The 142,830-nt window shown below is 44.1% G+C and overlaps 2 protein-coding genes, 1 long non-coding RNA gene, 2 other non-coding genes and 1 pseudogene across 10 annotated transcripts; 1 reads left to right on the top strand and 5 right to left on the bottom strand.

Annotated features, from left to right (window-relative positions):
• Positions 1-4,620: 4,620 nt before the first annotated feature.
• On the bottom strand, positions 4,621-8,302 carry LOC101136800 (protein bicaudal D homolog 2-like; annotated as a pseudogene).
• Positions 8,303-22,214: 13,912 nt separating this feature from the next.
• On the bottom strand, positions 22,215-22,322 carry LOC115933926 (U6 spliceosomal RNA). Its single transcript, XR_004069752.2, has one exon. It is a non-coding gene; the product is annotated as a U6 spliceosomal RNA (small nuclear RNA).
• Positions 22,323-28,483: 6,161 nt separating this feature from the next.
• On the bottom strand, positions 28,484-40,744 carry BZW1 (basic leucine zipper and W2 domains 1). 6 transcript variants are annotated; one of them, XM_055379360.2, is made up of 12 exons: positions 39,821-40,317; positions 39,025-39,098; positions 36,799-36,975; positions 36,555-36,649; positions 35,927-35,992; positions 35,076-35,211; positions 34,235-34,344; positions 33,925-34,095; positions 33,418-33,564; positions 32,201-32,339; positions 31,010-31,132; positions 28,484-30,165 (listed from the first exon to the last, which is right to left on the bottom strand). In XM_055379360.2, the coding sequence occupies exons 1-12, from the start codon at positions 40,000-40,002 to the stop codon at positions 30,134-30,136; spliced, it is 1,452 nt and encodes a 483-aa protein (XP_055235335.1). In that variant the 5' UTR covers positions 40,003-40,317; the 3' UTR covers positions 28,484-30,133. The 6 variants fall into 6 exon arrangements, with proteins under 6 accessions (XP_055235335.1, XP_004033061.2, XP_063551152.1 ...); XM_004033013.5 differs by having other exon boundaries at positions 39,807-39,952; XM_063695082.1 differs by lacking the exon at positions 39,821-40,317 and adding an exon at positions 40,611-40,744 and having other exon boundaries at positions 28,484-31,132.
• Positions 40,745-54,163: 13,419 nt separating this feature from the next.
• LOC109025892 (uncharacterized) lies at positions 54,164-67,257 on the top strand. The gene is made up of 4 exons (XR_008677426.2): positions 54,164-54,826; positions 57,814-58,009; positions 60,498-60,616; positions 67,045-67,257. It is a non-coding gene; the product is annotated as an uncharacterized lncRNA (long non-coding RNA).
• Positions 57,090-139,466, bottom strand: LOC101136449 (aldehyde oxidase 2). Its single transcript, XM_055380217.2, has 36 exons — positions 139,413-139,466; positions 136,436-136,520; positions 134,907-135,003; positions 133,512-133,620; positions 131,983-132,109; positions 126,881-126,942; positions 124,532-124,621; positions 122,160-122,240; positions 119,875-120,019; positions 117,834-117,926; positions 113,227-113,378; positions 111,190-111,283; positions 109,611-109,720; positions 107,619-107,803; positions 106,119-106,302; positions 103,985-104,077; positions 102,787-102,956; positions 101,449-101,563; positions 100,386-100,508; positions 97,132-97,228; positions 96,230-96,354; positions 95,373-95,506; positions 92,983-93,070; positions 90,053-90,139; positions 89,683-89,874; positions 87,238-87,465; positions 83,542-83,637; positions 81,361-81,489; positions 78,979-79,053; positions 78,122-78,174; positions 76,077-76,191; positions 74,232-74,297; positions 73,931-74,119; positions 71,228-71,395; positions 60,365-60,440; positions 57,090-57,884 (listed from the first exon to the last, which is right to left on the bottom strand). The coding sequence occupies exons 1-35, from the start codon at positions 139,464-139,466 to the stop codon at positions 60,387-60,389; spliced, it is 4,065 nt and encodes a 1,354-aa protein (XP_055236192.2). The 3' UTR covers positions 57,090-57,884; positions 60,365-60,386.
• On the bottom strand, positions 76,304-76,470 carry LOC115933873 (U1 spliceosomal RNA). The gene has a single exon (XR_004069718.1). It is a non-coding gene; the product is annotated as a U1 spliceosomal RNA (small nuclear RNA).
• Positions 139,467-142,830: the final 3,364 nt, after the last annotated feature.

The following is a 142,830-nucleotide window of genomic DNA, read 5'->3' as shown; positions in this document are numbered from 1 at the left end:
ATAGCTTGAACCCGGGAGGTGGAGTTTGCAGTGAGTCCAGATGGCACCACTGTACTCCAGCCTGAGTAATAGAATGAGACTGTCTCAAAAAAAAAAAAAAAAAATGCAATTAGGCCTCAGAGATTGTAAGCAGACAGAGTCTCGCTCTATTGCTCAGGCTGGAGTGCAGTGTCGTGATCTCAGCTCACTGCAACATCTGCCTCCCAGGTTCAAGCAATTCTTGAACCTCAGCCTCCTGAGTAGCCAGGATTACAGATGTCAGCCACCATGCCTGGCTGATTTTTGTGTTTTTTAGTAGAGACCGGGTTTCACCATGTTGGCCAGGCCAGTCTTGAACTCCTGGCCTCAAGTGATCCACCCGCTTCGTCCTCCCAGATGCTGGGATTACAAGCCTCAGCCATGGCATCTGGCCTGAATCCTAAATTTTGTGTTAATGTAAATTGCCATTGTAAGTGGTGGTGTGGGTAATCATTTGTACCAATGAGAATCAAAAGTACATTAGTTACGTGTTTGACTAAAATGTGTTAGATTGGATTGACAAACCAGACCTTAAGGGCCTATATTTTCTTAGGTTTAAAAGGTAGGCAGTTACTTCCAGGCTTTGAGGCTTGTTCCTCAGGAATGGTGTCCAGAGCAAATTTGCTAACATCCCATTTGTTAGAGAAGTCACACAGCTCCATCCAGAATCATGGTACTGCAGGGTTGTAGGGCAAAAGAGGTGGAGAATTTGGGCCATCAAGGCAGTCAGTTCACCCACCCTACCTATCCCCAATCTATTAACATAGTAGCCAGAGTAAGCCTGTTAAAACTATTGTATCACTCATGTCAAAATCTCCATTTCATCCAGCAATCTGACTACTGGGTATCTACCCAGAGGAAGTCATTATATGAAAAAGATTGTACAGCAGCATGATTTGCAATTGCAAAAATAACGGAACCAGCCTAAATGCCCATCAACCAATGACTGGATAAAGAAAATGTGGTATATCAGGCACATGTTCTCAGGACCTCCTGAGGGCTGTGTCACAAAAAAAAGTATGTATACACCAGGGAATGCTACTCAGCCATAAAAAGGAACAAAATATGGTATTCACAGCAACCTGGATGGAGCTGGAGACCATTATTCTAAGTAAAGTAACTCAGGAATGGAGAACCAAATACTGTATGTTTTCATTTGTAAGTGGGAGCTAAGCTATGAGGACGGAAAGGCATAAGAATAATATAATGGACTTTTGGGACTTGGGGAAGGGTGGGAGGGAGGTGAAGGATAAAAGACCACATTGGGTACAGTATACACTGCTTGGATGACGGGGTGCCCCAAAATCTTAAATTACCACTAAATAACTTACCTATGTAATCAAAAACCACCTGTTACCCCAAAACTATTGAAAAAGAAACAAGGGGGAAAATCTTCAATGGCTTCAGATCCTGCTTTTGGGGAGAAAATGGAAAAAAAATCCTCCAATGACTTCCATGTCAGTTTTACCAAAGTATTTACAGTCACCTTTAAAAAGGTCTACAATATCTCCTGTGCCACTCCACTTTCCTGACCACGTGGCTACTTTTCCCCCACATGCAGCACTATAGCCTCACCAAGTATAGTCCATCCTCTTAGATATCCACATTCTCCTCCTGTCATTCAAGAGTTTGTTTCAGTGAAGTATCCTCTGACTGCATTACTTAAAATTGCAATACCCTCCCTTGTCGACTCTCTACATCCTCTTCTTTGCTTCCCCCCACCCCTACTCCTAAGAGTTTTTACTGGGGTGGGGCGCAGTGGCTCTTTCCTGTAATCCCAGCACTTTGGGAGGCTGAGGTAGACTGATTGCTTAAGTCCAGGAGTTCAAGACCAGCCTGGGCAACATGGCGAAACCCCATCTCTACAAAAGATAGAAAATTAGCTGGAGTTCGAGACCAGCCTGACCAACATGGAGAAACCCTGTCTCTACTAAAACTATAAAAAATACTAGCCAGGTGTGGTGGCACATACCTGTAATCCCAGCTACTCGGGAGACTGAGGCAGGAGAATTGCTTGAATCTGGGAGGTGGAGGTTGCAGTGAGCTGAGATCATGCCATTGCACTCCAGCCTGAAAAATGAGCAAAACTGTTTCAAAAAAAAAAAAAAGGAAAAAAGAAAAATTAGCTGGGTATGGTGGCATGCACCTGTAGTCTCAGCTATTTGGTGGGGCTGAGGTGGGAGGATTGCTTGAGCCTGGGAGGCGGAGGTTGCAGTGAGCTGGGACCATGCTACCGCATTCCAGCCTGGGTGACACAGTGAGACCCCATCTCCAAAAAAAACGTTCACTGCCCAGATGCAGTGGCTCATGCCTATAATCCCAACACTTTGGGAACCCAAAACATTGCTTGAGCCCAGGAGTTCGAAACCAGCTTGGGCAATATAGGGAGATGCTGTCTGCAAAAAGTTAAAAAATAGTTAAGTGTGGTGGCATGCTTCTGTAGTCCCAGCTACTTGGGACTTGAATTCATGGGCTCAAGCAATTCACCTGGGGGTAGTGGCTCACACCTGTAATCTCAATACTTTGGGATGCCAAGGCAGGCAGATTGCTTGAGTTTAGGAATTCAAGACCTGACTGGGCAACATGGTGAAATCTGGAGATGGCCTGGAAGCCCACGCACCTCCCTGGTACCTTGCCCTAGGCAGCTCTTCCACCTGGCTGTTCTTGAGTTGTATCCTTTATAATAAACTGGTAATCCAGAAGTAAACTGCTTTCCTGAGTCCTGTGAGCTTTTCTACCAAATTACTGAACCCAAAGAGGAAGTCATGGGAACTACAAACCTCCAATTTATAGCCAGTCAGCTCTCAGCTGCCACTTGTAAATTCTCCCAATACTTTGAAGAGTTGATCCCTTTGGACCGCCCTTTTCCTTTCTCAGGGATCTTAGCCCCTCAAGTCATCACTGCCTTGGTAACTGCTTGGGGTTTTTTAACTTAAGTATTTTACATTTTGTCCAGGTTTTCTAGTTATTTTTAGTGAGAGGGTTTGTTGGAATAAGTGATCCTACCATAGCTAGAAGCAGAATTCCCAGGCATACAATACTGAAGGAAGAAAAGTGAGCATAAAAAGGGTCCCTTGGGCTTTTTGTTAACAAAGACCAACCAAATCAAAACCAGTCTATAGCCCTACCACCCTGAATGCACCTGAACTCAGAAGCTAAGCAAGCTCAGGCCTGGTTAGTCCTTGGGTGGGATTCCTACGGGGTGCAGTAAGCTTTTGACCCCCGACTCACTCTTGCCAGGTACAGTGACTTGCACCTATAGTCCTAGCTACTCAGGAGGATCGCTTGAGCCCAAGAATTGGAGTCCGGCTTAGGTAACATAGTGGGAACCCATCTCTAAAAACAAAAACTTGATGTTTTATCCTAAATAGCAAGACTCTGGTTTTTCATTTTGTATGTCAATTGGCAACTAAGACGTTTGTAAATCTACATCCATAAGCTTTGTTTCCTTGAATCTTGTGAAATTCACTCTACTTGCTAGGTTTATAAATTTGGCAAATGCCAACCATGGAATAACTCCCACTACATCGCCTTCATAGAGCATTTTTTTTTTCAAGCTCACCCACCCCCGACCATAAAGCACTTTGGATTGTAGGTTCTAGAAGATTTCTCCTTGTGTGTCTCACATCTCTCTGAAAACCCCTGTGTTTCTTTGTTGTTTTTTTTTTTTGTTTTTTTTTTTGTCCTCCCTAACCCACCACCTTCCTGGGTCAAACCCCTGTGTTTCTAATCCCTGGACCTTAATTAATGGCATTGTGTAGATTCATACTTACATATATGTTGCCTTAAATTTTTCTTTTCTTGGGAATTTGAAGGCATCCATAGCTTATATTATTTCTTGAGAACTGATGTTTTCAACATTGATATTTTGATAATTTTAAAATCAGCCTTCTTTAGGTGTAATTTACATACAATAAGTTTACCCATCTTAAGCGCATGGTACAATATTTTGACAGATGAACACGTAGCCACCACAACTAATATTCAGTTACAACATTTTCTTAGCATATGGCTGATTAAAAAGAAGAAAAGAAAGAACATCTCCACAATGCCCATATGTTTCCTCATACTCCTTTTCCTTTCTTTTCTGTTTTCTTTTCTCCTTCCTTCATTCATTCTTTCTTTCTTTCTCTTTCTTTCCTTCTCTCTTTCTTTCTTTCATCTCTTTTTCCCTTCCTTCCTTCCTTCCTTCCTTCTCTCCCTCCCTCCCTCTCTCCCTCTTTCTTTCTTCCCTGGCTCGCACACAGGAGGTAGAGGTTGCAGTGAGCTGAGATCGCACCATTGCACTCCAGCCTGGGCAACAAGAGCGAAACTCGGTCTCAAAAAAGAAAAAAGAAAATCCCATTACTTTCTGGTTCTCTCTGTATGCATTTGCACCTGCCCATATGTACACATTGTAAAACTCTGCGAATGAGATTGCTGTAATTATTGTTCTGCCCCCCCTTTTCACACTTAACAAATACAAGTATTCGTGTAAAAAGTCTGACAGATTGTATTTTCCAGAAATGTCTGCAACAATATCTCCCACTTCACATGCTCTTTGGAACTAGTAACTGCTTCAAATAATGGACTATGGGAGACATCATTCTAGGTCATAAAAGGTCATGCAACTTCCATCTGGTCTTCATAGAACACCTGCTCTCTGGCAGCTCCCTGTTGGAGGGCTACCTTTTGGAATCCAGTCACCATGCTATGAGAAGCCTATCACATAGAAAGACTACATGTAAGCAACCTTTGGAAAGCCCTGATCTTCAAGTCATCTCAAGTCAGATGCTAGTGACTCCAAGCCTCTGTCATTTGAGTTACTTCCCTTATTGAACCACAGAATCTGTGAGCATAATAACATGGTTATTGTTTTATGCCACTGAACTTTAGCATATAGCAACATATAACTGAAATAAGTTATTGGGATTGGAACAGCTGAATCAAAAAATATGTTCATTTTGGCCAGGCATGGTGGCTCACACCTATAATCCTAGCACTTTGGGAGACTGAGGTGGGTGGAATGCCTGAGCTCAGGAGTTCAAGACCAGCCTGGGAAACATGGTGAAACCCTATTAGCCGGGCGTGGTGGCGGGTACCTATAGTCCCAGCTACTTGGGAGGCTGAGGCATGAGAATAGCTTGAACCCAGGAGGCGGAGGCTGCAGTGAGCCAAGATCGTCCCACTATACTCCAGCCTGGGCAACAGAGTGAGACTCTGTCTCCAAAAAAAAAAAAAAATTTTTTTTTTTCATTTATAATTCTGACCCAATGCCAATTGCTTCTCATCAATCATTGATTCAAAAATAAATAAGAAATCCGGCTGGGCATGGTGGCTCACATCTGTAATCCCACCTTTGGGAGGCTGAGGTGGGCTGATCACATGAGGTCAGGAATTTGAGACCAGCCTGGCCAACATGGCGAAACCCCGTCCCTACTAAAAATACAACAAATTAGTCAGGCGTGGTGGCACACACCTGTAATCCCAGCTACTCGGGAGGCTGAGACACAAGAATTGCTTGAACCCGGGAGGTGTGGGTTGCGGTGAGCCGAGATTGCACTACTGTACTCCATCCAGCCTGGGTGACAGAGTGAGACTTCATCTCACCAAAAAAAAAAAAAAAAAAAAAAGGCTGGGTGCAGTGGCTCACGCCTGTAGTCCCAGCACTTTGGGAGGCCGAGGCAGTCGGATCACCTGAGGTCAAGAGTTCAAGACCAGCCAGTCTCTACTAAAAATACAAAAATTAGAGTGGTGTCATTGTGCATGTCTGTAATCCCAGCTACTTGGGAGGCTGAGGCAGGAGAATTACTTGAACCTGGGAGGTGGAGGTTGCAGTGAGCCAAGACTGCGCCATTGCACTCCATCCTGGGCAACAGAGTGAGACGCCACCTCAAAATAATAATAATAAGTAAAATAAAAAATAAAAATAAAAAATAAATAGAAAATCTGAATAGACCTATAACAAGAAATTGAATTTGTAATACAAAAATTTTGCACAAAGAAAAACTCAGGCCTGGATGCCTTCTCTGGTGAATTCTCTGGTCAAAGCCCTAATCTCCACAGTCTAGAGCTACATGCTAAGAGCACACAGCTCTGCCTAGTGCTGACACCAGACCAACACAGAGGGAGCTGGGCAGGCAGCGACAGGCCCATGAGCATAGACCACAGCATCTGAGACTGTCAGTGCATGAGGAATTAAGGAAGCAAATACAGTATCAAAATATCAAAAGTGCACAGGTTGATCAGATAAAAAAAGAACATTGTAACAAAGAGCCCCATGTAACAGAGAGCCCCGCGTTTCTAGAGGGCTCTTGGCAAGCCTGGCAGCCAGGGAAGGATCTTCAGCCTGTACAGAGGCCTTTCCACGCAGCAGCTTTCGACATGCTCAACATTAAAGCTTTTTTTTCACTCTATTGCCCAGGCTGAGTGCAGTGGCGTGTTGATGACTCACTGCAATCTTGATTTGCAGGGCTCAAGTGATCCTCCCACCTCAGCCTCCCAAGAAGCTGGGACCATGGGTGCATGCCACCATGTCCTGCTACTTTTTTGTAGAGATACGGTCTCAGTCTCACTATGTTGCCCAGGCTGGTCTCCAACTCCTGAGCTCAAGCCATCCTCCTGCCTCGGCCTTACAAAGTGTTGGGATTACAGGCATGAGCCATCACTCTGGCCAACATTAAAGCTTTTTTTCCCTCCCATTAAAAACTCGGGGAATGGGCCAGGCACGGTGGCTTACACCTATAATGTGGAACACCTGGTTGGTCAGCCCAGTGCCCTTGGCCCTGTCACTGGCGCAGGCGCAGGCATAACATAAGCTTGGGGTGGCCAGCTTGGCCTTGCGGGCAGCTTTGGTGGGGTCACACCAGGTCTGTGTGGTCCAGCTTGAGCAGCTCCAGCCACTGGGTCAGTGCCAGCTTCCGCAGGATGACCATGAACAGCAGTGAGTTCAGTGCCTTCTCATCCTCTGCAGCTGACAGCTGCTGCTGCGTCTCCTCCAGCTGTGATGTACTCATTTCACCTGGTGGCAAACTGGTGCACATTGAGGAGAAGGTGGCCACGTCCTCCTCAGAGGCGAGCACCTGGAGCTCATTGCAGAGCTTCATCCTGGTCTTGGTAACCATGGTCTTCTTCTTCTCCTACTTGCCCTTCAGCTTGGAGAGGGCCACCTTGGCTGCCTGCTGGCTGGCCTGCAGCACAGTGCGCAGCCTGGTGAGCTGCTCCCACTTGGTGCTGAGCAGCGACTTCAACTTGAGGATCTTTTCCACGAGAGCCTCCTTGAACTTGTCCGTGGTTGGGCCCAGCTCTTGCGAGGCGATGCGCCGCCACAACAGCTCCATTCTGTGGCTCACAGCTGCCTGCAGGTGCTTGATCTGGTGGCGGATGATACGAATCAGGTGGTAGATATTGATGATACGAATCAGGTGGTAGATATTCATGGGCTCCCAGCATGGGTCACCCAGGGGTGATGGCAGCAAGGGGCTACGTGAAGGGCTGATGTCCCTGGTCCTGCTGTGTGCTTGGCCTGCCTCTGTAGCCAGCAGCCCCTTGGGTAGGAGGATGGAGGAGTTGCCCGTGGGGCTGGTGCAGCTGGCCCCGCCCTGGTCCTCAGGTAGTAGTCCCCCATGACAGAGCTGGGCCTCCAGTTGTTTCACATGCACACGTGATGGTAGAGGTTGGCCAGCTCCTCACTGAAGATCACCAGCTCATCCTGGGCCACACTCAGGCTGGCCCTGCGTCTCACCGGCAATGTTGCTCACTTTCAGCAACTTCTCCAGCTGGGCCAGCGCTGGCAGCTGGCCTTCTCCAGCAGGGAGACCTCCGCGGTGAGCGCCTGGACTTTGGCCTTGTATAGGCCCTCTCCTCAGCGTGCTGGGTCTCGCGGGCCTCATGCCTGCTGCGCAGTGCCCTGAGCTGCTCTTGGAGCTTGCCAGCCTCGGCAATGCCACAGCCACATGGTACCTGCAGGCCAGGATCTTGCCTATTGATGTCCACCTCGTAGTAGTCACCATCCATGATGTTGCAGTCCCTCTCGTTGTCCTGGGCTGTCTGCCACACCTTGCAGGTTCAAAATGGGTTATAAAGCAGTGGAGACAACTTGTAACGTCGACAACACATTTGGCCCAGGAACTGCTAACGAACATACAGTGCAGTAGTGGTTCAAGAAGTTTTGCAAAGGAGATGAGAGCCCTGAAGATGAGGAGCATAGTGGCCAGCCATGGGGAGTTAACAACGACCAATTGAGAGCAATCACTGAAGCTGATCCTCTTACAACTACACGAGAAGTTGCTGAAGAACTCGACATCGACCATTCTTTGGTCATTCGGTATTTGAAGCCAATTGGAAAGGTGAAAAAACTCAGTAAGTGGGTGCCTCATGAGCTGACCAAAAATCTAAAAAAATCACCGTTTTGAAGTGTTGTCTTTTCTTATTCTACTCAACAACAATGAATCATTTCTCAATTGGATTGTGATGTGTGATTAAAAGTGGATTTTATATGACAACTGGCAACAACCAGCTCAGTGGTTGGACTGACAAGAAGCTCCAAAGCACTTCCTAAAGCCAAACTTGCACCAAAAAAAAAAGTCATGGTCACTGTTTGGTGGTCTGCTGCTGCTCTGATCCACTACAGCTTTTTGAATCCCAGCAAAACCATTACATCTGAGAAGAATGCTCAGCAAATCAATGAGTTGCTCTGAGAATGCAATGCCTGCAGTTGGCATTGGTCAACAGAAAGGACCCAATTCTCCACGACAATGCCTCACCGCACGTCTCACCACCAACACTTCAAAAGTTGAATGAACTGGGCTACGAAGTTTTGCCTCATTTGCCATATTCACCTGGCCTCTCGCCAACTGTCACTTCTGCAAGCATCTCAACAACTTTTTGCAGGAAAAATACTTCCACAACCAGCAGGACACAGAAAATGCTTTCCAAGAGTTTGTCAAATACCAAAACATGGATTTTTACACTACAGGAATAAACAAACTTATTTCTCATTGGCAAAATGTGTTGATTGTAATGGTTCCTATTTTGATTAATAAAGATGTGTTTGAGCCTAGTTATAATGATTTAAAATTCAGGGTCTAAAACTGCAATTACTTTTGCACCAACTTAATAGAATGAGTTCGGAAATATTCCCTCTGCCTTTATTGGAATAGTTTGAGTAGGATTGGTATTAGTTCTTCTGTAAATATTTGGTAAAATTCATAAATAAAGCCTTTGGGTCCTGGGCTTTTCTTTGTTAGGAGACTCTTTTATTATGGCTTTGATCTCATTACTTGTTATTGGTCTGTTCAGATTTTGTATTTCTTCAAGGTTCAGTCTTGGTAGGTTGGATGTGTCTAGAAATTTATCCATTTCTTCTAGGTTTTCCAGTTTACTGGCATGTAGTTGCTCACGGTAGCCCCTAATCATCCTTTGAATTTCTGCACTATTAATTCTAATTTCTCCTTTTTCATCTCTGATTTTATTTATTTGGATTTTCCTTCTTTTTTCTTAGTCTGGCTAAAGGTTTGTCAATTTTTTTTAACTTTCCCAAACAACTTTTTGTTTCATTGATCTTTGGTATTGTTTTCTTCATTTCAATTTCATTTCTTTCTGCTCTGATCTTTATTTTTTTTTCTTCTACTAATTTTGGGTTTGGTTTGGTCTTGCTTTTCTAATCTTTGTTTGTTTGTTTGTTTGTTTGAGACAGTCTATCACCCAGGCTGGAGTGCAGTAGCACCATCTTGGCTCACTGCAACCTCCCCTTCCTGGGCTCAAGTGATCCTCTCACCTCAGCCTCCCAAGGAGCTGGGACAAAAGGCATGTGCCACCACGCCGGGCTCATATTTGTAGTTTTTGTAGAGATGGGGTTTCACCATGTTGGCCAGGCTGGTCTCAAACTACTGGCCTCAAGTGATCTGCCCGTGTCGGCCTCGCAAAGTGCTGGGATTACAGGCATGAACCACTGCACCTAATTCTTTTTTTCTTTTTTTTCTCTGAGACAGAGTCTCGCTGTGTTGCCCAGGCTGGAGTGCAGTGGCGCAATCTCGGCTCACTGCAAGCTCTGCCTCCTGTGTTCACGCCATTCTCCTGCCTCAGCCTCCTGAGTAGATGGGACTATAGGTGCCCGCCACCACGCCCAGCTAATTTTTTGTATTTTTAGTGGAGACGGGGTTTCACCGCGTTAGCCGGGATGGTCTCGATATCCTGACCTCGTGATCCGCCCGCCTCGGTCTCCCAAAGTGCTGGGATTACAGGCGTGAGCCACCACGCCCGGCCCACTGCACCTAATTCTTTAAGATGTATCATAATTTGAAGTTTCTCTTCTTCTTCTTCTTGGTTTTTTTTTTTTTTGAGCTGGAGTCTCAATCACTCTGTTGCCTAGGCTGGAGTGCAATGCCACGATCTCAGCTCACTGCAACCTCTACCTCCTGGGTTCAAGTGATTCTCCTGCCTTCCTGCCTCAGCCTCTGGAGTAGTTGGGATTACAGGTGCACTCCATTATGCCAAGCTAATTTTTGTATTTTATAAGTTGAGATGGGGTTTCACCATGTTGGCCAGGCTGGTCTCAAACTCCTGACCTCAAGTAATCCGCCCACCTTGGCTTCCTAAAGTGCTGGGATTACAGGCATGAGCCGCTGCGCCTGACCTTTTTCTTTCTTTTTTTGAGACAGAGTCTCGCTCTGTTGTCCAGGCTGGAGTGCAGTGGCGCAATCTTGGCTCACTGTGACCTCCGCCTCTTGGGTTCAAGCAGTCTGCCTTGGCCTCCCAAGTAGCTGGGATTATGGACGCCCACCACCATGCACAGCTAATTTTTGTATTTTTAGTAGAAACGGGGTTTCACCATCTTGGCCAGGCTGGTCTCAAACTCCTGATCTCAAGTGCTGTGCCCGCCTCAGCCTCCCAAAGTGCTGGGATTACAGATGAGAGCCACCACACCCAGCCAATTTCTCTTGTTTTGATTTCTAGTTTTATTCCATTGTGATCACAGAAAATACATGATATCATTTCAATTTTTTGCATGTTTTTTTTTCTCGCTTTTTTTTACTTTTTTGTTTTCTTTTTTACCTTTTTCTTTTTTTTTTTTTTTTTGAGATGGAGTCTCGCTCTGTCCTGCAGGCTGGAGTGCAATGGTGCGATATTGGCTCACTGCAACCTCCGCCTCCCAGGTTCTAGCGATTCTTCTGCCTCAACCTCTGAAGTAGCTGGGATTATAGGTGCCCACCACCACGTCCAGCTAATTTGTTTTTTTTTTTTTTTTTTTTTTTTTTGAGGCGGGGTCTCGCTCTGTCACCAGGCTGGAGTACAGTGGCACGATCTTGGCTCACTGCAACCTCCGACTCCCTGGTTCAAATGATTCTCCTGCCTCAGCCTCCTGAGCAACTGGGATTACAGGCATGTGCCAGCACACCCAGCTAATTTTTGTATTTTTAGTAGAGATGGGGTTTCACCATGTTGGCCAGGATGGTCTTGATCTCCTGACCTTGTGATCTGCCCACCTCGGCCTCCCAAAGTGCTGGGATTACAGGCGTGAGCCACCGCGCCCAGCCTAATTTTTGTGTTTTTAGTAGAGATGGGGGTTTCACCATGTTGGTCAGGCTGGTCTCAAACACCTGACCTCAGTTGATCTACCCGCCTCAGCCTCCCAAAGTGCTGGGATTACAGCCATGAGCCACTGTGCCTGGCTTTTTAAACCATTTTTTAAGATCCTGCTTGTGCTCTATTCTGTATCTATTAACTTTTTTCCACTCATGTATATACCGATTTTTGAATGTTTTAAGACTTGTTTTTTTTTTTTTTTTTTGAGACTTTTTAAGACTTTTGTTTTTTTGAGGAGTCTCGCTCTGTCACCCAGGCTGGAGTGCAGTGGTGCAATCTCGGCTCACTGCAAGCTCCGCCTCCTGGGTTCACGCCATTCTCCTGCCTCAGCCTCCCAAGTAGCTGGGACTATAGGCACCCGTCACCACGCCCGGCTAATTTTTTTGTATTTTTAGTAGAGACAGGGTTTCACCGTGTTAGCCAGGATGGTCTCGATCTCCTGACCTCGTGATCCGCCCATCTCGGCCTTCCAAAGTGCTGGGATTACAGGTGTGAGCCACAGCGCCAGGCCCAACAATTTTTCTTAGTACAGATCAAAATGGAGTTTCTTGTGTCTTCCTTTTCTATATAGACAGAGTAACAGTCCGATCTCTTTCTTTTCCCTACACAAAGGCCCATGGGGAGCACTGCCAGTGTACCACCAATGTTTACTTAAGGCCCAAGGGCTCTTCAGTCAGCTCTTGGTGAATGTTACCAGGCTTGGGACCCACTCTTCAGGGTAGTGGGCTCCCCTCTGTCTCAGGGTAGGTCTAGAAATGCTGTCCAAGAGCTAAGGCCTGGAATTGGGAACCCCAATAACTCACTTGCTACTCTTCCCCACTATGCCCAAGCTGGTACCTAATTTGCAACACAAAGTTCCCTTTATTTTTCCCTCTGTATTGCTCAAGCAAGAGTCTCTCCTCATAGCCACCACAGCTGTGAATATGCTGGGTCACACCTGAAGTCATCAGTCGCAGCATCTCACCCAAGGCTGGCAGGTATTACCTGATTACCACTGCTGATTATTTAGGGCCTAAGGGCTCATTAGTCAGCGGGTGATAATTCCTGCGAGAACTGGATTCTTCCTTTCAAGGCAATAGGTTCCCTTCAGGCTCAGGGTGTGTCTAGCAATGTCATCCAGGAGCTAGGGCCTGGTATGGGGACTTCATGGCTCTGCCTGGTGCCTTATCTTACTGTGGCTGAGCTGGTATCCAAGCTGCAAAACGAAGTCCTCTTTACTCTTCCCTTTCCCCTCCTCAAGTGGAAGGAAGGAGTCTCTTCTGGAGCTGTGAGTTGCACTACCTGGTGTTAGGGGATGGATGAGGCAAGCAATATTTTGGCTGCCCTGGCTGGTATCCCACTGGGTTGCATGGCCCCCAAGTCCACTGGCCCTGAACCGAGCACAGCACTAGAACTTGCCTAGGAATTGCAGTCCTTGTGGCCAAGATAGGCTTTCAAGTTTATTTCGGACCCCAGAGTACTGTAGCCCATGGTGGTGAGGTTGGCTGAAACTCAAGTTCTGACTGTTGGGATGGGCAATTCCCCTCTGGCTAGGGCTGTTCTTATTTTTTTTTTTTTTGAGGCGGAGTCTCACTCTGTCACCCAGGCTGGAGTGCAATGGCGTGATGGCTCACTGCAACCTCCACCTCCTGGGTTCAAGCGATTCTCCTGCCTCAGCGTCCCGAGTAGCTGGGAATACAGGCGCCCACCACCACACCCAGCTAATTTTTGTATTTTTAGTAGAGACAGGGTTTCACCATGTTGGCCAGGCTGGTCTCGATCTCTTGACCTCATGATTCACCCGCCTCGGCCTCCCAAAGTGCTGGGTGAGCCAAGATCGCGCCACTGCACTCCAGCCTGGGGGACAGAGCAAGAATCCGTCTCAAAAAAAAAAAAAAAAAAAAAGGAAAAGAAAAGAAAAGAAAAAGAAAAATTGTTTTGCCTTGAGATGCTGTTAGTCTGTAACTTTAGCCCCAACCCTGTGCTCACAGAAACATGTGCTGTATGGAATCAAGGTTTAAGGGAGCTAGGGCTGTGCAGGATGTGCCTTGTTAATAATATGTTTACAGGGAGTATGCTTGGTAAAAGTCATCGCCATTCTCCATTCTCGATAAACCAGGGGCACAATGCACTGCGGAAAGCTGCAGGGAACTCTGCCCAAGAAAGCCTGGGTATTGTCCAAGTTTTCCCCCCCACTGAGACAGCCTGAGATATGGCCTCGTCTTCCCCTGGTCTCGAACTCCTGACCTCAGGCAACCCACCTGCCTCGGCCTCCCAAAATGCTGGGAATGCAGGCATGAGCCACCATGCCTGGCTGGCTAGAGCTGTTCTAAATGCTTTCTCTATGGGCATTGGCTGAGTTTTGCTCAGTGTTGGCATCACTGAGTTCCAATATAAAGTCCCACAAACTCTGCGCCCTCTCTCCCCCAAGTTCACAGATTATCTCTCCACACCCTGGGCCAGTGGCATGTGGCCACTACTGGGGGATGGGGGTGGGGTGGTGTCAGCAATTCAAGACCGTCTTTCCTACTCTCTTCAGTGCCTCTTCCAGCAATAATTTGAAGTTAAAACCAGATACTATGATCACTCACCTGATTTTTGGTTCTTAGGAAGGTGCTTTTTTGTGTAGATAGTTGTCAAATTTGGTGTTCCTGCAGGGAGGATGATCAGTGGCGCCTTCTATTTGGCCATCTTGCTCTGTCTCCTTCCTCTGTTTAATACATTTTTGCTATTTGTTTTTTATACATCTTTTGTGTTTCATTATGTCTTCTTTTATGTTAGATATTTTTTAGGGTGCCATTTTAGTTCTGTACTTTTTTGAATGATTTTCTTAGCAGTTGTCATAGTATTACCTTTAGCATCTTAATTTATAACAATCTAGTATATATGAAATAATGCTAGCCTAATCTCAATATGCAAAAACTTCTTATATAGCCCTGCTCCCTCCCTGCTACTTTGTGCTATTATTGTCACACAAATTACAACTTTACACATTATAAGCCCATCAAAACTGTTTAATAATTTAATTGGCTTATGTGTTATCTTTTTAATCACATAAAAGAAAAATTATGAACAAAAAATAATTCCTCATGTAAATTTGAGTTACTGTCTACTGGATTTGAGTTGTATCCTTTTGTTTCAGCCTGAAAGACTCTTTTGTATTTGCTATAGTCTGAATGTGTTCCCCACAAGTTCATATGTTGTAATCTTGACTACTGGAGTGATGGTATGAAGAATTGGGACCTAGGCCAGGCGTTGTGGCTCATGCCTGTAATCCCAGCACTTTGGGAGGCCGAGGTGGGTGGATCACGAGGTTAAGCATTCGAGACCAGCCTGTCCAACATAGTGAAACCCCATCTCTACTAAAAATACAAAAAATTAGCCAGGCGTGGTTGCAGGCACCTGTAATCCCAGCTACTTGGGAGGCTGAGGCACAAGAATCACTTGAACCTGGGAGGCAGAGATTGCAGTGAGCCGAGATCATGCCACTGCACTCCAGCCCAGATGGTAGTGTGAGACTCCGTCTCAAAAAAAAAAAAAAAAAAAAGGAAAAAAAAAAGATTTGAGACCTTTTGTGAATTGACTAAGTCATGAAGGTTCCACCCTCCTATATAGGATTAGTGTCTTATAAAAGAGGCTGAAAGAAGTGTGTTCGCTTATTCTGCCATTTGAGGACACATAGAAGGTGACTTCCATGAGGAATAGTCCCTCACTAGACATCAAATCTGCTGGTGCCTTGATCTCAGACTTTCCAACCTCTAGAACTGTGAGCAATACATTTCTGTTGTTTATACATTTCTTGGTCTAAGATATTTTGTTATAGCATCATGAATGCACAAAGACAAAAATTGGTACCAGAAGTGTGGTGTTTCTATAACAAATATCTAAAAATGTGGGCCAGGTATGGTGGCTCATGCCTGTAATCCCAGCACTTTGGGAGGCTGAGGCAGGTGGATCGCTTGAGGTCAGGAGTTCAAGACCAGCCTGACCAACAGGGTCATACCCCATCTCTACTAAAAATACAAAAATTAGCTGGGCTTGGTGGAGGGTTCCTGTAGTCCCAGGTACTGGGGAGGCTGAGGCAGGAGACTTGCTTGAACCCGGGAGATGGAGGTTGCAGTGAGCTGAGATCACCCCACTGCACTCCAGCCTGGGCAACAAAGTGAGATTTCATTTCAAAACAAAACAAAACAAAACAAATAAAAATTTGGAAGTGGCTTTAGGACTGAGCAATGAGCACATCTTGAGTTGGAAGAGTTTTAAAGTACATGCTAGAAAAAGGCTACCTTGCTGTGAATGGAGTGCTAAGAACAATTCTAGTGAGGGCTCAGAAGAAAAGGAGTGCCATGAGGAAATCCTCAATCTTCCTAGAGATTACCTAAGTGGTACAAACATGGACAATAAAGGCTATTCTGATGAGGTTCATATAGAAATGAGGAACATGCTTTTGGAAACTGGAGGAAAGGCCATCCTTTTTATAAAGTGGTAAAGGGCTTGGCTGAATTGTGTTTATGTCCTAGTGTTTTGTGGAAAATAGAACTTTTTTTTTTTATTTTATTTTTTTGAGACAGAGTCTCACTCTGTCATCCAGGCTGGAGTGCATGGCACGCTCAGCTAATTTTTGTATTGTTTGTAGAGACAAGGTTTCACCATGTTGCCCAGGCTGGTCTCAAACTCCTGGGCTGAAGAGATCCACCTGTCTCAGCCTCTCAAACTGCTGGGATTACATGTGTGTGCCATTGCACCTGGCCCAGAAGACAGAATGTGTAAGTAATTAAATAGAATACTTGGCAGGCAAAATATGTAAGCCAAGGTTGAGGGTGCAGTATGGCTCTCTTGACTGATTATAGTAAAATGTGAGAAGAGAGAAACAAAGATAGATTTTTAAAGTTATATTATTTCCCTCTTTTTTTTTTTTTTGAGACGGAGTCTCACTCTGTCGCCCAGGCTGGAGTGCAGTGGCGTGATCTTGGCTCACTGCAAGCTCCGCCTCCCAGGTTCACGCTATTCCCCTTCTCAGCCTCCTGAGTAGCTGGGACTACAGGTGCCTGCCACCACCCCCGGCTAATTTTTCGTATTTTTTAGTAGAGACGGGGTTTCACCGTGTTAGCCAGGATGGTCTTGATCTCTTGACCTCGTGATCCACCTGCCTCGGCCTCCCAAAGTGCGGGGATTACAGGCATGAGCCACTGCGCCCGGCCCTTTTTTTTTTTCTTTTGAGACAGAGTCTTGCTGTTACCCAGGCTGGAGTACAGTGGTGCAATCGTAAGTGACTGCAGCCTCAAACTCCTGAGATCAAGCAATCTCACAGCCTTGTCCTCCTGAGTAGCTGGGACTACAGGTGCATACCACCATACCTGGCTATTTTTTTAAGAAATGGGGTCTTGCTATGTTGTCCAGGCTGGTCTTGAACTCCTGAGCTCAAGCAATTTTCCTGCCCTAGATTCCCAAGTACCCGGGATTACAAGAGTGCACCATTTGTCCTAAAGATGGAATTTGTAATAAAAAAGGAAGCAGAAGTTAAAGATTTGGGAAATTCTCAGCTGGCCAAGTTATAAAAATGAAAAAGTATGTTTAGGAGACAACATCAAGGATATGGCCAAAGCAACCATGTGATAAGAAAATTAGTATGGCTTAGAGGAAGCCAGGTGCCATTCATCAAAACAGTGGAAGATTGATCCTAGACATTTCAGTGGTCTTCAGGGGCTACCCCGCCTATCACAGGCCCAGAATGCCAGGGCCTTGAGGGCAGAACAATTTCAAATGATGGTTTCCCCAAAGTCATATGTTGAAATCTTAACTGCCCATCACTAAATTGTGGGGCCTTTTGGGAAGTGATTAAGTCATGAGGATTTCACCCTCATGAATGGGATTAATGCCCTTAGAAGAGTCATAAGTGACCATTTTTGCCACTTCCACTAAGTGAGAACATATAGGAAGTACTGTCCATGACAATGGTCTCTCAGCAGAGACTGGATCTGCTGGCTGGCATCTTGATCATGGAATTCCTAGCCTCCAGAACTGCGAGCAACAAATTTCTGTTGTGTATTAAGTTACTAAGTCTAAGGCATTTTGTTATAGCAGCAGGAATGGACTAAGACAGTATCTGTTAGTGACAAATTTATAGTTTTTGTTTGTTTGAGTAGGAATGTCTTTATTATTTTCATGTTTGAAATACAGGTTTGCAGGATATAGAATTTTTTTTTTGTTTTTTTTTTTTTTTTGAGATGGAGTCTTGCTCTGTCACCCAGGCCAGAGTGCAGTGGCGCGATCTCGGCTCACTGCAAGCTCTGCCTCCCGGGTTCATGCCATTCTCCTGCCTCAGCCTCCCAAGTAGCTGGGACTACAGGCACCCGCCACTACACCTGGCTAATTTTTGTATTTTTTTTCAGTAGAGACGGGGTTTCACCGTGTTAGCCAGGATGGTCTCAATCTCCTGACCTCGTGATCAGCCCGCCTCGGCCTCCCAAAGTGCTGGGATTACAGGCATGAGCCACTGCGCCCGGCCTTGCAGGATATAGAATTCTTGTTTGGCATTCTGTTTCTTTCAGCATTTTGAATATATCATCCCATTCATTGCTTTCTGGCCTCCATCATTTCTGATGATAAACCAGCTTTAAATATTATTGAGGATCCCTTGTACATGATGAGTCACTTCTCTATTGCTGCTTTCATGAGTTTCCTTCCCTTTGTGTTTGGTTTTTGACTTTTTGATTATAATGGAATATAGGTGTGGACCTCTTTGAATTTATCCTGCTTGAGTTGGTTTATCTTCTTAGGTGTGCACGTTAATGTTTTTCATCAAATTTAGGAAGTTTTAACTATTATTTCTTCTAGTATTCTTTCTGCCCATTACTCTCTCTCCTTCTGAGACTTCAAATGTGAATGTTTGTATCCTTAATGGTGTTCCACAGGGCTCTGAGACTCTCGTCTTTCTTCATTCTTTTATCTTTCTATTCATCAGACTGGATAATCTCAATTGATATAGCTTCTCATTAACCAATTCTCTCTTCTGCCAGCTTAAAATCTGATGTTGAGCCCCTCCAGTGAATTATTTTAGTTACTGCAATTTTCAACCTGGAAATTTCTTTTCTTTTTTTTTTTTTGAAATAGAGTCTCGCTCTTGTCACCCAAGCTGGAGTGCACTGGCGCGATCTTGGCTCATTGCAACCTCCGCCTCCCAGGTTTGATTCTCTTGCCTCAGCCTCCTGAGTAACTGGGATTATAGGCACCTGCCACCATACCTGGCTAATTTTTGTATTTTTAGTAGAGATGGGGTTTTGCCATGTTGGCCAGGCTGGTCTCGAACTCCTGACCTCAGATGATCTGCCCGCCTCGGCCTTCCAAAGTGCTGGAATTACAGGTGTGAGCCACCACACCCGGCCTCAACCTGGCAATTTCTATTTGGTTCTTTTTGCAATTTCTCTCTCTTTAATGCTTATTCTATGTTTGGTGAAACATCATTATCTTACTTTCAGTTCTTTAGACTGTTTCTTTTAGTTCTTGGAACATATTTGGAATAGCTGATTTAAAATTTTGTCTGGCTGGGCATGGTTAAATTTTCTATCTATTAGTTGGTCCTGAGGCTACACAAAATAAGATTCTTTTAGGGCAATCAGAGAAGCTCTCTGGTCTTATGAGCACGTCTTGAGTTGAAAGTTTAGAGACCTGAGCTTGTTATCTTCTTTCCATAGGTGCTCTTGTGTACTTGGATGCAACCATTCCAAGTCCTTGTAGTCATCATTACTGCAGTAATGGCCAAATGCAGCAGCCACTTGATCCCCCAAAGCACTTACTTCATTAAGTGTGTCATTGATAATTTGATTAATTATACGGTATTCCACACCATGAATTCCTAGCATGCCACTTCCCACTGGCAAAAAACTCAGCAGTGCATTTAAATTCAAACCAAACCACAAATACCCTCTTTGAGAGTCTTTTTTATAGGACCAGTCCTGGTACCAATTCTTCCTAGTCAGGAGACAGGAGAAACCTACTTATAACAAGGAGATCTAATAGAAAGTATTTAAAAACACGTACTGGAGAACTGGAAGGGCAAAGAGGGGATACTGACATATTACACAGATAGTAACTGGAAGATGCAGTGACCATCTCTATGGCAGGTGGTGAAAAAGGGAAACCATTAGGATTATTCAAATTTTAAGCTTGGAGAGAGTCCAAAGATGTGGAATTTAACTTAGGGAGGAGCCCTTTCTTGGCTGATACTGGAGCCTTGAACTCAGAATGAACCTCACAGAGCTGGGAATAGACTTTTTGTTTTTTTTGAGACAGAATCTCGCTCTGTCACCAGGCTGGAGTGCAGTGGTGCGATCTCTGCTCGCTGCAACCTCCGCCTCCCAGGTTCAAGCAATTCTCCTGCCTCAGCCTCTCGAGTAGCTGGGATTACGGGCGCCCGCCAACATGCCTGGCTAATTTTTGTAGTTTTGGTAGAGACGGGGTTTTGCCATGTTGGCCAGGCTGGTCTCGATCTCTTGACCTCATGATTCGCCTGCCTCGGTCTCCCAAAGTGCTGGGATTACAGGCGTGAGCCACCGTGCCCGGCCAGGAATAGATTTTTCAGAGGGAAATTCTGGCTGGCTGGTGCTGGTATTTGAGTGACAATGAGATTGACTGTGGTAGTGTGGACAAACTGCAAACTGGAACCAAGTGCCACTACCAGGGTGAAGAACCATTGCTGTAGTGACACTGACAGGAAAAAGAAGCAAAAAGGAGCAAGCCCTTCTTCCTCTTTCATCATTCTAGTCTTCCTCTAGAATCGCCTGTAGGAAGTCTAATTGGGAACCAGATGGCATAAGAAATCCAGTCTGCAGAGTTCCAGCCCCAGCATCGCAGAAGACAAAATGGTGTGTTTGAAGCTGAGAGATAATAGCTTAATAATCGATGGCTTAATAATACTTGCTTTTATTACCTCTATGACGATGTATTCAGGTTTTCTCCTTCTTAAGTCTATTTTGACTGTTTGTTTTGCTATTTTTCTCCATATTTCTAAATGACCATTCAGGATTGAACCCAGCAATCAGTAAAAATAAACAGGTTTTTCTGTTACCTGAAAAAAATCTAGGGATGTAGGTTGTCCAGGGATGGAATGCTGAACTTTAATGTCAGGAACTCAGGCTCTATTTTGTTGCACTGCAATTCTCAGCAAATGATTCTTCATCATGTCTACTTCCCAGCTAGCAGGAAGAGGGAAGGGAAAAGACATGACCTCTCCTTTTTTTTTTTTTTTTTTTTTTTGAGACAGAGTCTTGCTCTGTCTCCAGGCTGGAGCGCAGTGGCATGACCTCAGCTCACTGCAACCTCCAACTCCCTGGTTCAAGTGATTCTCCTGTGTCAGCCTCTCAAGTAGCTGGGATTACAGGCACGTGCCACCATGCTCAGCTAATTTTTGTATTTTTAGTAGAGACAGGTTTTCACCATGTTGGCCAGGATGGTCGCTGTCTCCTGACCTCGTGATCCACCAGCCTTGGCCTCCCAAAGTGCTGAGATTACAGGTGTGAGCCACCACGCCCAGTCTACATGACCTCTCCTTTTAAGGGCACTAGACGTGGCCCATCCCAGTCTTTTTTTTTTTGAGATGGAGTCTTCCTCTGTCACCCAGGCTGGAGTGCAATGGCATGATCTTGGCTCACCGCCACCTCTGCCTCCCAGGTTCAAGCGATTCTCCTGCCTCAGCCTCCCGAGTAGCTGGGATTACAGGTGCCAGCCACCATGCCCGGCTAATTTTTGTACTTTTAGTTTCGCCATGTTGGCCAGGCTGGTCTCAAACTTCTGACCTCAGGTGATCCACCTGCCTCAGCCTCCCAAAGTGCTGGGCATGGGCCACCATGCCCAGCCTTTTTTTTAAGAGACAAGGTCTTTCTCTGTCACGGAGTTCAGTAGTGTGATCATAGCTCACTGCAGCCTTGAATTCCTGGGCTCAAGCAATCCTCCCTCCTCAGCCTCCCAAGTAGCTCACTTGATTACTTTTTTTGTAGAGATGGGGTCTCCGTTGCCCAGGCTGGTCTTGAACTCCTGGCTTCAGGCAATTCTTGCCTTGGCCTCCGAAAGTGCTGGGGTTGCACGTGTGAGACACTGTGCCTGGCTTTATTTTAATTTTTATTATTTATTTATTTTTTGAGACGGAGTTTCGCTTTTGTTGCCCAGGCTGGAGTGCAATGGCGCGATCTCGGCTCACCACAACCTCCGCCTTCCGGGTTCAAGCGATTCTCCTGCCTCAGCCTCCTGAGTAGCTGAGATTACAGGCGTGTGCCATCACGCCTGGCTAATTTTGTGTTTTTAGTAGAGACAGGGTTTCTCTGTATTAGTCAGGCTGGTCTCGAACACCCGACCTCAGGTGATCCGCCTGCCTCGGCCTCCCAAAGTGCTGGGATTACAGGTGTGAGCCACCATGCCCGGCCATTATTTTTATATAATTTTTTATTAAATTTTTTTATTATACTTTAAGTTCTAGGGTTTGCACAACGTGCAGGTTTGTTACATCATATGTATACATGTGCCATGTTGGTGTGCTGCATCCATTAACTTGCCATTTACATTGGGTATATCTCCTAATGCTTTCCCTCCCCACTCCCCCCAACCCACGACAGGCCCCGGTGTGTGATAGTCCCCTTCCTGTGTCCAAGTGTTCTCATAAAAATATGGAACGCTTCACGAATTTGCGTGTCATCCTTGCGCAGGGGCCATGATAATCTTCTCTGTATTGTTCCAATTTTTAGTATATGTGCTGCCGAAGTGAGCAGTATTTTTTTTTTGAGACATAGTCTCGCTGTCGCCCAGGCTGGAGTGCACTGGCGCGACCTCGGCTCACTGCAAGCTCCGCCTCCTGGGTTCACGCCATTCTCCTGCCTCACCCTCCCGAGTAGTTGGGACTACAGGCGCCCGCCACCACACCTGGCTAATTTTTTTTTTTTTTTGTATTTTTAGTGGAGACGGGGTTTCACCATGTTAGCCAGGATGGTCTCGATCTCCTGACCTCGTGATCTGCCTGCCTCTGCCTCCCAAAGTGTTGGGATTACAGGCGTGAGCCACTGCGCCTGGCTTCTATTTTTAATACGGCACTTTTTTACTCTTATCTGTCTGGTATCCCCCAGTCCATTATCACCCTCTCCTCCCCTTTTTCCAACTTTTGCAGATGGTGAAACTTCTGTTTTCTGCTGAATTTGTGCAGGGGCACTCACCTGCCAGCATAAGGGGAAGGGATGGCCTAAGACATTCAATAAACTTGTTTTCAGCTCCACCATACTCATACCCACTCTCAGAAGAAATTAGCATCCCTGACTCCCAAGACCTTGCGGAGTTTGGCAGTTCCAATCAACTTCCTGGGTTGTTGTTTGTTAGCAACCTGCGACACCACAAGGGCTTAGCAGAACAGAGAAAGCTAAAACCAAGCTGGTTTTTGGTCATATCTGCTTGCCTTCTTCCAACAGTTGGATATTTTTCATCTGCCATTAACTCTCCTCTCTTGTTCTTAGAAGTTGATAATATTTATACTGTTATTACAAAGGATTTTGTGAGATTCACTGAATACTTGACCAGTCACACAAAGCGTGATTATCATTCACTACTGGGCTATAAGGATTTCAGCTACTATCTTGCTTCTCCTTTTTTATAGTTGCTAAAGCAGGCATCATATGGCTGCTGGCACTTAAATTACCTTCCACCAGTTCCTATCAAACATAAATACCTGTATTTACGGCTGGGCGCGGTGGCTCACGCCTGTAATCCCAGCCCTTTGGGAGGCCGAGGCGGGTGGATCACCTGAGGTCGGGAGTTCGAGACCAGCCTGACCAACATGGAGAAACCCCATCTCTACTAAAAATACAAACAAAATTAGCCGAGTGTGGTGGCACATGCCTGTAATCCCAGCTACTTTAAGTAGAACTTCTCAACTGCCCCATGTAGTTGAGACTGTCATTTTATCACTGGGTAAAATGATACCATTTTTTTTCCCCCAGAGATGGAGTCTCACTATGTTGCCCAGGCTGGAGGGCAGTGGCTATTCTCACATATGATCATAGCTCACTATATCCTCGAACTCCTGGACTCAAGCAATTCTTTATCTCAGCCTCCCCAGCAGCTGAGATTACAGGTGTGTGCCACTGTGCCCAGCAATGATGTCATTTAATCAAAATTAGATTGCCACTCTCATTTTACAGGTTCAGGAAACAAGATTCGGAGGCTAAATTATTTGCCCAGTCACACAGCTAACAGATGGAGACAGATCTTTCTCCATTAGACTGTAGGTATGCACTGTTTTGTTCAGATATTAGGCATTTGCAAACCATATTTTATCAGCAAGTGCAATTTGTCTTTCACGGTATCCTAATAACTTACAGATTATATCCTTGAGACTGGACTCTCCAATTTGCCAGTCCCTCCCACATCCTTTTGTTTTGCATTCAGCCTACTCTTCCTTTCCTATCTCCTCCTATGGGCTTGAATCTTGGGGTCCAGTGCTGTTCATTACCGTAGTCTTAAAGCTCAGCAGGGGGCCTGACAGTGTATGTTTCACATTTGCTGACTGCCAGCTTCTCATCCTGTCTTGGTCACATCAAGCAATACTAACCACAGGGCACAAATAGCTTGCATCTAATCTTGTCTAAGAAAAGTTGCTTCCTAATACTTGGAATTCACATAACAGTTTTCATTCTACAAGCAAACATCCCTCCTAGTTGTCTTTTTAATAACAGTATTAAGCGTGACAACACCTACAGTCCCAGCCACTGAGGTGCAAAGATTGCTTGAGCCCAGGAGTTTGAGGCTGCACTCAGCTATGATCATGTCAGTCTGGGCGACAGGGCAAGACCACCTCAAAAAACAAAACACAAATGGTATTAACTGATGGGCTTTATAATCTCTTTCCTATCTTCACTATTCCCTGGATACTAATCCAGTCAGTAACCAGCTTGTTCAATTACCTGCAGGTTTGGATGTGACAAGCTCTGCCAACTACACAGCACATAGTGATGAAGAGGAAAAGGCAGATGAAGCTGAATAGTTCATGAAAGACCACCTAGGCAAAGACAAAGATTTTAAACTGGTAAACTACATCCAAAGACCACTCTTGCTGTTAAAAGATGAGATACACAAAAGTGGATGCAAAAATCACTTAGTAACTAGGTAAGATGCTGGTGGCCTGAACTGCGGTGGCATTTGAGATTATTTTGGAGTTAAAGTGGACAGGACTTGAAGCATTCTGGAGTAGATCACATTCATCTCTTTTGAATTAAACACTGGCATTTTTGGAACATGTACCAACAGTTTGAAGTACATGAGCCATACAAATGCAAAAATGAGACTGGAGAAAAAATATCTGGAAGCACAGGCCCTTACATCATATTTAAAACACTGAGCAAAATGGGAAAGGTCAAGGACTGAGGCCTTAGTGTACAACCAACTGAACAGTCATTGCTTTTCTCTACATTAACAAGGAGTCTCATGAAATTTTATTCCATTTCAAGGGTACAGACAAGAAGCAAGTTTCACAGTTAAACACAGAAATAATGCAGCAATAGAATTACTGGCTTGGATGGTTGTATTTGAGGTTTTTTAGAGTGCCAAGAGCTAAATGAGTTACCAGCTATCCAGTTTTCTCCATTCTGTGTGCCGTCCTGGCGCACTCCTAACTAGAATGGAAATGAGGTGTATTTACAGAGAAAATATTTTGTTCTTCAAATGCCAGAGACTGTACAGTATCTTTTTGAAGTCATAGAGGCTTCAGTCTATACACGAATCACTTATTTCCAACAGGTTTATCTCTAACTTTTAAGCACAGCCTTCAGGATTTCAGATTAAAAAAAAAAAAAGCTGTAAACTATTTTTGTCCTTAAGAATATTAGCATGAACTAGCTCCTAGCTTGTTTTGCCAAGGTATTTTTAAATGGTTACACTGACTGGAAACAGAACAGCTCAATTATATTTGACTAACGTTGTAGCACCCCAAATGCACTACACAACCACAAACATTCTAATCATACCACAGTTTAACAAGCTATCAGTCCTTCTGTATAAGATGACAAAGCAAGCGATTCTGCAGATTTTAACCACTGTCCCCAGTAGGGCACTATAGTAGTTGCCACAAGCAGTTAAGCCTTTAACAACTGAGGTTCTGATTCAAGGTTACTAAAATGACAGTGACTGAGTACATTTAAAAATATCTTAGCTGGGCTTGGTTGGTGGGCGCCTGTAATCCCAGCTAGGAGGCTGAGACAGGAGAATGGCGTGAACCCCCAAGGCGGAGCTTGCAGTGAGCCGAGATTGTGCCACTGCACTCCCACCTGGGCAACAGAGCGAGACTCTGTCTCAAAAAAAAAAAAAAAAAATTATATATATCTATATCTATCTTCATCCCATCAACTCATTAAGAACTGAGACTATACTCCTAGCATAAAGATGAAAGGATGATAAGTACACTGGAAAATAAAAATAATTAGATTCGAAATGGCTGTTAATTGCCTCTAGTTAAGCTGGGAGAAAAAAGTGAAGAGAAAGGAGTCAGAAAGCCTTTCTGATCCAGTTTCATATAATTATGTCTAAGATTGTTCAGATATTAATCCACTTAAAAGTTTTTGGACAAAAGCCAATTATAAACTCATTACTCCGAAGACAAAGGTACTTATCACATCATCCAGATTCCACTTAAATCAAATTAAGCCCACTGAAAACCTTTTTATTCCTGGTATTTTAACCTGTAGGCCTTAGTAGGCTGGGGAATAGAAAAACTTTGTATTGATACTAGAGGACTAATACTGAGCATGAAAAATCATAGCAAGGCAATTTACCAGAATTTGCAAATACTTATTAACCTATTTTACATGGCACCTGTAGACAGCATCTGAGGAATATTTGTACAAAGGTAATTTGGTAATTTAAGTAACACTGTACACTAAAACTTTGGCATCTACATTGCATTTAAAGCCAACCAATAGTTGTCAGTTCCTGCAAGCAGCCTACTTGAGTATGAGAGCAGAGGTTTATCAGTGTTATGCCTACAACTTTAATTCATTCATCTAGAGGATTTTCACTGATTTTTATAGAAAGAACCCAAATGATTCTACTTAGTAATACATTTATAATCAAGTAAGAATCTGTTAAGACCTTGAAAGACAGCAGGAAATGCTTTGTTTGTTGCCTGTGGTGGGGTAAGGTACAAAGCACAACTGGTGAAAGATTGACTGAAAATGAATTTCATCTACTTTCTATTGACTCTGACAGAAAAAATACTACTTCACTGTATAAACATAAAGACATGCCTGCCAATGCAAAGGTCTATCACTAGGTCTTCCCTTTTAAAAAAGATTAGCGCATGCATTCTCAATGGGGGTCAATCACTACCAAGGATTAAAAAAAAAAATTGGTTGGGCATGGTGGCTCACGCCTGTAATCCCAGCACTTTGGGAGGCCAAGGCAGGCAGACCACGAGGTCAGGAGTTTGAGACCAGCCTGATCAACATGGTGAAACCTCTACTAAAAATACAAAAATTAGCCAGGGGTGGTGGTGGCCGCCTGTAATCCCAGCTACTCAGGAGGCTGAAGCAAGAGAATCGCTTGAACCCAGGAGGCAGAGATTGCAGTGAGCTGAGATCATGCCATTGCACTCCAGCCCGGGCAACAGAGTGAGACTGTCTCCAAAACAAAAACGAAAACAAAAACATTTTACTCTTTTCATGTATAAAGCACAGATACAGTACATACACAGCATATCTATGGTAATAAAATTTATGGGGGACTCTATTAGAAAAAAAGTCTAGCTGGGCGCGGTGGCTCAAGCCCGTAATCCCAGCACTTTGGGAGGCTGAGGTGGGCGATCACAAGGTCAGGAGATCGAGACCATCCTGGCTAATCCGGTGAAACCTTGTCTCTACTAAAAATACAAAAAAATTAGTCGGGTGTGGTGGCGGGCGCCTGTAGTCCCAGCTACTCGGGAGGCTGAGGCAGGAGAATGGCGTGAACCCGGGAGGCGGAGCTTGCAGTGAGCCAAGATCGCGCCACTGCACTCCAGCCTGGTGACAGAGCGAGACTCTGTCTCAAAAAAAAAAAAAAAAAAGAAAAAAAAAGAAAAAAAGCCTAAAAAGGCTGGGGGTATGATAATGGAAAAAAGCTTTTGAAAAACTGAATTAGAAGTCCAACCTCTTGGTCACATGCATTTTCCCTAACTAAAATCATTATGCTATTTCAAAATATCCTGTAGCATTTTTGGCATATGGAGGCTTTTTTTTTTTAAATAAGAATGGAATAAACATCTATATATAGAATGAAATAACATCTATAACTCACAGAGTAAGGCTAAGAAACTTACAACCAGCTCTAAAAACTCATTTAGTTTCTAAGGAGACATCCTTAGAAACTGACAGTTAGAAAAAAATCCAATCATAATTAAAAGTACAATTTAACATCTATATTAAGAATTACATACTTGAGGCCATAGGCTGGCACTGGCACCTGAATTCTAAAATTACCACTTAAGATTCAGAATGGAATCTTTTTATATGGAATGGAATCTGCAGTCTTTTTATAAAGCATTCCCTTTCTTTACACTATTACTGTCACAAGTGATATCCACTTACTATAATGTTCTACTAAGTAAACACTACAGTGTCATTATGAAGAAACAAACTACGATCAAAGATTATAATGTAGTTCTGGAAGATGACACACTTTTTCACTATACACAGTATAAAACGGCACACTTTGTATGGAAGAAACATGCAATGAATTGGTTGTAGAAATATTAATGTAGTTTTAGCTACATCAGAATTCTGTGTAGGTGGTTTACAGTTTGGGAGTCTAATTATTACTTAATGGTATACAGATACAGTAAAGACATCTGAACACACAACATACAATACCACTAGGCATTAACGTGGAATTAAAAAAAAAAAAAAGACTGATGTATAAAGCCTAAGTGTAAGTATGGACTTTATTTTTTTAAAAAAAAGTCTTTCGAGAACTACAAATTACAAAGTAAAAGCAGATCACTACGTAGAAATCTAGTGAATACATTTTGCCTGTGCATGAAAAACTTTATCAAAGTTACTCATTTTAACAAATTCACCCCATTCACAACAATCATGTATAATGTTCTTTTTAAGGTTACTATACCTTTATTTCAAATTATATTACATGTTATTCCCTCAAAATGAACTTTTAAATGACAAACTTTTGGCTCATAAGAATGGCACCTTCAAAAGGGGCGATTTCCACTCAGTCTCTGGTGGCATTATTCCAGGCTAGTTTCACCAGTTAAAAACCTTCAAAATGTTCACTTTTAACACAAAGTCTTCCCATAAAAAATGTGGCTACACTTTCCCCCCAATGACTACATACATAGATGGGTAGCAGCAAGAAAAGATGAAAATGAAAAGGCAGCCATTAAAATAAATGGATCAATTGTATACCAAGAAGTATTTGGCTCATGGCAATTAAAAAACGGCAACTAGGGTATGTTAATAGCCAGAGGCTTGAGTCATTACTGAGTATGTTAAGAGAACGAAGCCAGTCCAGTATGACCGAATAGGAATATATAATTGTCATTGCACTTCATTTGTTATAGCAAATACTCTAAGCCAATAGGAAATCTAAGCTATATCTAGATTCCCAATTAGAACATGCTGACTTTTAACATTTTCAACAATTTTTACTGGGTTTAGTACATCAGTCATTTTCTTTACTCAAACTCCATTACGAGTTCTTTCCTATCAATCTAAGTGTATTCCGTGCATAAAATACCTTAAATGTTAAGACTTTTCTAAGGTTCATTTGAAAATGGTTGTATGAAAAGAATACCCATTTGTTTTGCCTGGAAAGATACAAACTAAATGCAGAAGTTTCTCAAGGGGAAAAAGCTCAACTTTCTTCTTCCCACCACCTCTGCCACGTTATGATTTCCTAAACTTTTCAAGTCTGTTCTCCATGGCTTCTCTAAGGATGAAAACCAGAGACCAAACAATTGAGCTTTAGGACATCTGGAGTTAAAAATGCAAAAAAAAAAAAAAAAAAAAAGTTAACATGCAAGCAATGGTCCACGTACTCAAGATTCATGTTAAATGAATTCGATTATTACATATGGGTTTTTCATTGATGAGCAGGGCTCCGGGCATGCCATATTATCTCATAAATCATTGCCTTTTGAGACTCTGGATACTTTTCCAGTTTAATGTGCAAACAGAATTTTTATAACAAATTATTTTTTAACCAAATCATATCTTGAAAACTGTTTATAGAAAACCCAGGGAATAAAGTGAACTGTTCATTGTGGAAGGCCTTAAATTACATTATTACAGTAGAAAATACAGGAGGTAGAAGATAACTGAAAAGACTAATGCAACATTAGATTCAAATCTATAGCTCCTGTAGCTACTTAAAACATGGTTTTAGAAACTAAACCCAACATTTCCAGCAACCATAGAAACAGTTAAAATAAAATTTGCCATGAAAGCCCTTATATCATGCTTGATACAGGGAGGTAGGAAGATGTAAGAACCAGGACACATGAGACATGACATTTTATCTACAACTCCTGTTTGCTTTACTGAGGGTGTAGTTTCAAAATTCAGTCACCTTCTTCAGCTTCAGATTCAGATTCTAGAAAAGGGGAAAAAAGCAGTCAAACATTATGTATCAGAAGGCAAAAGTTCCCATTTATAACTTTGAAGCTTCTTTAAGATAGAGTCTCCCTCTGTCCCACAGGCCGGAATGCAGCAGCACCCTCTCGGCTCACTGCAACCTCTGCCTCCCGGGTTCAAGTGATCCTCCCACTTCAGTTTCCCAAGTAGCTGGGACTACAGACGCCCACCACCAAAACTGGCTAATTTTTTTATTTTTAGTAGACTGGGTTTCCCATGTTGTCCAGGCTGGCCTCAAACTCCTGGCCTCAAATGACCTGATCGCCTCAGCCTACCAAAGGGCTAGGATTACAGGCGTGAGCCACCACACCCAGCCTCCATATAACTTTGAAGCTGTTAACGAATTTTATTAATAACCTATTTACATGAGGCAGATATTCAAAAGCATTCACTTGGAAATCCCAACATTTGGCTGGGTGCAGTCACATCTGCAATCCCTGTACTTTGTGAGGCTGAGGCAGGAAGGCTGTTTGAGCCCAGGAGTTCAAGACCAGCATCGGCAACATAGCGAGACTCTGTCTCTATATTTTTAATTAAAAAAAAAAGAAAAGAAATCCACAAATTTATAAACATTAAATATTCTCAAAATTTTCCATTTCACGAAGAACATTTACTATTATGGCTGAGCCATAAATATACTATAATAATTAAACTCTAGCTTTCGCCACCTGCCTTATAAGTTAACAAAAATCTCTACTCCAGGTACAAAGTGGCATCAGAAAGAAGGAAGCATGTGTGAAGATATATTATGGCCACATTAAAATTAGCTTTACCAAACAAACCACACAAAGGAAAATCCTTACCTTCTTCAGCATTTTTGAGCCATTCTACGAACTTTTTCATTTGCTCAAGGAAAACACTCTTCCCCTTTGCAACATGTGCATCTTTATACCACTTCAAAATGGGCTCTTCGCTCAGGACTTCAGCTGGAAAGAAAACTCATTGCATTAAGGGAGTTTTAATATACTCTACTCAGAGTTAGAACCACCACCTAATGTGCAAAAGCCTGCTTAGCAAACAAACTGCTGAAAAGTTAAAAACATCCATGAGAACTGGAAGACAGAATAATACATGTGCGCATACCAACTACACTCAACGGGATCAAGACTGGTCTGATTAGTGCAGAATTTCAAAGTGTTATGACCAACTGCAATGGATTCTCTCCCAACAGAGGTCTTGTCTTTACTAGCCACTTTAGGCCAGGTTTCTAAAATTGGGATCAAAAGAAAAGGGAACAATATAACTGAAATTGGGGTTGCTATAGAAGCACTCTGAACTGGTCTTGAAGGACTACGGAAAGTCAACACTGGGTGGGGGAGTAAGATGAACAGAAGCAGGATTCACAAAGGCTGAAGACTCCAGAGCTATGACTACATAGCTAAGACTACAGACTGTCTGGAAAAGGGACTTGGGGATTTTTTTTTTTTTGAAACAGGGCCTCACTTGTTGCCTAGGCTGCTGGAATGCAGTGGCACAATCATGGTTCACTGCAGCCTTGACCTCCTAGGCTCAAGTGATCCTCCTACCTCAGCCTTCTGAGTTGCTGGGACTACAGGCTTGCGCCACCATTCCCTGCCTAATTTTTTATTTTTTTTTGTAGAGATGAGGTCTCCTTATGCAGTCCAGGCTGGTCTTGAACTCTTGGGCTCACGCGATCCTCCCGCCTCCGGCTCCCAAAGTGTTGGGGTCACAAGTATGAGCCACCACACCTAGCTGAACTTTGGGAATGCATACCTGGTTAAGAGTATAGGAGGCAAGTTTGAGGACGCATAATGATGGCTTTAGATTTCATACTTCAACTTGTGAATAGGGTTTAGAGATGTTTTAAACAAGTATCAGTGCACTAAAAAGCACCCAATTTAATCAGAGGTGACTCATAACTAGAAGTAAAATATTTCAGGGAGCTGATGTCTAGATAACTCATCATTTGGATAATTTTGTGTTTACAAGGGTTTTTATTAAGTGTTATTTACAAAATTCAAAATCTAAATTACCTTTATAAAAAAGCACCACTATTTTCTGGAAGGCTTTCATGAAATGAATGTTGTCATAGCAATACTCCTGAATCTTCAGTAACAGAGTCAGCTCAGACTGACCTTGAGTAGTAAAGGCAGCAAGTAGAGGGCTGTATTGCTTTCAAAGGAACAGAGAAAAAGATTTAGTCATTCATTACACATAACCATCCATTACAAAACTCCTACAATACAGACAATATAGAACTTAACTCATCTTTTATAATCACTGCAAACTATAACTTATTTACCAGAAATCTAAAAAATAGGCTGGGCACAGTGGCTCATGTCTGTAATCCCAGCACTTTGGGAGGCCGAGGCGGGTGGATCACTTGAGGTCAGGAGTTCGAGACCAGCCTGGCCAACATGGTAAAAGCTCGTCTCTACTAAAAATACAAAAATTAGCCAGGCACTACTTGGGAGGCCGAGGAGGCAGAATTGCTTGAACCCAGGAGATGGAGGCTGCAGTGAGTTGAGATCACATCACTGCACTCCAGCCTGGGTGACAGAGTGAGACTGTCTCAAGAAAAAAAAAAAAGCAGAAAATCTAAGTAGCTAAGTAAAATAAACAATACTATACCAAGTAGTCCAAGTAAATGTCAAACAATATTAGTATTTTAGAGGGGGGAAAAATTCCTATTTTCCAATACCCCCTTCAAAAGCAAACATCTAATTACAAGCTTAAGTTCCTCTTCATCATGTTCTTTTTTTTAAGGCAGGATCTCGCCCTGTCACCCAGGCTTTGTCTGACAAAGCCATCATAAGCTCACTGCAGTCTTGATCTCCAGGGCTCAAGCGATCCTCTGCCTCAGCCTCCTGAGTAGTTGGGACTACAGGCATGCGCCACCATGACTGGCTATTTTTTGTGATTTTTAGTAGAGATGAGGTCTCACTGTGCTGCCCAGGCACGTCTTAAACTGAGCTCATGCAATCCTCCTGCCCTTGCCTCCCAAAGTGCTGGGTTTACAGGTGTGAGCCATTGTGCCTGGCCAGGCCATATTCTTGTTTTTAACCTGTGAACCACAGCCCAATTCAGAGCATTATCATCAATAGTTAATGTTACTATTTGTTTATTTACTGGTGGGCCATCCCTAGGAACCACAGGATGTGATAAATCCTCTTAGAAAAGTATAGTCACAGTTCACTTATCACCACGTGAAAGCAGAATAGTTTGTTTTGTCAAGGCATAGTTCTAATACCTTCAAGTGCTTGATGGCTTGCTCTGCTACAAGCTCCTCTTTTTTGTTCCATTCCACAGTGCTCATTACACTTGACCAGACTATTCCGATGACAACTGGTTCTGGGATGTTGTTTTTTTTCATCTCCTCCTTGACATATAAAATTATCTACAAATGAATCCAAATTTAGAACAGAAGTCAGTTTTGATTATGTACATACTTCACACATCAAGTTTAGACCTTTAACAAAAACTAACAACTCCTTTTCCATGCAACTGGCAACCACGTGTGTACCACATATAAAAAGAGACCTTTACAACTGAAAGGTGCCCTGAGCTCCAGTCTCTTATATTTCTGGGCCTCAGTCAGGCACTGAAGAAGCATATGCAAAAGAATGAGGCAAAGTTCCAGTATAACATCCTGTTACTATTAACTCAATCTCATCCTGGTGAAGTAAGTTCCTCTAATTAGTGAAAATCTCTATGCCAGAAGCTTAGCCATAAAAAGACGGTTTAAACAAAAACTTACATCCTTAAATGGATCACCACGGGACATCTGTTCTTGAAGTTCTTTCTGGAGCTCCTTACGAGCTCCGATGGTTTGCTGATTCCGAACATATTCTGAAAGCTCTTTCAAGCCTGCCTCAGTAAAATACTTTGTGAAGTGTTCAACACTTTGCTTATTGGCAGGAAAGAGTTCCTAAAAGAAGAATTTATCTGGTTAAACTTTCTTTAAATCAGATTAAGAAAAACACTTTCTTTTCACAGTCTTAAAAATGAGAAATTTCTCTCATTTACATCCTTGGCAAGAATGGGAAGAAAGAAAAAAAGTTACCAACCATCAGTCTGTTATCCATGCTGACTTTCCGAAGACTTGCAGCTACTGCATTGATATCTTTTTCATTTATCCATGATTTAAAGAGCTTCACAGCAAAAGCTGCTGAAACTCCTGTAAAAGAAAATAGTTTAATTAACAGAAGTACCTTCCCTGGTTTCAATCACTGTATCCCCCTATATCCTTCCCTTCATAGTTCAATCACATGGGATTACTGACTTTCCTCACAAACTTAACCCGGAACTTTCCTGGGCCACAGTTTATCACTTCTCCAATTTCCCTAGTCTACCACTTGCGAATTGTATATTCTTGGCCAAGTTACTTAAAGTGTTTTCCAAAGTATAAATTGAGGGCAACAGTCTCTACACTTGACAAGACTGTTGTGAGAATTACAGTAAGGTAACTTAAATACTCACTACTGCAAGCAGTTTTTTAAAAAAAAAAGCTTCAAAAAAAATTACTGTAGAGAATAATCTGACAATTGGAGCCAAACAGGGTATTGATTTTCCCTTCCAGCTTGACATTTTCCCCAAACGTCATCTTCTCCAAGTCTCCCAATTGGTATTAATCTCTTCTGGGGTTCCCACAGCATTTCTCATTTTATTTTTATTACATATAACAACATTTTGTCTAAATCTGGGTATTTGTTGTATGCCTAAAGAAAGCCATTAAACCCGGATGCCAAAGGTATTCATTAAATGTCTAGTGAATTAGACTGAACTTATTAAATTTAAGGCTGGTTAATAAACGAAGACTTTCACAGAAGTCACATCTATGACCAGTAAACCATGCTCTTATCCACCCCACTCTGAGTCAACTGAAGACCATCCTTTAAGGCTGATTACCTTCTTTAACCAAATTTTCATTATAAAGGCTATTAAGAATGGATGCATTAAGTGTTCCATTAGCCAGAAGAACACCAGTCAACATAGCTAACTTGTTCCTCTCCGACTCTGAAAAACCCTTCAAGAACAGCAGCAGCTGTAAAAAGTAAAACAGTTAAGGGTTAAAACAGCAATTGCATTACAATAAGAGAAGCAGTAAAGCATGTTATACTGGCTACCTGTTCAATACGTGGGCTCTGGGATCTAACCATCCAAGTTTACATCTAAGTTACAATACTCATTAGCTGAATGATCTTGGGCAAGTTACTCAACCTCTGCACCTCACATGTAAAATGTGGATAATAAAACTTGCCTCACAGGGTTTTTATAAACACTAAGTGAATTAGTATCATTAGAACAGTGCCTGGTGCTTGATAAACATATCAGGTTTTCTGGGCATCTATATGCAATATTGGGCCAGGCGTGTTGGCTCACACCTATAACCCCAGCACTTTGGGAGGCCGAGGGCAGATCACTTGAGGCCAGGAGTTCAAGGCCAGCCTAGCCAACATGGTGAAACCCTGTCTCTACTAAAAACAGTAAATTAGCTGGGCATGGTGGCACATGCCTGTAATCCCAGCTACTCGGGAGGCTGAGGCACGAGAATCGCTTGAACCCGGGAGGCAAAGGCTGCAGTGAGCTGAGACTGAGCCACTGCACTCCCAGCCTGGGACACAGAGTGAGGCTCTGTCTCAAAAAACAACCCAAACAAACAAGCAAAATTACTCCAAATCTGTGGCAGAATTAGGATTTAACATTCCTCTTTCTAACCCTATTTTTTTCTTTTCCACAAAGTACATTATTACTCATACCTTTTTTACTTCATCTTCAAAACCTTTCTCCAGGTATTTGTAGCGCCTGATTAACTTGTTAAAAACCTATGAAGAACATTAAATGAATTCAGTAACTTCATATATTTCTAGAATAGCAAATAGTAAACCTTTCACTCGATGTAAGTTTATGAGCTGCTTAAACCAGCTTGAGAAGAATTCCTAGTGACACATAAGAATGTCCAGGTTAGATGTACTTTAATTCTTTGCTTACAGTAATACAAACATAACTACATATGAAACTTTCCAATGAGATCTTGATTAACAAGCTAATCAGCTCACAACTCATTTAACTTTAAAAATAAATATATGCAGATAAACTAGAGAAATCACAATACGAAACTGACTTTTCCAGCTTGACGTTTTTCTTAAAAATTGAGTAATTTCAGGACAAACAGGAACAGAAGAGTTAATTTCATTTTTCTCTATTTTGTTCGCCTTAACACACCTTAAGTTTCTAATTCATCCTGTTGCACCAAGAACAGTATCCCTAAAATTTAAAATCAAATTCCTTCAACTTTCTAACCACAACTCTTAAAAGTAGAATATTCCTCAAATATACCACATGGATAGTAGCTAACTGAAAACAATTATGTAAAGTTTCATTTACCTGAGCAAATGCCTGCATGGTCTCTAGATCTTCTTGGGCTGCAAACACGCAGACATCTGTACGCATCATGTCATCTGCCAGTGTACCACCTGGGGCTAAAGTTGGATAAAACCAAAATACAACACAACCAAAAAAATCACTCCATTTTAACAAGTTTGCCAAACAGTTCATATTCTAGACTCTCCATAATCTCCATATATTATACCTTTCTAAATTATTAAGCCCACAAACCACAGACACTTACCCAGCATTCCACCAGCCACCAGAATGTCAAAGAGTGTTTCTGCATATCGACGGTAATCAAGTTTTGCTCCAGAAGCATCAAGAAACTTAGCTACTGCTTCCAAATCAGTACCGGTTTCAGTTAAGCCTTGAATAATACAGTCTTGAAACTGAGTAGGGTCAAACCTCTCTTTTTCATCTGGGGGGACAGGGGACCCAAAACATTTAGTTTTAAAAGATTTACCAAAATGCCACAAAACTATCACCTTATGAAGACGCAACTGTTAAATAAGTTAGATTAAATTCACATCCTTTGCATATTTCCCCTCTGCAAGTGTAAGACAAGATGGCCCACTCACAAGAATTGTGCAACTTTTCAAATAATTTCACAAGTGATCTAAATGTGCTAGTGTCTTGTGTTCCTACTGCCATGAGGCAATTTCTACTGGGAACGCCCTTCTACTGCCTCTTGGCTTTTCCAAAATTTAGGCCATCCTCTAACAGGTACATTTTATTCCTTTGGGTTTTGTCCAGACACTGGAGCTCTTGATCCTTTTCCTTAAATGTCCATAATATTAAACAAACAAAAAAATTGAACCAATCCTTTGGCATTTATGAAGGTGAGCTTTAGAAAGTACATTTAATGAGCACCCAATGACAGAAACTATATTAAGCATTTGCTTTAATCCTGTTAACAACCTTGTGAGGCAGATTTTTCCCCCTATTATTCAGAAGGAAAACTGAGAGTCAGAGAAATTAGGTAATCAAGAGACTATATTGTGTAGTAGTTCAGTACATGGGCTCTGGAGTTAAACTGCCTGATTCAAATCCTGACCACCATTTAACCACCTGAATTCAAGCAAACAGTCTCACTCGCCATGCCAGAATTCCCCTACTGTAAAATGGGGATAAGAATAGTACCTATCCCATAAAGTTGTTGTAAATACTAAATGACATTAATAAAATAGAAAGCTCCCAGACCACAGCCTTGTGCACATACCTGACCTTTACTGAGTTGCTTTCACACACTTCATAATAGGGTTTTGCTTTCCCAATCTAGGCTAGATGACATCTGTTCACACAGGACTAGGGTGACAAACACCTCTGAGTGCCCAGCACTTTCCTGGTTTTAGCACTGAAAGTCTTGTGTCTGGAAACTCCCTCAGTCCCAGACAGGGATTGTTGTATACCCTACCCAGTACCCTAACCATCAACAGCCAGGCCACGAATCATCTCTATCTGGAACCGGGGAAGTTACATCTCTCCCTGATGCTAATAAGAATGCTAAAGCTACTTGCTATTATTTGTATCAAGGTAACATCAGTAACCCACATATTCAAGAGATACACTTTCCCATTTTACTGCCAAACTGTTCTAGTTTACAACTCCTGCTCCTTAATAAAATTTACCAGCTAAATCTAAATGAATCTGCAAAGATTAGAATCAAATCACACTTTGGTCTCCCCACCACTACTACAAGGGGACAGACAGCTTATGATTAGTGATTTTAAAATTCTACTATATCTCAAAATGTCTGCTACTTAAGGAAGAAAAAGAAAAACACAACTTATAACCAGTAGCTGACCCAGTTCTTCATTTCCTCAAAACCACCTGTAAAACAAGGTTAATATGCTTTTGACCAAAAACAGTAAAAATATATATGAGACTACGTCTTATTTAGCTTTATATCACAAGCACAGCACTTTGCTACAGAATTCAATACTCACCTAAGTACACACTAATGCAAAAAAAAAATAGTAATATAATTCTAATACTTTTTCTACTAAGTCTGTATTTCAAAAGACATTACAATGTGAATCCTGGTCCACAATTAACTTCCATGGGTGAAGTCTGAGTTTTCTCTCACAAATCTTCACAAAATCTGGGTGACTACATTAGGAGTTCTCCTTTTATAAATTAACATTTTTGCTCATTTAAGTTTGCTTAAATGAGACTGCCTGCTAGTGAAAACAGAGCCCTTATTTTTATTTTTAAAAAGTATTTTACCTTCACACCGAAAAAAAGATTCACTAACCGGCTTAGAGATATATTGATACTAAAAATTAAGGCTTCAGCAGTAAAGCAGTAGAAATATTAAAGGTGTATGTGAAATGGCAGTCAACGAGAAATTCAAGTTTCTTTCTGGTATCTTCTCTTGAGGCTTTAGTACTATGCAAGTACCTGTCAGAGAAGGCAAGATACACAAGATATTCTGGAGGTTTGAAGAGAGACATTAAAACATATTTACCTCTTTTTCTAGTTTTAAAACGCTGGCCTGATAGCGTTGGCTTTTGCTGCTTTTGATTATTCATAAAAGACACCCTAGGAAAGGAGAAATAAAGCCTTAATATCAGTGCCATAATACTAATTTTTAAAACAAAACATCAAACCTTAGTCTAGTCACATATGAATCAAATGGAACACCCACTCTCAGCTTGGCAATTATACCCGATGCAGGCACAAAGAATTACCTTCACTTGAATCAAATGTACGTCAAAATCTGCATTTCTCTCTACAAGAAACCTTTCAAATTAGTGCTGTGAACTACACTTTTAAGCGACATTGTAGTGCTACAGTGATCACCCGTCATAAACCTAATTGTTCAGTTTTCTCCAGATTCCTCTTCACATTCACTTACATCTTCCACGACCACTAAGCATCACAGAACGCAAAGAAAGATTATCACCACAGTCAGGAGGCATCCAAAATGTGTATGCCAATTCTAAAACACTGTCAAAAGCTGAACCCCCTCTTCTGACAGGCCTGGTTACGGGCAGCACCATCCTACCCTAGGTCATGCCTGTGACCGCAACAGCGGCCGCCTTGCACCACTCAGGCCTGCAAAACTAACAGCCAGCCCAGCCTCCTTCGCCCATATCCCACAGTCCTAGCCTCCTCCCCGGTAACGTGTCTCCCAATCCACACCCTTCCCATGCCTCCCGCCCGAGCCACAGATCACCCGCTTCCCGCCCAGGACCCCATCGGCCACAGCGGGGCGCCGTAGGGTCCCGCGGCTCCTTCTCCACTGACCCTTCTCCACTGACCCTGTCGCCTGCGGTGGCGGCCGCCGCAACGAGCGGACCACAGGCACTGAGGCGCTTTGCGCCGGGGCCCCAGCCGCCCCGTACATCCGCCCGCCCTCCAGCGAAAGCAGCGGCGGAGGCGGCGGCCGCAGCGGTGGTGGCAGCCCCTCCGCCCCCCCCGCCGGAAGCCCCCACGCGTACATCACACAACAGAGGCCGCGACGGCTTTGTTAGCCAGGCCGGGCACGGCCCAGAGGGAGCCCGCCTCGGCCACTGCCTTCGCAGCCAGCGCCGCGGCGCGCACCCGGACCCCACTTCCCGACCCGGGCCGCCGCTACCCCTCGGCCTCCCTGCCGAAGCGGCGGCCTTTCAGGCCCTGGATCCGGCCCGGCCTCAAGAGGCGACCTCCGTTCGGGCCCATCCAAGCCGGGCCGCATCCAGCCCGCCGCCTCCCTCTCCCTCTGCCCAGCGTCCAAGACCCGCAGCGTCCGCCCGGGGTGAGCGGGGCGCCGCGTCTCACCGAATTTAAGGCGAAGAGGAAAGAGCCAGAAATCCCCGATGTAGCGGCAACTGCGGCGGTGTCTCCTCTGCGACCGGAACTAACGCCAGGAGGAGGAGGGAGAGGTGCCACCCCCGCCCGGACCGCTCTCCTATCGCGAGAGTTCTTCCCCTTGCCCCCCCCACCCCCCCCGCCTCGGGCCCCGCCCTGATCGTGGACTGGCGCTTCCGCCTTTTCTATTGCGCGCGGATTAGGGTGAGGGACTGGGATAGGGGAGGGGAGAGACGTTTCAAGTCTTCTTTATTCCCTTACTGGGTTCCACGTCGCCTGGACACTTGTCCTAGACTAGCTTATTTTTCTTCCCCCGCTGCGTCGTCCGCCGTCTTCACACATGGAGGGGTTGGAAGAACGGAGCCGGCCCCCGCCGGTCTCGAAGTTGGACGCGTCCTCCTGGAGTCCCTCCCCGCCGGCCCCCTCCTCCAGCACCGGAAGTCGAAGCCCGAGGGCGGGGGGCCCTCGGGTCGTGCGGGGGCGGAGGCTGGGGGCGGGCATGGGGGCGTGGCTTGGGGAAGGAAGCCACACCTCGCCTCCGCCCTGGCCGGCATGGGCGGAGTTCGCTCCAGCTGAGTCCCCTGCCTGGCGACTTTTCTCTGAGGGGCTGTCTCATTGTTCACTACTTCCTTTAAGAGCGAAGAGGACACAGGCCGAAGATTGAGAAGGGGAAATTCTGTCCTCCAACCGCGGTCCCCGCGCGCTGCAGTGGTTGTCTCCCGAGTGTGGTGGCTATGGGGACTTGGAGAGCATCAGAATCCCTTGGAGGACTTGTTATAACAGACTGCTGGGCCCCACCCGTAGTTTCTCATTCTGTAGGCCTGGTGTGGAACCCATGAATGTGCATTTCCAACAAGTTATCTGTGATGCTGCTGCTGGTCCGCACCTTGAGAACCCCTCAGTTAGAGGCTATATCATCAGGGAGCTGGGGTACGATCAGATTAGATAGTGCGTGTGAAAAGCACTGTGAACGTGACAAAACTCTGTGCAGATAAAGATGCACAGCGCCTCTAGGATGTAGCCCCATGTTTTTATTCACTGTACAGTAGTTTACTTCTCTCCAGTTGCTTCCTCACTCTCTGGTAGGAGGAGAGTGGCTTCTCTTCCCTAAACCTTTTGATAAAATAGTTTGTTGACTTCTTTTCCCTAATTAACTATCTGACCTCTAACCCCCCCAACCCCCTGCAACTTCATGGAAAAATGACTTTCTCAGCGTTCGTTCCTGAAATTATTGCCAAACCCAGTGATTCTTTTATTCTTCACCCTGTTTGCCTCCTCTGAGCATTGAATGTTACCTACCTCTCTCCTTGAATCCTGGCTCCAGCTATCCTGGTTACGTTCTGAATGTGCCTTTGCACGGTATTTTCTGACTCTTCTTTTCTGTACTGATACCTTTTCTTTCTGGATACTTTCTTCTATGGCAGTCTCATACATTCTCAAGGATTTAACATTTACTCCACTTAAAAGAGTTCCAAGATCATCTACTGAATCATTAAGCAAATATTTGTTAAATCCAGGCTCTATGCCCTTCCAAGTTGAGGCAACAGCAGTGGGAAGGAGGCAGGAAACAAACTGCATCTGTTGGAGGAACCGCAAGAAGCTAGTGTGACTGGGAGGGCTGTGGGGAGCAGAGGGAAGTGGCTGGAGTCTGATCTCTAAGTGTCTAGCCCCATCCTTTCTCCCAAGGCCCCAGTCCACACTATCTGGCATCTTCACTTCATGGCTAATTTAACACTGTCAGTGCTGTCGATTGCTCTTCCCCCAGAACTGTATTTTTCACATCTGAAGTTCTGTTAAAGGACAACGTTTCACAAATAAAAATGATAACTAATATGTCCCTATATGTATCAGGCCCTCTTCTATGCACTTTATGTAGTAACCCCATTTCATCCTGAAAACTACCCTGTAATCTAGACACTATTATTAGTCCCATTTTACAGATGGAAAAGCCGAGGCATCAAGGTCAGGTAACTTGTCTAAGATCATAGAGCTAGTAAGTGGAAGAGGTCCAGTTGAACCCAAGCAGTCTGGCTTCACCATTATAATGCACCGCCTTACCACCAAGATCTTATTTATTCATCCAACAAATATTTATTCAGCTAGAGACCAGTAGAGATAGTGACATGTTACGCCTATGGCCTCACAAAGCTTATCTTCTACTTTTGCCACGTTTTAAAATTATATCATCTTTCCCCAGTACCATCTTGATTTAGGCATCTATTACCCCTAACTAAATGGGACTTTTGCAATAACTTCCTAACTGTACTATCCCCTTTCTCAACATTTCCAGAGCAATCTTCTCAACTGCAACCTGAATCATTTCTCTTCACTGTTTAAATGTCTCTGTTTATACTCAGGGATAGCTCTGACCAATGTTTTTCACCTTTACTTCCCATCACATTTGTGGTTCTTAACCTGTTATTACCATCATTGTGGGGTATGTAGCAAACGATTTTTGACTAAAAATGATATTAAAGTAAGCAGATTATTTTCTTTAAAATGTAAAGTGGATTAAAGGTTTTCCTGAACTCCTGGCCTCAAATAATCCCCCCACCTTGGCCTCCTGAAGTGTTGGGATTACAGACCACACCTTGCCACTTATCTTTTCTCTGCTTTAGGTTGCACCCATGGGAATAGGCACGGTGCAGCTAGCAGGTGAAATGTTGTTTGTGAATTGTATTATGGTAGGAAAAGGTTCCAAACAATTGAACTCTATGCTTTGGTCAGACAGGACACATCTTGTCTTGACCTTTCTTGAGATGTCCTTCCCTCATTTTCCACTGTCAAAATCCCACTATTGTTTCAAGCCTCATCTCAACTACTGCTTTTTTCCCATAAGCCTTTCTTAGTCATGGATGTGAACACATTCCTTCTTTGTAATTGGGCTACAGGCATGAGCCACTGAGTCTGCTAATTTTTTTTTTTTTTTGGTGATGATGGGGTTTTGCTTTGTGGCCCAGGCTGGTCTCAAACTCCTGGCCTTAGGTGAGCCTCCCGCCTCAGCCTCCCAAAGTGCTGAGATTATAGGTGTGAATCATCACGCCTAGCCTTGCCCAGTTTTATGGTTGTTTTGGGAAAAAGGATATGCTGATCTCTTCACTCTGCCATTGCTGTGAATCCCCCTTAGTACTTTTGGATTTAAAAATTTTGAACTACTTAAAAAGAAAGGTGCTAAGTGCAACATGTGAATGTGCTACTGCTTTTAACTTCATTGATGGAAATGGATACCTAAGTGTTTCTTTTTCAAAAGCAAGTAACAATAGGTTTTTATTCCTAACAACTAGAAGAATGTCAAGGGCCTGTTTTGAAAAGCACATTGTTACCCTTGGAAAATGAGCTGGGGGAAGTATTTATTCCTATGCTTTGAGTCTTGTAGAAGCTTATAGAACATCCTATGAACCTGGCTTAAATATTGTAGCATATGTATGTGAAATACTTCTAGATACACACACCTATATATGTATGCATATATTTATGTATGTATGTGTGGCCAGAAGTATTTTCATAGGCTCCACAAAATTTTTACCGTGAAAAAGCTTTGAGGTACAATGAGCTTTTAAATAATTTCATTTTAGGTAAAAAACGTGTTAAATATCATTCACTTGCTACATATCTCATATATACCATTTCTTTTACTTCTTCATAGAATTATTTTAATAGTTATAATTATTAATAATATTTGACATAAGATAAAAAGCATTGCTTAGTTACATTAACATTTTAGTAATATTTGTTAAATAAATACCCTCTTTTAGCAAACACACTCTATTATTTAGATTTTAGTTTTAGTTTTTTTTTTTTAATAGACACAGGATCTGGTTATGTTGCCCAGAATGACCTCCAACTCATGGGCTTAAGCAATCCTCCCACCTCTGCCTCTCAAAATGTTGGGATTATAGGCGTGAGCCACCACACCTGGCCTCGATTTTTGAATAGGCCGAAATAATTGGGAAGCTTAGGGATTCAAGAAATTTGGCATACATGCATTTTCTGTTTCTCTCTCTCCCCTCTTAACATCAGAATAATGACAAGTTAAGGTGAAAACTCTTTGCTCCTGTAAAGTGCTTGTTCAGAATATAGTTTGAAGTGAGTTGCCAAATAAGTGATATTTGGGGTGATTTAAATATGTGCATTCTAAGTTATATAGCATTCAAGACATTCATTAAAACAAAGCAAAATAAAAACCAACAAGAGAACAGTGTGATGGCATGTGGTATGTTAGCTATAGGATTGTTTAGAAAAAACTGTTTATTGCTTATTATTAATAGTTCATATCTCCTAGAATATTACTGCAGAACTGAAGATTAAGAAATGTTACTAAGAGGCCGGACGTGGTGGCTCACGCCTGTAATCCCAGCACTTTGGGAGGCCGAGGCGGGCGGATCATGAGGTCAGGAGATCGAGACCATCCTGGCTAACATGGTGAAACCCCGTCTCTACTAAAAATACAAATTAGCCGGGCGTGGTGGCAGGCGCCTGCGGTCTCAGCTACTCAGGAGGCTGAGGCAGGAGAATGGCGTGAACCCGGGAGGCAGAGCTTGCAGTGAGCCGAGATCCCGCCACTGCACTCCAGTCTGGGCGACTCCATCTCAAAAAAAAAAAAAAAAAAAAAGAAATGTTACTAAGGACGCCAGATCCAAACATCTCTGTGTTGGAAAATTATCTCCAATGCATAACGGTTTCCTTGGCATATTTAGATGGCCATCTTTCTTTGATGTCTTTTTTAAAACCTACATTTCATTTTTTGGGAGCCTCAGTGTGATGGATTTTTTTTTTTTTTTTTTTTGAGACGGAGTCTCTCTCTGTTGCCCAGGCAGGAGTGCAGTGGTGCGATCTCCACTCACTGCAACCTCCGCCTCCCGGGTGCAAGCGATTCTCCTGCCTCAGCCTCCTGAGTAGCTGGGATTACAGGTGCGTGCCACCACCCCTGGCTAATTTTTGTATTTTTAGTAGAGACGGGGTTTCACCATGTTGGCCAGGCTGGTCTCAAACTCCTGACTTCAAGTGATCCGCCAGCCTCAGCCTCCCAAAGTGCTGGGATTACAGGTGTGAGCTGCCGCGCCTAGCTGATGGAAAGTTTTTATCTAAGATGAAAAAGCAACTAAACTAAATAGAACTTAATCACTGCCTTATTGCTATTATTAGTAGTACTACTGCTATTACTTGGTATGTACTACTATTAGTAGTAATAGAGTGGTCACAGTAGACCTTAAACTTATAGAGGATGTTACTGTTTACAAAATATTTTCACATGCATTTTATAATTCTTCACAGAAACTTTGTGAGAAAGTAAGGCTGCCTTGCTTTCAAAGCAAGCTAATTATAGATAGAATTGATGATTATTAGTCTTCCAGAACAAGGCCATGGACTACCATTAAGTAAACTTAATGTCAATTTATCTGATAAGAAAAAGTGGAACCTTTTTTCTAATGATACATTTCAGGTCCTACTCTTAAAAAGCAGTCTTGGAGGATTTCCCAGATCTTTCTGGGATAAAATTAGTTTTCTTTAAAAAAGCAGTTTCATTTTCCAGAACTTAACCAGTATAGAAGGCTTTAGCCTCAGAGAACTTTATACAATAAGGCTTGCCCAGCACAGAGATTCTTAGCACTAGGTGACTAGTTATAGTAAGTGCTGAAATGAAATTCTCTGTTAGTTCTCTATACCTGTGCTTTGAATTCAACTCACATTTTTCAATACCTAAATGGCACGAAGAACTTTCAGAACCTAAGCGTGTTAGGCCGTTCTTACGTTTCTATAAAGAAATACCTGAGGCTGGCGCGGTGGCTCAGGCCTGTAATCCCAGCACTTCGGGAGGCAAAGGCAGGCAGATCATGAGGTCAGGAGATGGAGACCATTTTGGCTAACACGGTGAAACCCTGTCTCTATTGAAAATACAAAAAATTAGCCAGGCGTGATGACACGCGCCTATATTTCCAGCTACTGGCGAGGCTGAGGCAGAAGAATCGCTTGAATCCAGGAGGTAGAGGTTGCAGTGAGCTGAGATCCCGCCACTGCACTCCAGCCTGGGCAACAGAGTGAGACTCCGTTTCAGAAAAAAAAAGAAGAAGAAGAAGAAATACCTGAGGGTGCGTAATTTATAAAGAAAAGAGGTTTAATTGGCTTATGGTTCTGCAGGCTGTGCCAGTGTGGCACGAGCATTTGCTTTCAGGTGAGGGCTTTGGGAAATTTACAATCATGGCAGAAAGTGAAGTGGGAGCAGAGACATCACATAGAGTGGGAGCAAGTGTGAGTGAGGTGGGAGGTGCCACACACTTTTAAACAACCAGATCTCACGGGAATTCAGAGTGAGAACTTACTTATTACCAAAGGGTTGGTGCTAAAGCACTCATGAGGGATCTGCCTCCACGATCCAATCACCTCCCACCAGGCCCTACCTCCAACATTGGGAAATACATTCAACATGAGATTTGGGAGGCGAGAAACATCCAAACCATATCACCAGGTAAAAAGGGCTATAAAATACCATTAAGAACACTGGGGTTTCATGACTTCAGAAATTTTAAGAATTTCTTGCCTAGGAAGAACAATGTACAAGCAACAGATTTAATTGTCTTTGAGAAACGCTTTTGGTGAGAACTCTTTAGGAAGGACTCTGCTTTTCCTTATGTGCCTGGTGTGCTGTAATGGAGGCCCAAAGATAGTCATGGTGCTTGTGACATGCACTGTCCAGTGAGGGACATGGTACGATACCACCACGAATGTATTATACAAGGTGCTATTAGAATATGGAAAAGGGAGTGACCAACTCCACAGGGTTGAGAAGGAAGGGGTTCCCAAAAGATTTTGAATAGGAAGCATTTGAGGTAGGTCTTGGCAGAAGAGAAGAGGTTGGTCAGGTGGGGAAGAGGGAGGTAGGAGCAGCATGTGGAGCAGCCTGAAATGTAGCTGTCACATTCTATAGCAGGGAGCAGCTTGCTGTGTGTGGTGTAGGGTGTATGTGTATCTGTGTATGTGTATGTTGGGACAGGGATGGCAAAGATGAATAGGGGGTTAGCTTGAGAAGGGCTAAGAGCCCATCCTAAAGAGTTTGGTCTTCACCTATGTTCTGCTTTCTATGTGGTAATTCACTTTAAAATGCTTAAGAAATTTAGTGTAAACTATATGATGTATTTAAACATAAGGTAACTTTTTTCTATACCCTAGGTAGTGTCAACTTGCACTCTAGGTGTAGTTAATTAGCATTTGATGAATCCAAATCATGAATCCACACTTCAAAATTGGTTACCTACACATTTCGAGTAATTTTCCAAGAGTCCATTTTAAGGTTTTGTTCCTTGGTATAGTGGATGTTAGAAATAAGATACGTGGTTGGTTAGAGAGTTTACACTGGCTCTATGAACCTCATCCGAGGAAGGTGGAGGAATCCAGCAAGTGATGCTGGCAGCAGCCTCCAGGTGTGGATTGCTGTTGGTTCTCAGTACTCTCCTCCCAGAAGGCTAGATGATTCTGCCTTCAGTCTGTTGTGTCCACTCAGAGTGAATCTGTCATGTGAGATGTTTGACCTACCTCTAACTTTTAGTGGGGGCTGTGGATATTTATGAAGAGGACCTGCCAATTGCTGTGTTCATCAATTGCCTAATTGCCTGAGATCACTGTGTGACAATCTGGTCAGTAGTGGAGACCACTAGAGATTATCTATATGATACCAGCAGTCTGTCAATATTATAGAAAAATTACTCTGGGGAAGGGAAGCATTGGTGAGCTGGAGGATAAGACCCTGTTGGATTCCATTTCAACTAAGTCAGTGTAACCCTCCAACAACCTGCTTTTTGTATACTTGCTTTTCTTTCTCTTCCCTCTATGGATTCTTGAGCTACCCAGATTAGGCCAGGTGCAGTGGCTCACACCTGTAATCCCAGAGCTTTGGGAGGCCAAGGCAGGAGGATCACCTGAGGTCAAGAGTTCAAGACCAGCATGGGCAACATGGTGAAACTCCGTCTCTACTAAAAATAAAAAAAAATCAGCTGGGCATGGTGGTGTGCACCTGTAATCCTAGTTACACAGGAGGCTGAGGCAGAAGGGTTACTTGAGCCCAGGAGTTTGAGGCTGCAGTGAGCTATGGTGGTGCCCGTGCACTCCAGCCTGGGTGACAAAGTAAGACCCTGTTCCAAAAAACCCCCCAAAACAAAAAAGTACCCAGATTCTGGCATTGCCCCTTTGGGTGGTATATCAGGATAGGGTAGGGGTGGGAAGCAGGATGTGGGAATTTTGAAAAAGCTCCTTAAGTGGTTCTGATAGATCTACTCTTGCTTCTTCCGGGGATAAATAATTTAGGAGTGGGAAGAAGAGCATTAGGGCCAAGGAGAAGAGGATTGGATTGTGTGTGTGTGTGTGTGTGTGTGTATTTCCTCAATTTTTGTGGATTATGAGCAACTTGTGGAGATTGAAAAATGAGCTCCCAAACTTTGATTTATTTACTTTTTGGATAAAAATATAAATTAACTATTGGTAACAATGGTGTTTGAAAGGCCTTGGGAGGAATATATTTTCATTATACTTATCTGGATAAGCTTGGAGGACATTTACATTCCAACAAATTCTTGAGCACAAGGAACAAAGAAACCAAAGAAATGGAAAAAGGTCTTAACTAAATCGGTACAGGCTCTGTTCTTGTTATATTTACTAAAAGGAAAAAAAAGGAAAAGAAAGAAGTTTATCATTTTTTTTTCAAATTTTTTTATTGTGGTAAACATACATAACCTAAACTTTACCATTTTAACCATTTTTAAATGTACAGTTCAGTGTTATTAAATATATTTATAATGTACAACTGTCACCACCATCTATCTCTGTAGCTCTTTTCATCTTGCAAAACAAATCTTATACCTGTTAAACAATAACTCTGATTCTCCTTCCCCACATGCTTGGCAACCACTATTCCATTTTCTGTCTCTCTGATTTTACTACTTTAAGGTTTTCGTATAAGTGGAATCATACAGTATTTGTCTTTTTGTGACTGGCTTATTTCATTTAGCAAGGTTCCTCAAGGTTCCTCAAGGTTCATCTATGTTGTAGCTTGTGTCAGAATTTCCTTCCTTTGGAAGGCTATTATTTGTATAATATATACCACATTTTCCTTATCCATTCCTTCATTGATGGACACTTGGGTTGCTTCCACGTTTTAGCTACTGTGAAAAATGCTGCTGTGAACATGGGTATATAAATATCTTATTGAGACCTTGCTTTCCATTCTTTTGCTATAAACATAAAAGAAATGGAATTGCCGGCCAGGCACGGTGGCTCATGCCTGTAATCCCAGCACTTTCGGGGGCTGAGGCAGGCAGATCAAGAGGTTAGGAGTTTGAGACCAGCCTGGCCAACATGATGAAATCCTGTTTTTACTAAAAATACAAAAATTGGCCAGGCGTGGTGGCATGTGCCTGTAATCCCAGCTACTTGGGAGGCTGAGGTAGGAGAATTGCTTGAACCTGGGAGGTGGAGGTAGCAGTGAGCCAAGATTGTGCCATTGCACTCCAGCCTGGGCCACAGAACAAGACTTCATCCTGGGGCAAAAAAAAAAAAAAAAGAAAAAGAAAAAAGAAATGGAGTTGCTGAATCATTGGGCAATCTAATTTTTGATTTTTGAGGAACTACCATACTGTTTTCCACTGCAGCTGTACCATTTTACATTCCCATCAGCAGTACACAAGTGTTCCAATTTCTCCATGTCCTGGCCAACACTTTTTATTTTGTGGTCTTTGTTGTTTGTATGTTTTTCAACTTTTATTTTAGGTTGAGGGGGTCCATGTGCAGGTTTGTTATATAGGCAAACTCATATCATAGGGCTTTGTTGTACAGGTTATTTTGTCATCCAGGTGCTACGCCTAGTACCTAATAGTTATTTTTTCTGATTCTCTCCCTTTTCCAATCCTCCACCCTCAAGTAGGCCCCAGTGTCTATTGTTCCCCTGTTTGTGTCCATGAGTTCTCATCATTTAGCTCCCACTTATAAGTGAGAACATGCAGTATTTGGTTTTCTCTTCCTGCATTAGTTTGCTAAGGATAATGGCCTCCATCTCCCTTCATGTTCCTGCAAAAGACATGATCTTGTTCTTTTTTTATTGCTGCATAGTATTCCATGGTGTATATATACCACAGTTTCTTATTCAGTTTCTCATTGATGGGAATTGTATTAGTCTGTTCTCATACTACTATAAAGAACTACCTGAGATTGGGTAATTTATGAAGAAAAGAGGTTTAATTGACTTACAGTGCTGTAGGCTGTATAGGAAGCATGGCTTGGAGGCCACAGGAAATTTACAATCATGGCAGAAGGCAAAGGGGAAGCAAGGCACATCTTACATGGCAGCAGGAGAGAGATAGCACAAAGGGGGAGGTGCTACACACTTTCAAACAACCAGATCTCATGAGAATTCACTATCAACAGAACAGCAAGAGGGAAATCTACCCCATGATCCAATTACCTCCCACCAGGCCCCTCTTCCAACACGTGGGGATTACAATTTGAGATGAGATGTGGGTGGGGACACAAAGCCAGACCATATCAGGTATTAGGTTGATTCCATGTCTTTGCTATTGTGAATAGTGCTGCAGTGAATATTTGTGTGCATGTATCTTTATGGTAGAATGATTTATATTCCTTTGGGAATGTAATGGGATTGCTGGGTCAAATGGTAGTTCTGTTTTTAGCTGTTTGAGGAATCGCCACTCTGCTTTCCACAATGGTTGAACTAATTTACACTCCCACCAAGAGTGTGTAAGCATTCCTTTTTTTCTGCAACCTTGCCAGCAGCTGTTATTTTTTGAGTTTTTAATAATAGCTATTCTGACTGGTGTGAGATGGTATCTCATTGTGGTTTCGATTTGCATTTCTCTAATCAGTGATATTGAGCTATTTTTCATATGCTTTTTGGCCACTTGTATGTCTTTTGAAAAGTGTCTGTTTATGTCCTTTGCCCACTTTTTAGTGGGGTTGTTTGTATGGAGGTTCATCATTAGTTACATTTAGTCAATAGATTATATGTGTTGTAGAATATGAAATTTATTCGTTTAAATTGTAAATAAACTATGTTCATCAGGTTAATCACTGTATAAATTATGTAGGCTCTTCTTACATACGGAAAAACCTTAGAGTCATGTGTTTGTTTGTTTTTCCTTTGTTGGCTGCATGTCAGCATCTAACTTTAAGCATATAAACCAAGGAGGGAGTGTGGGAGAGGGGTGAGGGATGAAAAACTACCTATTAGGTACAATGTACACTGTTTGGGTGATGGGTACACTAAAGTTTCAGACTTCACCACTATACGATTCACTCATGGAACCAAAAACCACTTGTGACCTTAAAGCTGTACAATATATAGTGACTCCTATACAATATGTAGTGAGCAGATTTCAAAGATATAGTCAATGAGGGAGCGAGTGTAATAAAGCAAGTTCAAAGGAAGATGTGAGAAACCAATATGGAAGAAAGAACATCAGAATAAGATTGCAGATTAGGGGGAAAAAAACCCCAAATAAACAAAAAAACAAAACTGGTTAATGTCCTAAGGGCAATAAAACTGAAACCTTGGGGGATTTCTTTTCAACTATACAGCAATTCTTTGTAATTTATCAATGTTTTGCAAGTTAACACCTGTATTATTTCCTATTACAGCTACAACAAATTATCCTAAACCTGGTGGCATAAAACAACACGAATTTATTATCTTACAGTTCTGAAGGTCAGAATTCCAAAATGGGTCTCACTGGGCTAAAATCAAGGTGTCAGCAGGGCTGCATTCTACTCAGAGACTCTAGGTGAGAATGTGTTTCATCACCTTCGCCAGCTTCCAGAGACTGCCTGCGTTCCTTGGCTTGTGGCCCCTGACATCTTTAAAGCCAGCTACTCTAACGCCAACTCTCCTGCCTCCCTTTTCCACATTTAAGGATTCTTTTTTATTTGAGATGGAGTCTCGCTCTGTTGCCCAGGCTGGAGTGCAGTGGCACAATCTCAGCTCACTGCAAGCTCCGCCTCCCGGGTTCACGCCATTCTCTTGCCTCAGCCTCCCAATTAGCTGGGACTACAGGCACCCGCCCCCATGCTTGGCTAATTTTTTGTATTTTTAGTAGAGATGGGGTTTCACTACATTAGCCAGGATGGTCTCAATCTCCTGACCTCGTGATCTGCCCGCCTCGGCCTCCCAAAGTGTTGGGATTACAGGCGTAAGCCACTGCCCCCAGCCACATTTAAGGATTCTTGTGATTACATAGGGCCTATTGAAATAAGCCAGAATAATCTCTTTATTCTAAGGATACCTGATTAGCAAACCTAATTCCATCTGCAACATTCATTTCCCTTTGCCATGTAACCTACATAGTCACAGTTTCTAGGGATTAGGACATGGATGTCTTTGGTGTGCTGTCATTCTACATACCACATGATCTAACGTGGTCTGGGCCCTAATAAATGGCAGATATATAAAGTTACATTTCCCTAGAGCAAACCCATCTATATAACTTTCTGGAGTGGTGGATACTGGTCTTTTCTGTGCTGTTTAATAGGGTACCCAGCAGCTGCATGTGGTTACTGAATACAGTACTTGAAATGTAGCTAAGGAAACTAGGGAACTGAATTTTTTATTTAAATTATTAAAAATTAAATGTACATAGCCACATGTGGCTGGTGGCTACCATATAGACAGGGCAGCCCTAGAGCGTCAGATAACTCTGTAATGGGTTTATTAGACAGTGCTGGAGGATAACATTGACAAGTTATCTGAGTGGGGAGGTTCGCTTGAGGCCAGGACTTTGAAATCAGCCTGGGCAATATTGGGAGATCCTGTCTGTACAAAACATTAAAAAATTAGCCAGGCCTGGTGGCACAGTCCTGTAGTCCTAGCTACTCTGGAGGCCAAGATGGGAGGATTGCTTGAGCCCAGAAGTTTGAGGCTGCAGTGAGCCATAATTGTACTAGGGCACTCCAGCCTGGATGACAGAGTGAGGCCCTGTTTCTAAAAGAAAAGAAATGGCTCACGGTATTTTTTTTTCTTTTTGCATTGTTTCCAAGTTTTGGAAAATTTTGCTTAATACATGCAAGTAAAATAAATAGTGGCTCCAGCAGATTTATATCCAAAAAAAAGTGAAGCCTGGTTTCTTTGTCAAATAACTGCAGGTTCTTTCTTTTTACCTTCCTTAGGTCTCCTGGCTCATGGGTATCTGAGTTACACAGTGTAGGTTTCATCTGTACTTTTGTTGTCATAGAGCACATTCATTGGCTCTTCCTTAATCAAACATATGCAAGTATCAGTTTGAGATGGACCCTGTGGTAAGAGATGAGTAAAACACAATCCCTGTCATCAGCCAGTGGCTCATCTAGAAAGAAAGGATGCACATGCAGACAAATCGATTGTGTGTTATGTAAGAACCAGACACAATAGGGGCATAAAGGAGAGAGTCACTTCTACCCCAAAACTATCCATTAGCCTCAGCAAGGTTTATTGGTAGAGTGGGTTGAATAGCGTCCCCCCAAATTCATGTCTACCTGGAACCTCAGAAGTGGCCTTATTTGGAAATAAAGTCTTTGCAAGTATAATTAATTAAGCTAAGATGAGGTCTTACTGGATTAAGGTGGGCCCTAAATCCAATGACTGGTGTTTTTTTGTTTTGTTTTTTGAGACAGGCCTCCCTCTTGTCGCCCAGGCTGGAGTGCAATGGCATGATCCCGGCTCACTGCAACCTCCGCCTCCCAGGTTCAAGCAATTCTCCTGCCTCAGCCTCCTGAGTACCTGGGACTACAGGTGCCCGCCACCACGCCTGGCTAATTTTTGTATTTTTAGTAGAGACAGGGTTTCACTATGTTGGCTAGGCTGGTCTCAAACTCCTGACCTCATGATCTGCCCACCTCGGCCTCCCAAATTGCTGGGATTACAGGTGTGAGCCACCACGTCTGGCCCAATGACTAGTGTTTTTATGAGAAAGGAGAGGATTTGGATACAGACACACTGGGAAGAAGGCAATGAGATGATGGAGGCAGAGGTTGGGGTGATGCAGCCATAAGGAACAGCAGGAGCTGCCCGAAGAGGCGAGAAAGGATTCTTCCTGAGAACCGTGGCCCTGCCAGCACCTTGCCTTTGGATTTCTAGCCTCCAGAACTGTGAGAGAATACATACTGAAGCCACCCAGCTTGTGATAAATTGTTGCAGCAACCCTAGGAAACTGACCACTGGAAAGGTGCTGGGTAGGTCACAGAATTGAGGGCAGAGCTGAAGAATGGGGCGCAGGAACGAGGACACTTCTGAGGAGCTCAGCAGCAGAAGCTTGTGGACTCAACGCGGCCATCCAGGCGACCTGCTACAGTGGCCCTTTAGCTTGTGTAGCTTGCGCAAGAGCCTATCTCTCAGGAGAGACTCTAACCCAGCTTATCTCATTCCTTTCCCAGCAGCTTGTTTGGAACACATGGAGTGGAGGATGGATAATTTCCCAAAGGAAGAGACAGCAGTCAAATAAAAACAACAGGTGACCACTTTACAGAAGACAGTAAAGTCCCTTTTGGAAGAAGAAGCTGTCCTGTTGAATGCAACTCTTTTACACAGTGACAGTGGGTGGTTACAGATGTTGAGAAAGATTATCTTGGCAGAATGGTTTGGAACAAGACCAATAGCTAGCCAGTAAAATCATCTAAATGTGAAGTTACAGGAGCACAGGGGAGCCTGTCCTGCTGTGGCTCGGCAAAGGAAGGAACACTACTGCTTTGTACTTGGTGGCATCTTAACACTGACTTTCAGGGTTGTGTGGCGGGACTGAGAAAATTCCATTATTTTCTGTCTCCAACTATTTCTGCCTAATTTTTTGACTTCCTTTTGACGTCTTACAAATTAGAAAGCTTATCTTTTTGCTATTTGCCTACTCAAATCTATGAGACAGATAAAGTGTTAATTTTCACTGTTCTGGGATGGAACCGGGAGCAGTCTGTTTTTCTTTACAAGAGAGAAAACCTACTCAGAGAACTCAGGCTCAGAAGGCAAGAGTACAAATGTCTCCTGTGCTCCGAGGCCCAGGGAGTAAGAAATAGGAGGTTCCATGAAGCCCATGATGAGCATTAAGGGTTATGCTTCCTCACCCTTACAGGCATCAGGCTGCTGCTGATGTTGGGAAGCTGGTAGAACGGAATTGTTTAGACAGAGAGAAGGGGCACAGCAGGTGTGAAAATAAGGGCAGGAACCAGGTACTTGTCCTGTTGCCCTAGACTTCCTCAAACATTCTGACATTTGGCCGTTGTGTCCTGTCCATTTGTAGGGCCAGCTGAGTAGCTCTGACTTTGCCAAGAGTGGCTGGGCATTCTTGGACAGGTTACATGCTGGGCTTTCTGGGAAAGCAGAAGTTATACTCTGTGCATATGTGAGAATTGGATGGATGGGGGTGGTATGTGTCTTAGTTGGTTTGGGCTGCTATAACACAAATACCATAAACTGGGTGGCTTATAAACATAAATGTTTTGCTCATAGACAGAAATGTTTTGCTCAGAACCCAGTTCTGGAGGCTGAGAAGTCCAAGATCCAGCTGCTAGCAGATTCAGTATTCGATAAGGGCCTCCTCTCTGGTTCACAGATGGTGTCTTCTTGCAGTGTTCTCGTGTAGTGGAGGAGGTTAACTCGCTCTAGGGGGTCTTTTTTTTATAAGGGCACTAATCCCATTCATGAAAGTGGAGTCCTCATGACCTAATCACTTCCCAATGGCCCCACTTCTTAATACCACCACCTTTTAGGTTTAAGTTTGAATGTATGAATTCTGGGGTGACATAAACATTCAGGCCATAGCAGTATGAGAGTAAGTCTTTGCTTTACCTTTTTTTAAAACATTCGAGCCATGTTAATGTATTACTTATTTAAACATTTTAGTCTGTTTCATATTTTAATGATGTTTATTGAGCCCAAAGAACTGGTTTCAAATATATGGCTTCAACTGTATCTTTTTAAAAAAGTATTTTATTAACATCCATGCCATCCAGATTTTAGTGCATCAACTCACAGAAATAATTTTTATTCAAGCCCCTCTATTTTTAATGCTTTGTAGTTTTGAACCATGACAAATAGAAAATAAATGCCCAGTAACTATCCTTAGCTCTAACTGACAAGATTCTAAAAAAAAGAAATACAATTTACCATCACTTAAAATGATACACATGATAAGACAAACTTCTCACATTCTTATTAGATTAAGGATTTTATTTTCAAAAGAGCTAAAAAAAAATAAATAAAAAAAATACTTTCAACTTATTTCACCCCAGCCACTCCCACTAAGGTTCTCAGCTCTTAATGTTCCTGTGTCTTGCGTAATTTTTGTCCTGCCCATGACCCTTCTGCTCCTGCCTCCTTCCTCTTTGTGCTCCTGTCCTGCTTTAATCCCTTGGGCTCCTGTGGTGTAGGGAAGCCTCCAATGTCCGCAGATGGGCCTGTGGACAGCTATGCCCCAGCCTCTCATGACAACGTGCCCATGGCTTTAAGGACCTTCAGCCTCCTCCGGGCTGTATTGTATGCCTTATTGCCTACCTTCTCTCACCCAACACCCAGCGTTCTCAGCTCTGCCTCTCCTCCTTCAGCCACTGCAGGGGTCACTGCAGACCATGCCTTGGGGAGCCTGATCGTGTGAAATCTGGCTAGTAGAAAATCAGCTTGCCCCTGACTTTCTGGTCAAATAGGGCCTAATTTGTATGCTGGTTCCTCTCTCTCAAGGCCTCTAAACTCAGATGAGTGTAATTTGGTGGATCCCATATATCTTATTTCTTTTTTTCTTTTGTTTTTCCTTCTCAAAGTTATTGGTAGAGAGGATCTTGCATATTTTAAACCACAATGTAGGGGGTAATTACAATTTATAATTCTTTTGCTTTATGTTCTCACTTCAATCTATGGGAAACTGAAATATGCAATATTTCTTAAACTCTGATACCAGATTGGATGTTTTTCAACAATAGCAACAACAACACAGAGGGGTTGGGGGCAAGATATTGAAAATGTTTTTATATTGCTTTTTCCCCTCCTCCAAATCCAAAAGAATGTTAATCAGTTGAATAGTAGATGTGCATGAGGGAAATACCACTCCTTTGCTGTCAAATGCACGTACATAGACTTACGGTCAATCCATGGCAAAACAAAACTTGCAGAACTCTGTTGTGGCTACTGAATCAAATACACCCCTGGGAAAAGTCATCATATATTTATCTACCAAGAAGTGTCTTTCATTCTATAATCATAACCTGTATTACCAGTCCATTTAGATTGGATGGACACAGAAAGGAAAAGTTTGCTTTTACAGCAACATTTACGTGATCTTTTCAGAAACAAATCAGCACTAAACTTGCTTACTGTGGATACAGCAGTGCTTTTCTGGTGGCCTCTAGGCTGGAAAGTCTAAGTGAAATGCTTTGCAAATAATGATTCATTGGGTTAACGTAATCAAAGTTGGATAACGTTTCTAAATTTTGTGTCTATTTTTTTCTACAACAGTATAAGAATATCAGTTTGGAACCCAGTTAGGATTAACAAGCCATCTTTTTACTTGTGAAAAACTGAAACACCTGGAAAAAAAAAAGACAAGACAATAATTATGAAACAAAGTGTGCAAATCTCTCAACTTTATATATAGGGAGAAGAACAATAAATGATTGACAATTGGGTTGATAAGATTTACAGCTATGAATAAGTACGTTTGGGTAGTTACCGTTCTCCTCTGGGCTCCGTGTCTTCATTTATAAAATAAGAAGCTGGATGACATCAGAAGTTTTTGAATATTTTTAGCAGAGGTTTAAAATGTCATGGGGAACATACTCACATGTGTATGTTTTTAGTGTGGTATAAATTTGATTTATAAGATCAATGTTGAACACTTCCTTATAAAGCAAATATATAAGAGCCAATTATGTTACTTTGAAGAATGTAAAAATTTGAAATTGCAGGTAAAGGATAACAATTACAGACTCAGAATGCAATTTATATCTGCATCTTGTGTTGATTCATGGCATGGATAACATTCTGACACACAGAAGTAATTATAAATGGTAAAGTGACAAGAGGCTTTTTTTTGTTTTTTAAATTTGTCTTGCAATTTGAGGATGGTCTTTTAAAAAATTCTTTACTTTTTAATTTTAATTAAAAAAAAAATAGAGACAGGGTCTTGCTATGTCGCCCAGGCTGGTCTTGAACTCCTGGGCTCAAGTGATCCTCCCATGCTGGCCTCCTGAAGTGCTGGGATTACAGGCATAAGCCACCATGCACAGCAGAGGATGGTCTTTATTTTAACTTCTGTACAGACTGGGCACAGTGACTTACACCTGTAATCCTAGCACTTTGGGAGGCCGAGGCGGTCCAATTACTTGAGGTCAGGAGTTTGAGACCAGGCTGGCCAACATGGCAATACTCTGTCTCTACAAAAAAATAAGCTGGGTGTGGTGGTGCGTGCCTGTAGTCCCAGCTACTTGGGAGGCTGAGACATGAGAATTGCTTGAACCTGGGAGGCGGAGGTTGCAGTGAGCCGAGATTGGACTACTGCACTCTAGCCTGGGTGACAGAGCGAGACAATGTCCCACCCCCCACCCAAAAAAAAAAAGTCTGTACAAAAACTTGACAATCCCATTCATTCACTGGTGGTGTCTAGTTCGTTAAAATTTGGCATTTTATCTGAATGTGTGTGTGTCTTTGTGTGTGTGTAACCATATTGAGTACTATGTGTCAGGCACAATGCCATGTATTTTATATGCCTTGTTGTACATAAGAATTAGAGTGGATTTGCCATCATGTTCACATTTAACTTTAATACTTGGAAAGAGAAAGAAGGATAGAAAGAGAGAATAATTAAAGAGCTTAGATAATTCTGCCCTACATTTGTGTGTGTGTGTTTCTGAGATAGGGTTTCACTCCGTTGCCCAGGCTGGAGTCCAGTGGCACAATTTTGGCTCACTGCAACCTCCATCTTCTGGACTCAAGCAATCCTCCTACCTCAGCCTCCAAGCCTCCAAGTAGCTGGGACTACAGGCATGTGTCACCATGCCAGGTGGTGTACAGACGGGGTTTCACCATGTTGCCCAGGCTGGTCTTGAACTCCTGAACTCAAGCCATCCACCTGCCTTGGCCTCCCAAAGTGCTGGGATTACAGGCATGAGCCACCATGCCTGGCTTGTTGGTGAATGTTTTAAAATGACTATCTTACAATAATGTAAGATGTAATTTTAAGTGTTGCTTGTTTTGATTTGTGTCGTAAAGGAGAAGCAAATTCTCATCGGTTATTTAGTCTGATTTAGTAAAAACATCAATACAAGTTGTTCTCATATGACAAAGCACAATGGAATTAAATGTATATTATATGTGTTAATACTTGTGGGTGTTTTTAAACAATTACATTGGAAAATTAGATTTTAATGAAAAAATTTTATTTTATTTTTATCTGAGTTTATGCCATAGTTCTCTCTCTTCCCCAGTGTTTTCAGTTATTGCCCAGTAAGTGTGCAGAAAGTAGAAGTTTAATTTTGTAACAAAAAAACCATGTTTTTTCTTATCAGCATATATTTCCCAAGGAGTTTCTGTGGCCACTCTCCAAAGCCTTCAGTGCTCTGTGTGTAGTGTTAAGCAGCAGCACAAAATTGTAGCAGTTGAACTCAATGAATACAAAGAGATAACTCTTCCAAATAGCGCTAGTTAATTATAAATGGAGTAATCAGTGGATTTCAGTTTGTTTTTTTGCATTCCAGTTGTGATTCTTAAAAGAATCAGAGAGTAGGCTTTTTAAATATTTTAATCCAGTGTATTTTCATATTTTATTTTAAAATTAAAAAAACTATCATGTTGGTTAAAACACCCTGGCCTTCCTTTGTCAGTTCCCAGAACCATGCATATTTAGTGTTAAAGGACTTAAATATTGGATAAGATATATTGACTTTAAAATGAAGCATGATTTAAGCACTTGTGCAATTCTTGATTTCTATAGAACGAAGTTTGAAAGCCTGGATTGGTTGATTTTTTTTCCCCCACTTTGAATAATTATCTTTTAGCTTATTGATCTTACCTTTTAGGGAATGATAGCAGTGTTATGCTATAGGGATAGACCAAGGTTTAAATGTCTCAGGGTCATCTCTTGGGATCTAAGAAAGAAAGCAAATTAAACACTTAATATACCATAACACTATTTATTTCAACAGGAGCATTACATCAAGACTTTGGGTTTAAAAAATTTTTTGGATGAGAGGAGGCTGGATGTTCCTGGCTCCTGGGGCATGGGACTGTGTCATTCCTTTCAACTGACAACTTTGAAAAGAAGGTGGGTTTGTGTTTTCCTCTCTGTTTTACCTAATGTTGCTAAATAAGAGGGCACTTCAGATTTTTTTTTTTTTTTTTTTTTTTTTTGGAGACGGAGTCTTGCTCTGTTACCCAGGCTGGAGCACAGTGGTGTGATCTCAGCTCACTGCAACCTCCTCTTCGCAGGTTCAAGTGATTCTCGTGCCTCAGTCTCCTGAGTAGCTGGGATTACAGGTGTGTGCCTCAATGCCTGGCTCATTTTTGTATTTAGTAGATACAGGGTTTCACCATGTAGGCCAGGTTGGTCTGGAACTCCTGGCCTCAAGTGATCCACCTGCCTTGGCCTCCCAAAGTGCTGGGATTACAGGCATGAGCCACTGCGCCTGGCTTAGTAAGAGGGCATTTCGGTGAGTTACCTATCTTCTTTGCTTCCCAGATATGAATCCCAAAGAGTATTACACATCCCATGAATTCATTTGGGAGTAGGGATGTGGCTAGGCTGGCAGGTGTGTACACTGGAGCCCACACACCTGGACTTCTTTACAGCGATATGATAACAGCCCTGTGTGCACCTTTAGTCAAATGGTTTGTGTGATATTGTGTTCTTGCTGGTCAAACCCAAGCCTCTTTTCGCTGTCCTGGGCTACAAGCTCCGAGAATTATTCATCCTTTTTTGTGGTCCTCAATGCCTGTCTCCTCTTTGGGGAATTCTTCCCCTTAGGTTCAAGCCCGAAGTAGAACACACATCTCTCCTCTCCCCTGCTACGTTTTTGTTTGAAGTGTTGGCTTTTAGTTACAAATGTGTTAAAAAGCAAAGCAAGCTTTTCCCCAATGATGGAAAGCTATGAAGTTTCCAAAAAGCTTTCTCTCCCCTCCTAATATGTATTTATTTCACAAAAATACAAAAAGAAGCCAAATAATTCACCCACCTTCTACCATTCAGGGCATTTTCCTAAATTCTATTCTTACTTTTTGCCCTCTGTATTGAAATGTAAACGAAGGGTTTGCCTTCCCAAAGGGCCTTCCCTATTCTTTTCTTAGCTGTCCCTGTGGGAGCTTCTTGGCTCTCTTCTTTAGAATGAGCCTGTTCTGCAAGGTCTGGGCTGGACACAGGGCAAAATTCCTCAGTTTAGCTGTGGCAGATTTGGGTCTACTATTCTGCTAAAGTTATGAAATTTTTAGTCTCTCTCTCTCTTTTTTTTTTTTTTTAAAGACAGGGTCTTGCTCTATCACCCAGGCTGGAGTGCAGTGGCACAATCAAGCTCACTGCAGCCTCAAATTCCTGGGCTCAGGCGATCCTCCAACCTTAGCCTCCTGAGTAGCTGGGACTATAGGCATGCGCTACCATGCCTGGCTAATTTTTTTGGGTTTTGGTAGAGACACAAATATACATTCAATAACAGTATCAGAGACTCTCTCTTTAGGAGTAAGAATGGCTACTCTGTGAAATGTCATCAAGCGTTGCAGGGAAATAATTCAGTTCCTGCATCCTGGGACAAACGTATTCAATGTGGAACCAGTTTCACAGCCAACAAAACCTCTTCCAAGACAGCATGAGAGGCTAGAAGAATGTGGTTAAGAATGAGTACATGCCTGTCTGAGTGTGTGCGTGCATGTGTGTCCGTGTGCATACATGCATGCATGTATGTGTGTGTGTCCCATGGGAACAGGTCAATAGGTTGAGCATTCTGAGGAAGACACCATGGGAGACTCTACTCTCAGTCTGTCCTGAGCTGTGCAGTCTGATCTATGTTCCATCTCAAGGAATCCAGGTGACTGAAGCATGTCCGTGCTGGTCTAAGGCCCTGCCAATTATCTGTCTCGCTATGTTGCCCAGGCTGATCTTGAACTTCTGATCTCAAGTGATCCTCCTGCCTCAGCCTTCCAAAGTGCTGGGGTTACAGGCAAGAGCCTGTGTGCCTGGCCACTTCTAGCGAATCTTTAAACCTAAGGGTGGTCTTAGGGATCCCTGACTCAATCATCTTCACCATCATCATCATCAATATGTATTGACCATTTACTATGTGCAACAACTGCCAACTGCTTTATGTATTATCTTATTCAATTCTCACAACAATCCTGTAAAGTAACTAGAGTTATTCTCTCCACTACCCCACCTCTCCCTCATTTTATAGATAAGAAAACTGAGTGATCAGAGAACTTACATAAAGCATCACAGGTAGAGCTGGGGCTGGGTCCTGTGCCTCGTGCCTGTAATCCCAGCACTTTGGGAGGCTGAGGTGGGCAGATCGCTTGAGCTCAGGAGTTTGACACCAGCCTGGGCAACATGGTGAAACCTTGTCTCTACAAAAAATACAACAACTAGCTGGGTATGGTGGTGTGCACCTGTAGTCCCAGCTACTCGGGAGGCTGAGGTGGGAGGATCACTTTAACCTGGGAGGCGGTGGTTGCAGTGAGCCGAGATTGTGCCACTGCACTCCAGCCTGGGTGACAGAGCAAGACTCCATCTCAAATAAAAAGTAGAGCTGGAATTGAAACCCAGATTCACTCTACTCAGGGCCTGTCTCAAGCACTAAGCTAAAATAGTTCATTGTAACTCTTCTCCTTGGCAGGATGAGATGGCTCTCTTTTCTCCTGTTTTATATTCTGCATCTCTTATTTCCTCCCTTAAACTGAGGAATGCCTCCAGCTTTTGCCTCTTCCGTTTTAGGTGTTCTCCCTATCTCTCCCTTTCCTCTGCTCCTACTAACCTAAGGAGGAAGAGATCACATAGGAGAGTTTTTAGATACAAAAATATACATTCAATAACAGTATCAGAGACTCTCCCTTCAGGAGTAAGAATGGCTACTCTGTGAAATGTCACCAAGCATTGCAGGGAAATGATTCAGTTCCTGCATCCTGGGACAAACATGTTCAATGTGGAATCAGTTTCACAGCCAATAAAACCTCTTCCAAGACAGCATGAGAGGCTAGAAGAATGTGGTTAAGAATGAGTACAGGCCTGTCTGAGTGTGCACGTGCATGTGTGTCTGTGTGCGTACATGCGTGTCTGTGTGAGTACATGCATGCATGTATGTGTATGTGTCTCATGGGAACAGGTCAATAGGTTGAGCATTCTGAGGAAGACACCATGGGAGACTCTACTCTCAGTCTGTCCTGAGCCGTGCAGTCTGCTCTGTGTTCCATCTCAAGGAATCCAGGTGACCGAAGCATGTCCGTGCTGGTCTAAGGCCCTGCCAATTATCTGTAGCTGAGATTATAGCTGAACAGGCTGGAGATTTCATGTTTTCACATGTTGTGGTATATGAGCCCCAAGAAATAGAATACAGTCTTGTAGGGCTGGTAGATGTCTCCGCCAGCTCAGAGAAATCCAGGGCTGTGTATAGAGTATGGGGTTGAGCAGGCTTCATCTTGAACGGCTAGTGTTTGGGAGTGAACTGCCTGAGAGGAGTGGGTAAACCAGGCGTCTGGCAGCATGCAAAATGTTCACGTGCCTCTCCTCCTTCAGCAGGGAGGAAGGGCTCCAGATACTGAACTAAACAGGTGGCGCTTTTAATGCTGCCAGTTCTCACTGAGTCTGGGCATCTAGAAACGCAAAAGAAGCAGGGAGGGAAAATGAGACGTGGGGATGTGAGAGACGCAGTGCTGTAAAGGAGGGGAGTCCGTGGATGGAGACTGTATTAGGGTTTGCGGTGTAGGAAGAAGGTGAAGGCCATTAGAAACCAGCCATTGGTCAATCTCATAGAATAGCAGATTCTATGAAGGACAGGCATGGCCATTTGGAATTGAGGACTGATCTAAGAATGAAGGACTTTTCCCACTAGGGTACGATAAGATCATGCGTCAGCCTAACGCAGGACATGAGCCATTTGTTATGACTGCAAGGATTTCTTATGAGTCACCATGTTCCAGGCTGCCCCTTCAGAAGTGGGGTAAGCTGAAACCTGCTTATAAACCTGTTTCCAAGCTGAGGTGTCTGATTTTAACTTCCAGGAGATGGAAACTGAAGCTGTTAATTGGCTCTACATGGCCTCCCACTATGGCAGCCCACATAGACCACATTTGGTGATTACTCAATAAATACGTTTTGTTGTTGGTGATATTAAGATAACATGATTTTAAAAAAATGTCTGCCTATTCCACATTCTCCAAGGCAGTATTTTTCTAATTTTTGAGGGTATGGAACCCTTCATGTCTCTGAATCCTAAAGATTTTTTTTTTAAATGAAATCACTGTTTCTAAGGAGAAGTCCTCATATGAAAGTGTTAAATATGTATATCTTAAAGGAAGTTTACTTTTTTCCCCTTGAGGAATTTAAGATGACTGTACAAAACACATTTTCCAGGAAATACATATTTTTCTTTCTCCCATCACCGAAAAGGAAATTACATAGAGATGATGTTTCTGGCCACGCCTAGTTGAGCCGGACTGACCTGTTGGGCTCAGAGTAGAAACCATCACCAGCAACACTGTCCTCACCAGAAATTAACCACCTGAGAAACAGCCATGCAAAAATGGCAGCCAGCATTAGGCTGTGATTAAGGTTAAACAAACCCAAACATGTTAAAAAAAAAAAAAAACCTTTTGGCATAGTAAATGCTCATTCATACAGTATGATTTTTTTTGGTAACAAACATGCTTTTTACCAATGCCTGCCTTTTTTGAAGCTAATTTACCCATGAAAATGAGGCTGCTAGTTAGAAGAGTTGGTGTTTATTCTGGCCTCAGCAGGTCAACTTGATTTAATGTGGAAACACTTTTCAAGCCTTTTGGGAGAGGCATATTTTGAAGAAGGTCATTAACAGTTTATGGGTTTTTGGTGATGACCTTAACACTAATATTTACAGAGTGACTCATATTTACACAGTATTTTTACATACATTATTTTATTTAATTCCGAGGGAAAAGTACTGAGTGTTTTACCATCATTTCTGTTTAAGAAATAGATCTAGTCGGGCTGTTATTTACCTTATGGCTATAAGGAGGTTATTAAAAGAGGAGGTCTTGAACTTTTCAATACTCATGCTCTAGTATACAGACATTCTGACTCCCCGACCTTCTTATTCATTAGAACAAATTGTGTTTTGACAAGGGCATTCAAAGGCCCAATACAAAGACTGTTAATATCTATGTTTCTTATTCTTTCTCTCTTTCTATATACACATTTGCATAGTACAGCATTGTGTACTAGTGTGAATCATTATATATTTCAATTAAAAACCATGTTGTAATTTGATCAAATGTATTAAAAATGTAAATTCTGGCTGGCACGGTGGTTCATGCCTGTAATCTCAGCACTTTGGGAAGCCGAGGCAGGTGGATCACGAAGTCAAGAGTTTGAGACATAACCAACATGGTGAAACCCTGTCTCTACTAAAAATACAAAGATTAGCCGGGCGTGGTGGTGTGCACCTGTAATCCCAGCTACTCAGGAGGCTGACGCAGGAGAATCGCTTGAATCCTGGAGGCGGAGGCTGCAGTGAGCTGAGACTGCACCACTGCACTCCAGCCTGGGCAACAGAGACTCTGTCTCAAAAAAAAAAAAAGAGTAAATTCTGATGTGGGGTCAGATTTGTTCCAAGATGCTTTAGAAATTGGTCTGTGTGAGCAGCCAGGCTCTAAGAACTTCAGGAGGCCTGCTGTGGCTTCTAAGGGGATGAATGAATTATAGTCACTAAAGACCTAAAGAAGTAGATCTGAAGTGTGATAAAGCATATGATAAAGACTAGGAAAGTTGCTGATTGGAAGAAGGACTATCCAGGTTTCACTCGCTGATGTGAAAATAAATGGTGTGGCCACAAATTCTATTTTATCTCTCAGCCATGGAGAACAACAATTGTAAGATTTTTCTACCAGAGAGGCAAATCAGACACTTTTCTACCAGAGGGGCAAATCAGACACAAAAGGGCCACTTTTGAGGGCTGCTTAGTCCCAAGCGGCTTTGATTCCTCTGAAGCTGCTGCAGGGCCTTTGCATGAGCTGTTCTTGGCCTGGACTGTATCATTGCCAGCTTTATACTTGGTCCCTTGCTTCATTCAGGCTTTGGCTCAAATGTGAACACTCTCAGAGGGAACTTCCCCAAGAAACTATAATCAAATAATCTCTCCATCACATTCTAGCTCCCTTCTCTTCAATTTTCCTTCACAGTATTCAGTACTGCTTGCAATTATATTGTGCGTTTGTTTACTTGCTTACTGTCTGGCTTCCCCCACAGAATGTAAGCTCTATGCCGGCAGAGATTGCCTTGCTCACCACTATTTTTTTAGTTCCCCAGCAGTGCCTGGCACATGGAAGGTACTCAATAAATATGTTAGATGAATGAAGAATTGCATGACGAGTAACCAAAGTGAGATCCCATCTATGACCCTTCTGACTTCAAGAAAAGAGTGAGGCTAAGTCAGAAAGGTTTTATTCTGTGGGATGTAGTAGTATACCCCAGGGTCAGCCAAGCACTTATAATTCACAGTCACTGTCTTCCTTCCCTGCTAGACTATAAATGCCTTGAGAGCAGGGACCTTATATTCCTGGGACCTCAAACTATGCAGAAAGGAAGGGATCAAATGAATTTGTTGAATTTGATTAAAGCTGAGTAGGAGTTAACAAATTGAACAGAAGAAGATGGTTCCAAGGAGAAGGAAGAGCATGGCAGAGGCCCTAAAGCAGGAGTGAGCGTCTCTGTCCTCAACATGAGGAATGACAGAAGAAGGCAAGTGTGGTTGGGTGGGGTCATGGGTGGCTGGAGAGGTGGGTGGGGTTGGCCATGCTGGACTCTGAAGATTTGTAGGCTCAGGAAGGCAAGTTAAGAAGTTTTCTGTCTCCTATGAGCAAAGGGAAGCTTTTTGCCAATGTGTGTGCTGGTGTGGCATGGTCTGCTTTGCCACACCACAAGCTTCTGGCTGCAGGGGGTGTAGAGAGATCAGCCAGGAGGCAGCTTTGATCCAGGGTGGAAAGATGGTAGGTAGCTTCAGGGTCACCAGAAACTAAACTCCACCAAGGTAGGGGGTCTCTGTTTCATTCACTACTGTAGCCCCAGAATCGTTCTGTAGAACAATGCCTGGCACACATTAGATGCTCAACATCTGTTTGTGGGATGAATGAATAATATAGTGGTTAAGGATGGAGAAAATGGACTGGGTCAAGAAATTGTTGGGGGTGAAAATGAGCAGGACATGGTGAAGGACTAGCTACTGAGTATGAGGGAGAGAAATGCCAGGATGGCTCCTGGGTTTCTTGTTTATGTTTCTGTATGGATAGATGAGTATTGCCATTTCCTGCAACAGGTAATAGTAGAAGAATCTAAATTTTGTGTGTTTCTTGGCCTCTGTTAAACTAAGACTCAGGACTTCCTCCTCTCTGCACTCCTTGGGAGGTCCCAATCAAGGCTGGCCTCTAACCAGCCCCTTCTCTCTGTTGGTGAACAGTTGAGGAGACAGGGTCTGGAGGCTCGAACAAACTAACTGAAGTCTTCTCATGTATTCGGAGAGGGCTTTCTTTTCATTGATTCAAATACATGTGAGGTCAGTGCAATGGTTAGGAATATTGTAGGTCATTATAAGTATGAAGGATAAATGATTATGGCCAGGCACGGTGGCTCACGCCTGTAATCCCAGCACTGTGGAAGGCTAAGGCGGGCGGATCATCTGAGGACAGGAGTTCCAGGCCAGCCTGGCCAACATGGTGAAACCCCATCTCTACTAAAAATAACAAAATTAGCTGGGCATGGTGGTACACCCCTGTAATCCTAGCTACTCAGGAGGCTGAGGCAGGAGAATCACTTGAACCTGGGAGGTAGAGGGTGCAGTGAGCTGAGATTGCAACACTGCACTCCAGCCTGGGCAACAGAGCAAGACCCCGTCTCCAAAAGAAAAAAAAAAGCATAAATGATCATTCTCCATATGGTCTGAGTAGCCTTAATAACAAGGGGCTTATTATTGAAAAGTTAAACATTCTGTCCTGCCCTCACCCCTCAAATTTATTCCAGTAGCTATAGACAAAGATTAAGAGTTGTAGGATAAACGAGTTTGGCCAGGTATTCTCTTTTTCTGTTTAAGCAACTATTTTTTGAGTGATACTTCACGGGATACTTTTCCCATGAAATTCCCAATCCAGATTTTTCTGTGACTGAGGCTCAGCAGAGTCATTCCCAATTATACTGTTCAAATCTTTTCAAAGACTTATGTCAGGGATATCCTGATTTTATTAAATGAGTTTACAAATAAGATATATTGTACATATAAACATATATAAATTAAAGGATGGTTAAAAGTGTACACACACACACACATGCACGCTCACACTCCAAAACATGGTTATAGTTAGTTCTGGTTGGTGGGATTATGGCTGATTTTAACTTCACCTTATTCTTTTCAGCATTTTCTAATTTTTCCGTAACGGACATATGTTACTTTTACAAAGATGAAATGCAGTATATGTTATTAAAAGCAGGTCTAAAATAGCAAACATAGGTTATAACATGAAGTGATATTTATAAACCATGTATCTACGAGTATTTTAGAAAATGCTAGGTTATTCTAACATTGAGCATTTGATTGATGGGCACAAATTAGTAGATGATTTATATCTGCAAAGATATGTTAGTCTTATCAAGGAACCATCAGACTTGAGAGAAAATATGGTTTCATCATATGGACCAGGTAGCTAAGAAGCTAAGTCCCAAATGGTAAATGAAATCAAAGTGTTTCACTTCTTACCATTGTATGTGACAGAGCTACTTTGCCAGACAACTGGACTATTCAAAACAGCCTGAAATCTTAGACATGAAGGAATTCATTTTTCTAGGAGCCAGACCATTGGAAGACTGAAAACATTAACCTCAGGCAAGAAAGGAAGATTAGAAGTATATTTTTGTTTTTTGTGTTTTTTAGTTTTCTTAATCTGCCCCATTCCAGAAGAGGGTATTTATTATTGCAAAATGTGAATAAGAACATTTTTTAAAGGTCAGAAGTGCTTATGCTTTTGGGGTATGAGATGACACCATTCCACAGTGATCACGTCACCAGCAGAGTCAGGAACGGACAGATGACTGACCTCTAGGCCAAGATCCGCACAGAGGAGTTCCTGGAGTGGGTGGAGGGTGCTGGTTTCCCGGCCCTGCCCATCTGAGGAGGGCATCTGGCCAGGGGCAGGTGATTGTAATCATTGCTGTCGACAATGGAATCAGATGAGGGTCAGATCCACAGACTGGGAGAAGACTTGGAGGGAAATTACAGGGTGACTGGTATTATTGGAGTATAAGAAATATTGTTGAGTTAGATTTGAAGATGGAAATAGGAATAGGTTATGTAGGGGAAGGGAATTAATAATTATGACACTTCCTTTTAAGCAATATTTCTATAAGATCTTTTCACTCTATGGTTGGTTATTTTGAAGACGTCAGTTAAGTATTTGGGCTTCTTTTAATATAGATTTGAAAATAGAAATTTCCTTTTAAGAAGTAGAGAATCAACTCTTTTCTCTCTGAGAGGCCATATATTATAGTGAAGCCAGGCAGCCTGGGTTTGAATCTTAGCCCCCAAATGCTAGGTGTGGGATCTTGGGAAAGTTATTGCACCTATTTCCTCAATAGTAAAATGAAGAAAATACCAGTAGTTACCTGATAGAGTTGCTGTAATGACTAATATGCGTAAAATGTTTAGTTTGGTGCTCAGTCACGTAATGCTACCTGGTATTACTTAAATTAGGATGCTTAGGAAATTGGCAAAGGCGAGGCTCAATGACCTCTGGAAAGTTGCTTATCTGTAACCTTCAGCAGGTGGGATTTGCCATGTGTGTATCCCCATGGATAACTCCCTAGGCCTCCCTCTCCCGGGCTGGGAGGCATTGGTACGAAACAGAATGAAGGAGAAAGGCAGTAGCTCGCAATGGGATCACCCTACTTCTAAACGACAGGCAGTCTGTGTATACTGTCTGTATAGGGAACACAGAAAGTGACATTATCAAATATGGCTATATGACACATGGATTTCTGTGTGTGTGTGTTTGTTTTTGTTGAAGGGCAGGATGGAGTTGGTAGGATAGAGGGAGGGAAAACTTAACCACTGTTTGGAGAAATCAGTCAGTTGCTTTCCATTTAGCTATTAGTTTTTGCAGCATTTTTAATATATATACTTTTTATTTTTATTTTTTATTTTTTTGAGACGGAGTCTCACTCTTCGCCAGGCTGGAGTGCAGTGGCGTGATCTTGGCTCACTGCAACCTCTGCCTCCTGGGTTCAAGCGATTCTCCTGCCTCAGCCTCATGAGTAGCTGGGACTACAGGCGTGTGCCACCACGCCTGGCTAATTTTTTGTATTTTTAGTAGAGACAGGGTTTCACCGAGTTAGCCAGGTGGTCTTGATCTCCTGACCTCGTGATTCGCCCACCTTGGCCTCCCAAAGTGCTGGGATTACTCGCGTGAGCCACCGCACCCAGCTGCAGCATGATATTAATAAATTATCCTACTTCAGGGTTGCTAAGATGATCAAATTAACACTTGGGAAATACTTTTTTAAAAGTTAAAATTACTACATGTATACAAGGTGTATTTGTGTGATTTGCTTTTTTCATTTCATAATTTGATTAGCTAGACACAGATTAGGTTATGCATTTACCCAAGAGGTCTAAGAAGCAGGAAATAGACAAATCATCTTTTAGGAAAATAAACTATTTCCTACCATTTCTGTGAATCGATCTGCACAGGCCATTCGAACCCATTCTGGCGTTGCTGGGCTCTGCACCGTGAAGTCCTCAGCTATGTCTCTTTCTCTTCGCACTGTGGCCACAGCGTCAGCAATGGCAAAGAACACAGATGACCCCAGGAACATCCCAGACTCCCCGAGGCCCTGTAAGAAGGCACAGTGGTTTAAGAAACTTCCATACTACATTACAAATTTCTAGAGGGTAGGGGCCAGGTCTTGTTCACCATTCTATCCCCAACCCCTGCACAGTGTTTTGTACACAAAATCTTCTCAATAAATGTTTGTTGGCTGACTTACTGACTGAATCAGAAGCTTGAGTAGTCTTAAAAATCCCAGCATAGGCCGGGCTTGGTGGCTCACACTTGTAATCCTAGCACTTTGGGAGGCCGAGGCGGATGGATCATGAGGTCAAGAGATCAAGACCATCCTGCCCAACATGGCGAAACCCCGTCTCTACTAAAAATACAAAAATTAGCTGGGCGTGGTGGTGTGCACCTGTAGTCCTAGCTATTTGGGAGGCTGAGGCAGAAGAATTGCTTGAACCCGGGAGTTGGAGGTTGCAGTGAGCCAAGATCATGCCATTGCACTCCAGTTGGGCGACAGAGCAAGATTACATCTCAAAAAAAAAAAAAAAAAGCAAAGACAAAGAAAAAAAGTCCCAGCATAATCTGAGTTTCCCAGATCTTGAATCCCATCTGGGTTAAATTTTTGTTCCCTAGGAAAGGTATGTATGTGTGTATGTGTGTGTGTATGAGTGTGTTTGTGTGGTAATGGGAAAGTACCCTATTTAGTAAAACACATTCAATGGATTGAACTAGCCAGCTTTATCAGCAGAGAGAAAAATGCCTTTTTTTAACTCCAGGGTCAGGATAGGCAGGGTACTCTAGAAGAAAGAGTACAGACTTTGATACCAGATGAAAGGTTGTAAACCCACCATCCACAAGGAACAGGCAGGTATTGTCAATGAGTGATGCAGGCAGATGAAGGACAATAAGGAGCAGTGGAAAGTAAAGTGAGGAAGAGCACCCCCATGTCCTGTCTATAAGGGCAGCTGTTCTTTGGTTGTAGTTAGTTGTTGCCTTTCCAAGAATGCAGCCAAAATTACCAGATCATCCATTTTCTCAAGAGAATTTAGATATCTGTATTTTAATGTAAAATTCCCTGACTTGTAAAAACACTGTGTAGGCCAAAGAAAAGTACATCTTCAGCCTAGATTTAGCCAGTAGACCACCAATTTGCGACCCTTAAGTTAGTGAGACTGAGTCTGAATCCTGGCCCTTACTCCCCGTGTTTCTCTGGGTAAGTGAGATAATCTCCTCTGTTCCTTTGTCAGTGAAGTGTGGGCAGTGATGCCAACTTTACTGGGTGTTGCGAGGATCAGGAAACGCAAAAGCACCTAGCACAGCTCCCGGTACCTGGTAGCTCTCTGTTGTTTTTACATAGTACCCTCCATGTGGGACCCGCAAACCCATGATTTTCCTGAGTGTCTGCTTGTGAGTGGCTGTCTGCAACTACAAGGACTCAAGGGTCCTTTCTGCCCTGTGTTACTCTTGGTGGCTTAAAAGCTGCTCTCTGTGGGCTCTTAGCTCCCTTTTGCCTTTTCCCCTTAGAGTGATTTCCAGTTCAATGAGAATCCAAAGGCCCCATTGATTGTCCTTCCTTTCAGGTTTGCCCTGACCTCATCACTATAGGTCTAGAGGAAGTTCCTGGTGTTCCTGGACTGACAGTGGGATCCAGTTTGGACATGATGAAATTTCTACAGATGGAGTTGGATACTTTTTTTTTTTTTGGAGGACGGGTACTAGCAAGAAGTCTCCCAAAAGATCTTATTTATTGATTACCCAGGCTGGTCTTGAATTCCTGGGCTCAAGCAATCCCCTGCTTCAGCCTCCTGAGTAGCTAGAGCTATAGGTGTGCACCACCATGACCAGGAAAGATTTTAAAGTCTTAAGAGGAGTCAAGAAACTTTAACAATACATCTCAACCCTAGATGAAGTTTTTACTCTGAGGGTGGTTTTCACGTAATCTGCATAGAGCAAGGCAAACAAATAATGATCTTTATTTTAATTTGCAGTTTCATTACTTTAGCAATTATTAAGGGTTGATGTCTTTGCTTTCTGATGCTATTAACATTTTGTGCCACATAATTCTTTGTAGTGGGGTGGGGGGCTGCCTTGTACAAAATCACTTCCCCCACTTCTCCCACTCCCAGTTGAGAACCACTGTTCTAGATGCATTTCTGGGTATGGTGAGGACGCTGAGCCCCTCAGAGGTGAGTGATTTGCCTAAGACCACGGGGAGGGGATAGGGCTGTGGCAGGAACCCAGGTCTTCTGTGACCTCAGTCCAGGGTTCTGTCCATGCTGCCACTGCTAGGATTTCAGTCGCATTGCGCCTCCAATCCTGTTTAATATTATAGTCTTCAGGGTCTTAAGTAAAAGTGTTATTCTATTAAGAAGTCAAAGCTTTTTGGCGAGTTTTAGAGTTTTCAGTGAAAGAGGAAATTATTAAAATCCTTGGCCCACGATTGCCATGGGTGAGTCATCTCCAAATTCTAGCAGTCTATAGTGATTTGTTCCTGATAACAGTTAACATTGATTTACTATTTTGTCCACCTGCTTTCATCTGCCGTGTGCTACCCGATCCATGACACCGTGCAGTGGTAGGTTTGGATGCTTACCTTAGATGAATAGATGGTTAGTGGGGTTTGTGACGATTGCAGCAAGGAGACATTGAACTCCTCTGGGACATCAGTGATGGCTGGAATTTTGTACTCATCTGGGCTCCGAGAGTACAGGACACCTTCTGGGGAATATTTCAGTTCTTCAGTGGTATAAAGCCCCATTCCCTGAATAAACGAACCTTCAATCTGGAGGGGGACAATTTCAAGCTTTGTGACATTGTGTCATTTTTAGAAGGCCTTTACCTACCCTGAAATGACTCCCAGGAAGGGGCATCTGCCCAGATGGGCCAGCACCTACCTGCCCAATATCAATGGCCGGATTTAGGCTGCAACATGCATCCATGATGATGTCCGTTCTGATTTTCTGCCCAAAATAAAAATTACCTCACCATAAAAATTTGAATTAAAAGTATCATTTTCAGGTATACTCAAATGATCTCCAGTTTTTCCAGAACTCCTGCTGGCTAATTAACACTGCGTTGAACCCTGTCAACATTAGAGCTGTTAAGATGCCTGCTGAACTCTTCAAATTTAGTGCCAGGACTGTCCATGACCCTGGAAGATCTTGTACATTCATGGTTTTGACTCCTCTTAAGTGACTCCAAAGTCCATGACATGCTAGTGTGTCTGAGTGAGTCACTTGGTAAATAATTGTTGTGCCTGGTTGTTCATCTGATTCTCAACCTGAATTTGTTGTTGGAATATAATTTAAGAGCTCATGTAGTCCTCATGATAATCTGTGGCAGGTGGTACTATTGCCATTTTACTGTGAAAATCCTAGAGCCATACTGGCATGTATGAGTTTGTGGATTTGCAAGATCTTGGAAGGTATTCATGGCAAATGTTGAGACCACCTTTGATTTGCTAATCTACTTCCTTCTCTGAGAAGCATCACATGAATCTGGCCCTTGTTTTGGCACTGGACATGGGCCTGCAGGTTATTAAGGAGCCACTAAAAGCCCCTAAGTGCCTGTGGCCTATCTCCGGAGTGTCTCAGGGCTTCCCTTCTGCCCCCCATTTCCCAGTGCTTGTTCTGACAAGATCATCATTCTCTGTTTGGGCTCAATACCTGGGCTCCTACTTTCTATCTAGCCTTTTGGACTTGGCAATTCTCTTTTGACTCAAACCTTGGCCTCTTGGACAACCTACTCTGGGCATTGGGACCAGCCTTCATCTATCCTCAACCTGGATAGGGAGGGAGATTGGACACACCTCAGAGTGGGCCTTCAGTTTACTTCTACCTTGAAACCTGGTGTGTTTTGCACTGTAAGTGCTGGACAGTGGAAAGAGATGGCTGTGCACTAACACTGAGTTGATGGATGATTTAGTTCACCAACCACAAATGGCCAGCTGCAACAGGCCTGTCACTGAATTTCTCTGATTTCTCTTTAGTTAAAAGAAGTTTTGCCTCTTTAAGAAATAAACTATTTTAAGGGATCAAAGTGATACTGAAATTATTGAACCTTAAACTGTAAATGTAAACTGAAAGGCACAGAAAAGACCACATTTTGACTTTTCTAGCATCATAAATTCTGGAAGATCCTCATAAGTTTCATATCTTTAGGGATTTATTCCAAGGCCCTTGGGTAAAATTGCATCCTTTATAATGAAAGTTGTTAATTTTGGGTTAAGTATGATTCCCTGTCTCCAATGGGTGGTTTCTTGGCTGTTCAATTAAATAGAAAATATAACAATTATTTTAATACCTCTCTTCCCCCAAAATCTGTTCCAGTAATACTTTTTGGATAATTGACTTTGGAGAAACAGCACATTGCTATGTGCTTTCAAAATGTTTGCTCAAGACTATTTACTAAGTTAGTTATTCCTTCAGATTAGAAAATGTGTTTTTTCTTTATAAATAGATGCTTTTTTTGGGGAGAAATCTTGGAAAGTGATTTTGTTGTCTAAATGAAACAAAAAATTTAATACATTTTAGACTGTCATCAGCAATTCATTTTTGACTATTATATTGTCTTTTTAAGTGGAAATTCAGGATAAGGCTAGATCTCTGGACCCTCCCATGGAATTGAAAGAATCTTGTTCTTGTTATAAGAGAATTACATAATGGAATTGGGCTATTTACTATACAACACACTTTTGTTGTTGTTTTGATTTGCCAAGAGGAAAGTTAGACTTGACTTACCTTGTGAGCACCTGTCAGGCAGTCAATTTCAATCTCAGAACAGGCAGCTCCGTAGACATAGTAAGGAAATGGGTCCCCCACCCTCTTCTCCCAGTCCATGAAGACCTTGTAGCCCCTGAGGGAAGAAATAAAGCCTTTTAGCTTGAGTTGGGGAGATAGAATGTTGATTTATTTTAAAAGTTACCAAGGTTTTATGGTAGTGTTTCATTTTTTTTTTTTTTTTTGCCAGGGAGGGCACAAATACAGTCTCCCACTACCATAAATTATGCAGTTGAGTTTCCTACATTTGGAGAAATCACAGGGGTCAGCATTTCTGGAGTAAAATAGGTAAGATAAGCCTCACTCTAGGAAAACCACCTTCAGAATCACGGTATCTCCCCTGCTAGGTAAGTACAGCATTTCATTTGATTTATGTTCATTTCAATTGCCTTTTAAACTCATTTAAAGAGGACATTCCTTGTGCCACAATTAGGATGTCAAAAAGAGGGAGAAGCCAATAGATTGTTTGGGACCGGACCTCACAGTGTGCCAGTATCTTGACTACAAAGGATTTGAGCTTTAGCCTGCCTGCCCACTGAGAACCTCAGTTGAATTTTATCAGTAGTCCCTCTGGGACCACTCTTCCCAAAGGGACCCCATGGATAGTGCTAACCAAACTCACAGGGAGCTGATGGTAATTCAGGGTTGGTAAAAAAGGACTGGTAATTCAATGCATTAATTTATAATAGAAGATATATTCAGATAGAGGGCTGGTTTGCTCTCTTCTTAGGTAACTGAACTTAGGAATTTAGAACTCATTAGGTACAAGGCTCTAGGCTGGGCTGTTATCTCCTTATTTCCTCATTCTTCATGAGGATTTGCTTTACTGTTCTCTGTATGTGTGTGTGTGTGTGTCTATTGTTTGGTGGTTTGTTTCATTAGACTGTAAAACTAATGTCACATGCTTTTTGAATTTGACAATGACTGGTGATTATCATCCACCCATTCTCCCTTGTCTAGTACGGAGCTTCAAAATAGACAGGTTTTATGGTAAAAGGAGGGAGATTTGTAAAATTGAGATGCAAGTCATTTCTAATGATAATATATTTTTACTATTCATGATAAAGAATAGTAAATAATGATTAGATATTGTAAGTAATGATTAAATAAATAGTAAATAATGATTATAAGGATTAGCTGTTGTAAGTCAAGCATCTAATTTTTTTTCCCCAATAAGGGTGTTTTATTGTTTAATTTTTTTTTTGGACATAACTGAAAGGCCTATGTGAAATCATAGAATTTTGGGCCTAGAAGGGACCTCAGCAATCATACAATAAAAATGTATTTTACAAATGAGGGACCTGCGGCCCAGAGTTGAGGCAGCATAGATAGTCAAGAAAGTGACCACGTTCTCTGGACGCAGCACCAGCACTGTGGTGACGGCACAATCAACACGAAAGCTTCAGCATTTCCATTGTAATTGCACTCATTCAAACAAAGCTATCTTCAGTAGGGAATTTCCCCTATAGAGAGCATGCACACTTTGATTTTACCTGTCCTCAGGTAAAATCAAATTATTTTAATAGTAAAAAACACACCTCTGGGTGGAGATTTAAGATACTAATGAGACATGTGATGTATGAACACGCATGTACAGCTGCACATGTGCACCCAGAAGACCATTCAGAACGTGCTTACTAGTAACACCTCTTCCCACCTCTTTATAAATAATCATGTAAGACCCCCATAAAGGGAGCGTCCGCAATACCAGTTTTTGCTGTCTCATCCTTACAGAGAGCCTGCCCTGAATTCTCTCTCAGGGTGTACTGTCTACTCTGCACCTCATTTTCAAAATATTCTTTTTTTTTTGCAATAAATTACTCTATGCTGCACATCTTTTGCTGTGTGTCTCTTTTTGTTGTTGTTGTTTTTTTGCTTTGCTGTGTCTCTTGTTTAAATTCTTTTAAACTAAGAAGACAAGAACCAAAGTATCACAACAGCCATCAACAGTGATTAAGTTACCTCTTATTTTCTTATCTATGTCAAGATATTATTGTGATGTTTACCTGAAGTATCCAGTGGCTGAGAGACTGATTATTTGTTCAAATGCAGCTTCTATCTGCAGAATGGGCATACTTAGTTAAAGCAAAACAAATATACCATCTGCTAGGTGAAAACAGAAATGTCCAATCTAAAATTGACATCTCATAATTGTTGCTGGTGCTTTGCTACCAATAATAGAACTCGTCATCAAATTATTTTTCCTTAACTGGCACACTAACAATTTCCTTCTGATTGAGTTTAGAAGTCTGGGTTGAACAAAAATAAAATAGAATCCTGCTGCACATCCATGAGATAGGGACTCAGTGCACAAGGTATTTGGACTTCATTTCTAAATGTTAGAACTTTACAGTAAGCGTGTGTGTAAATGTGAAATAATTGCTCTAATGAAAAAAGTCACAGGATATTGTAAAGTTGGATTAACTTAGTCATCTTCTTTGAGCCATATTCAACAGCAAATAGGCCTTTTAGTTTTCCTCCTAACCTACCCAAAACATCGTGCTTGCATGTGTGTGTGTGTATGTGTGTGTGTGTGGCTTGGGAAGGCTCATTCTTTTCCTCTTATTTCTTACTTGAGTGGAGTGTATTCTTCATACACTTCTATTTCTCCTTCTAGTGATTGCTGTTTCCTGTGTGCTTTCTCCATACACACCTGGTATACATCCTGGAGTAGCCTTCTCAACCTTTAGAGATCCTGCCTATTTGCAGAAATCCATTCAACTGGGGAAGAAACTGGGGGCATGCTCCATCACTGTGACACTTAGAGGAACTGTCTCTGTGTGTGATGGCTGTGCACTGCTGTGGTGCTGTCTCAGTACTGGTTTACATTGTTTTCTCATTTCAAAGGGAGTGGAACACTTACCCAGTCTTCCCATTTACCTTCCGGATGTTTCTTAATGATGGGCTCAAGGCGTTTCAGAAGGATCTGACAAGCATTCTTGAAGTAGTAAAGAATGGAATCCACATTAGAGAAGAGCCCAGTGGTTCTGGTGGTTACCATTTGTGTGAACAAATGTTCATTGATTAGGTCAGCAAGTGCTATGGAGTGCGTGATCCTGAAAAATCGGGAACACAACTCCTGCCCTTGATAACAGTATCAGTTACTGGAGGTTATTTTTTCCCCTTCTTGGCTCACTTCCTGTGAAAATATGGGTTCAGCTGAATTTCTACTCTCAGGTCCTCTTTCTTAGACTATTCAGGTTCTTAACTTCTCTCTCTCTCTCTCTTTTTTTTTGGTTTGTTTTTTTGAGACAGGGTCTCACTCTGTCAACCAGGCTGGAGTGCAGTGGTACCATCTTGGCTCACTGCAACTTCGATATCTGGGCTCAAGCAATCCTTCCACCTCAGTCTCTTGAGTAACTGGGACTCCAGGCACTCACCACCAAGCCTGGCTGATTTTTGTCTTCTTTGTAGAGATGGAGTTTCACCATGTTGACCAGGCTGGTCTTGAACTCCTGAGCTCGAGCCATCTGCCCACTTCAGCCTCCCAAAGTGCTAGGATCACAGGCATGAGCCACTGTGCCTGGCCCTTAGCATTTTTTTTCCTACATCTTTTGTATTTTTGTATATTTCTTTTTTTTTTTTGAGATGGAGTCTTGCTCTGTCGCCAGGCTGGAGTGTAGTGGCACGATCTCAGCTCATTGCAACCTGGGTTCAAGCGATTCCCCTGCCTCAGCCTCCCAAGTAGCTGGGACTACAGGCGCACATCACCATGCCTGGCTAATTTTTTGTATTTTAGTAGAAGCGAGGTTTCACCATGTTGGGCAGGATGGTCTCGATTTCCTGACCTCGTGATCTGCCCACCTCGACCTCCCAAAGTGCTGGGATTACAGCGTGAGCCACCGCACCCGACCATTTCTTTTGTATTTTATGGCTATTAAAATAAGTGGAATAAACATCCTATTTTCATTAAAATTTGTGCTTTCCAGTCTGTAACAATGACATGCCAGAATCCCCCTGTGTCTGATCTCTCCCTCCATCTGTTCATTCAACCACCATCAAACTACTACAACAAAGGCCTTGGCTTTGGGTATGAAATGAGGAAACAATTAAATTTACTTTATAATGACCTAGATCCACAAATTTTCTGATCTTTAACAGAAACCTAAAACTTAATACTCTAGAAGATGGATTGACACTTATTTTGGGCTGACAACTCCCATATACTCTGAGCTGTTCCTCTCTTGTGTTTGACCCTACTCCAAATTAGATCTCATGCATTTGAGGTTTCTTACACATTTGTTCTGAGTAAAAAAGAGTGTTTGCTTTTTGATTCCTTAAGAGGTATCACCACAAAATTAGGACTGATTCGAAAGGGGTTCCTGTTGGTGGTATCATTGCAGCATTCTGGGAAAATATGGCTCACCGCAATATCCCAGTGGAAAAGTGAACAGTTTGCAACAGAAACATGACAAATAGATATATTTCAAAAGTACATGCAATCAGATATTTGAATTAAGGAATATGAAGTCATGATTCTATTCTGAGACAGTGAAAATTCAGCACTTAAAAAAATTCAGTTAAAAAAATAAGTACAAAGAAAAGCTCTAAGTACTCGGTAGAATACCACTGAAGACAATGCTTCTATTGCACCCTGTCTCCTTGGCTGGGGTCTGCCTGCCTATCTGCCTGCAAGCACTTGTTTATGCTGGAGGAAACTTGCACAGCTCTGCATTACTTGGTAGCCAAATTTCTTCTTGCTGTGTCTCCTAGGAACAGAGACTGCCTGTTCACCAAAATCCATTCTCTCCTTCTTCCATAGCAGCTGGACATACGGTTTCCCACTATTCTACATTTCCCAACCTCCGTTGCAGTTAGACACAGCCCGAAACTGGTTCTGCTAATGGACTGTGTGTGGAAATGACTTGCATCACTTCCAGATCTGGCTCAGAGTCTTCCACACCGGCTCCTCCATGCTCACTGGAATGATGACACCCAGGGCAACTTGGCACACCACACGTTGAAGATGGTGGAGCCTCCATCAATTTGGGTGCTTGAATGACCAAACAATGCTCGGGACTGATATGTGTACAAGAAAGGGACTTTTACTGTGTTTGAGCCTTTGCATTTTGGGTCTGTCATCTCAATTTAGCCTACTCCAAATACACTCTCCCAACATTTTAGTTACCCCAGACTATGTTTAGTGACACAGATGACTTCTCTGAAGTCAACTATTGTACCTGTATCTAGTCATAAAAACCAGGGATGTGGGAGAGGCACACCAAGGAGAGACAGGAAGACTCACCTGCACAGCTCTGCCGTTAACATCTGCACCGATAGACGCTGCCGTAGCAATTGTATTGGGCACTGTTGCTATGCTCATTTCACAGATGTGCATATAGGACATGGGTATTTTTAGCTCATGGCTGGCCACCTATGAGAAACATAAATATTTTCAAGTCCAGCAAGGACTTCTATGAAGATTTGAATCATTATTTTTCTTAATAAAAATTATTTGTTATTACATCCATGGTACCCTTTTAAGACTAAAATAATGTACTTTATAAGCATCAAAACTACTTTTTTTGTAAGGCCTCATGCTCATTTTTACAGTGTTTTCTTGGTAATATTCCACAGTGGTTCTTTTCAAATTGAGTCCGTTTAGAATGTTAAGAATTTCCTTTTTTCTAAGTTTTAGATGTGTAGGAAGTAGGCCAAATTGAGATTTTCAGGCACTTATTTGGTTCAGTGGCAGGAAGAAAAAGAGGGATGGAGGGAGAGAGAGAGAGAGGAAGAGAGAGAGAGAGAGAAAGAGGGGAGACTGAGATGAGACTGACTCAGAATTTGGTCTGAAATCTTTTGATATCAGTATCAGATGAACTTGGAATGACCCTGAGGACATTTTTCTTGCTCTTATCCTCCCCCTCTGTTTTCTATTTGTTCTCCCTTGCTTATATTCCTCCAGTATTTGCTGTTCATTTTTTTCTGGTTCTTAAAAATAATTTTTAAAAGATTATTATTATTATTTTAGAGATGGGGTCTCACTGTGTTGCCCAGGCTGATCTTGAACTCCTGGACTCAAGTGATCCTCCTGCTTCAGCCTCCTGAGTAGCTGGGACTACAGGTGCATGCCACTGCACCTGGCTTCTTTTCTGCTCTTTTCCTTCCAGTTTCTCTAGCAAACACATGTGGAGATGAAGATATTTAATCAAGAAATGGCAAGGAAAGAGATGAAAAAGAAGAAAGGGAAAGGAAAAAACATTATTTTGGCTTCTCTTGTCTTTTTGTGTTTGCAAAAAACACCTTCTCATGATATCCCGTTCTCAAATGCTAATCTTCTGACTAATGTCATTCAATATGAAGTTTCTCCAGAAAGAAGCAAAATGAAAAAAGGGACGACTTTGTTGTTTCTTGGTGGTGAAAATCCAAAGGGAATTTGTTGGTTCATATAACTGGGCAGGATAGATGGAGCTAGTGTGAAGTACATGTGTATCTAGGGGCTTTGTGGTCTCGTCAGGGTCTCCTCTCAGCCTCTCACATTTGCTTTTCTTTCTACAATGGCCGGTTCCATCCATGGCACAGAACTGCCTGTGGCAGCCCCTGCCCTATAGTATAGTACCTAAACAGCCACAGGGGAAAGATGGCTCCTTTCTCCCAGCATCTACACGTCAGTCCCAGGAAAGGCTCTGAGTGGCCTTGCTTGAATCATGTGTCCTTTCCCAGAGTCAGTGGGATTCCGGAACCCTGACTGACCAGAGGCGGGTCTTGTGCCTATATCTGCAGCAGGCGTGGGAGTAAGGATGGGGATGGAGCTGAAAGGTACCCAAATTGAGGAGTCTTTCAGGAATATATGGCATGTGAGAGGTACAGTACTCCAAATGAGCTAAGGGGCTGGATAGTCAAAAGCTACAGATGTGCGCTATAGAAATCTAATGCGCTATAGAAATCTAATACATTTGTCACAGTGTTATTTAAAAAATTATTCTTGTTTTTCTCCTGAGATTATATTCTTACTAATTGGTGTGTATGTATGTGTGTTAAATATCTTATAAAAATTGTAGGATGATGGCAGTTGATGAAATACTTGTCCTTACTTGTCAAAATAAAACATTAGCAACCTAATATTGTTGCTAAAATGTAAACATTTGCTAAAATGTAAACATTAAAACTACAAAAGCTGAGAAACTCCTGCTCCTGGTTGCCTGCTTGGAGCTCCCACCACAGGGCTCCATGGGTTTCTTAGTGGCATTTTCACTAATGATCACCCCATCCATGAACCCTGGCCAAGCTCCAGGACTGTCTGCATACACGTGGGATTTCTGCCACCTCAGCCATTCTACATTCTATTTGATATGTAAGAAGCCTTCCAACTAAATAGTCAAGATCTCAGTGTTTGAATACAGGGAGTCAACATTTACCCTAATAGATGAATCCTAACTTTCAACAATGTATATAGAGAATAATGGTTTAATTTTATTTATTTTACCTGTAGCATTTTGGTGTGAATACCTTGTCCCAGTTCATTGCCTCCATGTGTGACCAACACAGACCCATCTGTGTAGATATGAACCAGTGCAGCTGCCTAGTAAAAGAATCCGGAAGGCATAGCTCAGTGCAAGTTAGCATTTGGTGAGGTTCAATATAAAACACAAGGTAGTGAAACACCAGTCTTAGGGACTGGAGGGGGTCAGAGAAGCAAACTTTCCTGGTGGGATGCTGAAGCTTAGTTCTGTTTTGTGCAAAAAGTCGCCTGTAAAGAACGTTCCTCCTGGTTTTCATAGAAGCCCCTTTGGATACCTCAGGAGTTGAGAGCGTTGGTTCCAATTGTTTGAAAGTCACTCTCATGCTTAAAATCACTGGCTGACCATTAAGCTAGTTATTTAAATGTTTTAGGTACTTGCACGTAGTGTGTACCAAGTGTGCTCAGCTCCAGATACATAAAGATGAACAAGACATGGCTCTTCTTCAAGCTGCTCACAATGTGGTGGAAAGGCAGGCTGGAGATCAAGTCACGGTAGTGTAGGATGATCAGTGAGATAACGAGAGTGGCATAGGGGGCCCTGGCAGACCTGGGAGGACAGGTGCAACTCCTGTGCTGCTCAGGGATGACAAGTGACAACAGAACAGAATCACAGACCGAAGAAGGCTTTGCCATGGGCAAGGTGGGCAAACCCCCCACAGCCTGTAAGGGAAAGCTCGGCTCCTTATTCCACTAGTAGGCCCTGTGGGATTTGGTCTCTTGTACAGTCCCTGTCGCCCCCTGCCTTGCCTCTGAGTCTGGCCCCACTGCAGCTCCTTTCTGACCTGTGCTCCTTGCTTCTGTCCAATCTCTTGTCCTGGCCGGCTTCTCCTCCTGTTCCTTACCTGTCTGCACAGCCTGCAGGGCCATGCCCTGCAGTCTATGTTCTGTTAAAACTTCCTCACTTGGCTGGATGCGGCGGCTCACGCCTGTACTCATCCCCATCTGGGAAGGATCAATCACCTCCTTCTTTGTACTTCTCCTTACAGGAATACTGGGTTGAAGAGTGTCCCTCCCCTGCCCCCTAAAATTCATGTCTGTCTGAAACCTCAACATGGAACTTTATGTAGTCTTTGCAGATGCAACTACTTAAGATAAAATCATACTGGATTGTGCGGGCCCTAAACTCAATGACTGGTGTCCTTGTAAGAGGGCCATGGAAGATGGAGGCAGCAGCGACTGGAATTATGTTGCCACAAGCCAGGTAATACCAGGAGCCACCAGAAGCTGGAAAAGCAAGGGAAGATCCTTCCCTGAAGCCTTCAGAGGCAGCATGGCCCTGCTGACCCCTTGAGTTTGAACTTCAGGCCTCCAGAATTGTGAGAGAATAAATTTGTTGTTTTTGAATCACCCAGTTTGTGGTACTTTGTAAGAGCAGCCACAGGTAAGGAATCCTGGAGGTAAGAGTCTCTTCTCTGAGTGTTGCCATGGAGGGACACCTGGTCTTAACTCATTTTTGTGTCCCGTAAATACCTCTGAGCAGGTCCTGGCCTTGAGTGGTAGCTCATGCCTGTAATCCCAGCACTTTGGGAGGCCAAGGCGGGTGGATCAGCTGGGGTCAGGAGTTCAAGACCAGCCTGACCAACATGGTGAAACCCCGACTCTACTAAAAATGCAAAAATTAGCCAGGCGTGGTGGCAGGCGCCTGTAATCCCAGCTACTTGGGAGCCTGAGGCAGGAGAATTGCTTGAACCTGGGAGGCAGAGGTTACAGTGAGCAGAAATTGTGCCATTGTACTCCAGCCTCCAGCCTGGGTGACAAGAGCAAAACTCTGTCTAAAAAAAAAAAAAAATCACAGAGACACTGCATCAATGTTTGATAAACTGGACAAAGGGAAAGGTGGTATTTTTTTCTTTCCAGGAGAAGGAGGAACGAAGGCTTCAGCCCATTTGTGTCTCGAGATGCCTGGAGGCCCAGGGTTGGCTCAGAGGGGCTTGGGAGCATCAAGGCTTGTAGCTGCTAATAATAGGATTTACTCACCATGGGTCTTTTGACTCCCACTGAGGACAGAGCTCTCACTGCCAATTTAGAGGGTAGGTGTTCCAGCTTTGTGAGTCATCAGCTGACCTGGAATAACACCCTTCTATTCCTAGCCAGGTGATTCTAGGGTGCCTCAATTTAGAACTCTGTGGAGCAGCTGGAGGATATTCAAATGGAGACTTAAAGTCATTGCTTGATTTGAAGGTTTTCTTTGTGATGAGATGAGATGTTGGTTCCCATGGATGATGATAGAGTGTAGGCTGTGGTTTAGATGCGGTGTGGCCATACAGGTGAAAGGAAGTGTGTTATAATAAAAAGTAAATATTTGATCTTTGCCCCTGGTTCTTGGCTCAGAGTTCGTAAAGCCTTGGAATTTACTGTTTTATTCTCCTAATGAGATGACTCATGAGGAGGGCTTAGGTAGCTTTAGGATGGGGGCTCAGAGGCGGTGTGCATTGGTCTTTCAGTCCTCCTCCCCATCTTCTTGGGATGGGGGCTAGAGATTGAGTTCAATCATTAATGGCCAATGCTGTAATCAATCATGCCTGTATAGTGGAACCTCCATAAAAACCCCAAATGATGCAGTCTGGGGGCTCCTGGGTTGGTGAACATGTGGAGGTGCTGGGAGGGTGTGTGCCTGGAGAGGTCAGGGAAGCTCTGTCCCCTTCCCATCCCTTGCCCCAGGCAGCGCTTCCATCTGGCTGTTCCTGAGTCATATCCTTCATAGTAAACTGGTGATGATCATAAGTAAAGTGCTTTCCTGAGTTCCATGAGTCATTCTAGCAAATTATCAAACCTGAATGGGGGTAGTGAAAACCTCCAAATTAGTAGTCAGCCAGGCAGGAATGTGAGTAGCTAGGGCCCTCCATTTGAAGCTGCTGTCTGAAATAGGGGCGGTCTTGTGGGACTCAGCCCTTGATCTGTGGAGTCTGCACTAACTCTCGTAGTTAGTGTGAGAACAGAATGGTTGGACACCCACTTGGTGTTGGAGTTGGTTTGGAAAAGACAATATTTGGCATCAGAGAGGAAACCACACAGGCAGCTCTCAAGTTTCTCTGATGTCACAGCCTTTGATTGCATCTAGTCTGCAGACATGACAGTTAACCTTCTTGTGCCTGTTTATAGAAGGGGCATGCTGGGCCTGAACATGTGACCCAGAGGTTCAGGGGGTCTCATCCTACCCACCAGAGGAGGAGGAGCCCTGAGAGGTGTGTCTGAGCTGTCCTGGGAGGGGCCTAGTGATGCTCTGGATGACATCCACAGAGTTCCAGGAACCCAGCCAAGTGCTGCTCTACATTCACTATCTTACTGAGTCCTCATCAATCTTAAGACAGAGTTATTGTTATTACTATTATTGTTATTATCACTGGGAAAGCTGAGGCTCAGAGATGTTGAATAACTTAATGTTGCACAGCTGGTCAATACAGAGCCAAGGATTTCTCAGGTCTTCCTGACTTCAGTTGATTAGGGATTTGTTTCCCAAGAAGGAAACAAATACTGCACTGTATTAAAAATGCTTGCAGATAGGGGTGCTGCTCTGGACATTCTGTATATTTCTCTTAGGTGTTGGCAGGGAGGAGCTCAATGCTCTAAGAAATGAGATATTTTTCAAAGTCCACAGAAGCTGATTGGGCCAGGAGTGTGTCTAGCATGAAGGTTATTTATCCTATATGCAAGTCTTACCTGATGGTAGCTTGTTGCAGCAAAGCCAACTGAAAACTTCATGGGAATAATAGCAATGCCTTTCTTCTTCCAATAATTCTTCTTATTGAACTCTTCGACCTGCATTCTTCTGCTGTGAAAGGAAGACTTGTCCAGACAGTCATTCCAACATCTTATCAGGGTCTCAGGGTTGAATGCTTGTTTGTAGATGGTTTTATCAACTGTTTTGTACACATTTTTCTCTCTAATCTGAAACAGGTGGGAAATTCAGTAGTTATGGTAAGGCAGAAACTGATGGCCAAATAGAGACTTGAAAAACCTCTCCACTAAAGCACAAGCTGTAGAGAAGGGAAGACAGGGTCTGTTTTTTCTTTGAATGGTACATGCTTTTGCAAAAATAGTAGAGGTTATTTTTACCTCTTCATCAATGCACCAGTTAGGGTCTCTCCCTACTAGAAGTGGAAGGTAGCAGGTGGAGACTATTCCATGAAAGGCAGTGGGATGTAGGGGCCTAGGGAGGTAGATTTTTCTTTCCTTTTTATTCTACAAGGTTCAGAGGATGGAGCAGAGCTGGTAGGCAGTACACTAAAGCAAGGATTCATTGTCATGACTGAAGATTTGTCCTGCCAGGGAGGAATAGCATTGCAAATAATAGCAGATCCCCTCTAAGTCTTTTAATTGCCTTTGGAATGTATGGGTAATTCTTTTAAACAGTTTCTTTGGGCCTGGTGTGGTGGCTTACACCTGTAATCATAGCACTTTGGGAGACTGAGGCAGGAGGATCACTTAAGCTCAGGATTTCAAGACCAGCCTGGGCAACGTAGTGAGACCTCATCTCTAAAAGAAAGAAAAAAAAAAAAAAAGAAAAACGGTTTATTTGAATAAGGTGTGTTTTATGTTATATGTCCTGGAAACTTGCAACACTTGACAAAGAAGGAGAGCCTTCTGAGATATGCCTAGAAGTTTTTTTAAATCATCTCCATTTTATTCTAATCACAGTAAAAGAATTATTATTATTGGCAACAATGTTGGAATAATACTATCCAGTTTATAAAACAAATATTGTAATGAATGTTAAATTATTTGATTCTTGCAGGAACTCTGTGAGGTGAGTCATTTACAGATAAGGAAACTGAACCACATAGACATTGACGCTCTTGCTCATGCTGTTCTACTTGCCTAGATCACCTTTCCAACATCTGTGCCGATTATTCTTCAAGGCCTATCTCAAGTGCCATCTTCTCCAGAAAGTCCTTCCTGGTTCCCCTCTCCCCATGCCAACGTGATGCCTTCCTTCTCTGGTACCCGTGGAACACTGTACGTGACTTCTCTTAGGATAACTACTGCCTTCCTTGTACAAAATATTAGGTGTTCTCTTGTTTGTAGGAAGTACCCCGACAATCACAAACCTGGAATTCCTGTTGAATTTAGGGACAAAGCAGTTCTAGGGACAATACATAGGAGAGTTCTTGCTGGAGTAGGGGGTCTATATTGGGGAAACAGGGGACAGAAATGGAAAAGGTAGGGTGGGCTCTGATTGGAATGTGTGGGGAGTGGAAGCAAGTTATTGACCATGATCTCAATTCCAGAAGCTGCCTCTCTCTAGTCCAGCATACTGTACATCCTGCGCACCTTCTGGTCTATTGTGAAAAACAGTATTTTCAGAGGGTGTTCTTCTGGCAGTATTTCTTAAAAGTTTTCAAGTGCACCAGTAATTCCACTTCTGTAAATTTATCCTAAAGATATACAATAAGGCAAACATATACCTGGGTACATATGTACCAAGATGTTTATTGTAACATCATTTTAATGGCCAAAAATGGTAACAGCCAGAATGTATATTAATAGTGGAGTGGTTAAATAAGTTATGGTATGTGCATATTACATAGTACTATTCAGTCATAAAAAGAATGAAGCAGACCATTCTACTGACATAGAAAGATGGCATGGCCATGGCCTGTCCTACAGGACAGTAGTCCTGTAGGAGAAGAAAGGGGCAGAGTAATATGTATGCTATGGTCCCATTCTGGTAAATAACCATACATGTGCACATATATGTTATATGTCAATGTTTAGGTATGTGTGTATGAATACTAATGGGTGGCCAAAGATAGAAAAAGGGGTAGAACAATAAACATGGAATTGTTAACAATGATTACCCTTGACCAAGAGGGAAGGGGGTGGAAAAAGGGGCATTCCTTTTTTTTGATTACTTCGGTGTGGTTTGAATTTTAAGTAGAGTAATTATTTTGGTACAAATTAAAAAAAAGAGATGTTTGCGTAAGTAAGGAAGGAGTAAGATAGGGTGAGGTGAGTTTTTTTAGGTAGCTTTTAATTCACTTTGAATTCTGAGCCAGGGCTAATTCATGTGGTTCTTCTAGTGTGTTTCCTTGGGTCAAAGAAGCTGGGTTTCCCACTGGTCTGGTTCATCAGCAACTTTGGTTATGGCCTTTGTTACAACCTTACCTTTTCTGGTGGAAGGCCACATTTGGCTGCCACAGCTGTGATGCAAGATTCTGTTACTATGGCTCCTTGTGGGAAGCCAAATCCACGAAAGGCCGTATTGGATGGTAAATTTGTCATGCATGCACGGCCCTGGAACCTGAGGTTGCGAATTTTATATGCATTTTCCAGCTTTAGTATTAGAAATTCTGTTACCTAAAAAGGGATATTCACATTTATCATCACTTTTTTTTTCTTTTCTCTGAAAGTCAAGTACAGAGTCAAACGGCTTGTAGAATTTAACTACATTAGGAAATAAACTTCATAAAGAGTCATCTAGAAATTTGGCATTCTACTCATGGTCAAGCACGTTGCTGCTTTCTGGTGTACGTACCAGCTCAGAGTCATCCAGCGTGCATCCTCCGTTAATGTAGCACTCAATGTCTAGAGCTCTGATCCGCCCGTTGTTCATGAATCCTACCTGTCACCAAATGAGAGTTATTTACTGAGATGTTCAAAATTTGCATGCCAATTGTGAGACATAGCCCAGTTCCCCCATAGGGCAGGACAGAGGCCAGACTCAGCTCCCTGTTTGCTTTATGGTGTACCATGCCTTGCTTGACTGATGGAGACCTCTTCTGAGCTGAATTTTGTTGAGCTCTTTCCTTCCAACATGTGATTTTCTGGCTTCACAGTCAGCATGGGATTCTAAAGACTTTGCTTGTCTCCTGGACTATAATTGCCACCCTCTTCGTCCTTATTCTTGGAAGATTCCCCTTCATTTTTTTACTGACTTTCTTTCTAATTTAGTCTGTGGTTTCCTCCCTGGTGAAAAAGTCTCTGGAATTCCAGAATGTGTTGGAATGAATCACAGTGTATCCTGTTATGGGAAAGCCTCTGAAGCTGAGGTCCTTGAATGGATGCATGGGGACTGCTCTCATTTCACTAGGTGGTGAAGATGTTTGTATATGCTTACCTGACCTAACAAACCTGAGCTCGTGCTGTTGTTACTGTTTGGGAAGAGCTTAAGGCAGCTTGCATTCTTTCAGTGTTGCCACTCCCCTCCACCCACCCAGACCATTTTGTCTATACAGTCCACATTAAAAAGAAAAGAAAAGAAAAATCCCCACTCCCTACTGTAGTTCTACCAAACGAGGATTGATCCAGGTCCCTTTGCCTTTCTGAAAGCAGGGATAAATACAACTGAAGGATCCACACGACTATATGTATAACTATAGGGTTAACATTAGACTTTGACTGAAGTTTACCTTTGGCTTTCATGAAGAAAGGACTGCTAAGCAAAATAGTACTATAAATAAGGTAGCAGAATCCTTAAACTATTTCATATAAACTTTTCAAAAATTTGGAAGAAACTATTTAAACATAAACACATGCTATCCTAATTTACAAATAGTTCTGAATAACCAAGCAAAACTTTGTTAGCTGTGTCTGAAGGAATATATATATATATATATATATATATATATATATATATATATATGTATATATGAAGTGAAATTGTTTATATATATTATATTGGAATTGAAATTGTTTCTTAAAAAATAAAATAAAACTTGGACATTTTTTTTTGAGACAGAGTCTTGCTCTCTCGCCCAGGCTATAGTGCAGTGGTACAATCTTGGCTCACTGCAACCTCCGCCTCCTGGGTTCAAGCCATTCTCCTGCCTCAGCCTCCCAAGTAGCTGAGACTACAGGTGCATGCCACCATGCCCAGTTATTTTTTTGTATTTTTAATAGAGATGGGGTTTCACTATGTTGGCCAGGCTGGTCTCGAACTCCTGACCTTAGGGGATCCACCCGCCTCAGCTTCCCAAAGTGCTGGGATTACAGGTGTGAGCCACCACACCCAGCCAAAATATAAAATAAAACTTGGATTTTTCAAAAAATCTATTTCCCTCTTTTATACTTTATATTACTATAATTACCAAAATATTAACAGTCTAGAATCTTCTTAACAAGTATTAGTACTAAAAGAATCTCATAACTTTGATAAGAGCACAGCCATCACCACAACAGCAACTGCTCCCATCTTAGCAGTGTGTCTCTACATTGCTCTCGGTCCTAGAAGACAATAATAGCTGTGACTATTAATATCTATGCATTTGAAAGCAAATAAAAAGTTGAATCGGCCAACTATTAGAGAGGATCTTCCTCTCTAATTATAAAAATTATTAATGCCAATGGAAGAAATAAAATTGTTCTGTGCTATAGAAAACTGTGGCTTTAGTAATACAGGGAAGATAATCTAAGACAATGACAAAATCAGATAGGAAATCTAACTATGTATATGCTACAAGCAATTCCCACGTAAAGTATGCTCGATATGACTTAGATTACATTAGAATGATCCTAACAGCTCAATGACAAACTTGAAAAGTAGTATTGTAAGCTCAAGGTCAGCAAGTATTTTTAAGATGTTTATATTATAGTTATATAAAAATGCAGTAAATGCAGTCTGAAACAATTTTAAATTCACTACTTACTGTATTATTTTTTCCTACATGCAAAGAGCTTTTGTGACAGTATCATAGCCACTTGGTAAAAACACTTCTAAAAAATGATTTTGCAGTTAAAATGGTCAATGGTCAAATTGTCTCCAAACGTTTCTACTGAAAAATATTTGTATAGTCAAGAAGGTTTGGCATAGCAATGTTTGTACCTTCTATCAGTATTTGTTTGTTTGTTTTTGAGGAACCACTAATGTAAATCCTTATTCCTTCAAGGAGTGTTTTGATCATTATTTGAAATTGTATTTTTATCATTAAACTTCTTCACAATTATTTACTAGAATTATTAAAAGTTCCTCATAAAATGTTATGAATATTCAAATACACAGCATCCTCATTTAATATTTTAGGTGCTAAGTTTGTTTTTAGAATTTAGCAAAATCAAAATTATAGAAAAGAACAAAGCCATTCAGATAAAATCAGATTATTTATTTATTTATTTATTTATTTATTTATTTATTTATTTATTTATGTCTGAGACAGGGTCTCACTCTGTCGCCCAGGCTGGAGTGCAGTGGTGCAATCTTGGCTCACTGTAGCCTCCACCTCCTGGGCTCAAGGGATCCACACACCTCAGCCTCCCAAGTAGCTGGGAGTACAGGCATGTGGCACCATACCCAGCTAATTTTTGTATTTTTTTAGAGATAGGGTCTCCCCATGTTGCCCAGGCTGGTTTTGGAACTCCTGGGCTCAAGCGATTTGCCTGCCTTGGCCTCCCAAAGTGGTAGGATTACAGGTGTGAGCCACAGTGCCTGGCCAAAATGAGATATTTTAATAATTCATCTTTAATACTCACTTTATATTTTCCAAATAATGGATGCCTTCCTCCAGTTATTAGCATATCATCTTCACGATCAAGGACGAGACGAATGGGATGACCGGTTCTAAAGAAAATAAATCTTAGGTTCTCCACCCATCCCATCCATCCATCCATCCATCTTCTCATTCACCTATCTACTCATATTTATCCATCCCCTCATTTAACTATCTGCCCACCCATCAATGTATCTGCCTATTATCCATCCATCCACTATCCATTCTCCCACTCTTTATTCAACCATCCATCCATTCATTTATCCCATATAAATGTATTAATATCATACAATATGCTAGACACTAACGTGAATTATTAATATATGACTAAATCTTCGTTATCTCTGTGGTCTATAACTCAATGGTTGGAGATCTTGTTAAAAGTATTAATGTCACATTCGGTTAAGTTGAATTCTATAGCTTCAAGTTTGACCTTCACCCAGATCCAGATATTTGCGTTATCTCTGCCACTATTTACAAAAGAGAAAGAATGTGAACAGATAAATGCAAACTTAACAACCCTACTGGGAAAACAAGGCCAAACACTCATCCTAGGATGTCTGGGTTAGCGTCTCCATTCTCATCCGTGAAGGCTATGCTGGCCAAGTTGGGCTCTCATTCAGGGAGGAGCCTCAGCTTTTCTCCATCTCCAGAGCAGAGGCTTCTAGACTTTGGAGTGCTGAAGAATCGTCTGGTGTGCTGGTGAAAATGCATATTCCTGGGCCTTTGTACTAGGATTTGGATTCAGTGGGTCAGGGAGGGGCTTTAGAATGCATTTTTCTGAGTGTTATTGATTCAGGTGTCTTCAGGCAAATGTTGAAAATCACTATTCTAGTGCAGGGTTTCCTGGTGTTCCCTAATTGTGAGGACAATCTGCAACATCAGGGAAATGCAGTTTCCAGGTCCATCCCCTGCTAATTTTGATTCAGTGGTGCTGGGATGGGGAGGCAGGACTTTCTTTTTTGAGACAGGGTCTTGCTCTGCCACTCAGGCTGGAGTGCAGTGGTATGAACATGGCTCACTGCAGCCTGATCTCCTGGGCTCAAGCAATCCTCCTGCCTTAGCCTCCTGAGTAGCTGGGACCACAGGCACGTGCTACTGTGCTCAGCTATTTTTATTTTATTCTATTTTAAATCTTTGTAGAGATGAGGATTTCACCATGTTTCCCAGGCTCGTCTTGAACTCCTGGGCTCAGGTGATTTTCCTGCCTCAGCCTCCCAAAGTGCTGAGATTATAGGCATGAGCCACCATGCCCAGCTGAGGCAGGAATTTCTATGACATCAGGCAACTTTTACTTACTATTAGGTTTGGGAACATTACTCTGGGGATCATTTAATGCATGGTCCTTGGGTACCAAGGTAGAGTTGTATCTTAAGGCACTGGTTGCCACACTTGGCTGCACAGTGGAACCACTGAGGAAGTTTTAAAATGTACAGATGCCTGGGTCAGTATGGGGCAGCCTGGGCACTGGTATTTAAATGCTGCCCAGATGATTCTAACGTGCAGTCGTGTTTGAGAAGTCTTAAAGCCACAACGCCTGGGGGGAATTCAATGAACTGATTATCTTGTGCTGAATCCCCAGTGGGTGTGAGTGGAGTGGATTTAATTATGGAAAGAACTGGAGATGGGATTCAGATCCTGCTTTTTCCCACTTCTCACTGAGGACTGAGACATATGTCTGAGTGTTTCAGGACCTAGCTCTGAACTACAAGAGTTGTCAAATGAAGCAGGGCCTGTGAACTTTGCATGCCCTTTGGGGCTCTGACGGAATACTTAGCCACAGAAAATGAACCATTAACAGAAAAAGCAGCACCAACTAAATACAAATCTGAGGCATGAACAGCAAAGGAGTGAGCCTTCTGCTGAGGTCAGCCTGGGAGCTGTCTTTGAGGATGAGTCATCTGTCCATTGAGCAGACTCTGAGGACGCAGCCCTTCCCAGGTGCAGGGAGGCAGAGGATGAAGAGCCTTTCTTTCCTTACCTTACCCTGTTCTCAGTCTGAGAGCAGGAAAGAAGAGTCAGGGAGCAGCCTCCCCTAGCACTCCACTTGGGCAGTGTGACTTGCCCCACCCCTCACTGGCTCACTTTCCCTGAAGCTCAGGAGGTATTCAGCTAATAGTACCACTGCTCCTTTCAATAGCATGTCAGCTATTCAAAGTCCTGTGTACATCTGACTTTTGCAATAACTCTAAAAGTGTGGGAGGGTAGGTATGATTATTTACATTTTTTAAAGAAACAGACAGGAGGCTGAATTGCCCAAGGACACACATATGGTTATGACGGCAGCCCAGATGACTGTCAGCCACTGATTTGCCCTCAGCTCTGTGCATTTGATGCCATTCTGTATCCCCAAGCATCCCCAACCATACTTACTTGATAGCACCCACAGCTGCAATAGCCCCGAATACAGCTGGCTTTCCTACCTTCCCTCCAAAACCTCCACCCACTCGTTTTACATGACAGGTGATCTTGTTGATGGGGATGTTTAAAGTAGAGGACACTGTTTTCTGTAAAAGTGAGATAACAAGAAGGTTTATAAGAGTGAAATGGCAAAGAAGCTTTTTGTTTCTTGAAACAGCATCTCAGCAGAATTCATTCACATCTACCATTGGTAAAAAAAATGGAGATAGTCTGAATCTGTCTGGTGGGGCTCTGTTTAGCTCGTAAACACCGATGGTCTGCACAGAGCAGCCCTTCTAGCAGAAAAATGGTATTTTCCAGAAGGAAAACTGTCAGAGCCCTGGATTCCTGTGAGAAGCTGGGTTCCTAGTCTAAAGTCCCAAGGAGGTGAAAGCCGGCAAACTCCTGACAACCTACCAAGGAGATGATGTGTTTGCAGCTAAACCTAGAGCACTTTGTGACTGGGGAAATGAAAATGTACTATAAAGTGATGTGTTGACTCCAAAGGTTATCTGTGATGATTATTTTAGAGAAAAATCAAGTACAGAAATAGTTTAGTGATGTCATCTCATCACAGAGCTCATCTAAGCATGATGCAAATGAACGTACTCTTGAAACCTAAAGTTACTGTAACTATTTTTTTATTTACTTGAAAAGACCAAAAAAAAAAAAAAAGGTTCTGAGGTCTTGGCTGCATTATTGATGTCTGATGTCTAATGCTTGGATTCCAGGTTTCTGCAGGTAAAATGGCCAGTGATTGTGAGGCTGTGGGATCGACTGCGATCATGGAATTAGGAAGGTGGGGACGTGGGTGTTATCCTGGACCTCACCTGCACGTGGGCTGGGTCCTGTGTGGACACATAAATGTCCAGTTCTTTGTCCTCTGTCTTTGGAATAACAAGCACTCTTTGTGTTTCCATGTAAAAATGTTCCTGTCCTCCAACATGGACCTCTCCTGTTAAGCATAAGCACAGAACAACTCCTAAGGTGTGTGCTGGTGGGAAGCCACCGTCTTGGAGAATTCAAAAGCCAGTAAGATGTGGACTGGCTGGCCTGGGTTTTTTTTTTTTTTTTTTTTTTGAGGTGGAGTCTCGCTCTGTCACCCATGCTGGAGTGTAGCGGCGCGATCTCGGCTCACTGCAACCTCTGCCCCCCAGGCTCAAGCGATTCTCCTGCCTCAGCCTCCCAAGTAGCTGGGATTACAGCGCCTGCCACCATGACTGGCTAATTTTTGTATTTTTAGCAGAGATGGGGTTTCACCATGTTGGCCAAGTTGGTCTCGAACTCCTGACCTCAGGTGATTCACCTGCCTCGGCCTCCCAAAGTGCTGGGATTACAGGTGTGAGCCACCATGCCCTGCCTGGCTGGCCTGGATTTATCCTGATGAAGGAACCAGGCATTTGTCCTGTGGCAATCTGTTTCCGAGACAATAGTTCTGGATCACAAATTAAAAGTGCCAAGTTTTGTTCCTTACTCTGCCCAAACCAAAATCTTAGAGATTTTCTTTTATTTATGCTATTGCTCCCTACCCACCAACCGCAAAACCGCACACACACACACACACACACACACACACACACACACACACACTTTGAAAAGAAGAGGTGTAAGAGAAATTTGGCAAAGCACCAAGACTTTAGAAGCTGGACTTTCTGAGGGGAAATCATACACTTTTGATGGTTGCTTCAGAATAGAATCAGGCAGAGTCTATTAAGTATCCCTAGGAGCTCACCTTCAACGATTTGGTCGGCTTTTTCAAAGGCCTCCTCAACGTTTCCTTGTTCAAGTTTTCTTTCACAGCACAGGAATGAATTGTGTTTTATGGCATCCTAAATTGCAGAAAAAAAAAAAGCATAAAAGCCAGTTCTTCCGACTTTTCCTTCCACTGTTAGTTTTTTCTTAAAAGCCAGTACGCTCTGGAAAATCACTGTCTCCCGGGACAGATGAGAGGTGTCAAACAAGCAAGGGAGAATTAGAGCGGTAGGCTGGCTGCAGAGATGGGAAGTCCAAGGAAAGGTCTTCTAGATTTGCAGAGAAAACCAGCAAGAAGGATTAGCGAAACCTTCAGAAGGAAGCTACGTTCATAACTGAGGGCTGGGGACACTATGATGATCCCGGACGATGAATACTAATTTCTTATTTAAATGTGACTCTCCAGGGAACATGAGATAAGTCAAATGCATGATGGGTGAGGTTTGGGAATCTGCCTTTTTTTTTCCTTTTACCTTTTCCTTGAAGAAAAATGCTTGTGTTAGACTACTTAGGTAGCTCAGGTACAAGAACCTCTCACTCAGGGATCTGAAAAATACTGAGGCTGTCTTGAGAGGGAAGACACAAGTTATTACACATCTCTGGGGCAGAAAAGCCCAGTACATATTGTATTAGGTTGGTGCAATAGCAATTGCAGTTTTTGCTATAAAAGTTTGCAATTGCTTTTGCACCAACCTAATAGGAAGTTTGTTCCTTTCTTTATTTGGCATCATCTCATAAGGGCTTTTCTAGCTCTTTGTTCTATGCTTTTTTTTTTTTTTTTTTCCACCCTGACAATAACATGAACTGACTTAACAAATAAAGACTGGTTCTGTGGACTGACCTACTGACAGCAGATCCTTGTTTAGCCTTTAGAACCAAGGTATTTTTTCATACTTCTGAATGACACCTGTCTCCTGCCTTCCTAGGCTCTGATGGCCTCAGATGCCATAGCCTTTCTTGCTGATGATGCTCCTGGGAGCAGCTAATATTGATGGAGAGCTTGCTTTGTGCTAAGCACTGTGCAATAACAGCGTATGTACTTATATCCTTACGTTCATTCTGTTATGATCTCTGTTTCCTGGATGAGGAAACTGGGCTTAGAGAGGTTAAAAGAACTTTCTCAAAGTCACACTGTAAATAAGTGATAAAGGAAGTGTTCAAGCCCAGGCTAAGTTTTTAAAAACATACTATTTAATGATGAACACTTGATTTTTTCAAAGCAGCAGACAAGGAACAATATAGCTGAATTTTTTCATTTTCTGTTATACTAAGATCTCAGAAGCCATCCTGGTACATGTGAAAGTATGTTTATTGCCATACTGTAAATGTGTCATAAGACAGCATAATCTCTTTTTTTTTTTTTGAGACGGAGTCTTGCTCTTTCACCCAGGCTGGAGTGCAGTGGCGTGATCTCGAGTCACAGCAACTCCGCCTCCTGGGCTCAAGCGGTTCTCCTGCCTCGGCCTCCCAAGAGGCTGGGATTACAGGCATGCATCACCACACCTGGCTAATTTTTGTATTTTTAATAGAGATGGGGTTTCACCATGTTGGCCAGGCTGATCTCGAACTCCTGACCTCAAGTGATCCGCCTGCTTCAGCCTCCCAAGGTGCTGGGATTACAGGCATGAGCCACTATGCCCAACCAAGACAGTATAATATTGTTATAACATAGGCTATATTGGGTGAGTGCTAACCATGTGCCAGGTACTGTTCTAAGTGCTTTACACCTGTTAACTCATTTAATTTTATGACAAACTAATGAGATACGTATTATTACTACCTCCATTTTACAGATGAGGAAACCATGGCACAGAGAAGTTAAATAACTTGCCTAAGGTCACACAGCTAGTAAGTGGTACAGCCACTATTCAAATCTGGCAGTTTGGTTCTAGGATCTGTGTTTGTAACCATGACCCTGTGTTGCCTCTGATCTATAAAGTCATATAAATAAATGAATAGATGGATGAAGCACTATTGGTATTATATATATGACAATTTTATGACTTGTGGAGGATTTTTTTTTGATGACTCTGGACAGTCTTGTTCGGAGGGAACTCTAAATCCCTACCCATTCTGAATTCTAGAATAGTTCGTGGGTGTGTCCTCTGGGTGCCATTTCCCCCTTGAGGAAAGTGGGGTTAGAAGGGAAATTTCAAAAACCCTTATTAGGAACCTAGTTCAACCCAAGGAAGAGGAATGAGCCAAGAAAAATGGCCTGGATTTCTTGCAAACTTGGCAAATGGGAATTTGGAACAAAGTTGATTTGGTTTAGGAAGATCAAGAAACTATTTTTTTTTAAAAACACTTTAAATATTGAGCAATTTGTACCATTTAGTTACATTTTAAAATGTCCCAATGGTTCATGAAAGCCTCTGGACACATTTGATGTTCTGTCACAAGCACACAAACAAGTAAGCTTTTCTCAAGTCATTGACTCTGAACCTGTCCCTCACTGAATCAGAACCTGAAAACCCCAGTCCACACCTGAATTGTCTGTCCTCACTCCGTTATCTTCCCCGAAATACCATTTGAATATCATTATCTAGACTCAGAAACGAGAGTGAAGTTTCTGTGGAATTCCACCATGAAAGTTCCATTGCATTTGGGCTCCACCTTGAAAACATTACTGTTCCCAGTATGCATCCTCACCTTCCTCCTCAAGTCATAGAGTCTCTGATCTGTAGTGGTTTTCTGGCCACCTGGAATAAAATCTACATTTCCCAGCTCCCCTTGCAGTTAGGTGTGGCATGCGACCATGTTCCAAACAAAGAGATGGAGGAAGGCATGTGCAATGTACATGCCTCCCTTTAAGGACTGGGAAGTGTCCTTAAAGGGAGGGGGCACACCCTTCTTCATCACCTTATTTTCTCGGCTGTCTGGAATGTGGATGTAACAGCTAGAGCTTCCGTGGCCATTGTGGACCAAATGTGCCCTCCAGGAAGCAATGCATGATGGAGTGACTAGATATAAGAAGGCTGGATCCTAAACACACAGAATGCCATAGAAGTCCGGGACTGCCCACTTCTAGACTTTTTGAATGTGAGAAACTTCTGTCTTTTCCACTCCTTGGAACCAAAGATAATTTCAGCTCATACAAGTAATGTTTCCCAAAGAAAGTTGATTTTTCCAGAGCAAACCAGTGGCAAGGAAAAAAAATTAGATCCTTCATTAAGATTTTTACAAAGGTACTTTTAATTCTACAACCTTAGGGAGAGACCGGCCAGCCCTGTTTACCTTGATGGTGAAGATTACAGGTTCCAGATCTTCATAGGTGAGCTTTATCTTTTCAGTTGCTCGTTTTGCCTGTACGTCTGTTTCTGCAACCACAGCACAGATGATCTGGCCCACATAGACTACCTATGGAAAGTACACACATGAAGCAGATACAAAATTCTGGGTGGGAATAGGCTTAGTTCAACCTTAGCAGTGGCTGCTGTCTTAGATGTCGCTGTTTAGCAATAGTAACCACATTGGAGTCGCATTTGACTACATCTGCTTGGCTAAAAATTAAAAAAAAATATATTTTTTGAGACAGAGTCTCATTCTGTTGCCCAGGCTGGAGTGCAGTGGTGCCATCTTGGCTCACTGCAGCCTCTGCCTCCCAGGTTCAAATGATTCTCTTGCCTCATCCTCCTGAGTAGCTGGGATTACAGGTGCGTGCCACCAGGCCCGGCTAATTTTTGTATTTTTAGTAGAGATGGGATTTCATCATGTTGGCCAGGCTGGTCTTGAACTCCTGGACTCAACTGATCCATCCACCTCAGCCTCCCAAAGTGCTGGGATTACAGGCGTGAGCCACCATGCTTGGCTAAAAAATATGTTTAATGAAAAAATAATTTAAATAATACAGACAGTTCCATTGGCCATGTAACTCAGTGAACGTAAGGCTCAGAGTGGATGTGAGGTTGGCCATAACCTGAATCTACCATGTCTTCTGTCCAGCTTGGTTGACACGTGTTGCCTTCATGACATTTTAGAGTTTAAAGATAAACAAAGTTTTTGTATAATGTGGCTCCTGTTGTGGACTGACTTGTGTTCCTAAAAATTCATATGGACTCAAGAGCACACAGTGGCAGAACTAGGACTTGTTGCTTTTCTGTAATACATTTCCTTTTACTATGTTATTTCCTGACTCCAGACTAGTAGGGCTGAATAAAGGCAGGGTAGAGAGGTGCCAGAAGGCTCGGTGCTTCCACCTCCCAAAGGCAGGAAGAGCTGGGAGCTGAACAGCTGGCAGGAGGGGTACCTTGGTGATTGTCTACACAGAATCATCTAGGAGAGCATGTCCCAGACGTACCTTATCTACAGCCAGCAATTTGTCACCTTCAGCGCCATTGGTGCCTGGAATGTCTTCAGCTGTTATCACATCAACCACTTCGGGTAGTTCAAGGGCCTTGGACACATCAATTGATCTAAACAAAGAGATATTTAAGAAGTAGAAATAATTCTGGGCAGGGTGGTGGATGCCTGTAATCTCAGTACTTTGGGTGGTCAAGAAGGGAGAGATTGCTTGATGCCAGGAATTTGAGACCAGCCTGGGCAACATAGCAAGACTCTGTCTCAACAAAAAAAATTATAAAAATTAGCCAGGTGTGGTGGAGGCGCATGTCTGTAGTCCCAGCTACTCAGGAGGCTGAGGTAGGAGGATGGCTTGAGCCCAGGAGTTCAAGGCTGCAGTGAGCTATGACGGTGCCTCTGCCCCCAGCCTGGATGACAGAGCCAGACTCTGTCTCTAAATTAAAAAAAGAGGAAGTAGAAATCAGCAAGCTTTGAGGGCCCTAAATTTGAGGGAGGGATAGAACATGGTTGAAAATCAGAATATATGACAACAAATCCAGCTTAGGTCCTGACCAATCAGAACAGACCTGCCAAGGAGTAGGGTCCAAGAGACTCCCGCTGGGCCAGGAGACAACACTTTAGCTGTTGGGGGTTGGGAGGTGGAGAAGGGATAGTGTGGCCTTGGCAAGGGGCATTCTTGAAGGTTGGGACAGGGGCCATTCATTCTTGGGCATGAAGTGGGTATTTCACCACCACCTCAATACCAGCTCTCTATCAGGGTTGTGCCTTTGAGTCATGTCTGAGGCTGTAGCAGGGAGCTGAGGTTTTGTGAGGTTAGGAGGGAAACAAAGGGCTTGTAACTGTGATTTTTCTTTCTTTTTTGAGACAGAGTCTTACTTTGCTGCCCAGGCTGGAGTGCAGTAGTTCGATCTTGGCTCACTGCAAACTCCACCTCCCAAGCTCAAGTGATTCTCCTGCCTCAGCCTCCTGAGTAGCTGGGATTGCAGGTGTGTGCCACCATGCCCAGCTAATTTTTGTGTTTTTAGTAGAGACAGGGTTTCACCATGTTGGCCAGGCTGGTCTTGAACTCCTGACCTCAGGTGATCTGCCCGCCTTGGCCTCCCAAAGTGTTGGGATTACAGATGTGAGCCACTGAGCCCAGCCAGTGATTTTTATTCTCTCTCCATGATGTTCATTTCTAGATGCTCTCCCTTCCTCCTGGAGCTGGCAACCTTTTCTTTATTCTTTCCATTTTAGGTCCTTTAAGTTCAGGACATGGCAGGAGCATGGGCGCATTCCTCTGAGGAGTCCCCAAGTGTGCTTTTAAAAGGCTCTTGAAAGCTCTTCGTTTACTTACATGATTTTTGCATGAGCCCTGCTACTGGTCACCAAAGCCATGAAAAGTTCTTTATCCACCATGGGAATGTCATCACAAAACATGGCTTCCCCAGTGGCATGTTTAAGAGCTGACAGGTGCATGATAGGGCGTCCAACTGGGTCTTGGAGAGGCTGGTGAGGATCCACACTCTACAGAGGAAGACAAGAGTTGCCTCAGAAGCCTTTAATTTTCAGAAGTGGCCTGGCCTATCACCAACACTCCTGAGCTAGGATTGAGAAATTGGACGGTCACCCTCGGGTGACAAACACTGGAGTGGGCCAGATGATGAGTGTGACACATTGATGATGCCACTAGAACAGTGAATTGTCATTTCAGTTATGTGGCAATAAATGGCGAAGTAGGTGAAGGGGCACCCCAGCTTCTCCTGCTGGCATTTTCTTTTCCCTAGTGGTGCTCTCAGGGGTCTCGCTGTCCTGCCTCCTCACCTTTCCAATGATCAGTCTGTCCACGGGTACTGTCCTCATGATGATGGGGGGTAAAGTGATACAGTTCCCAAGGTGGGATGCCAAAATCCAAGCCAGAAGCCCAAGTATGGACTTGTTTGGGGTCTCTGGCACAGGGTTTGGGGGATGGCAACAGAGTCCCCCCAGATCCAGAATAAGGTGTCCTGGCTGCCCTTGGGAGTGGCACAAAAACATCACTAGGCTGTAAGGAGGTGGAGATAGTGTTTATTCTGGAGCTCCTCTCAGGGAAGCTCTGTGTGTGTGTGTGCGTGTGTGTGTGCATGTATGTGGAGGTGGGGTGGGAGAGGCGTTGTGCTGTAGCAAGAATCCATAATTTCTAAACTGTCCTGCCAGAAGGGTGAGTTCAGTTACTTGCAGGGCATTTGTTTGCTGACTGGAGATTAAACATTTGCAATCAGAGCTGGGGGCTGAACCTTCTGGCTCGGTTGCTCTTCTGAGTAAATATCAAACAAATGCCCAAAGAATATCACTTTGAAGAGACTATAATGATTAGACCGTAGATTAGCTAGACGGTTCAGCCTTGAGCTCATCTAGCAGCAGCTTGGGCCTGACCTCAGATTCCAGCGTCTCCCTGACGCGGACTAAGCAAAGAGCCACGACTAGAACGTCAGACCTGAAACCACAGCTCTGAAAAGCTTGCTCGCTCAGCACAGCTCTAGTTTGCAGGTTTCAGTTAAATCAAACTCACTGACCTGGTACGTTTGGACTCCCTGGGGTATTGTGACTGGGAAATCTTCGAGAGCACTTAGGAATTGGTCTGAAATTTCAGAATGATGACGGCTGTCCTGAAAGATGATTCAAAACAATAAAGATAAGCTGGTTAGCTACAGTTAAACTGGGCTTTGGTTTACGTGAAACTGACTTGGCTAATGTATCCAGCATAGTGTGCATAACCACGATCCATACTACCTGCCCCGGCTTCATGTTTTATGAACGTTTCTTGTTCCCCTCCTCCCTCCACATAATGAGGACCTGGACTGACTGCTTGGAATCTGATCCTCAAGCCACCCTGAGGAGGCAGAGGCCTGCCAGAGAGTGGGGGTAGAGGCAGGAGGAGAAGCAAGGAAAATGGGCTAGATAAGCCATCCCAGAATAAGCAGGTATCCATTGCACACAAAAGGACTCAAAGCCAGATTGCTTTTCGCAGGAACTCAACTCTCCTGGGAGAGCGGTAGAGGTGGGGAGGGTGCTCTGGGTGTCACTGAAACTTGTCAAGTGTCTTGATTTAGAAATTAAATGGCAGCAAGGATTATCCTGGTGAGTGTGGTTGATGAGGGTCTTCATCTGAGTCTGTGAAAATCAGATACCTTAGAACAGCAGGCTCTTGGGGTGAGCTGTGGTTGGGGAACAGGGAATACAAGGTAGGGTGAGTTGTAATCATGGTCAGGGGAGGGGTGGAGAGATAGAGAGAAGGAGAGAGAGAAAGAAAGAGAGAGAGATAATATATTTTGCTTTGCTTAGCTTATTCCAAAAGTTTACAATCAGAAGAATCTAGAAAGCTATTTAAACATTAGCATACACATCAGTTTTTGGTGTGTGTGTGTGTTTTTTTTTTTCATACAGGCTCTTGCTCTGTCGCCCAGGCTAGAGTGCAGTGGTACAAACATGGGTCACTGCGGCCTCGACCTTCCAAGCTTAAGAGATCCTTTCTCTTCAGCCTCCAAGTAGCTGAGTCTACAGATATGTGCTACCACGGCCAGCTAATTTTTCTATTTCTTATAAAGATGGGATTTCCCCATGTTCCCCAGACTGGTCTCCAACTACTGGGCCCAAGCCTCCCTTGGCCTCCCAAAGTGCTGGGATTACAGGTGTGAGCCACCATGCCTGGGCAGTTTTGGTTGTTTTGAAAAATAAAATATTATTTTATGTTTTAGATTGATCATAAAATTACAGAAGAGGCAAAACGAATCTCTAGTGCCAGCAAAGTGATTGGTGGTTGCCTGGGCCAGGGGCAAGATGGTGACACAAGGGGGCATAGGATACTTTTTGGGATAATGGAAAATTTGAGGTGGTAGCTACACAGATATACACATTTGTCAACATGCGCTGAATTTAAATAGGTGCATTTTATGATGTGTAAATTACACTTCAGTAAAGTTGATTTTAAAAGAAAAAACTGCACACTGGCAGCAGGGACACCACAGTGTTTCAGTGTTCAGGGCACGCAGTCAACATTTGCAGACTGCAGAGAGTCTGGCGCCATGAGCCTCATGTAGCCCCTCAGGGCTGGATTCCAGGAGGAGGGCCGGCTGGGAACTGACAAGGTGACTCAGAGCAGGTGACAGGTAACAGCACAGGCTGTGCACAAGACAATTTGCCAAAGTGATGGGAAAGCTGTGAGCTTATGGGTGCAAGGAACACATAAGAGCCAGATGCTATGGGTCAAATTGTGTCTATTCTAAATATCTGTGTTGAAGTCCCAGCACTCCAGCCCCAGTTCTTCAGAATGTGGCCTTATCCAAATAAGGCAGGGCCTTTACTGCAGAGGTAATCAAGTTAAAATGAGCTACTTAAGATGGGCCTAATCCCATATGACTGATGTCCTTGTGAGAAGGGGAAATTTGGACACACATGTACCCACAGAACTTCATATGAAGACAGATCAGGGTGATGCTTCTAGAAGCCAAGGAGTGCCCAAGATTGCCAGCAAACCAGCAGGAGCTAGAGGAAAGGCAGGGGGCAGAGTCCCCTGCACAGCACTCAGAGGGAACCAGGCCTGCTGACGCCTCCAGAACTGTGAGGGAACATGTTTCTATTGTTCAGGCCAGGCAGGCTGTGCTACTTTGTTTCAGCAGCCCCAGCCAGCGAATACACCAGAGCACCCACAGGCACAGAGACTAGCTTCACCAGCTTCTTCAGTTCCTGCAGAACCTCTAGGTAGAATTTGAAGAGGAAGCTGACGACTAGGGTCCTCTTGAATTCCACCCGGCCACCCGGGGCTGAGCCTGGGAGCGAGACTTCATCCAGAAGCAGCCTGCAAGCCTCATCCAGCATCAGCTCATTCCAGCACCTGGGAGGGTCAAAGGCAGGAAGGAATTGGTGAGAGGGCAGTTTCTAGCATGGCATGATGTGGGATAGTGACCTTTTAGAGACCCCAGAGTTTCCTTGGAAACTCAGAGATCACCTAATCAAGCTGCTTAGGGAAACCAAGGCCTGGGGAGGCTGCATTAAGTGGCCCAAGGGTCATGGCAGGGTGAGAATGGGACCTGCAACTTAAACATGAACATGTTCCACAGCCAGACATGCTAGAATCAAGAATTAAATAAGCAGAGCAGGCCGGGAATGACGGCTCACGCCTGTAATCCTAGCACTTTGGGAGGCCAAGGCAGCTGGATAGTTTGAGCCCAGTAGTTTGAAACCAGAATGGGCAACATGGTGAAACCCCATCTCTACTAAAAACACAAAAATTAGCTGGGTGTGGTGGCACACACCTGTAATTCCAGCTACTTGGGAGGCTGAGCACAAAAATCACTTTGAACCCAGGAGGTGGAGGGTGCAGTGAAGCCGAGATTGCACCGCTGCACTCCATCCTGGGTGCCAGAGTGAGACTTCATCTCAAAAACAACAACAACAAAACAGACCACTAGGGCCAATTCCATTGTGAACTGAACGGGACTCAGACTTGGAGACTGACTTCACTGAGGAAGAAATAGAGTGCACTTAATGGTGGGAGCATTAGGTGCCGCTTGGACACTGCCCAGGGTGGGTTTGCTAGACTTTTTTTTTTTTTTGAAACACAGCCTTGCTCTGTCACCTAGGTTGGAGTGTAGTGGCATGATCGCTACTCACTGCAGCCTCAACCTCCAGGGCTCAAGTGATCCTCTTGTCTCAGCCTCCTGAGGAGCTGGGACTACAGGTGCATGCTACCATGCCCAGCTAATTAAAAAAAAAAAAAAAAAAATATATATATATATAGTAGAGATAGGGTCTCGTTTTGTTGCCCAGGCTGGTTTTGAATTCCTAAGCTCAAGCAATCCTCCTGCCTTGGCCTCCCACATTGCTGGGATTATAGGCATAAGCCATGGCACCAGGATGGCTAGGCTGTCGATCTGTGTAAGAGAACGAGGGCAGATGGGAAAAAATCACCTGCTGGCTGAACTCAGGCCAGGTCACTTTTGTTGTATACCTCATCCAAAGACTGGCATCCAATTAATCAAAGTCAAATAAGGTTTAATTCATTTAGCAAAATGACAGAAAGAACAGGCAGTGATTTTCATGTAAGAATTTCCATCTTCCCAGGGCTTTACTGACGCTTGCCAGAGACAGATCTCCACTTGTTTTATTTAACAGCAAGCTTCCCCCTCAGGGTGCGGGCTCTTGGCTTACCTCCCAAGGAGCTGCTGGCAGGATCTGTGTGCACTGATGGTGGCAGCCCCCACCCCTCCATAGGCGATGCTCAGGTCCTCAATGCTGTCTGTGCCTTCTTTGAGAAGGACTCGCATGCCGGCATTCATGTGGGGCAAGGCGTTTTGCTGGCATTGAGCCTGTCGGAAGGCTGACACAAATTCCCACTGTGGAGACAAAAACCATTTGGGGTTATCTGATATGTCAAAACTAAGAACAGGGGTTATCTGATATGTCAAAACTAAGAACATGGTTTATGCTTCTTGTTGCCACTAATTAATCACTTAGACACAATTTAACAAGACACCAAAGACAGTTGGCACAATTAGAGGACACCTTGGCTGACTTCTTGTTCAAAGTGAGAACAGCGTCCTCCCCAAGGCCCACTCTCAAGGCCTCGGACACCCTCAAGGAACAGGGACCACCGCGCACTCTCCCTTGGAGGCCAGGATGCCTCTGCACGGGATGCTGTGGGAACTCACGCCTGGACACCCGTCCATGTGCTGGCATTGCCAGGGGCCATTCCCTCCAGTTTTCAGACACCTTTTCCCCATGAGGTTGGAGGAGCCCTCCTAATGCAGGGGCTTTTAAAGGTGATTTGCTAAAAGTGCAAAGGAGACCCACGACATTGCTTGGCTTGTAGAAATGATTGCTTTTCCACTTGGCAAAGCACAGAAAGGAGCCGAGCAAAGCTTTCCAACAGTGGCTAGGGAATCTTGTGTCAGGAGGAAGAGTCAAAGGTGATGGCTGTCCCAGCTGACCCCTTGGCACCATGACCTTTGGTGAGCCAAGGTGGGGTCCATGAAGATGGCCTGTGCCCCTTTGTGCATTTCCATCTGTGCCGCCACCAAGGGTGCACATGTTTGAGTGGGCTTGTTTTTCCGTCTGCTGCCTTTTCATGGATTTAAATGGGAACACATTTCAAAGTTTCCATTCCAAAGGAAAAACTAATGAAGATCACACATGGCTGAAAGCATAACTTATGACTCCCTCCATAACCAGGCCGCCCCCTGGCTTTTGGTGCTATTAATTAATCACACAGACACAATCTAACAAGACACCTGGCACAGTCAGAGCTGTGCTGGTTGGAATGTAGGCATGGTTGTAGGAGGCAGGGGTGCCCCAAAGGAGCCCCCCACTGTTGATCTCTGCCTGGTCTCTCCCTGCTGCTGGGCCGGTGAGCTGATCTATTGCCTTGGCTGGAGCCAGGGCTGTGCTCCAGGTGGAGATGGCTATGGCTGAGCTGGGAAAGCAGAGACCTTCAGCCAATGGTAACGACCAATGCCCCTGTAGAAGAATATTACTGCTACTATAGCAGAAGGCCCCGGATGGGGAGTGGGCCATCCTCATCCTGGTGCCCCAGAGTCTTGGCTGCTCCTCTCTGGGACTTCGGGGGCTGAGCTAGGGTGTGTGTGTGTGTGGGTGGGTGTGTGTTGCATTGCCTCTCTCCGGGAAGACTATCCTCTTAGATTCAGGTACAGCTTTGGCAGAGGCACAGGGAGCAGGCAGTGAGGACAGAAGGTCAACTCCACAGCTGGCTGGGTGGCTACATCAGCCGCAGGGATTCTGAGTTAGCGAACAACTAGAGGCCCTCCTGCGCCCACGAACTATTGGCTAGAGTGGGGTGTGGGACAGCTGAGCCCTAGCCCCCATCTCCCTGTGGGTCAGTTAGAGACACTCCATTTGACAGCCTGAGAGCTTGAACTCGTGGCCATGAGGGGTGTGGTGGTGTGACCACAGGCCCTCAGCAGGCTCCACCCTGCAGCTAGAACAACAGCTCCACATCCACACCCGGAGCTGCCTGCTCTTGGCTGTCGGAGGGCCTTGGTGCTAGCCCAATCCGCAGTTGGACAGGAAACAGGTTTGCAGGGCAGAGTTATTTTCTTTCCATCTGTTTTTAGATTTCTAAAGATGACTGGACTCAGTTATGAAAAAGGAAAAACCACCCTTAAAAGCAACCAGTGGAATTCTGACCTTTTGAGAGTGCGGGATATGCACAGATTCCAAAATTTCCTCTGGCTTAAGGTCTGCACTTGCCAACCCAGCAAGAAAATGTTCATTTAGAGGAATCCGCCGCATACCTTCTGTGGAAGAGAATGATATTTCTGCACAGTCACAACAAGGAGAGCAAGATTATTCTGTTCTTTTAAATGTCAGCAGTGGAGAAGGAAAGGCCAGCTTCCTCTACACAGAGCAAGGCTGAGGTCTGAGTCCACGGCAAAGTCACAGGGTCCCATCATGGGGTCCCAGGTGGTGGCACCGTAATGACATTACTATTTTCTCATCAGCATATGTGCTATGTGAACTGGGGTCTCTTCTGCCTTGAAGGCTCACTGGGCCTGTGGTTAACTACATAGAACCTGTTCAGTGCTTATGATCACTTGTTAAGTCAACAACTTTAAGCCAACACACGGTTTGTTTGCACTTTTAACTATTCAATTCAGTTCAAGCCACTGACTTTGCCTTTTGTTCTTCCTGCTGTTGTCAGCTCTTGAGACAGACACTTACACCTTTAAAACGAAGTGAAAAATTCTGAAACCTCCTTCCAGCCCAGTTGCCCCCTCTTGGTGACCACAACTGTGCCCTCTGGCCCACAGGAGTGCAGTGAGGAGATCAAACTATGGCCTGGGGACTGTGACATGCGTTTGATCCCTGGCACAGTGAGCGCTGTGCTGGTTGGAATGTAGGTATGCTTGTGAGGAAGCAGGGTGCCCCAAAGGAGGCTCCCACGGTTGATCTCTGCATGGCCCCTCCCTGTTGCTGGGCCAGCGAGCTGATCTACTGCCTTTGCTGGAGCCAGGGCTGTGCTCTGGGTGGAGATGGCTCTAGCTGAGCTGGGAAAGCAGACCTTCAGCCAATGGTAATGACCAACGCCCCAGCACAGCCTGGCATGTAGTTGCATCCAGTCAAGGGGGTATCAGTATCTGGGGGGCAGTTGGGGGCAGTGTGAGTGTGCTGGGTGCTGGGGGAGATGAAAGGGAGGTTTAGGGGCAGCCACCGCAAGGGAAAGTTCCTCTTAGCTAGCAATTAAAATCAATCACTGCCTACCCCTTCCCAGGGGCCCACCACGACCTGTGTGGATGTCCACTGTGTGTCTTCACCAGCCTTGTAGCTTCTTACACAGCAACTGGGGGGTGGGGAGGCAACTTTGAGCGCACTGTGTGGGGGCCTTGGACTGTGTGTTGGCGGAGGGAGCCCATGATGAGAATGGGGGAGCAGGAGCAGTCCCTTGGCCCACAGGGAGAGTGCGCACTGCAACCTCGCCCTCAGCTTAGCCTCTGCACGTCACCTCTGGTGTTTACTGGTCAAGCAAGACACGTGGGCGAACATGTGAGCTAACTGAGTGTGTGGTCCCAGGTTGTGTGCGTGTGTGGTGTCAGAAGGAAACACCAGCTGCCTTTTGGATCAGTGCACCTTCCCTCATGAGCTGGGCTCCCCATGGTGAATTGAGAACCAGAGACTTGGGCTCTGACTTAAAGCAATTCCTTAAAAGAATAAATAGAAAAGACAAAAGATCTCTAGGTGCTGTTCAGAGTGTTTGGAAGCAGCTTACCTGCTGAAATCAGATTGAGGGTAGCATTGCCCACAGCAAGAATTGGATTCAGGTCCGAATAGCAATGCCGGCTTATCACATGCCCCCCTAAGGACTAAGGAGAGAGAGTTACAGCTCAGTCATTCTATCTCTCAGCTTCTCTACCCCGAAGGCACCTGCTGATGGTCCTCTTAGTGGCCATGAAAGGGTCAAGAGGAATCTCAGTCAGTTCAGTCTTTCTCTCTTTTGCAGAGGGTGTGGGTTCATCTTGTCAGGGAGGGCCCCTCCCACTGGCTTCTTTGGATGGGAAGAGGACTCGAGGGTGCCTAGCACTTACCTAACACCGGTGTGTTCCACGCGCTGTCTAACCCCTGACACAACAACCCAGTGAGGTGGGTGTCGTTATCCCTATTTTACAGATGAAGACACTGAGGTACAGAGAAATTATGAAACTTGACCAATGTCCCCAGCTAGGAAGGGGCAGGCCTGGGATTCAGATTCAAGCAGGGAGGCTCAGCAGGAGTGAGCCACCCCACTCAGCCCTGGCCACAGTGAAGATGGCCATGGTGTTGGCTACAGAGGTGCCATCTTGCCTTGGTGCAAAGGGTCTCAGCCTCATCTCTTGTGGGCTTGTGAAATGGCCAGACTTCACATGGGCTGTGTCAGTGTTCTGAGGCATCCACACAGTTGGACAGAGAATTGCCTTTTCACTCTTTTTTGGGAGCCCTCACTCAGATCTGATGGAGCCTGTAGCATTTCAGAACTTGGGAGGGAAATGACTGGCCATTGAACTCAAGATTCTCCTCCCAGCATAGGGAAGGAATCTACGGTGATCTCCTGGTTGCCGCGGTCTGGACTGGAACACAGGTGAGGACAGGGAATCCCCATTCCTTTATGAGCAGTTCCATTTTACATTTTTTTTTGTTTCCCTTGAGCTGAAATCTGGCTCCCTGGACCCTCATCTGTCAGTTATTCTTCTACTCTCTGCTCATATGTAATAACACATCAGACCTCAGGAGTCTAGACATAGTCCAAGGCAGCTCTCATGTTCCCTTTGCCTGTCCTCCCACCCCTAGTCCTCTTTTTGGGGTGGTTTCCAACCCCTCATTCTCCTGCCACCTTCTCCTCACCAGTGTACCTCGTCAGAGTTCTTGACTGGGGAGAGAACATTTTGAAATCACTTGAGAGCTGTTTTAAAGGAAACATGCCGTCCCTGGTTTTCCATATCCCAAAGATTTCTGCTATACAATTGAGGGTATGCAGGGGAAGGAGCATATGTGTTTCAAAACCTAACTGTTTCTCTTTTCCTTTCTTTTGAGATCAAAATCAACCAGATCTTCAAGTATGCCTCCCAGATCTGACCATCTTTCTCCAGCTGTGTTTTGAACAGCCCAGAGTAGAGAAGGCTACCCTCCTTGTTTTAGATACTCTATTTTGTTAATGCAGCCTAAGACTAAACTAAGTTCTTGGACAAGCTTATCATGAAACTAGCAAAACCATAGCATCCTTTTCTCACCTGTGATGCTGCTTAGCCACTCTTTTGAGCTTGACTTATCGTTCTTCCTCTTCTTCTTTTCTTTTTTTTTTTTTTTTTTGAGATAAAGTCTTGCTCTGTTGCCCAGACTGGAGTGCAGTGTCATGATCTCCGCTCACTGCAACCTCTACCTCCTGGGTTCAAGCAATCCTCCCACCTCAGCCTCCCAAGTAGCTGGAATTACAGACATGCACCACCATGCCCAGCTATTTTTTGTATTTTTAGTAGAGACAGGTTTCACCATGTTGGCCAGGCTGGTCTCGAGCTCCTGACCTCAAGAGATCCACCCGCCTTGGTCTCCCAAAGTGCTGGGATTACAGGTGTGAGCCACTGCTCCCGGCCTATAGTTGTTTCTTAAATATTTTTATTAAATAATGCTTATTAATTTTAAACATTTACTGCGCCTGTTGCTTCAACCTGCTGAGACCTTTTTGCATACGGATTCTGCCAATGCATATCTCAACAATTCAGTGAGGTTCAGAAATAGGTGCGGTGTGCCCAGTGGTTGAAACCAGGGAACATACCGCCATATTCTGGATCTGCTGGCCTGCCAGACTCCTCAGGTGCTTCAGGAGGGCTCGGTACGTCTGTGTTTTCTCCTCTGGGAGCTCAGCTACCCTCTCAGCCAAGATGTCCTGCATCTGGGCCAGGCTGCAGCCAGCGCCTATTGTCAGTCCTGGAAAGCAACTTGTTTTTACTGGTGACATAAGAGGGGCAGCTGAATTGTAATCATGGCACCAGGACCTCAGTGTTTGGCCAGTGCAGTGAGTATCCACATTGGCTCACAGAGAGTTGCTGGGAACTCAAAAACAGCACAGATGCCCCACTCCCAGATCAATTCAATTAGAATCTCTGCTGCTTTTTTTTTTTTTTTTTTTTTTGAGACAGAGTTTTACTCTATTGCCCAGGCTGGAGTGCAGTGTTGCAATCTTGGCTCACTGCAACCTCCATCTCCCAGGTTTAAGCAATTCTCATGCCACAGCCTCCCAAGTAGCCGGGATTACAGGCACCTGCCATAGTCCTGGCTAATTTTTTTTTTTTTTTTTTTTTTTTTAGACAGAGTTTCACTCTTGTTGCCCAGACTGGAGTGCAATGGCGTGATCTTGGCTCACCTCAACCTCCACCTCCCAGGTTCAAGCGATTCTCCTGCCTCAGCCTCCTAAGTAGCTGGGATTACAGGCATGTGCCACCATGTCTGGCTAATTTTGTATTTTTAGTAAAGATGGGGTTTCTCCATATTGGTCAGGCTGATCTCAAACTCCTGACCTCAGGTGATCCTCCCACCTCGGCCTCCCAAAGTGCTGGGATTACAGGGGTGAGCCACCTGCCCAGCCTAATTTTGTATTTTTAATAGAGACGGTATTTCACCATGTTGGCTAGGCTGGTCTCGAACTCCTGACCTCAAGTGATCTTCCTGCCTTGGCCTCCCAAAGTGCTGAGATTACAGGCGTGAGCCACTGCGCCCAGCCTGGATCTCTGCAGATTTTTAAAAGGCTTCAAGGTGTTTTTACACAGCCAGAGTCAGATCTCCTGGGCTGGTCCACATTCTTCTTTTGACAGACACAAGGAAATAGAGGCTAGAGAGAAGGAATGACAGCAAAAACTTGCAGGTGGCAGCCTTACTAGAATTTTCCATGACCTCCTCCTGACTGATTGTGGTGAAGCTATGCAAAGTTGCTTTGTGATTAAGGGGGATAAATCGAATGGCATTAAAATAAGGCAAAGGTCATTAAATTCCCCAGGTTGTTGTCTAAAATCTGTAATGCTTGGATTTCAGGTTTTGCACCCGATACTCAAAATCTTCAACAATCAGTTTTGTGAGGGGCACTGGTCAATTGGCCCATGCAAGGAGCTGCCCCAGCCATTTATGTTGAGCGTTACTGGGTATGAGGAAGTTGGGGGCTCCTAGGAAGGGTCCAGGGAAGTAATGGGAGAGCATCTAGCGATCGAAGTAATGTTATTTGCTAACTGGCAAGGAAATAATTCAAAATTTCAACCAACTTTGGAGCCATAAGTTGTGAGGATTGGCAGGATATTAGCATGAGCTTTAGGGTTTTTCTTCAGTAAGGATGAAAGGGTTCAAATCAGTCTTAAAAAGTGAAGTAGTCACCCAAACCCCCAGGAGATGAGTTAGGCAGCCTTTTAAAATTAATCCTTCACACCCCGGGGTTTGCAGAATGAAACGCTAACGTAGAGTGATTTGACATTACTAGCTGGGCTGGTTCTAATTGCAGTTAGACTGTTTTTATCAGGTTGGGCTTTGATTTATCTCTTGTTGACTAATCTTTGAGAATATTTCACCCTCCTACATAGCTGTATTTTATCAATATTAAGAATGTACTTGGCATGACACCTCCCCCACCTTGCCAGCATACTCATGCAACACCCTGCTGCCTCAGTAATCTCAGCTAATTTAGTTGATGAGGGAACCATGAGCTGCTCCTTGTTATCCTTATGGTAAACAAATCTAAACTATCCCTCCCCGCTGGAATGTCTCAGCCTGGAGTTCTCACCCTGTTTCTGTTTTAGCGTCTCCTAAAATGTACTCTGTAACAGGGGATCTAATTTCATCCCAGACCCATCAGTGATGGTCTGTTGCTTCCTTATCACAGGTTTCAATGGAGCCTGTTTTTTAACTTCTGGAAGGTCCTGGCCTGCCTTATCTTTGCAGGAGTACTAGGAAAATCAAGCTTTTTTTTTTTTTTTTTTTTTTTTTTTTTCAGTCATACAATTCCTTCTCCCTAAGGAGAAGACCCAGAGCCTTATTAGTGGAGGAGAAACCAGAAACAAAAAGACATAATTATTATTAAGGTCAGAAGCATCACATAGACCAGCATCACCACCTCTTATTTGACACAGATGGAAAAGGGCAGTTCAACCCCAGTGGGGATTGAAGTATCCCTGTCTGCTCTATTGCCTGAATCCTCATAAGAGTTCAAACACAGTTTGAAGCCAAATAATTCCATTTCCATTGCACACATCACCACGTCACCTCATGCTAGGCACGACACACCTTCTGCCAGGCTATACTGAGAACATTCTACTTAATGTGGTTCTATTCATATTTTATTCCATCTCTGGTCACAAAATCTAGGTTTCTTCCAATCCAAGTGAAAAGAACTTCAACTTTGACTCTCAGAAAGGGCATTTCAGTGGAACTCTATGCTTTTCAGAGTTCATGGGTCTATGAGGCAAACACGCAATGACTTTCTGGAGCACTCACTATACTAAAGATTTTGAGAAAACAAATGTATACTGAGCCAAACATGTAGGTGATATGATTGAACATGCAAACCTTAAACAAATGTTTAAATCAAAATTACAGCTGTGCAAAAATGTATTTCCTGGGTGTGCTAGTGGGGAACACATCTGGCTCCAGTACATCCCACCCCCGCCAGTGTCCTTCACTCATATGGGACTTAGGAAAAGTTCGAGAATCATGGAAACTTTCCTGCAAGCCACTAGAGGGTACTCATGCTTTAATTTTAAGAGCCCTAAAGGAAGGCGCATTGTTTGTTTTAGCTCTGCTTTGTAGAGACCAAACTGAGCAGTTAACTCACATAGCTAATTGGACAGGCTGTGGGGTGGACCTGAGGGGTGGAATGGCAGTAACAAAAAGAGTGTTGGCCAGGCACAGTGGCTCACGCCTGTAATCCCAGCAGTGTAGGAGGATTACCTGAGGTCAGGAGTCTGAGACCAGCCTGGCCAACATGGTGAAACCCCATGTCTACTAAAAATACAAAAATTAGCTGGGCATGATGGTGGGCACCTGTAATCCCAGCTACTTGGGAGGCTGAGACAGGAGAGTCACGTGAACCCGGGAGGTGGAGGTTGCAGTGAGCTGAGATGGCACCACTGCACCCCAGCCTGGGCAACAGAGTGAGACTCCATCTCAAAAACAAAAAAACAACAAAACAAAACAAAACAAAAGAGTGCTGAATTGGGAGTGGGAGACCTTGTAACCTCACCTCCAGCCAGACTAGGGACCTTAGGCTAGTCTACTTTCCTTTTGCATCTTGGCTTCCTCATTTGTAAGATGAGAGACTTGGATTATATTGGGAATTAAATTAGGCTCTGAAGAGCCCTCTCAGGGACAGATAAGGGTGGCTCAGAGACAGGGAGGGATGGTGAAAAGTCTTTCTCCTCCTTCAAACAGATCAGTTTATTTTCATCTTCTTATTTAATATTTGTGTGAGGACAGGGTTGTGGCGCTAAAGAGAAGTTTGCAGATGCGGCTAAATGATGCCTGGGGTAGGGTTGGCCCAGGGCCTCCTGCCGTCACCTCTGCTTAGACAGGTGGTCTACGTGTCCAGCTGTCCATTCTGCCATTCCCTCTCCCTCTCCTTTCCCTTCTGCCCACACCAAGATTTCAGGTAAATCTAAGCACATTCCTGGGGGTTTTTCTAAATGGCATTAAGTTTTGCTACCTGAATTGTCCCGAGGCTGAAGCTGTGAAACCTTGGTGCTGAGCAAAACCAGGAAGGATCCCTTCCCTTGCAAACAGGTGGGGTCAGGCCGGGGAAGATCCGGCTTCCTGATGTGCGGTGCAATCTAGTTTGGCTGGTGATGATTAGCGGCCAGGAAGGTGGGACTTCCGGATGGCAGCGATGCCACCATGGCGGATCCCTTCCCGTCCCCCACTGGCCCTCACTGAGCCACCACAAACGCATGGTGACCTATAGCTCAATCCTGACAAAAGCTTTCAGTTCAGTCGCTCTGCCTGTTTCCTACGTTAAGAAAGTCATCATTACACTGCGTCCCATTGCATTCAAGTTCCTGTCCTGCTCATTCATTTTTTTTCTGTTAATTCGTTGATCAGCCACTGACTGAGTGCTTATATTGCATGCACAGGACTAGGAGCTCGGGGGATGAAGAAAGGAGTAAAATAAGGTTCCTTTTACAAAGGGTTTGCCATGCATCTCAAATGCCAAGTCTTATGTGTTTACTTCCTCCTTTGTGAGTTCCGCCTTGCCTGATATAGTACTCCGAACTACTCATTTAAGAAATGAAGAATAACTGGAAATTTACAGGAGAAGACAAACAGATGAGGAGGTTCTGAGTTGTTTGGCAAGTGTTAGTTTAGTGCAGGGATCGCCTCATTGACATCCTACTAAAAACACCAGGAACTCACCATCACTTGTTTTTGTCACCATACTCAGCTCAGAGATCCTTGCAGGAGAGAGGAGAACTGGATGAAAATGTCCTTGAGATTTCATTGCAGGTCCTGAAGAGTAGAGGCAGGAAAGGGACAGTTATTTTAGAGACAATTAGGAAAGAGAAAATGCCTTTTTGCACGCATTGATATTTTCTTTTTTTTAAGTGGAGACGGGGTTTTGCCATGTTGGCCAGGCTGGTCTCAAACTCCTGACCTCAGGTGATCTGCCCACCTCGGACTCCCAAAGTGTTGGGATTACAGGTGTGAGCCACTGCTCCAGGCCTTGAAATTTTCTTATAAGAGATTCAGATACATTAGAGATTGACAGTAAATGTGTACAGATGTGAAAGCAGTGGTTGTATACCCCTGCCAAGTAAATTTATATATGTATGTATCTATTTATGCACTATGTCCATATAAAAATTGGAAATAGAAAGGATAAGATGCCTTTTTTTTTTTTTTTTTTGAGACAGTCTCTGTCGCCCAGGCTGGAGTGCAATGGTGCAATCTCGGCTCACTGCAACCTCTGCCTCCCAGGCTCAAGCGATTCTCCTGCCTCAGCCTCCCAAGTAACTGGGATTACAGGCACATACCACTGCACCCAGCTAATTTTGTATTTTTAGTAGAGACGAGGTTTCTCCATGTTGGTCAGGCTGGTCTTGAACTCCTGACTTCAGGTGATCCACCCACCTTGGTCTCCCAAAGTGCTGGGATTACAAGTGTGAACCACCATGCCCAGCCAAGATGCTCTTAAAACACTCCTGCACATAGTTACCAGGAGACATATAGAAGAATATTTGTAATGCCAAAACAAGCTGTTCTCCAGCAATATAATGGATGTCAAATAGTTCCATGTTCATATGATGGAATACAGCATAGCTACATGCAACAATATGGATGCATCTCAGGTCAAGTATGTTGAAAAAAAAGCAAATTGCAGAAGAATAATACCCTGGGATTCTTATTATTATTGGGAATGGGAGACATTGTAACCTGACCAGAGGTCAGGACTCTCCCTCCAGTCCATTTATGTGAAGTTCAGAAATATGCAAAGCTAAACAACATATTGTTTAAGGATTCAAATATATGTGGTAAAATTATAAAAATAAGGAAGAGAATGACCAACACAATGTTCAGGCTAGTGAGTACCTTCGAGGAGGAAGGGAAGGAAAGGGGATGTGGCTTGAGAGGGCCCACAGGGGTCTTCAAAGTTCTTGGTAAAGTTTGTGTTCTTAAAGTGGATGTGGGTGGTAACTGAGTGTGCACTGTATTGTTAATATCCCTATACATATTTTATAAAATTCTTACTATATTCATTCAATATTTAACAAAAACAAAAACAAAAAAGACAAAGTAAATGATAAAAAACCCTCTAGGCCGGGCGTGGTGGCTCATGCTTGCAATTCCAGCACTTTGGGAGGCCGAGGCTGGTGGATCACCTGAGGTCAGAAGTTTGAGATCAGCCTGGCCAACATGGTGAAACCCCGTCTCTACTAAAAATACAAAAAAGGCTGGCGTGGTGGCTCATGCTTGTAATCCCAGCACTTCGGGAGGCCAAAGTGGGTGGATCATGAGGTCAAGAGATCTAGACCATCCTGGCCAACATGGTGAAACCCGTCTCTAGTAAAAATACAAAAATTAGCTGGATGTGGTGGCATGCACCTGTAGTCCCAGCTACTTGGGAGGCTGAGGCAGGAGATTTGCTTGAACTTGGGAGGCGGAGGTTGCAGTGAGCTGAGATCGCACCACTGCACTCCAGCCTGGGTGACAAGAGTGAAACTCCATCTCAAAAAAAACCAAACAAACCAAAAAACCCCACAAAAAACCCTCTAATACTTTCCTCCCACATCTCTGGGGTCCAGGGTATATGCACATCCAACTTTGGAGACCACTAGCTTTATTATAAAGGATGAAGTTTTCATCCCTAAAAAGTAGTTTCTGTAGACTGAGAACAGAGTAAGGGACAGGAAGTTCAGCCCAGCATTAAGGGTGGAATGAGAACTGGGTAATCACTTACCCAGTGAGGTGTTGCCCAGAATGAGAGGGGCTTCAGGGTGTTTCACTTTCAGCTCCAGGAGATCCTTGAGGGTCCCAGGGGAGATCCAGGTAACTCTCTCTCCATAGAAGGTCAGCGTTTGTTTTTCTGGATTCTCTGCCATCCTCTAAGGGCAAATGACAAGTATGTGTGCCCGTGTGCATGCCTGTCCTTCCAGCTTATCCAAGTCCCCAGGTGGAGATGTGTTCCTCTACAGAGATGTCAGGGGTTCTGGGGTGTACTTGCCCAAAAAGATACTCACTATACCATTGGCTAATGCCTGAATTTTCATAATTGGATGGCTTTCTGGGGACAAGTAACAATATAAACTGGCACCTGTTATTGACCATTCAGTGTGGATTAATTTAGCATAATTTAGTCTTATGGCTTTAAAAATCATAATTACACTAATGCTCCTAAATTAATATCTTCAGCCTGGCTTTTTCCTCTGAAATCCAAGCTCATATCTGAATGAGTACTCGATGTTACCTCTTAGATGTGTAATAGGCATCTCAAATTTAATATGTCTCTTGGACTGGCTTAGAGCTATAAAGGTAAAAAATTAATATGTCAAAAACTGAGCTCCTCATATCTAATCCCCTTCCAAGCCCCCAAAGAGAAACCTCCAAAAGGAAAACTCCCCTGTTCCTCCAGAGGTCTTCCCCATCTCTGTAAATGGCCATTCCATGCTCCCAGCTGTCCAAAGCCCTGGAGTCAGCCTTGATGCCTCTCTCTCTTCCACCCTCACAGCTCATCCACCAGCAAATCTTACTGGCTTTTCTACCAAAATACATCCCGAATCTACTCGCTTCTCACTCCTTCCACCCGAGCAGACTGGCGCAGCCACCACTATCTCTCAGGATGGCGTTAGTCCCCTGACAAGGTTCATGCTCCTTCCTTTTCCCTCTGCAGGCCATTCTCAATACAGCAGCCAGAATGATCCTGTTACCACTTCAACTGGAGCACGCCCCTCCTCTATATAGCCTGTTAGCTTCTCACCCCACACATAGTAAAAGCCGAGCAGCATGAAGTCCAGCATGGTCTGCCCCTGACAGCTCCTTGGCCTTTCCCTCGCTCACTCTGCCCCAGCCAGGCTGGATCATGCTCTGACTCTGATCAGGCCTGGTGTTCTCCTGCCCTTGGGGCCTTTGCATTTGCTGTTCCAATGGCCTGGATTGCTCGTCTCCCTCTTCGGCTGGGAGGGCTGACTCCCTCACTTCCTTCCAGACTTTGTTCACATGTTGTACTCTCAGAGTTTTCTTTGGGCAGGATATCTAAAATTGCAACTCCAAGCATCCTATCCTTCTCTGCTTTATTTTTTTCTCCTTAATACTTCTCAATCGCTAACAGACTATATCCTTTCAAAAATTATTTATTATTTTTTGGGAGGACAGGGCCTCACTCTGCTACCCAGGCTGGAGTGCAGTGGCACGATCTCGGCTCACTGCAGCCTTGACCTCCCAGGCTCAAGCAATCCTCCCAACTCAGCCTCCGAAGTGGCTGGGATGACAGGTGAGTGCCACCACAGCTGGCTAATTTTTTGTAGAGACTGGGTTTTGCCATTTCTGTCTGGTCTCTAACTCTTGGGCCCAAACCATCTCCCTGCCTTAGCCTCCCAAAGTGCTGGGATTACAGGTATCAGCCACCGCACCCGGCCACACTATATCTTTTATCTATTATTTTGCTTATTATCTGCCTCTCTCACCAGATTACAAGCTCCTTGAGGGCGGTGTTTTGTTAGTTTTGTTCCCTGCTATATATTCAGTACCTAGAACAGCGTCTGGCATGTTGCTGGATGGATAAATACTGGTTGAATGAATAAACAAACACATTAGAACCCCTTCAGAAACAGGTGTTTGATAGAATAGGACTGCTGGATTTCTGCAAAGAAACATGCTGATGGGAGGAAGGCTGAAAGGTAGGGGCGTCTCCTGGAAGTGTTCCTTGGGGTCAATGTACTGGAATGGGCCAGAAGACCAAGGAGAAGCTTAGCAGTGCTGTGTCTCCTGGACAGCCACTAGTGACACATTCCAAATGACAATGATGAGAGTAATGAAGAAATCATTTACAAAATCACCACAGCGGAGGCTTCAGGGAATGTGCCAGGGATCAGGGAGGGCGTGGTGGGGAGGGAAGCAGTCATCTTCATCTGATCGAACATTTCCACAATTTGACAGTTTCACGGGAAGGAAAATGGAGGCTTTATAAAACCGAGTTTATAACCAATGATATTTAAATGAGTACGTAAAATATCCAGCTCATCTTACCAAGAGTTCTGGGGGAAATATGAGCTCCTGGGTTGGGTCCAAGGAATGAAACTCCTCTTTCGCAAATAACTTCGTGCAAATCTTTATAAAAGGAAGAAACAGATGGCTCTGTCAGCCCAGCTCAATTGGAAACAGCCTTGTAATTCTTTATAGGAATTAGGCAACATGAACGTAGTGATAACTCTCCTAGTCTCCCTGGACAGGGAAATAGTTCAAACCAAATAATTTAAAATGGGAATCTTGTTTTAAGAGAAATACTGATTTGCCACTAATGGAACACTGAAGAAAAGAGTATTGTATGAAATACTACAAAGAGTATTCTGGAAAACACCAAGACAGTCTATGAAAAACTATGAGAGGTTAAATAAATTAGTGAAATCCTCTCCATTGTGCCCCACATGCCCACGCATAAACACACACACACACACACACAATTTGACTTTAATAACAATAGTTAACGTTTATTAAGTGCTTGCATTCTAAATGCTTTTACATGTAATTTATTTAATCTTCACAATAATTGAATAAAGAAAGTAAATTATCTCAATTTTACCCTCTAGGAAACCAAAGCACAGTGAAAAGTTACCCAAACTGTAATTATGTCTGAATCAGATCTGTGTTAGCTTTGGAAAACACTTCTTGCCAGAAGAACATTCCTGAAGAGGTAAGGAAATCTGGGAGAGAACCGTGGAGCACAGAGGTGGATGTGAGTGTGCTGGAGAAGAGAATATATAGGCATGAAAGGTAGACAGATCAGGGTTCACTCACTCTGAGGTCAGCACTCTAACCTTTCCAATGGAAAGGTCCTTAACCTCTCTAAGGATTAAATGAAAATAACCCATATTTTGAAGGGTAATTGTGATAATAGGTAAAATGACCTGATATTTGTCCAACACTTCCCCTCTTTTTCTATCTCTCTGAGGTTTTCCCAGGCTCCAGAAAAAAATAAAAACACTTGTAATTCTTCCTTGATAAGGTTCTTAGTAGGGCCACAGGTTAGGCATTTCAGGACCACATCTGAATGATCTGTTTTTGTGTTAGTTGGCATTAGAAGTATAGGCAGTGCCTGAGGGCAATAATGTGGTATATATCTAAAACTAGAAATAAGTTTGTGCTGGGGAATTAAAATATAAAACAAACATAATAAATGAACGCTGAGAAATGAAAAGTTTTCTTAAACAGATCCCAGGCCAAGACTTAACGGCTACCCAAGTGGGAGATCTTAACACCACTTAAAGAAAAGGGGGAGCCGCTCGGGCAGACACCTGGCCTCACGCAGGTCCAGTCTGGTGGAAGAGAAGGGTCTTCTATGACGCTGCCTGTTAAGGCTATGCAATTGCTCTGTGTCCACGCTCACCAAGCAATCTTCTCATTGTAATTTGGCTTCCTAGTGTGTTTTTCTATAGGGAAAGGATCTGTGGCTCAGTGATGGCAAGATCCACTTTATAATTGTGTTTCTCTTCATAAATGAATATGGGGCTCATTCCAGTTTAAATGTCATGGTCTTTTGAGTTTGGTTAAAGTGAGTCAGGTGGTCTCTAGAGCCCAGTCATTGCCCAAATAGAATTCCTGAGACCACAAAACAGAATTGACTTTAGGATAAATATTGACCCCAGCAAGGCACTGATATCTGTGAAGCGGTTGTGAGGGGTGGAGCCCCCTCCCTTGGGCAGCATTCCTCTGTGTCACGGCACACTTTCTTTAGACCCAATTAAGGTGACGGTGGGAGCCAAGAATGGGAAAAAGGTATGTGTGAAAGATAGAAACACGCGGGTTTGTCTATGGTCGCTCTCAGATTTCCTCGCTTACTGGGAGCTGATTCTGTATTTTATCCTGTATTTCAAGTTCTCTAAGTAATATCTTTAAGAATTTGGCAGTGCCGTTTTTTTCCTGGAAAGGAGCATCTCTCAGGGAACAAAGCCAGAGACCGGAATGTTTAAGGCTGGACTTCCTGGCTGCGGGGCCACTGACTCGTGTGTGACTGTGGACGCTCCTCAGCCCTCTGGGACTGCAGCGCCCTCTGTCTACAAAGGAGGAGACATGACAGAAGACGGCTCTGCAGGGGCAAGTACAGAATCCACTTCCACCTGAGAATGCGACCCATCCGGAGTGGGCGGAAGTGCTTTGTTTCCGGTCTGAGTGTTTTTGTCTTTCTGTTGTTCCAGCCTTTCTGACTACGAAGGGGAAAATCGGAGTGTGGGCTTTGATCACCACTTTCCGCAGCTCCCAGAGGAAAAGAGCTTTATTTGCACATGCGCTTCGGACAGCTGTAAGCAGAGAATGACCATGAAAATAAGCAAGCACAGTTTCAACACTGGGTCTGCATTAAGCAAGACTCACAGTGAGCAGACAAAACAAACAAAAGGACTCACTTCATTTTTCTTGCCAAGTGGGGAAGAGTCATTTTCTCCCCAATCCAAGCAGCATTTTCCCGTTCCCTTATGTTGACAGCTATTTGACTCCTAAGAAGGTGAAATGCCTTAGATTAAAAACTTTTGAGTAGGTAAATGGGAATGTGCCCTGAAAGGCTGGCAATTTAAATGAGACTTCAGACTTTTTAAGCCACTGTTGGTGGTTTCTATTGGAACACGGATAATCACAAGGTCTTTCTTCTTTTGCTTATTTTTAAGAATAATACATATAAAGCATATAAGATACATAATTTGATAGGTAATATACAAAATATATAATATAAAATGATAATATAGAACATCGAGAGGTGTAAAAGAAATAAACTATCATTACCCTATTCCACTGATAATGTTTCACATTTGGGATTGTATTAGTACATTTATATAGTACATAGTATGTGAACATTTTTGTTCATTACACGTACAGCTTTGTGTACATATATGAATTTTTAGGTTAATTCCTAGTGGAAAATTAATTGATAGATGCTTTACAGGGTAATAATAATTTATAAGAAGAAAAAAGAAAACCATTTTAGAAACCAGATCTCCCAGACATTTGGGATGTGGATGGAACTGTCTGGGGATGAGTTGACAATGAGTTTTAAAGCAGGTTTCCATTTGCTGGCTCTTTCACTTCCCATTTCTTCCACACTTACCTCTTGTGTCTTCTTCCTTGAGTAAGTTCTCCTAAGTTCCTAGCATAATACTTTCTTCCAGACACTTCAGTTCTTTGTCTCTACTTAAATGTCTTGAGCTGCAATCTTTCCAATTTTATCCAAGGAGCAAAAACAGCTGGGCCAAGCAAGCAGCACCTGTCTTACTCAAAGCTCTCAGAGCTTCCACGGTGCACCATGAACCAATAATGGAAAAAGCCAGTCATCTCTTGGCCCACTCGATATTAGCCTTGTGTATTCCCTCTGAGACTGGGTTGCTTCACCCACTAAAGTCCCATAAGACATGCTGGCTACCAGGTTGGGTGGCCGACCACATTTTTGCCTTTATCCCCAGAGTCTGTGTGCCTGGAAAGGTAGATAATAACATCTGTATCCACAGGCAAAGATGCTTCCTTTAGCTTTTTTCGTTTGTATTTCACAAGTGCTTTTTCACTCTACACCAGCCATTTGCTGGGCTTACAAGCTATTTCATTTACTTCTCAGCGTGTTAACTTTGGCTCCCTCACGTGGCAGTAGACGTCTGGGAAATGCATGCACAGGTGACCTGCCTGGACATGGGACACACCTCCTGGTCTACTTCTGGGCCCACCTCTACGATTTGTGGAGCCTCAGCAAAGAGTGCAAACAAAGGCCCCCAGCCTGGTGCCTGCTGGCCTTCTCCTCTACCCTGGCTGTGTTCTGTGCTGTGAGGAGCCTGAGCACTGCAGCCTGAACAGCCAAGCTCAGTCTACTCCCTCCACAAACACCTGCTCCTTGGCCACCCTCTGACCTAGGGGTGCAGACCCTGCTGTTATGATCTGCCCTAGACGGACTCAGATAAGAGGCTTATGTGTGGTCTAACAGTGGGGTCAAGGCCATCCATGGAGAATGATCTAGAAAAGGGGTGAGGTTTCAGGTGGGCAAGTCATCCTGGTGCCATGAACTCCCGAGAATCGCCCTCTAAAGTATGGGTCCCCCTTTTTTGGGCCTAAGGGGTGTACTGCCCACATTCATCCTGCCCTCAGCAGAGAACCACCAGATGTGCCTGTCTGGTCTCCCTGTCAAACACTATTCACATGTCAATGACGTCCTCAATGATAGCAGTAACTATCTGTGGAACTCTTACTAAGTGCCAAGCAAGACTTATGTGATTTTCTCAAGAGCCCAGTGAAGAATCCCCATTTTGTAGGGGAAACTACCTGTGCTCTTGTACTTGGAGGGAATTTTGGGTTCCACTCTATATATTCAGCTTCTTGTCTGCTCACACCTTCTCAGCTGGTTGGATTCTGGAACTGACCTTGCCTCACCAAAGCAAACTCCATCCCCTTGCATCCTTTGTCCCTTTGGGTTTGCTGATGCCCTCTGACTTGCCTGTCCAGATGCTTTGCTGAACTAGTTACAGAAAATGTCTGGACAGCTGGTTGGATACCTGATTTCCCTCTGTGGTTTTGATTGGACAACATCAAAGGTGTCACAACGTTCTGCCAGTCCTCAACAAAAAGCTAAAGCTCCAGTGAGTTGGTTGGAGCTAACTCAGTAGGTCTCCCTGACAGTCTGTTGAGATGGTCTAAAAAATTTTAATTCCTCTGTCCCTGGCCTTGATCAGTGGTCATTGTCATTCTTGCTGCATAAGGTGTCCCCACAGTCACCTACTCACCATGCAGAAAGTCCTTCCACGCTCAAGTATTGGCCAATACCCAGTGCAGCGGCATAGATTACCTAATCAATCAGAGAAGAAGCATGATTGTTAGCAGGCTTTGTATTTACTGGCTTCTTTTGTCTTTTGAAAGTTAAATAGAGCTAGCTTTTTTTTTTTTAAAGGGGTCTCACAGTGTTGCCCAGGCTGTATTCAAACTCCTGGTCTCCTACCTCAGCCTCTTGAGTAGCTTGGGCTACAGGTGTGCAGCACTGTGCATAGTTCCCAACTTTTTTTAAAAGGATATTTTAACATCTGCCAAGCGGTTTAATGCTTTATTCTTCTACTTGGAATATTATCCTGCCCACTACCTCAATTCCAGTTTTATTCTTTGTCTTAAAGATGATAGCCTAGTTGGCGAGCTCACTTTCTTTTTTTTTTTATTTTTTATTTTTTTATTTTTTTTATTTTTTTATTTTTTATTTTTTTTATTGATCATTCTTGGGTGTTTCTCGCAGAGAGGGATTTGGCAGGGTTACAGGACAATAGTGGAGGGAAGGTCAACAGATAAACAAGTGAACAAAGTTCTCTGGTTTTCCTAGGCAGAGGACCCTGCGGCCTTCCGCAGTGTTTGTGTCCCTGGGTACTTGAGATTAGGGAGTGGTGATGACTCTTAACGAGCATGCTGCCTTCAAGCATCTGTTTAACAAAGCACATCTTGCACCACCCTTAATCCATTCAACCCTGAGTGGATACAGCACATGTTTCAGAGAGCACAGGGTTGGGGGTAAGGTCACAGATCAACAGGATCCCAAGGCAGAAGAATTTTTCTTAGTACAGAACAAAATGAAAAGTCTCCCATGTCTACCTCTTTCTACACAGACACTGCAACCATCCGATTTCTCAATCTTTTCCCCACCTTTCCCCTCTTTCTATTCCACAAAACCGCCATTGTCATCATGGCCCATTCTCAATGAGCTGTTGGGTACACCTCCCAGAAGGGGTGGTGGCCGGGCAGAGGGGCTCCTCACTTCCCAGTAGGGGCGGCCAGGCAGAGGCGCCCCTCACCTCCCGGATGGGGCGGCTGGCCAGGCGGGGGGCTGACCCCCCCACCTCCCTCCCGGACGGGGCGGCTGGCCGGGCGGGGGGCTGACCCCCCCACCTCCCTCCCGGACGGGGCGGCTGGCCGGGCGGGGGGCTGACTCCCCCACCTCCCTCCCGGACGGGGCGGCTGGCCGGGCAGAGGGGCTCCTCACTTCCCAGTAGGGGCGGCCGGGCAGAGGCGCCCCTCACCTCCCGGACGGGGTGGCTGGCCAGGTGGGGGGCTGACCCCCCCACCTCCCTCCCGGACGGAGCGGCTGGTCGGGCGGGGGCTGACCCCCCCACCTCCCTCCCGGACAGGGCGGCTGGTCGGGCGGGGGCTGACCCCCCCACCTCCCTCCCGGACGGGGCGGCTGCCGGGCGGAGACGCTCCTCACTTCCCAGCCGGGGTGGCTGCTGGGCGGAGGGGCTCCTCACTTCTCAGACGGGGCGGTTGCCAGGCAGAGGGTCTCCTCACTTCTCAGACGGGGAGGCCGGGCAGAGACGCTCCTCACATCCCGGACGGGGCGGCAGGGCAGAGGTGTTCCCCACCTCTCAGACGATGGGCGGCCGGGCAGAGACGCTCCTCACTTCCCAGCCGGGGTGGCTGCTGGGCGGAGGGGCTCCTCACTTCTCAGACGGGGCGGTTGCCAGGCAGAGGGTCTCCTCACTTCTCAGACGGGGCGGCCGGGCAGAGACGCTCCTCACATCCCGGACGGGGCGGCAGGGCAGAGGTGTTCCCCACCTCTCAGACGATGGGCGGCCGGGCAGAGACGCTCCTCACTTCCCAAATGTGATGGCGGCTGGGAAGAGGCGCTCCTCACTTCCTAGATGGGATGGCGGCCTGGCAGAGACGCTCCTCACTTTCCAGACTGGGCAGCCAGGCAGAGGGGCTCCTCACATCCCAGACGATGGGCGGCCAGGCGGAGACGCTCCTCACTTCCCAGACGGGGTGGCGGCCGGGCAGAGGCTGCAATCTCGGCACTTTGGGAGGCCAAGGCAGGCGGCTGGGAGGTGGAGGTTGTAGCAAGCCGAGATCACGCCACTGCACTCCAGCCTGGGCGCCATTGAGCACTGAGTGAACGAGACTCCGTCTGCAATCCCGGCACCTCGGGAGGCCGAGGCTGGCAGATCACTCGCGGTTAGGAGCTGGAGACCAGCCCGGCCAACACAGCGAAACCCCGTCTCCACCAAAAAAATACGAAAACCAGTCAGGCGTGGCGGCGCGCGCCTGCAATCACAGGCACTTGGCAGGCTGAGGCAGGAGAATCAGGCAGGGAGGTTGCATGAGCTGAGATGGCAGCAGTACCGTCCAGCTTCGGCTGGGCATCAGAGGGAGACGGTGGAAACAGAGGGAGAGGGAGACTGTGGGGAGAGGGAGAGGGAGAGGGAGAGCAGGATCCTCTTCTTACACATTGACTTCATCAGCAGGCTTCTTGGCCTTGGTGACGAGGTGCATGGCCCGCTTGACCACCGCGAAGTTGCCCTTGCCGATGGTGCGGTCGATCTCGTAGTAGCCGATACGGGCGGGCATGGGTCCGCGGGAGGCCGGGGCTGGGGGACGCGGCTGGCCGGCCGCAGCGGACACGGCAGCGGGGGCGGCTGGGGACCCCGGCGCGGGCGGAGGCAGCAGGCGGCCCGCGGGCCCGGCTCCCCCCGTCCCGGCCACAGCAGCCCCGCCAGCTCCGCTCGCCGTCGCCGCCGCCATCTTGTACTTTCTTCATCTATTAATTCGTTAATTTGATGTAGATCTATCGACAACTGTATTTCAGATACTAGGTAAGATAATGGGGATCCTCAAAGAGAAAACCTAGGCAGTTTCTAAGGCCATCATGCCTTGGATGGTTTGTCAGTGATGCTCCTCGGATGCTTTTAGATTATTACATGAGAATCTCCTGGAGGCATTTTGAAAAAATGCAGATTCCTAACCCTGCTTCAATTCTCCTGAATCAGCCATTTAGGGGTGGGCACAGGAATCTGCATTCTAGAGGTCTGCAGGTAATTCTGCTGCATGGACTTTCCATTCTATTGCTGTTTCATGTAATAACATTTGAGAACCTCAGGTTTCCAAAGATGAAGGCCTAAGGGGTGGGAGTGAAAGAGAGTCAGTGTGGAATACAGTTCATCTGGGAAGGCTTCACAGAGAAGCCTGGACTTGAAGGATGAGCAGGCTGTGGATTGGTAGAGAGCTGGGGAAAGGCATTCTGGGTTCTTGGAGCAGCAGGCACAGGTGCAGAGGAGATGGGGTTGGGAGGGGACTGGCCTGCAGGGAGCCATGGAGAGTAGGAGGAAGCATGAGTTAGGGAGGTCAAGTAGTTGGACTTCTCTGAATGCCTGGTGAAGGAGGTTAGGCTTGGCCATGCTTTAGGCATAAGGAGCTGCTGAGGGATCTCAAATAGGAGAGGGACTTAAGGAGGGTGGGGAAGTCCACCAGCAGCTGGCAAATTAGGGGAGTGTGTCTGTGCTCCCGATCAGCCCTCAACCTAAGAATTTGTGTATTTAACAGATAACTTGTTTAGGGATTATTAACACCTGAAATGGGTGTTTATTGATTCTTCAAAAGGGATATGATTATGGACTCCTCTTCAGTAACTTCAACCCATTGCAGATTTTAAAGAATTCTTTTTTTTTTTTTTGAGATGGAGTCTTGCTCTGTTGCCCAGGCTGGAGTGCAGTGGTGTGATCTCGGCTCACTGCAACCTCTACCTCCCAGGTTCAAGCAATTCTCCTGCCTCAGCCTCCCAAGTAGCTGGATTACAGGTGCACGCTGCCATGCCCAGCTAATTTTCATATTTTTAGTAGAGATGGGGTTTCGCCATGTTGGCCAGGCTGGTCTTGAACTCCTGACTTCAAGTGATCCACCTGCCTTGGCCTACCAAAGTGCTGGGATTACAGGCGTGAACCACTGCGCCCGGCCTAGAGGATTCTTTTGGTATGTGAAGGGCCATGTTAGGGGTTGAGTTATGTCCCCCCGAAAGACATGTTCAAGTGCTAAACCCTGGAACCTGTGAATATGAACTTATTTGGAAATAGGGTCTCTGCAGATGTAATCAAGTTAAAATGAAGTGATACTGGGTTAAGGTAGGCCCAATTTAATGACTGGTGTCCTATAAGAAGAAGGAAATTTGGACACAGACACACGGGGGAGAAGACCATATGAGGATGGAAACACAGACTGGAGTGACGCATCTACAAGCCAAGAAATGCCAAGGAAGGAAATGCCATTGTTAAGCAGCAGAAGCTAGGCAGGGGTGAGGCAGGGGTGAGGAAGGATCCTCCCAGAGAACCTCCATAGAGAACATGGCCCTGTGGACGCCTTGCTATCAGACTTAAAGCCTCCAGCGCTGGGGGAGAATACATTTCTGCTATTTTTTTTTTTTTTGGGACAGAGCCTTGCTCTGTTGCCCAAGCTGGAGTGCAGTGGCACGATCTCGGCTCACTGCAACCTCCGCCTCCCAGGTTCGAGCGATTCTCCTGCCTCAGCTTCCTGAATAGCTGGGATTACAGGCAAGTGTCACCATGCGCGGCTTATTTTTGTTTCCTCATGTTGGCCAGGCGGACGGGTTTCCCCATATTGGCCAGGCTGGTCTCGAACTCCTGATCTCAGGTGATCCGCCCGCCTTGGCCTCCCAAAGTGCTGGGATTACAGGTGTGAGCCACTGCGCCCGGCCCATTTCTGCTATTTTAAGACCAGCAGTTTGTGGTACTGAGTTAGGGCAGCCCTGAGAAATGAGTACAGGCCCTTAACAAAGGAAGCCAAATAAGTCACTGGATAGAAAATGGGGTGTTAATTGGGTGGTGTGGAGTGTACGCATTGTGCTAGTTCTGTGCAGGCCGTTCCAAGCACATGCTCTGATAAGCAGGGAGCAGCTTGGCATTCTCTACTCCTGGGTGCTGTAGCTACTTTAGAACCAACTGAAGCAGAGGCCTGAGAGGGGCTAGGATGACACTGGGGGTGGTGTGGAGCAGTTTCTGGATCTATCCAGAAACACACTTCCCACCTGGCCCCGGGTGGGTGGTGGGTTTTCTCTGTTTAGACTTACCCCCCAGGGCTTCCATGAGCTGCTCCTCCGAGGGCTGCGGGTGGTTCCTGAGCAGCGCGTACATGGACATCACCATTTCAGGGGTGCAGAATCCACATTGGGTGCCGTGGCTCTTGGCGATCCGCTCCTGGAAAGACACATGAATGGTTTCGGCCGTGCCTTCTCTCTGCCAGCAACTCTCACCACACTCCACAGCCTGCAGTCCCTGGCAATGGTAGAACCCACTCCCTTCCCTTTGATCAGACTCTGTCCGTGTTCCTTTCCCTAGGCTGCTCCTGGAGGAAGTGGCCAGAAGCAATGTCCTATGATAATCACTTTCCAAGGTCAAGTGCTTAAATCCTTCTAATTGGGAATTAGTAGCATGCATCCTTACTATCAGAGTGCAAAGAATCCTCCGAAAATCAATAAGTATAAACAGAGCATGTGGGAGTTTCAAAAATAGTTTTCTCCAACACCTCCGCATCTTGCACAGCTTAGTTCTATGAGGCTACCTCTTTCTGATTAACTTGGAGGCTGTTGATCTCACTTTGCTTTCTTCCTTAAATTCTTCTGTGTTGGCACAAAGGGAGCTCTCCTTTCAAAGGTCCAAGATTTTGGTCCATGTCCTGGTCGCTGCCATTTAAAGTGTCATACATATGGACTAGCAGTATTGACTCCACTTACACGAAATGAGGAACCTGAGGCTCCTGCTTCAAATCTCTTTACTCAGAATCTGCATCTTTAACAAGCTCCTGGGTGAGTCTTAGGCACATTAAAGTTTGTGTCTAAATCTGGAAGCCCTGTTCTAGATTGCAGAATGTAATGTAATCCTAGGATTTGGGTTTATCAACCTTGCCGTGAGCATCCTCTCTGCCCTCCTACTAGACTTGGCTACACTCTGCTGGATCATTTGTCTTTGCTCATCTCCTTGGAGTTCATTCTCCAATGAGATCATGTAGTTAAACCCAGAGGCCCTCTGGGCTCCCCCTGTCTAGAAAGACTCAGTGTTGGTTAATCTGGTCCGGTGACTCCTAAGCTCCTGTAACAATGTCAGAGGAATCGTTGTGCTCTCTGTCAACACATGTCACATTGCTTTTAAATCCTTATCTCTTTGTTCCAGCTTCAGGTTAAAATTCAGAGAAACAATTGTTCTCATTTCTGGTGAAGTTTTAGATTCCTCTTACCCCCAATTCTGATTTTACTCCTAAGACCTCTGCACCACAGGGAATAATTGTAAATTTTATTCTGTTAGCCTCAGAGACATTTTATACTATGTGAAATATTCTTTGTACGATACCTATTCCAGACCATTAATCAATACTTCAATAATTCTGCTTTTCATTCAAGCAGAAAAAGTGAAAAAAAATCAAATGTGGATGGAGTTTTCAGTTTTCTTTTAAATAACTTAAAAAATGTTATTACCCTGGTCGATAGGCATCCAAAGCTTCTACTTACCTGATCACAACCTAGAAGCCTCAGGCAGTATAGCCAACACAGCATTTGGCAAAAAGAGAAAGTTAAGAAGTGAGAAAATTAGGATGGGCTCTTACCTGTACAGGGTGAAGCCTGGTTTTGATGCTTCCAACACCTTCCACGGTGGTGACAGCAACTCCATACAGAGAGCAGATGGGCATCAGGCATGCGGTGACAGAGAAGTGTCTTTGTATAAGAAACACAAGGAAAATCAAGAGGAGTAACACAGTCCTGCCTCATGGGGAAGCCTGGCACCAGGAAGAACGGCGGAAAACCTCCAAAGCCCATCACTGAGCTAAGGGGATGGGGAACTGGAGAGGTGACAGGGAAAGGAAGAATTTACAGTCCTCTCTGCTGACTCCATGCTGTCTGTAGGACTAGGGATCCTTAAGGTGAACCTGGGCATTCTGAACTTCAGAAACACTTTCCAAGCCCAGAACAGACCCACCCAGAAGTAATGGGAATGAACTTGGGTGTGGTTAATTGTGTGAGGTTCATTGAAGTGTGGTTGGACTTCAGTAGTATTCACTGGGGAATTGACTTCATGACAAGCAAAAGGTTTTATCCATATGGACACATTTGGGAATTTTTTTGCTTCCTAATTTAAAACTCTCTGGATAAGGTCATTCAACAGTGTAGGATGACCTGTGTTCTGAAGCCATCTCTTGATTTGTTGGGCCAATGGACTTGGGGGAACCCCAACTTCTAGACTCTGGTCCTTAATCAAAAGATGAAATCTTGGCCCAGGTCCTTGCTCTGTAGGGCTGGTCCAGCCCTACTGTAGAAAGGGCATTAGCTGCTGGTGGTGGTGGCTCACTCCTGTAATCTCAACACTTTGGGAAGCTGAGCAGGCAGATTGCTTGAGATCAGGAGTTCAAGACCAGCCTGGGCAATATGGTGAAACCCTATCTCTACCAATAATACAAAAAAATTAGCTGGATGTGGTGGCAGGCACCTGTGGTCCCAGCTACTGGGAGGCTGATGTGGGAAGATCACTTGACCCTGGGAGGCAGAGGTTAGAGTGAGCTGAGATAGCAATACTGCACTTCAGCCTGGATGACAGAGTGAGACTCCGCCACAAAAAAAAAAAAGGGAAAGAAAAAGCATTAGCTTAAGAGCCAGAAAATGTGGGGTTCCAGTCCTTGTTCTATAGCTTACTAGTTGTATGACTTTGAACAAGTCACTTCATCTCTCTGAGCCTCAATTTCTTCATTTATAAAATCAATGGCTAACCTACATTGGGGTTTCTTGACCTGGAGTGCATAGATGGGCTTTGGGGGATCTCCCTGAATTGGTGTGTGAAATGTAGTTAGTTTATGTGTTACCTGAGTAGATGGCTCACAGCTTTTACTGGATTTTTCAGAGGCGTCTAAGATCCGTATACAGCAAGAATCTAAGAACCTTTCTTAAAGTTGTGAGCTAAGAACACCAGCAAGAAACAAAGTGCTGTCCTGGCTTCTAGGCTGGGATACCTTATCCTCCTGGACACGGGGTCATGCTTGGACGCCATCACGGTGCAGGCGCCACAGCCTCCTCTTCCGCAGGCGTACTTGGTTCCTGTGAGACGTACTGGAAGGGGCGCAGTCAAGGAAAAGATGCCAAGGAGAACATTTGCTTTCAGTATAGCTGCCTCCCTAGGAGGTCACTTCTGAGGAAGGTCTCTTGGGGGGTGAGTGCAGGTCTGGGAAGCCATTCGCCTGCCTTCAGGTCTTAGTGTAACACTGGGCATATTAACCTCTCCCTGCCTGTTTTCTCACAAAGAGGGAGAAGCAATAAATATTTTATCTTCACAGGCTTATTGTAGGCATCTTGTAGGATAATAAAATCCTATTTTATTATAGGGTATTCTTATATGTCTTCTTCTGAGTTTCAATCATGTAATTGGAAGAGAGGAAGGTTATTTTTAGCAACTCAATTTGTGTTGCATTTGAAAGCAAATTGGTGAATTTTTGGAGGAACCTTCTATCCCTATTTACAGATCCCACCACGTGTCTCTCTGCTCTGGCTTGGCCCAGGTCCAATCCCAAACCTAGGCTCAGCCCCAGTCCCTTCTCTTTATTCATCCTTCTCCCTAACTGTGGTTTATTTCCATGCAATTTATAGAATTGGAGGTAATTAACTATACTGGCCAAAAAGATTTCAGAATGCCCAACTCTTTACTGCTATTGCCTGTTTTTTTTTTTAAACCCTAAGGCTTATTCATCGAAATTGAGTCAGAATTTAAAATGCCTATCAGAGTGGTGATGTAAGTGAAGGGGGGCTGCTGGTGAGCTCAAGCCCCTTAGGAAAGGGCTGGGAACAGTCCTGCTCAGCTCTAAGCAAGACTGTTGCCGTGCGGGGATGGCTATCTCCCATTTTTCAAGAGAAACTGAAAAATCTTGATTTGAAAAGATATGAAATTTTCTAATTTCTAAACATCAACAACCAATCAAAAACCATGGGCTTTTAAACAAAACTTGCCCAGAAGCCGATTTCATTAATTAGTAATTTTTTGTCATTTATTTATTTTTGGTTCTCAGAGAACTGAGAGATCCATGTTTTAATTTACCAATTAAAATATGTTTGCTATTAAAAGGATCTATATTCCAGAATATGAAATGGCAGGGAAAACCTAGGGTAAGAAGACACATGTAGGGAAAGGAAATCTTTCCCTGTGATACAGGTTCTTACTGAATCTGGGGAATTTGGTTTTGAAAAAGGGCAGGGCACATGCAACACAAGCCTCTATTACATAACAACCCTGGTGGGGCTCCAGAAAGCCTGTAAGGGAATTATTAGTGCTGAAATAAAGAGCTTAGCTTCTATTTCACTACATTATCAGATACAGGAAATTCTGGGGAAACTTCATCCTCCCCAAAATAGCCCAATTAACCTAATAGCCTTAAAACCACGGCCAAAAGCAAATAGAGAGGAAGAGCCAAGGGGGCTGACTATTTGAATGGAGAGATTTGATTCATTCTCATAATTCTCAGCTGGCCTAAGTGTTAAGGCAAACACAGACACAGCCAGGACTTTGACAAAAGGGTCCAGTTCTTTCGTAGGAAGGTCAGCAGAGTCCCTTCTGGGTCCACATTCCTCTCTATCACCTGTGTTGGGAACAGAAGAGAGACGATTATGGGGCTTGAATCCGTGTCCCTGTGGAACATCTGTCGAAGTCTGTTTGATTTAGGGATTGGGGTATAATGGGCCTGATTTCATCTGCACCTGTTTTTTTGGTGCTCTGAGGGCACACGATGTTCACACATGTTAACAGGACAGAAGACTCACAGGGCAAGTGCAGCAACAATGCTGTGATGTATGAGTACAACCAGGACCACTGCTGTGTAAAGATGCCTCTGGGAGGGTATTATTCATATTTGCTCCACTACCTATTTTTGTGGAATCTTCCAATTCAGCCTTGAAATATTTCAAATCTGGGAGGGACTCGGATTGTGTGCATGTGTGTGTGTGCGTGCCTGTGTGTACATGTGTACATGTGTGTGTGTGTGCATTATGTGTTTGTGTACGTGTGTATGTGCATGTATGCAATGAAGGGTCCTGTAGGGAGGCAAGCTGGGTAGGCAGAGATTCTGGTCCCTCTGAGATCCTTCTGGTTGGGAATGCATTTGCCACAGCGGGAGTCTGAAGAGTGGTAGGAAGAGGAGATGGAGAATTGCTGCTGTCCTGGGGAGGCCCTGGAGCCTACAATTCCCCTCAATAGCAGTGGGGCCAGTGGTGAGACTTGATGACCCAGGTGGCCCTGGTGGACACTAGCATTCCCCCCACCCTTGAAAAGTGGAGGTTTGGCCGGGCGCGGTGGTTCATGCCTGTAATCCCAGCACTTTGGGAGGCTGAGGCAGGTGGATTACTTGAGGCCAGGAGTTCAAGACCAGCCTAACCAATATGGCGAAAACTTGTCTTACTAAAAATACAAAAAAAAAAAAAAAAAAAAAAAGAGCCGGGCGTGGTGGTGGTGCATGTCTATAATCCCAGCTACTTGGGAGACTGAGGCATGAAAATCACTTGAACCCAGGAGGCAGAGGTTGCAGTGAGCTGAGATTGCACCACTGCACTCTAGCCTGGGAGACAGAGCAAGACTCTGTCTCAAAAAACAACAACAACAACAAAAACAAACAAACCAACCAATAACAAAAAAAACAAAAACAGAAAAGTGGAGGTTTTAGCCACAAGGAGCCTTCTTTGGTGCCTCTTTCCCATTTGCTTATTTTGGGATAGTTCCTTTGACTTTGTCTCGGGGCGTCCTACAAACACATCTAGCCATTTTGTTGCATTGGAGGAAAGGAAGATACAGTGAACTATCCATGTTAGGGTCTTCCTTTCTCTCTAGCAGGAAGACATAAACTTTTGTAGATCTCAAAGAATTAAAAAAGCAAGGAAGATGCATCCAAGCTGGGATGTTAAAATTCAGCTGCTTTCTGGATCTCCAGGGGATCCGAATCCAATGGAAGAAGAGGCTATTCTCTGCCTGCCCGGCCCCCCACTGCTGGTCCTTTAAACACATGGATTGAGAGTGTGGTTGGGTGATTTTTTTTTTTTGAGATGAAGTCTCACTCTTGTCGCCCAGGCTGGAGTGTGATGGCGTGATCTCGGCTCATTGCAACCTCCATCTCCCGGGTTCAAGCCATTCTCCCGCCTCAGCCTCCTGAGTAGCTGGGATTACAGATGCCTGCCACCACACCCGGCTAATTTTTGTATTTTTAGTAGAGATGGGGTTTCACCATCTTGGCCAGGCTGGTTTCGAACTCCTGACCTCAGGTGATCTGCCCACCTCGGCCTTCCAAAGTGCTGGGATTACAGGTGTGAACCACCGCGCCCGGCCGGATATTTTTGTTGTGTGACTGACTCCCACCCCTACCACACCCTCCTTGCATTTCTTCTAACCCTTGACTTATTCCCTGTTTTGACTGCAGCTACTTCACTCTGGGCTCATGGCGCAGAGGCGATGTGGAGTGGAAACTAGAGGAAGGAGCCTCCTCTGGCTTTTGAGTCTCCAAAACCCAGGCCAGTGGGTCAGGCAAGTAAGGACGCAGACCCTTGAACGACAGTTTTGGAAGAACATATGGCAGTTGCTGGTTATGGAGTCTGCATACAGGAGAGTGGGTCAGAATGGCAACGAAGAGAACTTTAAGTCTCCTTTCTTGAACTAAGCTCTGGGGTTGGGGGTAGACAATGACCAAGCCCTGGGGCTGAGGGTCCTTAGGGGAGAGGTGACAAGACCCTAGAAAAGCCATGTGCCTTAGGAGCTGCAGAATGGTTCATTTGAGAGACAGACAGGGACTCAGGAAGGGAAGGACCTGAGGGCACTAGGGTTAACTAGGGGCCTGCATGGGTGGATGGTCAGGACTGGAGGGAGGATGCTGGGACAACTGGCAATGGAGAGTCCCTGCCCTTGTTACACAGGCTCCAAAATGGAGCTTAGCTACAACCCAGGGAAAGCAGGGTACTCCAATCGACTGTGAGGACATTTTAGCCAATTATGTATGATGAGGACTCAACAGAAAAATTAAGTGGATAAAAAAATAAAAAAGGTCCCATTTCTTGTCCTCCTAATTTTGAGGATCAAGATGTGTCACCAGATAAAGTGTGTCCATGGATCAGGCCTGGCACCAGGTGCTTTACAAGGGGGTTTCCTAAGCAAGGAAAGATGCAGCTTTCTTTTCATCTTTACAGTAGTCCTAGAAGTGGATTCCAAAGGTGAGGACTCCAAGACTCAGGGAGGGGAAGTGGCATGCACAACATTGTATAGTAAATGGCGAAGCCAGATTCATCCGACACCAAGGCTTTACTGCATCCTCCCCACATTTCCAGGAGCTGAGCTCTGGCTGAGTGGGAAACAAGTCACATTAGGATGGCTTTCTAGTACCTGGCTTCTTGCCCCTGACTACAGGGGCTCAGCCCAAATGGGCCACAAGAACTCCCCTCCAGCTCGTGGTTTCCTGCTGCCTTTGCAAACCACGGCAGGAATGCCCATCACTTACCTTCCTCCTGTTCACGAAGAAAACCAGCTCGTCTGATTGTGATGCACAAGGCATTACACCTGTAAATAGGTTCTGCTTTACAAGACAAGGTGGGAATGCAGTTTGCCCCGGCCACAGAATTGAGTAGTAAGGATTTAGGTCTAAGCAACTAGAATCTCTCCCTGTGTAGAAGCAGGTGGCCTGGAGCCTCAGGAGCACAAGAGGTGGAGACTTCCTTGTTTCACAGCTTAAGTCTAGGGCCCCTGTCTAGTCCAGCCTCTTAACTTGAGCCTCACTCTGCCTCCCACCAATCCTGACTTTGAAGCTGACTCTGTACACAGCCCACACCTCTTCATGCTTTTTCTGAAGTTTGAGGGCATCAGCATGAAAACCATAAACAACAATCTAAGCTTAAGCCTGCTCTGCACACTGCCTCAGCTCTGGGAACAGACCCTGGATGGATTCACTTTTTTCAAAGACAGAAGTGGGCTTTCTGAGACCTCCCACTTTCCCCAACTTGTTTTTTTCTAATTTTAGCTGCAGAAATGTCTTCTTATAGGAGATCATATGATCAAGTCCAGTCTGTGCCATAGTTGAAGTGGAGTTGTGGGGTGCCTTCCTACTTTCTCCCCACCCCCAGAATTGTTCCACCGGAAAATAGTGATCTAGTTAAGGCAACCACTGTACAGATAAATAAACTGAGGCCCAGAGAGGTGAGATTGGTAGCTCGGAGTCACTCAGAAGTAAGTGGTAAAGCAGGAACTAAAACTGAGATATTTGCCTTGTAACACCTGTAGAGTGTATAAACAGAATCCTTGATTTAAAAAAAAAGAAAACCCAGCCAGGTGTAGTGTGGCTCACACCTGTAATCCCAGCACTTTGGGAGGATTGCTTGATCCAAGGGGCTTGAGACCACCCTGGGCAACATGGCAAAACCCTGTCTTTACTAAAAAATACAAAAATTAGCCAGGTGTGGTGGCACATGCCTGTAGTCCCAACTACTCGGGTGGCTGAGGCAGGAGGATGACTTGAGCTTGGGAGATCGAGGCTGCAGTGAGCTGTGAACACGCCACTGTACTCCAGCCTGGGTGAAAGAGCGAGACCCTGTCTCAAAAAATAAAAAGGAAAAATATCATGTTTGTTCTTTTTGAACATCTCCAATTAGATAAAATTGGAGATAAAATCAAGCAGCTCTTATTCTTTCAGCTGAAGTAATGCCTAGCACTTGGCCTCAGGTATTGGTGAAGCAAGTAGCTACTTATGTGCCTGGCTTCAGGAGAGCTGGCAAGACCACTCTGTTCCCCAGCACTTCCTTGACCAGTTCTTGGAGCCCTGGCACCATCATTAGAGTCAACCCTTTGTCTTCAGATGAGCATTCACTGTGTGGCAGTGTATCTTTCAGGCCAGAGTGGCAAACACCTGGCATCCTCTTGATCTGGCTAATTGAGGAAGGTCCTCTCATTCCTCTGGTCCTGATGTGGCTTCAGAATCCTTCCTAGAGCTACTCCTCAATGAATAGAGTTGGCAGCTTCCAAATTTCTTGACAATTCTAATGCCTAGGTGCTCAGGCATTCCAGTTTTCATGCACCCGTGGAGACGAGTGTTTACACACATGCCTGTGTGTTGGTTTCAGTATGTATATGGGTGTTTTACATGTATTAAACAGTTGCCAAATACATCTGCAATAGTCCTGTGAGAGAAGTTAGAGATCATGCTGTGAATTAGGAAGGACCTTCAAGTCTCACTTTGATCATATCTCTCCTGGTGCTATCAGGACCTTTTTGATCATGTTACTCCTGTTCAAAACCCCCAAATAGCTCTCTGCTTGGAACATAGGTTTAAACTCCTTAGCCCAGTGTGCCAAGCCTTCCACAACCTGTCCCTGTCTCTGGCTTCTCTTGCTCTTAAAAAAAAAAAAAAAAAATCTCAACTGGGCGTGGTGACTCACACCTGTAATTCCAGCACTTTGGGAGGCCGAAATGGGCTGATCACCTGAGGTTGGGAGTTTAAGACCAGCCTGACCAACGTGGAGAAACCCCGTCTCTACTAAAAATACAAAAATTAGTCAGACATGGTGGTGCATGCCTGTAATCCCAGCTACTCGGGAGGCTGAGGCAAGAGAATCGCTTGAACCCAGGAGGCGGAGGTTGCGGTGAGCCGAGATCGCAGCACTGCACTCCAGCCTGGGCAAAAACGGTGAAACTCTGTCTCAAAAAAAAAAAAAAAAAAAAAAAAATCTCCTGCTCCAGCCAAACTACTCTTCTCATGTCCTTCTTCTGCTTAAACCTGGCATTTCTCAACTTACAACCCTCCAAGGGCCTCCCAGTGCACTGAGTAAACCCCACACGCCTGCCACAAAGGCCTCATGGGAACAAGCGCCACCCCCCCCTGTGAGTGCACCTTCAGCCACGCTGGCCTTTTCCCTGCTTCTCCAATATGCTAACTTCTTTCACGTCTCAGGCCTTGGACCATGTTGTTAGCTGGTGTCTTCTTGTTATTTGGGTCTGAGCTCTTCCCTGATCAGGTAGTCTGAAGTAGCACTCCCGTCACTATTTTCTTTTTCTTTCTTTTTTGAGACAGGATCTAGCTCTGTTGCCCCGGCTGGAGTGCAGTGGTGCAATCATGGCTCATTGCTGCCTCAATCTCACAGGCTTAAGTGATCCTTCTGCCCCCAAGTGATCTTCACACCTTAGCCTCCCAAGTTGCTGGGACAACAGGCATGCACCACCATGCCTGGTTAATCTTTTATTTTTTGTAGAGATAGGGCCGTCCCTCTATTTCCTACCACCCTGTTTCATTTTTCTCCATAGCACTCATTACTACCTGACATGGACACTTGGTATCTTTTTATTTGCTTTCTCCACTAGAATATGAGCTCCGTGAGGGCACAGATGTTACTTTCAGTTCGCCTCTATATCCCAGGGCCTAGAATGGTGCCTACCAGAGAGTACTGTTTGTTGAATGACTGGAGAAACTTCTCCCATGTCTGCAATGATGAGGACCCTGTCCCTGCCCCATGGTGATTTCGCTCCCTTCCTTTTTAGCTACCATCAGAAAGCAGCTCCAAACCTCCCTCCTTGCCTTTCTCTGGAATCCAAAAGCACCTGCAGATCAAATCCATTGCTTCTTTACTTTTCATTTATTAAACCAGGAACCAAGAAACCTGTCTCGAATGTGCCACTGATTAGTTGATTATCTTTGCAGTGTTTGTGTGTTATGTTCCCAACTAGGCAATTAGCTCCTGGAGTTTCCAATAGCTGGTCGTATCTCCCGCCATGTGCAGCATAAATGGCAACTCATTCATAGGAGGTGCTTGACTGATTACCCAAAGTACTTTAAATGAAGGAGACATTAGCAATTCATTCATTCTTTATTCATTCAACCAGTAGTAATTGAGCCTCTGCCTTGCACCAGGCACTATGCTAAGTGGTAGAGTATG

This window comes from Gorilla gorilla, chromosome 11 (assembly GCF_029281585.2).
Source record: "Gorilla gorilla gorilla isolate KB3781 chromosome 11, NHGRI_mGorGor1-v2.1_pri, whole genome shotgun sequence".
Classification (NCBI taxonomy): Eukaryota; Metazoa; Chordata; class Mammalia; order Primates; family Hominidae; genus Gorilla; species Gorilla gorilla.
Note: the sequence above shows the minus strand (reverse complement) of the source record. Positions and strands in the feature narration are given on the sequence as shown.

Coding starts and splice junctions, on each gene's coding strand:
- BZW1 (XM_055379360.2), bottom strand. CDS start 40,002: ATGTACGCGTGGGGGCTTCCGGCGGGGGGGGCGGAGGGGCTGCCACCA. Junction 36,650..36,798: donor GGTGGCTGGTGGAATGCTGG/GTAAGTGTCTGT, acceptor ATCCAACTTTAG/CCCCAGGTGGTACACTGGCA. Junction 32,340..33,417: donor AAGCCATCAAGCACTTGAAG/GTATTAGAACTA, acceptor TTCCTTTGAAAG/CAATACAGCCCTCTACTTGC.
- LOC101136449 (XM_055380217.2), bottom strand. CDS start 139,466: ATGCCTTGTGCATCACAATCAGACGAGCTGGTTTTCTTCGTGAACAGG. Junction 135,004..136,435: donor TTTGTCAAAGTCCTGGCTGT/GTCTGTGTTTGC, acceptor CGCCCCTTCCAG/TACGTCTCACAGGAACCAAG. Junction 101,564..102,786: donor AGGGCTCATGCAAAAATCAT/GTAAGTAAACGA, acceptor CTCTTTGTTTAG/ATCAATTGATGTGTCCAAGG.